Below are 144,179 nucleotides of genomic sequence, written 5' to 3' on the forward strand. Positions count from 1 at the left end.
TACAGACAAACAGCGATTCACATGACCTCAAAGAAAAACAAAATCCAAATGATCCTGCCTGGGACCAGGGTTACCAGGAACCTGCCCTGGAGCCTGGCCTGGGGTGGGAAATTGATCGTGATTGCCTGGTTGTCAGGTCTTCATTCTTGAGGCCCAGCCAGGTGCAGCCCAAAGAGGTAACATGGGCCTGCCTTTCTGCAGGAGGCCCCGGCAGTCCGAGCCCCAGCTTCTGAGGCTGTCTGTAGAGACAGTGGAAGATACAAGTCTTGTACCTGCCATTTTTTAATTAATTTGACTTACTTTAACTTACTTAAATTTGTTGGAAACTGTTTTCATCAGCAGTATAATGCACATTTATTGGTTTATTTAACTTTAAACTGTATATAAAATAAGCATAATCTTTGGATCTGAAACATAAAACCAGTGCAGAAGTACCTTATACCTGCATTTTTTCTAATTTCCCGTAAGGCGTGACCCCTATGGTCGGCAAAGAGAACCCTAATTCTGTAGAAATCTTGAAGAATGTCATATTTTTACTCCATTTCTAACCTTTAAAACTTTACTAATGAGTTTATGGCCTCTAGCAGTTTCAAGTCTTCTTTAATGAAACACAGTGTTCATTGTGTAGATTTATGCCAATTTAAAGTAAAATAGAAAAGAAAGCAAGATGGTGGCCACCTCGAAATGCCCCCCCCCGCCCCCCACACACACACACACAATCACACACACCCTCCCTCTAACTAAGCAACTCCCAGACAAGTCCCTATTAGAGACCGTTGGCCTCTAATCTGCTAATCAGAAAACTCATTTTTCCCTTATCCATGAAGTCCCAGCAGGCCACAAGCGCACACACATTATGCTTCTTCACTTGGATGTTTACACACACACACACACACACACACACACACACACACACACACACACACACACACACACATGGTGTTGTTCCTGTTAGAGGTGGGGCCTTACAGTAGGAAGAAGACCCCACTTCAATTCCTCCTCCTCTCACCCTCAGTGGAGAGGAGAGAGTGTAGGGAGGGCAGGAGCAGCCAGCTGGGTTGTAGGAGTAATAAAGAAGGAGAATCAATAGGGCATGCAATGGAGCCAAGGTGCTGCCATTCATCACGCCGCCTCCCTGACTCCCATCATTCATCATGCTCAATGAGGCAGCAAATAGGAAAATGACTATTTGTATCAAACACATCTGCACTCATCCACCAAGGTATTTTATTCCCATTAACTCTCAGAGTAAAATACGCACAGGGTTGTTGTTTTTCCCCCCCCTCCTTGTGTGTGTTTGAGTGCGTGCCGTCTCTGTGTTGCATGTGTCTCTCTGTTTGTAAAGAACGGTCGTGAAAAATTTCTCGGGAAAAGAACATATTTGTGGTGGCGTTAGCTTCCGTCCCTTTTTTGTCTCATTTCTTCTCTGTCTTTTTTTTTGGAGGGGGGGGAGGGGGACTTTTTATGATTTCACCACACCCACATCCCCACCCACCTCAACCCCTCCCCTCCCAGGTTTCACATCCGCCTCCCCATCATCCTTTATGAGCTGTCACTGGTGGATTCTTGTGGATGTCTTTATTCTTGAACGGGAAATAGCAGAAACACACACACACACACACACACCCCAGCATGTCGATCCTATTTGCCTTTTGGGTTTACACTCCCATAATAAATCTCTGCGGCTGACTCTAAGTGCTGGTTGTATTATTCCAGAGCGGCTTATTCACGCCTTCGCTCTATAAATTACCCGTGCCAGGTAAGATGGTGGTGCAGCTCAGCAGCTAAAGGCTGGATGGGATGCAAATGTCGAGGACTATCATCATTATAGTGTAATACCCCATGAAATGGTGGGATCATTACAGTCTATGGCAGGATCATTATCGTCTATGAGCTTTATGAGGTTCTGGAGGTGGGGGTGGCAGAGAAGCACGATACGATGAAAACAGGCTCGTGTGCACGTACGCTCGCATAAACTTGTGCCTCCTGTTCGAGCTTTTGTGATCCAGCCCCTCAACCTTTACATTAAACCAGTGCTGTTTGTTTTGAGGCTGCTCCCCTGGTGGCAACCCCATCACATCATTATGGGCCCACAATTTTAATTGGATCTGTCAAATTCTAATTAATGTGGATGATCCTCAAAACACACAACATAAACAACCAGATTCTCATTAAGATCAAAATAATGCAATATGAGCTTTGAGGGACTCTTTTTTTAATTTAATATAAATAGAGTGGCCAAACAGTAGGTAGGCAGTGAACAACTGATCAGCTGAGCATATATACTATCTGTATTTCACAAGGCCTGTAGGTAACATTTTAGCATTTCTAAATAAAGTTTTAATAAATATCCTCTAAATCTTTAAGTCATATACAGCAAAAGTCCTTTAACTGTTCTGGAGATACAGAGCAGTGTAAAATATGCCTTGATTAGAGATTATAGTGCTGACAAATACTGAAAGACAGCATATCTGTTTACAATTACATTATGCTTTTTATGTAATTCTAGACTTAAAGAAGTTAACTTGTTGTTTAATTTTTTATGATACCGTATAATTAAAAATACTATAAATTTAAAAGGAGGAATAACTGATAAAGGTTAAAGCTACAAATAACAGCTAAAACAACAAAAAACCCCAAGAAGTTAGTAAAAACGTTTTTTGCAATCACTTGCCTTCATACTTAGAGCAGAATGAAACTAAGTTCAGATGAGGTGAGGCTGGTGGTAAAGTAGCTGTTCGCTTCTTAAATAAACTGCATCCTTGTTTAGGTTCTTAGAGGGTGACTGCAGGACTCAGAGAGACACTGATGTTCAGTCAATTTTAACTGTTAGTCAGCTCTGACATTTACCCCATAAATCTTTATACCAAGTATGTTGTGTTCTTTAGTAGGTGTTCCAATTAAAGCAGCAAGATATTAAGGCTGCAACAGTGACTGCAAACACGCCCAGCCTTTGACATACTGTAAGTGTTGCTAAACATTTGCAGAGCACTAATGCACACAGCAGTTTCTGATTAGTGTTAAGAGCTGACCTTATCACAGTTCTCACCCAGACTCATTTTGCTTCTGTGCAGCTAGATGTCACAGTGACATCGTGGAAAGTCGCCACCGCCCACCACAATCAGGGACATTGTAGTTGAGGGAAAAGGTGACTGACTGCCCGGGGCCTCCAGTGGAGGGGCCCCTACAAGCATGGAATGAAAATTTGTTTTTGTTTGCAAAAAAAACTGTGAGCATCATAAGTTGCAAAGTTGCATGAATTAATTGGACAAAGCTGGAATATCACAAAAAAAAAAGAAAAAAAGAAAAAAGCACACACAAAAAAATGAAATGGGAGGCAGAGAAAGCAAACTGAGAGAAGTCAGCTATAACACTATAACTGTTAAATGATGCAGCACAACTGAAACACATGGCTCTTGCACACATGGGTCTGAACTCATATTGGCAACTAAAAATTATTGAAAGATTTGTACCGTTTTAACTGAAAGTTGTGCAACACCAACATTGAGCAGCATTAAGCTTTATTGTGTGCTGGACCAGCAGTTCTCAGCTGGTGTGTTATAAGGAAAGCAAAGCATTCTGCAGAGGCATTTTAAAATACCACAAAATACCACTTCTTAATTAAAAAAAAAAATACGTTTGCAGTTAGTCACTTGAATGCTGATTTGATTTGTTTAGTGCACAAACGTACCCGAGTACACGCTTGTGAACATTTTGATGTATTACTAAATCACCCAGAATATCCACAAGTCTAATTTAGTGCAATATATAGCAAATGTAACTTTACCACTTACAGAAAATACAATTTACGTGTCAAATCACTACTCAACAATTTAATCTAATGCATTTTAAAATACTGCTGTTGGGTCTATTTAAACAAGAGTTTTAGTGTTACACTTTCAAAAACACAACTATGATTGGACATTTATTTAAACTTTAAGATAATTGCTTTGTTTCTAATTGTTATGGTGTACCTTGACCTCTGACCTCTGATGGGCATAAAAAAAACTCCTGTATTTTTCCTTCTGTGTAGCAGACAGTGAACAAGAAAATGCGACAGAGGATGATGAAAGTGCATTTTTAAATTATATCTATCTATCTATCTATCTATACACCTTTTGAACTGTTATTTGAAGCTGATTCTTTTTGTCTGTTTCTGAAAATAAAACATGTTTCTAGTCTTGCTTAATTGCATTTTTCATGCTGTACAGTATTTTCTCAGTGTGAAGGTTATAACACCAACACTGCATTTTTAAGCATTTGTATATATGAGAATTACAAATATTAAAAATAAAGAACATATCACACCCTTTCACCTGTAAATTATACATTATTTTTAGCAATGAAGGTTGAAATGTGGTGATGTTTTAAACTGTGCAGACAGAGACCTCCTATGTTTTTAGGGGCTAGAGTTCTATGCTATGCCACTGTGCATAACTCAGCAACCTAATGTTACTGACTTAGAAATCCAATTACTGAAATATGATGCTGTTAAATTACAACATTATGGGAATACATACGTTTTAAATGGTAATGTAAATGACGTTACTGCAGGTAAATGTTATTGTGGTCTTTCTACTGAAACTGATTACAGATAATAGCCTGCTGAATGGTAGGTTATGTTTAAAGATAGCAATTATCATTGTGCCAAAAGGGTGCAAATGGAGCTATAGGCATGTCTTAAACAATATTAATAAAAGTGTTTAGTGCTCAACAGTGTGATCAAACTTTCTGACCTCTTCTGCCAATGACCTGGAGTCTAGGGGTCTACCCGCATATACATAGTTGTCAAATTCTTTAGGGACAGTTTTTATTTGTACAATATGCAAAAACACATTTTGTGTTTTAGCATAGACTTTAAGTAATAATAATAATAATGATGATAATAAGGTTTACAGAAAGATGGATTTATCATTGACATGACATGATAACTACTTGCATTTCTAACAGTAGACCTGTGTGCTGCTCTAAAAGTATATTTAACTTCAGTGAATGTAACAAATAAATGTGCTCAATATATAAAATTTAAAAACAAAAACAAAAATGTGATATTTAAAGGTGTAAAATTAAATGATTTTGTTTAATGGAAAATCTAAATTTGTGTTTGTGTCTGCCATTATTCCAGCTGTGAACATTATCATTATTGCATATTACACATAGCTAAAAAACAAACAAACCCTAACTTTCTCACATGCTTTCTTGCTTAAATGGCATCTAAGCATCTTCCAGTATGATCAAACAGCTCTTTTTGTCCCTATGACTAACTCTGGCTATTTTAAACTCTCAGTTGTCTTAGACTGCAGACATAAAGTTCTGTAAAAGCCTTTCTGCTCCCCCTTTCTCTTTTAAATCACCTCCATTTGGCCTGCTCCCTGTGCCCTACTTTCCCCCGGCTCCTCGGGGAGCAGCTAGCAAAGTCACAGACTGCAGGAACAGACCTTTCAAATTCATAAAATTCATAGGATTTTTCACAAATGAATGAACACAATTTTCTACCAATTTCCTCATTATGCAAATATGCAAAATATCACATTTAGGCCAATTAAGGCTCCACACAGTTCCAAATTTAACCGTTTAAGCTGTAATTGCAGAAACTATCAAATAATTACCGCCGCTAATTGTGAATATTTGTGACAGATACAACAAATTCTCACACAAATTACATTTTATTCAAGAAGCCACTGAATGCCACTGCAATTTCTTTCTTTTTTTGTGTAAAGTCTAATTTAACGTACATAATAAAGCAGATTGAGTGCTTGTTATCGTATCTGAACAATTCATAAGGCTGTAATGCGGAATGATGAAGTAAATTGGTTAGAGATCGGCGCAGTATTTTACTGATCTTCTTCACTGGCCTTTTCATTTATGGGAAGAATGTCTCCCATGATTACTGTAGGTGTCACAAAATCCTTCAGTCTGTGATAGAAGCTAGTAAGTGTGATAGTCTCTCGTCGCCAAACCTCACCCCTCCTTTCAGAACTGCTGCTCTCTATATTTTTTTGATGAAACAAGCCTGTTAATAACAATATAATAAAGCCTTTTGTGACAAAGTCTGTCTTTCTTTTTTTTCTTCTTTCTTTTTTCTCCCTTTTCTATAATAAACTGCAGGGAGCACTGAGCTCTGCATTCAGGGAAGGTCATCTTTGGACGTGGACATTTATCCTACCCCCAGTAGTAGACACAGGCATTTATAACTGTCTTGCTGGTGACCCGTTAGTGGATTATGGATGTCCCCCTCGGGCAGTGATTTGTTTAATCCGTGGAAATGGTCCTGGTGCTATGTAAACAAGCCAAGTGCGGAATGAAGGTGGCCACCCAAGCGTAGCAGGGAGGCCCTATTTGTCAGGAACCCTTCAAAAATATGGGGATGGTGCTGGAGATGTGATGTCTTCATTTTATACAGAGGGCAAAAAAGACTCAAAGGCTATTTCAGTCAATTTAATAGGTTCTGTTCTGTTCTTAGCCACTGAGTGGAATGAAAGTATTTTAGAGTTAATTATCTGGTTAGAATATATTTTAGCTTACACTAAAGTTAATTAGTTAACATTTGCAAAGTCGAATTATTTTTTGTGTGTGTTTTCTAACCTTGATCAAAATTACTTCATTTATCTCACTGACCTTTTTTTTTAATTTTATTTTTTTTTATTAGTTTTTGTAGTTTTGTAGGTTTTCTTATGCCAGTACTGTTATTTAAAGATATATTTCAGGATTTTAGTATCTGTCTTTCTTGCTGAAAATACAACAACCAGTAAGTTGCCAGGTGGCTAGCATAAAGGTTGCTAGCAGAGAAAAACAGGCAGCCTCAGCAGAAACCATTAAAACTGATGTATTTAATCTGTAAGTGTAGCTGTACAAAATAAAAAAGACCAAAACAAACAAAAAAATAAATAAGAATGTTTTACCATAGAGTGGGGCTAGCTGTTACGTTAGCTAAATCAAAGGTTTAAACAGGCATTCTTTTTAATAGCAAGGGCGGCCATATTGTAATTGCAAAAACACTCATGGTCCTGTAGAAGGCTATGGAAAAATGTCCCTCATCCTTGACCCTGGTAAAAATGTTCCTGTTTATTTGTATGGCCTCAGTTACTCATTTCAGATTATATTGAATAAATATTAAAGTTAGTGTGTAAAACTTCACCAGTAGATGTCAGTAGATTACAAAGAACACAGGCTGCTGTCTGAGCTGTCAGTGCCTATTCACCTTAGCTGGTTTCCATATCTATTCACACTGATGGAGGCTGTAAAACTTTGTGAAAGCAGTTTGATACAAGTAGAAGAGTCAGTGACGCTCGCTTATGTTCAATGACGGTAATACTGAGATGAGTTGTTGAGGATAGCCTACACTTTTCTGTCAGTAAGCGCTGCTGTTTTTGTTAGTCCGTGTTAGCTGCTGTTAGCTAGCGTTCATATCCACTTAAAAAAAAAATGTATGTAACATTGTTAGACACAGTCATTAAACTCTCATACAATGTGTGAATCTAATCAAAATGTTTAACAGAAGGAAAGTGTGATTTGTAGGGCATTTGAGCCTAACATTAGCTAGCATATTAGCTTATATATGAGCTTATAACAGCTGTTTTTGAAGGAGGAAGAGGATGAGGTTAAAATGAGGGAGGATAGAGGAAAAACACATGAAAAAAGTTGATGAAAATATACATGTACAAATGTTAAATGATCATATATAAAGTACTTAGCACTAGCTAAGTACATAAAATTTCCATCTCTGCCACTGTGTTTAAGATGGCAGGGCAACGTGGTGGCTCCCACAAACCAGCTCCTGCTCGTATTTATTTTTTAGTGGATTAATTATAAGTTCATAAGACCAGACCAATTTTTTGGTAAATGCCATCACACACCAATTAATGTATATTTGTGAATACAATGTTCTTGTTTCCTATTAAATAACCTGAAAAAATTACTTGATGTACCTTTAAGTCTATTTTACAAATTATGATCTTCCTGAGTTCCAAAAAAGGACTATTATTCAAAGCATGCTCAAGCAATTTCACAATCAGATCAGTCAGATCACTTGTCACACCTGACTTTTAAAATACAAAGTCATCGTGTTAGCTAAGACCATGTTTTATACTGTCTTTGATCGGGCAATCATTTATCACCTAAACAATACATGATATTAGTATATAATGAGTCTTGCATTGTCATTCAGTTTCATTTTACATGTTTGGATCCAATTTACATGTGAGGATCATAAAGGTACAAGCAAGCAGATGAATACCACATCTGATCCTGTTTCATAACCCCTCAGTCACCCTCTTATACACACACACACACACACACGCACACACGCACACACACACACCTACACACACACACACACACACACACACACACACACACACACACACACACACACACACACACAGGATCCTCACAGAATGATTTTGGGAGTGAATATAGATGAAGGAAGGGATATTAAGTCACTCTATATAACATCCAGGACACAATGCTGCAGTGATTGATGGGGACAAAGTGGGAACAGCAGGACACAGGGGGTGGGGGGTCCTCAGCAGACAGGAACAGTATATATGGAAAAGGAAGGAGAGGAGAAGAGAAGAAGAGAGCGAATAGAGAGAAAAACACATTTCGGGAGGGACCAGGCAGACTTTGGACTCTATTTGTATGAGTAATCAGACAACCATCTACCATCCAACACACCCACATACACACTCACAGCTCTCTCACCCTCTCTCTCTGTCAGCCGTGTTTACTCACTGATTTTCTCAACAAGACAGCCATTGACACTGGATGGATGGGGCTAATCCGACACAGAGAGGAACAGCTCTGCCAGGGTTACAGGTCTGAGATAGAGCGCCCTAGACACACTCTCTTCACCTAATCTTCCGGCAAATATTTATCACTATCAATTTGGCGTGACTCCATGACATTAAAATACCACGTATAGATAACCTCTTGCTGGAGAATCGATTGTGGACTCCTGCTGGCTCTTCCAGCCCTATCTCCCTGTACAGCAGAGGATCAGGTGGAGAAGGTCAGTAGTGGCACATCACACCTGATACCAAACAGGTCATCCATGCTACTGATGCTGCTGCTGTGCCCACGGAGGCCCTATGCATTTTAATAGGGGTTTTATTATACAGCAGTGAGTCCCAAAAAGAGATTCAGGTGCCAATTGAGTTCCTAAGGAGAGGGGAACACCAAGGGCTAGATGGCAAGAAAACTGAGGAACTCATTACAATGGAGTTTAAAAGCCCCGGTCTATGCATTTATCTCCCTTTAAACAATTCAGAGCCTCCTTATTAAAGGTGGGATTTACAGAGTAACACTTACCTCAACACTGTTTCATATATTGCTTGGATACAGCAAAATACGACTCTACAATAAAGAGACAGATATTACAATATCAGTTTAACAGGACGAGGAAAATCATAATAATTATTCATGACTTTATGGAAGTTTTCTAACGTGCTTTTCTAAAATAATACATTCATGTCATTTCTTTGTTGATCTGTGGCTGTTTTCTTTATTATTATATTTAAATATTAGTCCAGTTCAACTAATTTGCTGTTTGATTTGCATCCCCTCACTGTCAGCCGTATCGACACTGTGAAATTACAGGTGAGAAGCTGGACTGATACTTTACCCTCAATTATTTGAAGACTCAAGATGTAGTGTCTCTGGTCAGTCAGAAGGAAAATCTGTTTACAGCAATGGTATGATTGGATACAAATATTGATATCTGGCACTAGTGCATCAATAACATAATTCAGGAGGAAGTATGATGTCCTACATTATTGATATTTTGCGACACATATTGTCCTTGTTTTTGGCACAAACTCAACACAAACTCATGCATAACAAAATTAAGCCCAACATACACACACATTCATATATATACATATGGAAAAATTGTAGCTTGAGATACAGCTGTTCTACACATTTTTCTTTGAGTGTGTTTTTTTAAACAAACAAACAAACAAACAACCTTTTTTGGGTTTTACCATCACAGAAAGGCTTTATTTCCCCATAGCTATTGTTGAACAATCATTTTTAAAATATTTTAATTAGTTTATTTGTAAACCTATTATAAACCTAGATAGGTTTTTATGTTTTTATTTTCTGTGCTAAATGCATTGAATTTAAGTATCATTAAATGTGCTATATCAATAAAACTGCCATTGCTATAAGTGTAGTTTTGAGTAATAAGGTCACTCGAGTGAGAATACTTTTCATGTGCTTGCACTGTGTTTGAGAATTAAACAAATTACTTTGACTGCACTACATCGTGGTTAGTTACATTATAGATTTTAAATAAACAATATATATATATAACAAAAAACTGTACTTTTTGTATAATGACACATTATAAAAAGGGCAGAGATACAAATTGGGGTAATGGATATCTCAGAATCTGACAAATAAAACTATCTTGCATGCCTAGATGCCACTAGTGGCAGGGTTTTCCTTAATTTGAGTGAAATAGCACTTTAAGGTCTGTGGGAAAAGAAAAAAAATCACATTTCACTAATGTAGGTCTAGGAGATGCAAACAGCCAATACAAAACAATTGTCTTTTGTCATCAAGGCCACAGAGGTTATTTCTCCAACTTTATTAAAATACAGAGAAAATCACATAAAGCTTCTGAGATGGAGGGTGTGTGTGTGTACTCTCCGGACAACTGTTCACTATGAGAGTACCAGCTCTTCCTCTCGCTTGTCGCTAATTGACCGACAGCGTTCATGCGCACATTTCTCACTAATTTCGCATTTGCTATTCCAGCAGTGGCCGAAGCGCGTCTCGAGGAATACATTCCACCCTCACGGCAGCGGGGTCCGTCATCGACGTCCCCTCCCCTCTTATAAATGTGATGTTTTGTTTGATAATCAAATCTCTGCGATTTTGCCACACACACACACACACACACACACACACACACACACACACACACACACACGCTTTCACAAACTGTTTCTTATAGAAAAAAAACGCCAGAATTAAATTGGGATTTTTGGATTATTTTTTTTTTAAGCCAGTTGGAGAAAAATGTGCATGTTCTGATTTAAAATATAAAGAGCACAAGGGCGCAGAGACATGCGCACAGGCAAGGCAACACATTTAGAAAACTCCAAAGTCATCCAGTTTGCTCTAATCATTACAATTAGTCGTGAATTATCACCGGACTCTGACAGACGTTCCTTGTAACTCTCTTTTATTTCCACCCCGCGCTAATCAGCGGCTCTCATTACAAACGCTGATTAAACTGCAAATTACCCAGCAGCGGCCCCGTCCGCGCCTACCAGTGCCTCGCTCAATATCAATTAAGTCTAGCAGCCCGTCTGTAGTCTCACGGCGCCTCCAAATGCTTGATAGTGCCACTTATTAGTTTGGAAAACTCGGAAAATACCAATAATCAACGGCCATGAAGCTGTAGGGAAAGAGCCCGGGGTTTTCCCACCACTCAAATGCAATCACAGCAGCTTTGCCCAGTAAAGGATTTCTCCTCTGCTGCTGAAGGAACACCCATCATCTTTTATTCATGTCTACTCCTACTCGGGAAGACGAGGGAATAATATATACTACAGGAGCTTATATCTTTAGCTTAGAAGAAAAAAAAAGACATCCATGGCAGATCTCCAATTTAGCATCATTAGATCGATCTGGTTGCAGAGAAAATGAAACACTCTCTACCCTCTTATGCTAACCGATTTAGCCTTGGTATAGTACAATTTAAGAATAACTAATTATAATGATTTTGTATTGGAAGAGAATCCCTGTCTTGCCCCATTAGTGCTGCTCAACAAGAGAGCTTTGAAAACATCTACACAAGCAGTGGAAGCAGTATTCACACTACTTTTTACATATAGTAGTGAAACATGGAGGTAAATCACTACATTACAAGTCTTCAATTAAAATAAATTCTATATTGATTAATCATTAATAATCCAATGATGATGATAATAATAATATCATAGTAATGAATTATTTTTCATATGATGCTGGGTTTTTTGTACTATAAATGCAGTAGGAAGTGTCAAATGCAAGTATTCAAGTCCAAGCAAATTCCACTTAATTAGCGTGTTTTAACATAATTATCATATTTATAATCATATATTAAACACTACTATGTAAAAGTATCAAATAACTTACCTTTACCATGTTAGTTTAGCTGTGGTTAAACTATGTTTGGTTTCACATTTGGTTGTATGGCAATATGTTTATTTTATCATATTTTGGGGACTGAGCATGTGCAGTGATTAATGATTCACCATGTGCCAGGGTTTAAAAGTGCCACATCTAAATGAAAATCTTAAGTTCAGGTGGTAGAGTATCAAATGTAATCACATATAAACTAAGTTTGCAGATTTTTGGCAGCACAAATATTAGTGCCGTAAGTCAACACAGCATGTAGATTTTATCCACTTGTACATATTTTAAATCAGGATATATAAAAAAACAAACTAACAACCAAACTAAAAAATAGATATTGTATATTTAAAAAAGGCAAATTGCTTTACAAGAAACAACACCACCACTAGCCTGTAAGTCTTTCGACCTACTGCCTACAACAATTAAATGGTAAATGGTATCACATTTACTTTATGCTAATGTAAAAATATTCCATTGTAACAAGTAAAAAACTTGAATTCAAATGTAAACAAAGTAAAATTATTACATTTAAGAGAACTGTACCATAATAATAATAATAAAGTTTTTCTTTGGACGTTGGCTGCCTGTTCACTCATTTTCAAGCCATTCCTTGAATCTGACTGCAGACTTCAGACTAATATTTTTCTTTGTTTGTTGAATGATTATGAATCGTTCAAGCTTAAAAGAGGCTCCTAACTCAAGGAGTCAACCAGTGTTGTGTCTACACACGTAATTGACAACTTAGCAGAGAAGCAATTTTATATCATACCTTTAGGCACTAGCACTAACATTTTTTGAGGAAACTAGATAAAAGAAGAACCATCAGGCTCAAAAGCTATCTGCATCAGATATACAGATCTGAAAGTCACATCTTTAAAAAATAGGAAAAAATATAGCATAGACCCGACACAGGACCTAAGAGATGCATCTGACCCTTTAGTTGATCCATCTACCTAAGCCTCATCAGAAATGGTGTCAGTGGTAGGGTGGCTGTCGAGAAGCCATTCTTAAGAAAAGCGAACAGAGAGAAAAGGCTGAGATATGCCTAACTACACGAGCACAGGACTGAAAATCAATGGTCAAAACATCTTTAGTGAGCATCTAAGGCCTTCTGTCTTATAGCCAACATCCAAAGAAGAGCTTCAATAATCCTGGAGAATTATTCCTGAAGATTACTTCAAGAAATTACAAGAAAGCTTACCTAAGATATTTCAGACTGAATTGTAATAACTGGGGGTTTTTTTGCCTCGTATTTCCATTTAAGTCTGTACCTAGATTACTACCTTTACTTTACTACTTTCCAAGCAAAATATAACGAAATCAAAGGTGGCTCAAGAGTTTTTCACAGTACTGTATGTTTGAATTTCTACATAATTTGAGTATGTGCACGTTAAAAGATCTATATGACCCAAAACTTGGATTTATTAGATGAAGTGGAATTGCATTATGAGACACAACACCATCACTGCAAACCTGATTACTGCCTCTAATCCAATTTGACCTGATACATACAACAATCTGTTGTGTGGCCCTGTTTCCTTTTATTTCACTTTATTCTGAATGTAGTTTCTTACTTAAATTATGCTTGTGTGCATGAAAAACATGACTACTGAAGCTGTATTTAACACAGTTTCTCTTTTATGGATAATGTGGGACATTAGGTGTCTTTTTGCATTTTGTGAGAGTGGGTCTCACAGGTGGAAACTTTTTCTCTTGCTCAAATAAAAGAAGTTGTACTCCTTTCCCAGCACTAACTTCACAAGTGTGCTGATGTTCCAAAGCTTTTAATGTGCACGAATATTGTAAACCCTTAATGTTATTGGGAAAGCCGAGGTCTCTAGTATAAAAATATATATATTTTGATACAGGCAGCCATGTAAAGTACTGTGAAATTGATTCATTTTGTTATAGATCACACAAATCAATATTAAATACACAAAGATTCAAATGATATTGAATTTTGTGTCTTTGTAACACAGCTTTATAAGGCATGTCAATCGTATCATTTAAGTGATCTATTGTGTAAATAAAAAAAGGCTCATTTTGTGGCTTATAAACCTTAACTTACACACACAATATTTGTGTATACACAGTTTAATTCTTAAAGAAACTAAATATACAAAGCTTGTGAAAAATAGCAAGGAATAATATTATGGACATTTCTTTCTTTCGCTTTAGAAAAAGAAGATGCAAATCTATAATCTGACATCATTAGATTATTAGAGTCTTATTCTCTATTCAATTCCATTCAGTTCAATTAAATTCAGTTGAGTTCTATTCAATTGTTTCTTCTTCACTTGCCTTTTTCATTCACTGTGTTTATACACAACTCTGAATTGCATCATTAGTTATTATTAACATTTGGCTCTTTTAGACAGTGGCTTTTGTCCTGTCTTCCCCCCATCAACCACAACAGGTCATGGCAGGTGAGCCTGGTTATGCTGGAGGTTTCTTCCTGTTAAATGAGAGTTTTTTCTTCCAACTATTGCCTAGTGCTTACACAAAGGGGGTCATTTGATTGTTGGGGTTTTCTTTACTTTCTGGCTGTAGCTCAGGATGCAGAGCAGGCCATCTACCAATATAGTTCAATTGGTGGCTGCTCCAGCATGCATGTCAAATATCCTTGGGCAAGATACTAACCCCAAGTTGCTCTCCGATACATCTGGGTCTGAATGTGTGTGTATGTCAGATAGAAAGTACTCAAGCATGGAAAAAGTGCTTGTATGACAGGGTGAATGAGATACGTTGTATAAAGTTTTGAGTGCTAGAGTAGAAATGTGCTATATAAGAGCGATTTATTGTGGGGTCTTTAGCTTACTGTGATTTGGCACAATATAAAACATCAAATGCAAGTATTCAAGTTCATTTTTTTTGTTTTTTTTGTTTTAGATTAGGTTTTTAAAGTTACCCAAAATATTTATTTGTTGTATATTGAGAGGCTCATGTGTAATTGTAACTAACATTGTTAATTGGTATTAGTGTAACCAAATGCTTTGGTCCCTTTTAGTATAGAAGGCTTAGGTTAGGCTTGCAAACTTGGAGTACAAGGCCAAGCTTAATGGAAGAGAGGGATCTTTCATATTAGTTACCCTGTACTGTTCCTGTTATGTCTAAATGTTTCCTGTAAATGTCTTCAGTCAGTTTTCTTCAATGCCACAGGACTACCTATGCAGACACACAACAAAGCTACTTTACTTTAGACAGTTGAATATGTTTAGTTTTTCTTTCCTGAAAAAAAAAAGGCATCAGGTCAACATTTCAAATTATCCTTTTCTTCGCAATCCCTACCAATCATATAACTACAGATGTAGCTCTGACTGGCTTAGATACTCATATTTTGGTGCTTACATAGTATTGATGCCCACAAAGTGATACTGACAGATATCTTCATTTCCTTACCCAGAGTATCTCAGCTGATTTCTCTTATCTAGAGGGGCAGTAGTTGGCCATTAATTCCTTTGTTACAGCTTCATGAGGTAACCTTACTTTACCCCAAATTTGGGATCACTGATGAGCAAGTAGTAGTTTTTTACAACAATTATCAGACTTTGTGGAAAACCAACTACATATAACATAGAGCTCCCAGTCTCCATCAGATACGATAAAACATCATACACCCAGTCTCCCAAAAGGAGTAATTATTTGGAAGAAAATAAGCGAGGTCCACCAGCCTGACAGATTTAGTCTTCGTTATAACGACACATAATTGCATAATGAAACTCTTGCCTAAAATTGAAAAATTGCAGAAACAAAGATATCAGCTTGTCAAACTAACAATACTATATCATAAATTTGATATTGCTAAAGCGAAACGAATTAAATCAAATAAAGTCAAATCTAATATTTCATCAGCAGTATTATGAATAGCAGAAGCCTTAATGGTACTCCGTAATTGCTCCTGATTTAATTAACTTAACCACCATAATGTTTATTTATTTTCGTCATTCTATGATTTCTGTTTATGGAGGTGTAATTTGAAAAATAGCAAAAGCATGCACAAGAACCAGAGAAACACACTCACTAAACTGTATTACCTACCAGATCTGTCATTCAGACCAGAAAACTCGACAATGAGCTACTCTAACGATCGATTTATCTGCCAGCAGCTCATCATCCTTCCTTCCACTTCCACCTGCACACCGTTAACACAGTAAGCTAGCGACAACACGTCACCCAGTAATACATTACATCTACAGCCATGGCAGATCCAAGAATACGGCAGATTAAGATTAAAACTGGTATTGTTAAACGGTAAGGCTGGCTCTTCGTTTAATTTAACTAGTATTTCGTATGTTATGCAAGCTACTTATAGATGCTAACGTGAGGTCGGCGTTTTTGAGCTAACTAAGTTAGCCGGGCGGCCAGGCGAAAACCTACGCCGCAGGTCGAAATGTGTTACCAACCACATTTTAACTTTAGTGCGGTGTTGGGGCGCGGCCTATAGCTAGCGGCTTGAATGACAAGAAAGTGTATTCTGTTCAAAGCGGCTATTTCTTACCGTCGCTCAACCCTGTGTAGCTAATAGTTATAATGTTGGGGTTAGAGTTCACTGTTTGTTCAAACATAGTGCTGTATCATAATCGTAGTGTGTGTAATTCAGCTCAATTCAAAGTGGTGGTCGACTGATCCCTAATGTTAGCTAGGTAGCTAACACACTGCTGATCAAACGTAGAAGCACCGTTATATTATTATTATAATTAAACTCTGCGGGTGTGGGAAGCACCTGCTGAGTAAGCTAGGTAGCTCCGCATTGGTACGGTGAGATGGACTTGGGGTGAGATTTCGCAAATACTTGCATCCCATTTTGGGGTCAGAATTGTTACAGGCAGGCAGGGATGACAACACAGTCTTGACACGTACATATTATAATGAGGAGTAAAAAAATGACAACTAGTTAATGAATAATACAGGCCAGTGCACCTTCACTGCGCTAAAGTACTGCTGCATATGTACTTTGGACCCCAGGCTTCCTTAAATTGGTAGATGATCATAACTGGTTTAATAAAAACTGTTGTTAAACATTTTTTTTTTTTGGGGGGGGGGGGGGGGGGGGCTGGTTCAAGAAACCGTTTTTTCAGGTTGTGGATTTTTATTCATACGCAGTTTGTACCCAGAGTGTTGGGTAATTTAGGTTGAGTCGGTACAATTCCTACTGTAAGTTGCTATATGAAAGTTATAAGCTACACAAATGGAGAACAACTGGAAGGAGTGAAATCCTACTGGCATAGGGACTAGTTGGTAGCCAGCTGGCAACCTTTGATCACTCTGGAAAAATATGTATTTGCAAACCTTTCAGTGAGTGTTCCTGGAGATTACTGGCTGTTGGTGGGTGAAATTGATCGCTAAGAGGGTGCTACACTGAAAACCTTGTTGTGATTGCTTTGGTTGCAAGCATCTTGCTGTGGTTGCCCATAGTTTGCACTATACTTTGCATGGAAGACGTTGGCAAGTTAGGATCTTCCATTCAATCTATGAGTAACCAGAGTCATCTTTTAGCAGTTGCCACAGCACCTTGTAGCTTTTCTTGCGACCAGTTTCAGTGATCACAGGCAGCCTCATGCAACCACTCACCAGTCTGCCTGGGAATACACATTTTTCCCAGCAGGTGGTGGCTAACAGGGCATAACTGACCGGTCTCCAGCCCAGTCTGACTGAGGCTTTGGCAGTCTTTTTCACAGTGATTGCCAGTAACCACAACCTGCCAGGAGAGTACACATTTTTCCCTAGCGACTGGTGATTCTCAAGCAGTTGCCAACTGACCCAAGGCCATGTGTGACTAGGCCTTAAATGTAACTCTAAACCTAACTGTAGCTGGTTGCCTGATGGAGTTTAAGAAGTTAAAACCTGGTTTGATGTTGTAAATAAAGTTTGTACCTACCTAACCCTGACCCCTAACCCGCATCAAGCATCATTTAAATTATTATTTTTTTTAAATTCATAAAACATGTACCGTCAGTAAGTTGTTTGCTTAGTTCTTCACGATCACACAGTACACTGGAGGGCAGTGGTACTGACAGTGAAGTCATGTGATTTGTGCACTGTGTTTGTCTGTGGATGTTCTCAGTCATCCAGGTCATTGTAGTCTAAGGAGCTTGGAAAGAAAGGCATCTGGACTTCTTTAAGTTGCTTGAAGATGTTTCACCTCTCATCCGAGAAGCTTCTTCAGTTCTAAAGGTCAAATGGTGTAGAGTTCCAGATTTAAGCCTAGTGGGACTGTCCCCCCCCAAGAGGGACAATGGACCCCCTAATGATCCTCTGCCTAATCACACGAGCGAAGGTGTGAAGATAGGTGTAGGTCACAATCACCCTATCGTGTAATTTACTGAGGTCAGATGGCCCAGGATGTGAGTGGGCGTTAAGGCATCTGGGAAGGGATCTCAGAACTGGATTATAGATGGCAGACAGTTGGTGTCATAAGCCACCGCCTCTGTTCAAAGATGGTCGTTCGCAGTTGACATAGAAGGCTTCTTTCACTCCTAAAGAAAAGAAACCTTACAAGAGAAAAGTTCTTTACAATTAAATTAAACGTTTTTCTTTCAAATAGATGTGAGCACAACTAAACTGTTCTGTGTGGAGTGCAACCAGGACATATTCCAGTTCACAGTTACACCTTCCTTAAACAGATATCCTGTATTACACGCCCTGCAATAAACTTAGCCCTTGTTAAAGACTTTAATGTAGAGTTTGCTTGGTTTAGAGAGATGTTTGTTATGCTGTTAAATTATGTTGCAAACGGCTGATGAATATCTAATGTCTTCTAATGTATGACAATCAGTGAGGACAGGCTAGATAATAGACTCACCTTTCAAATGAAATTAAATTGGAGATCAAGCATTTTCAGGAAAATTTGAAATAGTATTCATAAAAAAGAACTCAGGGATGTTTCTGGTTTGTGATTTATGAGTTGTTTAAATGACAGAAAAAATTAGGCTAGTTAACTAGTATAAAAAACTGAAAAAAAGAATTCAAAAGCACAGAATATCTTAAATGGACAAAGTTAAATAATGGCAAAACGAACATTTTGTGTATTTTTAGGAGCTTCATGAACCAGTAATTGCAGTTGTACATTATTAAAATAACAATAATAGGTTTAACCGACTTGTATTTCTGGTGGCAGTTAGCAACGGCATCAATGTTTAACATCAAGTTGGCTAGTTGCACACATTCCTGGCAAGTTCAGACATCTTGTATTGTATTTTAACTTTAACAGTACAACTGGGTGTACAGTAGCTGTTTCGTCCCATTTGTTTCTTCATTGTTTGCCTAGTTTTCCAAATTTTCTAATGAACATATTCCATCTTGATTCTTTCTCTTTTCCAAACTGTAAATCCTGTCTGTAGGCAAACACTGCTTATCTATAATGGTTTAGTTTTCGCTTCACTTCTAGATAGATTTGATATGGGCCTTTTGATGTAGGACCTGCAAACTCATTAACTAGTCTAAGCTGTCCTACTAAAAGAGTTGGCATCTATTTCGAGCTTGGCTCCACATTTGTACAATGGCCAAATGTACCATGCTGGAATAGAAAATATTGTAGACATTATGAGGATTCTTGAGATAATGGGCTCAGTTGTCTGTGGGATGGTCTGAGTGTACCTCTCGTCAATCAGGCAGACCTCTAATTCCCTCCTGTCAGTGCTGTTTGTGTAATACGCTATCGATTGCACTTTGATGAGGGTCAGATTACCAACAGGCTCCCCAGTGGTAATGATGGAGGCTGGACATCCCAGAGAGGATAATGTCACAGAGTGTCCAGGAGTGGTCAGTATAGGAAAAACAACAATGCAAGGGTGCAGTATTTTATTAGCCAGTATCATCCCTGCTTTCTCTTCTGAGGTTTTTAAGTTGAGTATATTATTTGAACAAAAGACAAGATTTAAAATCTCACTTCCTCAAGGCCAACAGCTGTACGTTGACATGAACCTTTTATCAAACTGTTTAAGTGTAGAGTGTCATTGCTCTCTGTTGTGTCCTTCTCTTTTAGTCTCTTTTTTCTCCTGTTCCCAGCTTTTTCACTTCCTCTACCCTCTCTCTCTCTCTCTCTCTCTCTCACTCACACTCACACACACACACACACACACACACACACACACACACACACACACACACACACACACATTTATATGTACGACTTTAGAGGAAACCTGCCTGCTCTTTTAGCCAGGCCTATTTCCAGTGGCTTCTGCACATTCCAGTCAGTGCCTTTCTGCCCTAGCGAGGCGGATGCCCTTAATAAAATGACAACAGTAATTTGCCTTTGTCATTCCGGTCCCAGCGCAGACTACATCGCGGCTCAAAAATACAGTGCTAGAGCAGGCGACCGAATGTGTGTGTCGGCTGGCTTCTAATTCCTTTTTTTTTTCTATTTTCCAGAGAGCTGCCTTTTCCATTAAGCCTGAGGTGGCAGGTCTATTTAAAACCAGCCACGACCCCACCCCTTATTCGCACAGCACTCCAAGTCTGGGAGAAATAAGAAATTAACATCAGGACTGGAAAGGGGAGGAATGGACATTTTGTTATTAGACTGTCCTTCAGTTTTATTCAAATTATTTCAGCCTCCCTACCTCCATCGTTTCTCCTCTCTTTGCCACCTTCTTTGACTCTTAACAGGTGACATAACTCATTCTACATCAAGCATGAGAGTGAAAGACAGGATCTGCTATTGCATACGGTGCCTGTTTAAAAGCTTCCTGATGGAACCGTATTAGAATGAGTGGTAATTGATGTAAAATATGACAGAGTGCTATTGGCTTCCTTGGCTAGGCAAAGAGCAGTGCAACGCGTAGGGAAGGGTCTCCAGTAATGTGACTGACTAATGAAGGATTACTCACTTACACACACACAGCTGATTTTATGAAAAATGAAATTTGTGTTGTCAGTCCCACCAGCAGGCGCAGCCGGAAAAAGACTGTTACTTGGAAATCATTATCAATAGCTATATTTTCAAACTCCATTATGCCAATCAGGGTCGGAATCTATTTAAGAGATTTAGTTCCATTTGGGCCGTAATTGATAAATAATCAGAATTTATCAATGTACTCAAGCCTATTTTCACTAATAATCAAGAAAAAGAGGCCCATTTACCACCTGACTTGGTCTAAATTAGGGATTGAATTGATGATCAATTAATGTCTAAAAGAGAACTAGTAGCTTCTGGGAGTGTGTGTGTCGAAGACAATAAAGGTGGATAAAGGAGCCAGATAATCATGTTGATAAGATGTGAGCTGGATGGCAGTATGTAGGTTACACTGATTTCTGTGTGTTTTTCTGTGACATGCTAACACAAAAGACATGAGTGACATGATATAATGTCCTACTTTGCACATTTCAAAAGTGTATTGATAAAAGTAATATGTATGATGTAATATGATCTTTAGATGAATTCAGGGCAGAGACCTACTATTAATATTTTTAAATAAAGAATGAAATGTAAATGTGTTTTCAGAGGTTTTCCTCTCTGCAGTAAAAATCAAAACAAAAAAAGATCTGTAATTGTCCAAATTCGTCTGCCACAGGCTCAAGTTTCCAAAGCCTTTGTTAGAAGATTGGAAATCCACTGGGATTACTCAATTTTAGAATTTTTAAAATTCTTTAGTTAGCTTTCCGTTTCTATTACCCATTTTCCCTATGTATGTAAAGGAGAGAGTTAAATCATTTTAAAAAGAACCAGCCAAATGTAAAGAAGTAATGCAGTTTCATGTGTTCATATATGATCACTAGTTAGATTAGGCAAAATCATTTATTGCTATTAGATATGCAAAGGAAGTTGACTGATTTGTTGCTCTCATGTAAGCTATATTGCTTTTTCTTCACATTGAAAATAAACCCTCCAGGCATTGAACCCCCTCAGCTTTTCCATTTATTCCATGCAGAATGCTGGAAGTTTCCAGACAGAGCTACATTTATGTGCGTATATAGATTAGAGATGAACAAAATATTTGATGATTACAAAGAAAATTCTGTGTTTGTTGGTCAGCCTTCTCAAAAATGACGATTTGCGATTTTTGCTCTGTGACTGAGAAGCGTGTATATATATTAATTTCTTTATTTTCAGTGCACAAGACAAACGTGAACTTGGGCTTTTGAATCCCTTCTTTGGCCATTATGGCAGAAATTTTAATTGAATCATTTAGTATTATTATTTTTTTAAAATCTAAATTCAGTTTAGTTTAACATTTGTATCAGTGTTATCCTGTATGTAAGTTTATGATGTTGCATTCTGTGTACTTGTCGTTAAATAAGAATCAGATCTCACTCACTAGTGACGGATTCATATAATGTAATATATGAAGTTAAATAAAATAATTAGTGAATACTGTTGACTGCAAGATGCACAAGTTCAAGGTTTAAGTGCTGCAAAAAACAATAAGAGGATACAAAATGAAATGCATGTTAATCAAATATATTACATTAAATATATTGCTGGCAATTCACTAACAAACATTGGTGTACAGGCTAAAAAGCCCGATGTTTCTCTGATGGTTGTAAAGAAACCAAAAACAAAACAAATTTCCAAATCTGACTGCAGATGAATGACAGTGTTGTGCTGTTTAATCTCAATTTTAAAGAGTTTAATAAACTCAGTTTTAACAAGTGTATAAAAATAATAAAACCTCATATACTCATATAAACACCGTAGTTCTCATCCACATTATTTTCAGGCTTAGATCTGCTACTGCCAGTTATTAAAGAAAAAAACTTATCTGGTTTAAATTTAGTGTAAAGTGTTGCTCCTTTCCAGAAATAAAATGTCTTTCATGTAAATGCATCCTATTTTAGCCACAGTTAGAGCGCTGTGTAAATGATAAGTTGAATTTCAAAGCATTATTTAAGGCTGATCTCCACTTCAGAGCAGTGAGGAGAAGTGATGTGTTTGCTGCGTGTTATTGAGGTGTGTGTCTTTCCATCCTGTGGGAGATGATCTCACTGTGTCCTCCTCAGTCACAAGAGTGCTGGGGAGAATGAGGATAGATGGCCCTGTCTGTAAAAAGTGACCATCACAGTCTGCTTTTCTTGGTTCAGCCTATATTATCCATCTGAGAGGCTGTGCGTTTACGTTTTATGTTTGATGGAACAACACTGTATGGCTGCCTTTAACCGTGTCTTTTCCCGTCTTCTTGTTTCTGTGCAGGCTGGCCAAGGAGGAGATTGCGTACATAACTGAAGCGAAGCAGCAGGAAGAGAAGATCGAGCGCCTGAAAACAGAGGCGGGAGATGATTATGTCATCAAGAAACAGGTACATTTTGCTTCTTTGGTGCTGTACAGCAATTATGTGTCTTAATTTGAAAGCCTTTGAATTATCCATTTATCACCACCTGTTCCTTCTGTTGATCTCAGCCAGTAAAGTGAGGGAGGGTTGTTGCTCTCGCATAGTTAGGGAGTGAATTGTGTCTTGATAATTCGAGTAGCCCTTCGTTCATGTAATGAGGTCAGTCCACAGTGATAATGAAGAATTAGGTTTTGAGAGGAGAATCATTAGTGATTTTGTAATTTGCTTGATTCAGATGTAATTATATCATGTTACTTTAAAAGAGTTTGATAATTACTGACACATGCTGGTAATTTAGTGTCCCTAACAGATCACTGGCCCATATCCTGCTCTCCATTCTCACTGTGCCTGCATCCCTCCATCATTTGCCTGTACACAGGTTGTGGAATTTTCTTACTCCAACATGTTTCTTATGTCTTTTAAAGTATTCAAATTCAAATAATATAATAATATTAACGTTAGCTAGCAAAATGGACAGTCATGTGGGCAGTTTTTGAGCTTTTTTTGCTTTACTTATGTATGACACAGATATGTATGGATATTAGGACTGTTCAATATAAGGATATATATCGGATGACGATATAAAAACGCCTATCGTTTCATTTTACGCTATCGTTTGTTTCGTGGTGTCGCAAAATAAACTGTTTACGGCAATATTTTTTCATCGTTTTGATGGTCACTGTAGTGGCTATATTAATTTCTTAAAGTTCTCTCTTTCTCTTATATTTAATATAACCACACTACGGACGGACAAGCGCCTGTTTTTATGCGTTGTGGTTAGCAACAATGACAGTAACACCATTGCGTGTCCGCTTGTTTATGTTCCACATAAACCTTTCACAATAAATCTCAAGATCCTGTCGAGACTTTTCAAAATAAACTGAATCACGTGAAAGAGCAGATTATTTGCGGATGAGAATTAAAAAAGAGCTGCCAGGTGCTAAAAAATAAACCTTAGACTCAAACGTTAGAACAGGCTTTTCCCCGCAGCACGCCGTGTAATAAATACTCAAAAAGAAAACGGCGGCCGTTACAACTTATGTCTAAAAATGTATCGTTTCATGCATCTGTTAAAACACTCGACTCCAGCTACATGACGCGCAGCTGGAAACACGTCCCGCAAAACAAGCTGCCCGAGATTCACAGAATTTACAGAAAATGTTACATTTTTGTGATTTATATCGTTATCGGGACGATAGAATTCTTATATCGGGATATGAGATTTTGGTCATATCGCACAGCCCTAATGGATATTCTATCTTGTAATTCTAAACATTTTCATTATACCACTGTATATAATCAGATGGCAAACACTTGATGGCTTATAAACACCAAACATCAGAATGATATATACATAAATATATTAATGTGTCATCTTTGCAAGCTACATAGTCAAGAAAATAGAAACCAGTTTAGTTTTAAAGGTTTTGTCCTTGTGAGCACTGCATCAATTTTAGCATTTTTGATATGGAAGCTGGAAGTCTGGTTCTCTTCCATGTGCACATTTACCCTTTCACCACAGCAAGGTCCAAAATCTGCTTCTTTGTTAGACTGGACCAATCCTCTGCTGATGAAAACAGTCTCTAGATATGGTGTCCAGAGCTTATAATGTCAAAGCCAGAAGAAGAATTTTCTTTTAAATTTGGCACATAAGCACTCAACTTTGTCACATAGCACTGTGCAGTGAACCCAGTTGTTGTCCACCACCAGCGCTACTTGCCAAATTTGGCTTTTTACCATTTGCTTCTTCACAAAATAATATTGAAGTTAAAGTTAATGACACTACATCACTGTTTTGATCTAGTCGAGGAAATCTGGTGTGTGTTGCGGATGTGGAGGTGATCAGGGTTGCTGTTTTTTTTTTTTTTAAATAAATAAACAGATGGAACTTTTTGATTCCATGTGGTGTTGCAAGCACAGAGACATTTCAATTATGCCTCAAAATATATAAACAAATCATTACCCGCCGTGTACAGAAAATGAAAGGACAAAATAATTTAAAATCGGAGCGTTGCGTTATGGGTTCTTTATAGCCCTTATTTTGTAGGCTAGCGAGGGGGTTTATCAGCTTTAAATGTTAAATGAATTTCTGAATTTGCCTTTAATGTGTGTTTAATACCTGGGGGAAACTAAATTCACAGCTTCTCTTGATGTCTTTGCTTGATTCCAGTATCACAACGATAAAGAAATAGTGTGAAAAAAGGTAAATAATCCAAATATTTCAAGATCTTGTCAAGAGAGCCTGATACTCATATATAGACAAATATGAGTTTTGCCTATTACGGTATTTTATGGTCAGCTTACACAAGATTGTTGGAAGGACGTGGTTTTTCATATAACTGCCCTTTATTTGGGCCAGTGTTCGCTGATGCGGATCCAAACTTGATTCAGACAGGGAGGAACTGAACCACAGATATCACATCTGATTATGTTTACGGCTTCCATTAAAATTCAGTGTGTGTGTTGTTTTGTTTGTTCATTCATAGAGTGGCAGCTCAGGCTGAGCAGCAGGCTTGGTTGGTGTTAAATGGGGAGATTGGGAGGCCAGATGGATTATGGTTGGAGATGAGAGGTCTGAGGCAGGATGGATTACAGGTTTTTATTTTAATGGAATCAATACGCTGTAAGTGTCATCTTTATCCTGTGCTGATGGGATCATTCCACCGAACCGGGAGGGCACCGTGACTTTTCTCTGTTTCAGTACTCTTTTGCCTACTCTAGCTTACCTTGTCACATCTAGATGGCAGCCAACTTGACAATTTGTCCACTATTTTTCGGTATGTCAGTTTAGGCACTTGGATGAACTTGTACGCCATCAGGCAGGCAGACTGTTAGTGTGCATAGCCGTGTAATGTACACATGTGCAACTGAGTCCATGTTTTGACTTTTTCCAGCTCGACACAGGCCTAGCTGAGGAAGCATCTGTCATGAGTGACTGTGTCTGACAGTGTTAGCCAGCTCCTCTCCGCTCTTTAGGGTGCCAGCTGGGGGAATTCCACATTAGCCGCGGCTGTGAAAGTACCCCAGGCTGCAACACAGTTACACTGCAGGCGTAGTAATACCTCTTTACGCCTGATCACAATGCTCTCGGCTCATTCATCCAGGTGTGGAGCCAGATCGAGGTGGTCCCCCGCTGCCCAACTCCCGGCCCGATCAATAACTCAATAACATTTTTCATACTGCCGGCTTGTTGAGAGATGTTAACCACAGCAGAGTGCATGAGGGACACCCTGCATGTCACTGCCAGGAGTAAAGCTACAGCACAATCCAGCCAGTGAATACACTTTGTCTAGCTGTTCAAATTAATGGTCAAAGCTTGGAAAATACATGTTCAATAATGTGTTGACTTTTGTGAAGACCTGTAATGAAAGCTGGTAATAGGAGCAGTGGCAGGGGTTTTCGGATTAATAAAGGTGGTGATGGCACTGATGCGGTCTCTGTGTGGTTTCAGATGGAGGTGTTGCAGGAGTCCAGAATGATGATCCCAGACTGTCACCGCCGGCTGGCCATAGCACACGCAGATCTGCTACAGCTGCTAGTAAGTACCACCATGAGGTGAACAAAATTTTCATAAAACAACAGGACACAAGCTATTGTGATAATTAATTCAGTTGGACTTCTAATATCTCATGGCCTCCCTGAAAAGGAATTTCATGCTATGCGTTTGTGGGTAGAAGAAAAAAGGTTCAGCTTATTATACTTTTAAATTCCAGCATCAAGAAAAATGGTTAACCCCAGCATTCAAGTTTTATTTTTAATCTTTTTTTCTCTTTTGTATGTATCACAATATCTAATAACTAATTTTGTGTTTCTTAGTAAAGCTTCATTAAAAATGCAGATTTGTAATTATAATTGTATGAAAGACACACAACTCTCATAGTCTTGCTTTCTAAACATAGTATAGTATTAGTATTAGTGAATACCTATCCTTTTTCACATCTGGTAGACATGATCAACACCTGGATCATGCTTAGGAATCCCTTCCTGTCAGGCTTCATTTCACTAAAATAGTTAATAATTAAAATATTAATAATCAAAAAAATTAATAATAAAGAATGAAAAGGCCTAAGATCCCCATTTTAATGTGTTTGAATTTCAGTTTAATGCCAGATCTTTAAAAAGTTGTCTTTCCCAATGAGACCAGCATGTAGCAGAAGAAAAAAATGATAATGGAAAAGACAACATCAGGTTATGTTTACTGCTGTGATAACAAGCTACATAGTTCCCTTAATGCTGTACCATAAATAAGCAAGGCTGTGGTAGTAGTAGTAGTAGTAGTAATAATGTTCCTGTTAAATTTACTGTCACATGTCACAACAGGCCTCCATGCCTAGAGACCAGTTAACCGCAGTTTGCTAGGAAAAAAAATAGTTTTCCTTTACTGGTTGTGAGTGTTTACTGAAGGTTTCTCGCAGTCGCTCTGAAATTTGGTTGCTAAGCCCCAGTCACACAGGGCTAGAGACTTTATTTTGAAGGTGAATGGTCATTTTTTATTATGCATTATTCCTTTTTCAAGTTTCACTACAGTTTAGTAGTTAGTTATCAAGTATTTGCAGACAAATCTGCATCTTCCATTCAAATTATGCAGGACAGCAACAGGCTGCTAGTGACAGAAGCAATCATAAGGAGTTTTTTTTAGTGCAGCACCTTGTGGCAACTGATTTCACCTACCGGCATCCAGCAACCAGTGAATCGGAGAATGCAAATTTGAATGCACACTTGTGACCAGGGGTTGCCAATTGGTCTCTAGCATTGTGTGGGTGAGGCCTAGCAGACACTAAAAGCCCTTTTCCACTAGTACCTACTCACCTCGCCTTGACTTAACACTGTTTTGGTCGTTTTCCATTACAATCATTACCACCTAATGTGTGTAGGGTCCTTATAGCAATGCCGCCAAAAGTCCTGTGATGTCATTTGTATGCGACACAAACACCATAACAAAAGTTTCCGTCGAGGCGATTGTACACCTGCTGCTCAGTGTATGGCTTTTTGTCACACTTGGGGACCAGGATGTTGTTTTTTGTGCAGCCTTTTCCCTTGTTGCCTGGTTTCAAAAATGGTGGTTTTGATTTTTATGAAGGACTCTCATGACTCAATGAGTGACGCCACTGACTAGCCAATTGGGGGAATGCTGTCTGTTGATGTCATGTTTTTGGATCGTCTCAGATCACTTGGAGCCCTGGCTAAGTGGGTGCAAAAAAAGTAACTGGTGTCAGGTACTCCCACCTAATGGTAGACCTTAAAATCCAAGTCGAGCCATGCCAAGCTGACTCAAGTACATACTAGTGGGAAAGGGCTACAATTGGCTACAGTTTCATGCCAGGACACCTGTGGCCACATATTTAAAGTATATCGTGGTATCCTGGATATTCCAGGGTTGAGTCAGATTTTTTTTATTTTACATGTGTGTAGACTTAATGAACTGATCATTAGAGTAAGCTTAAGCACCACACTTTGCACTTATATACAGATATATATACAGTATATATACAGCCACAGAGCATGCCAAACCCTCCAGGACTTAAGCTGATATGGTGAGAGGCAAACATCAGCATGGATGTCTCAGGGTCATCGAAATTAATGCAGAGCAACAGTCACGACAGCTGGAGGTGTGAGTCACTCACATGGGAGCTGAATGCTGGGCAGAGGGAGCTAACCTGAAATTAGCAACCTGTCCCCTTCCCCGTTACTCATCCTCCCTTCTTTCTTCCCTTCAGACAGGCATACGCATATGCACATGCTCATCACAGGTCATTAGAAGTGCTGTCACTGTGGTGACTACCAGAGGAACACAAAAACACACTTCAGTGTCAGGTTTTACCTCATATCAACCCTTCCTGGATGAATTTGGTTCCTACCATTATGATACAGTTTGAAATATTTCCTCAAGAATGCTTTTATATGAAGACAACAAACCTGTTTGTCTAGTGAAGACAGTTGTAACTCCTTCTTTGGAAGCATAGTAGATGGCACTAAAACAAAACCTATATGTGTGTTTGTGTGTTTTCAGGAAACAGAAGAGGAATTGGCTGAATCAGAGGAGTACAAAGAGGCTAGAAGCATATTGGACTCAGTGAAGCTTGAAGGATGATTTCTGATGCATTTCTGTTCTCACTGTGAGATTCACTTGCTTAAATGTCCATTCCTTTCGTCAGACCTTGTTTGGAACCGTGGAGGCCAACTGAATCCATTCAAAGTCTCTTTTCTTGATGTAATTATTTCTTTTCTTTACTGCTAACGTGCCACCACATTTTGATCACGCTTCTCCTGTGTGAAAAAAATAAAATAATTCCACAATAATATTATAAAACCTTCAGTTTATTATAGTAGATTAGTGTAGTGTTTTCTTTAAGTCTTGTTTGACCTTTTATGCACTGTTTACACATTGAAACTGGGAGAAACACATGAAAGTTATCTTTTGATCTGATAGATTAATGACATTAATGGCATTAACAGTGCTGTTATTCCTGTTAGCAGCAGTGAAATGGACTGTGTCTTGATACCTACAATAAAGGCAAGAGCTCTTTTGGTAACCCTGTCAGTCATATGACAAATGTTAGTGTGAGCCATGAATGACAAAACAGGCCTGTAATGTCGCCTCTGCAGCTACATCTATTACCCAGATGGCCTAAAATAACGACACCTTACATTAAGGCTGAGGGAGTCCTTCCTAAATAGTCATACTAATAAATGAACTCAATTGCCAGACAAATTAAGGTTACATTTGACTTGATCCTTATTTTACAGATTTCGATAATTATCGGGATCACCCCAAAGTCTCATTACCGCCCTAATGAGGCGCTGCTACTCCGTGACATCTACCCCGCTCCATCTCGTTAAGGAAATCGCTCTTCAATGCTGATTATTTTATTTGGAGGTATAATTATATTTCTTTCGGATAAATCACGGGCCTAATCGAGTCCGTGCAGAGGGCAGCGGCGCTAATTGAGGAATGAAATGCGGCGGCGGGGCGCTGCACCTGCGGGTTTGTGTGACCGGAGGACCCACGCAGGCTGCTGCTGACAGCTCGGAACGTGTCGTGGCCGGATGAGAAAGTAACAGCGCAACGTGGAGAAAACACAGACCCGAAATCCCGTGTTGAAGTGGACGGAAATACTCGCGTAGACTGCATATAAAAATAAAAGCACTAATCAGACGTATTAAAGCTAATAGTGGCATGGCAGACGGTGGGGCTGATGTAGCTTTTTCCTGGTTAATCCGTTGAAATGCATTTTAATTTGCGTGCTTTGTAAACATGTTGCTCTGTAGTAATACATTTTTCAGACTGAGTACAAAGTGGACTACACATTTGCTTCTGAGATGCACGGGAACCCTGCGTTGCTGCTTTTTACAGCTGTCACCTAGAAGTTTCATTTCGCGCCTTCCAGAGTCACGTGACTTATCAGGAAATCCAATTAAGTCTTCAGAAACGACTCCTTAATGAGCTAATTGTCTGTTATAGCTTCGGAGCATGCTCTATAGCCATTTCCAACCTGAAAAAGGTTCCTTTTTATTCACCTGTTCTTTATTTGAAGTATCTACACTTAATTGTGGCATATTTTTTATTTTCCCCTATACTGTAGACAGCAGCCTTTATTTGCAAACTGTGGATTACTGTTAATAAAGTGGGTAGAGCCATACATATTCAAATTTCTATGCACACAGTGATTTTACATTTAAGGAAATGTTTTAAAGTAGGATATTATGTAACAGGCTACATAGTTTTACGCACAGCCCCCATCAGTCATTTCGGTCAACACGTTGTTTTCGTCATATTCTGCTCCTGAAACTTTGTCTGTGTCAAACTTCTTCTTTTTTTCCCCTTTTTTCATTTCTTTTCTCTCTTTTTTTTGCCTGACGCAGAGCGGAGAGCTGTAGGTTGCAGCCGAGTTGCAGCATCAGCTGCAGCCGTTTCTCAGCTCCCTCGCCTCTGTATAACTTATTACTCCAAATACCCCAGACAGCCACCAAATCAGCTGCGTGAAACAAGAATCTCATTTGTTAAACCGGGAGCTCGTGCAGATGGAAGATCAATTGTTTTGCTCCTCAGAAATCTCGAACTGAGTGAATCCAGACTGCAAAGGCAAAGCAGGGAGAGCGAAAGAGAGAGAGAGGTTGCAAACAGTGGCCTGGGCCTTGGTTTGGCGAGCCTGCACTGTGAACCAGAAGGTCACGGGTTCAAGTGTGGTCTGTTATCAAAGGTGCCTCCATCAGCAGCAAGAACACATGGGTTTGACTACACCACCCCACACCACATCGAGCAGTGTTACATTTTTATTTTCATATATATATTTTTTTACTCTCAGTTTTATTAAAAGTCAGTTCTCATCTCCACAATGCGTGAAAATGTCTACTTTCCACTCAGATGCGCCGCATTAACTTCCGCGGGGGCGGGGGGATTTGTTTGTTTGTCTATTTTTATTTATATGACGGAAAAGATTGATGCGAGCATGTTAGAAGAATTTACAGGAGGATAAACGCAGTAGCTGTGCCTAGGTCATTTGCTTACCCTAATTAGCCAACAGCCTTTAGCAACACACACACACACATAAAATCTATTCACGCTGTAAGGTGAAAGGTTGCATTTAATGAAATACACTGTTATATAAAAGTAGACACTAACAGTAATAATATTAAGAAGGAATTAAAGATGTATGTCTGAGTCTCCATTGCACTGAAAACATGAAATATTTTTGGTTTCATATTCTCATTAATGGCTAAATCGTTATATACAATCTAAAATAATTAAACCAGTTAAATAAACATGGGGCCAATATTCCCAGCACTGATATTTAATAATAAATACATTAAAATAAACGTTGCATCCATAAAATAACTATCGCCTCTCCTTTATCTTTTTAGGATTAGTTTTTTTTCTTTTCGTTTTGTATCTCAGGCCCACATTCAGCACAAATATCTCACGCTGCTTGACATGTCATCATCACCTCTCACGTTGTGTCGACCTGCCGCGACGAGAGGAGTCATTCGCTCGTGTTTGTACAGCTATAAAAGCGTGCAGCTCTGGACAAGTCGTAAAACGAAGCGCACGATCCATCATCGGGGAATGTGAGGATTTGAAATGATCCTCACAGCTTTGGGGGCGTCAGGAAAACTTCCTCAAACACGATGCCAGAGGAAGAATATATTTCACTTTTGCATTCGAGTATTAATGCGATCAGTAATGACATAGACCCTTTTTGGTTTGTAAAATTTGGATTTAAAACGGCTAACTCCGGCTTAAAAAAATCTTCACAGCTACCTCAAGTCCGGCTTTCAAACGGATCCTTGGAGAGAAACAAATAGAGACGAGACATATCTCCAAGTCCCCCCCTCCCCCCCTTTGTTAAAAAATCTCCTCCACATCCCAAACAGACCCCCGAGCGCGACTCCTCTCCGTCCGTCCATCCACCCATCCCTCCCAGTGTGTCACTTGTGCCACCAGATTGCATGCAAATAAAAACTGCGCGGAGGCAACTGAAGCCCGGACGGACGAAGAAAAGACACCCAATCGAGCCCCGGGTTCACGCTCGGACGCCTCCTTTGTGTCTCTATTTTTTCCCCCAGCACACAATAAATAAACCGGTTCTCTCAAAACGTTCCGACATCTGTCTTAAGTTTTTTTTCTTTTTAAATATATAATGTAGCAGACTGTTGTGTGCATGTGTGTGTAGGCTAGTAAAAAAAAAAAAAAAAAGCAGGCGTGCTAATTGAGTCTAATGGTGGTTTACTGACAAAGAGAGTTTTCAGTTAATTTTTAAAAGCTTTTTCTTGTTTCTTCAACATAATTTAGACAGATGATTTTAAAAAAACAACTGATGCCTCCCCCCATCCCCACCTGAAAGTGTTGGAAACATGATTACGTGGTTGCCCGTGTTGTCAGACTATCTGTTCAGGTGTCAGACTTTCGGGTATATTAGGCTGACTGTGTCCCTTTATCAAAGGCGAGCATCCTCACTTTACTGTTCGCTGAATTAATTTGCTCACACATCATTTAGACCGAGTCTCTCCCTGCCTGACAGTTGGAACTATACAGGAGATCACATCCACTTTATACTGCTTTTATTTCAAAGTGCTCAGATATGACGAATTTTATATAAACTTGCTGGCCTTGAACATTAACCTGGTCATAAATAAAGTTAGTTGATTCCAGTAACGAGAAATAAAAAAAGAAAAAAAAAGTCTGACCTCCAAGAGGTATTTAATGTCGTAAATAGGTGGATGATATCGTCAAGCTGACTAAAAGAGAAAAGAAATGAATAAGAAGAAGCAGTATTAAAAGATGCAGACTCGTAGCTGTCATGTGGTATCTCTTTATGTGGTTCTTCCTAATACGAGTAATAATAATTCTTGTCCGAGTGGCTTGCTGTAAAAGCACGCGCAGAGCAGCGTGCGCAATTAAACAAATATTGTGGTGATCCAACATTTCTTGAGCGGGTCGAAGCTTTCGCTCAGATATTAAATCAGGTTATTTTATTGGATGTAATTTGGGGGGAGAAATCAAAGCCAATTACAGGAATGAGGAGGAATGAACTTGTGGATGTGAGAGGATGGAGGAGGAGGAGCAGGTGGAGTGGGTGCTCGGGTCTCGGGCTAAAGCTGACATACCTCAGGCTTCAACTCTGATTGGTCCTCGTTTGGAGAAGCTCATGGGTTCATTCCGTTGTTAAGCGCCTCCCCATTTCGCTAAACTACATTATAATGCAACGAACCTCCCTTTTAACCACAAACCGAATTTGCTTTCATTTAGGCTATATATTTTTCTTAAATAGGTTAAAGTCATAGAGATTTTTTTCTTTTTTTCGTTTCCTTTTTTTTTTTTTTGGGAATAGCATTTCGCCCTGGAGCGGTGCGCAATGCTATCTCATGCCGACCTCCTGGATGCTCGCCTCGGTGAGTTAACATCACCAAACTCCGGTCTTCAACTCTACTGTAAGCTGGAGGAACTTCTAATCTTAAATCAAGCTCAGAAATTGTCAATTTGCTTCTTATGTGATCTTAATGGGGCTGAAGTGAGCTAAACTCGCTTAATTCATTGGAAAAGTAATTATTATTATTATATTACTGCGTAATTTGATTTAACAATTTTCCAAGATACCAGTGTGATCAAATTGAATGAAGAGTATTTAAGGAGCAGATTGCAATGTGCATGCTGTCTCTTGAAAATAACTGCAGTGGCTGTTTCTGTTCTTTCTTTTCTTTTCTTTTTTTAAATGTCTGTATTTGTGTTGAGGCGTTTAAAGCATGCACAACAACTGCTTCATCTTCTACTGCAGCCTAAACTGCTTCAGCGGCTCCTAAATCCGCCTTTTCGCATGTAAGGCATGCTTGTTGTGTGCACTTGAATATGTCACTGCCTTTGCTTAACATGTTCCTTTTCCTTCCTGTATAGACCAAGTGTTTAATGTGCAGCTCTCACCTGCTGCGGTTGTCTGTGCAGGGATGAAGGATGCCGCGGCGGAGCTCCTGGGCCACAGGGAGGCTTTGAAATGCAGGCTCGGCGGTGGGGGACCTGACCCGGGACACTCCGGGGAGCTCGGCCCGGGCCCGGACGGCGTGGAAGGGACTACGATGCTCCCGGGTGACGATATCACCAGCGGCGGGGGATCCAACCCGGTGCAGGTGAACAGCAAAGAGCAGGACAAACAACAGCAGCAACAGCAGCAGAACAACAACAGCAACAACAACCCCAACCAGTCTGGAGGGCAGCAGCCCCAGAAACAGAAGCGACACCGGACCCGCTTCACGCCGGCGCAGCTCAACGAGCTGGAGAGGAGCTTCGCCAAAACACACTACCCTGACATCTTCATGCGGGAGGAACTGGCTCTGAGGATCGGCCTGACGGAGTCCAGAGTGCAGGTGGGGCGGCTGGGAGTGTGATGTTGATAAGAAATGGATGAAAATTAACTTTTGAAAGCCCAGATTTGAAACATACAGGCGTTAAAAATAATATCTCCCCGAGTACCGAAAATGCAACAAAATGATACCTGCACATTAAAGTGATTAAATATTGAACTATTTAAAAAAGCCCAAATGCTTTCATTTGGAGCTCAGTAGTTACTGCAACATAACACAATTAAGTTACTCTGCAGACGCTACAACGGCTCTTTAGAGGAAGCTTACTGAAACACTTTATTAGGATGCAAAAAAACAAACAAAAAAACAGTCAGGGTTAAGATTTTAGATTCTTTTGTTTAATTTACTCTTTTATTTTTTTCTCACAAAAACCAAATTCTAAGCTAGAGGAATGTGTTATATCAATTTGTGCAAATAATCAAGCTTATTGCTTGGTTGATATATCAAAATATTGCCTAAGAAGGAATGCAAAAAACAAGTTTTAGTATTTCACAGAATTGTAGTCATTGTAAAAAATAAAATAAAATAAACGACGTTTTATGGCATCCGTCTATTATTAATATTATTAGGTTTTTATAGTTTAATTATTTTTAATGTTAATGTGTCTGACGCACACTGCGGTTTATCTTCGCATTGAACATAACGAGTGCAGGTGTTATTAAAAAAGCTTGATACTAACATGCCATCCTTTCGTTATAAAAAAAATAAGGTCCATTAATTGGGTTGTTTGTAGTGTTTAATTTGATTTTATTCAAACTTTATAAAATATCACTTTTCTTTTAAAAACCGAGGGTGCTTTATTTTAATATTTACTTATTAAAATGGCCCAAATTCCAGTGTCTGCCGCATGTAATACATCTACAGGGAACCAAATGCTGACGGCAGCTTAATTATACTCGATTAATCGCCTCGTATCAACCTTTTAACAGTCCTGAACTAACACTGATGGTCAGTCTACAACTTCATCAGACTGCATTTCATTCTCGCTGTAATGCTGCCACTTCAGTGGCCTTATTGGATGAGAACGGCAATTGCGCTTGGATCGCTCGCATGTGAAATAATACCCCATAATAATCATTACTATTATTGCAAGAGTCCATTCAGTCCCTCCGCCATTTACATAAAATCTAAATTAGCGAAATGACGCTCATCTGCTATTATGACAGCGCTGAAAATAAAAAGCAAGATCCAGATTCGATTTAGCGATGGGCCTGTCACCGCTGTCTGCGTCTTAATGCCGGACGCGCTGAAGATGCACTCTGTCTCATTTTTATTTCTGTTTTTTAAGGGGGGATGAGAAATTGCGTTTTCTTTCCTTTGAAGTGTAATGCATTTCAGGCCGGATTTCACGGCTGGGCTACTCCGGGGGAAGAGAGTGCGATTGTCCCGTTCTTATTACTGCGCCCCACTTTCTCAACCAAATCTTCACATTAATCATAGACGCCCGCTTACAGCCAGACCCACAGAAGCACGGGGACTCCGGGAATAACAGAGCAAACCACCGCTCTACAGCAGCAATAACATTGCCTTTTTTATCCCAGGCCGGATGTAGCACAGGAATCTGATAAAATGTGGCTCAAACTATCCGACGACTGCTACTACTACTGCTACAAATAATAATAATAATAATAATAATAATAATAATAATAATAATAATAATAATAATAATAATAATAATAATAATAAATAGCCCACAAAATAAATTTAAGGTAGAAAATATTTAACAGAAAAATCTGGTTGAACCTTAAAAAATAAATAGGTCTCTCTCTCTTTCTTAAAAAAATAAAAATAAAAATAATAAAAATTGGCACCACGACGTCAACGGCAATGAATAATTAAAATAATATAAAAAAAATAAAACCTTTCAACCATTAAGATCGTGGAAATATGTTTTCGATTTAATGTGAATGTTCACTCAATACTGCAAACAGCTGTTATTTAAGAATTTAACCAAAATTCATAAATCTGTATTTCTGCTGTGATTTATTGCTGGTGCTTTTCCATGATCACACATTGATATTATGACCTTTTTTTAAAAAAACCCCCAAAAAAACAACATTATTATTATTATTGGTGCTCCCAGCGTTGGTAACGTGACCTGTCACTAAAGTCACTGACTCAGCTCCCCCTGACTCCTCCCGTCTTTGTCTGCAGGTCTGGTTCCAGAACCGACGCGCTAAGTGGAAGAAGCGCAAGAAGACCACCAACGTGTTCCGGGCTCCGGGGACTCTGCTGCCGACGCACCATGGTTTGCCTCAGTTCCCATCCGCAGCTGCGGCAGCCGCGGCTATGGGCGACAGCCTCTGCTCCTTCCACGCCAACGACACCCGCTGGGCCACGGCAGGGATGCCTGGCGTGTCTCAGCTGCAGCTCCCGCCCGCTCTGGGCCGCCAGCAGGCCATGGCGCAGTCCCTGTCTCAGTGCAGCCTTGGAGCCGGACCACCGCCCAACTCCATGGGTCTATCCAACATGTCGTCGAACGGCTCCGGGCTGCAGTCGCACCTCTACCAGCCCACTTTCCCCGGAATGGTCCCCGCGTCTCTATCCGGCCCGACGAACGTGACCGGGTCGCCTCAGCTGTGTAGCTCCCCGGACAGTGACGTCTGGAGAGGGACAAGCATCGCCTCCCTGCGCCGCAAAGCGCTGGAGCACACAGTATCTATGAGCTTCACCTAGTGACGACGGTCAGCGCTACGAGCTTTTCTTTCACCAACTACAGAGATCTTGTGCATTTTGTTCTTACCCACCCAGTCCACCCAAAGAGGCACAGTGGGACAAATACATCCGGGATATTTGTTCAGATAACATTTTTTCTTCTTCTTCTACCCAGTTCACGAGAAAGAGGGGGAGAACTGACATTATTCATTGGGCCCTTTGGCCTTTATTAACCATAGGACTGGTTCTGTTTTAGGCTATAATTTATTATTTCGCATGTAGCCTCGATCAGCTATTTATTTCTCTATTTAAACGAACCGATGCGTGAGTTCGGTATTTATTCACTTATTTATTTATTTATTGGGCACATCCAGCCCTCGCCATGATTGCCGCGGGGCTCTCGGTGATATTTGCTCGGTGACTGAAGGTTTTTGAAGACAAATTCTGTGGATACTTTTAACCACAAAAACTAGATCACAGATTCAATCTCCCCCCTTTCCCCCCTCCTGCTGCACAGCATGCAACTCTATAAGACCAAAGGGATGCACACTGGCCACGCAAAAGCCACACACCTGGAGATTTAAAAGAAGGAAAACATGGACGATTCACCAGGAGGGAGACTGATTTGACAGGAACGGGGGTAAAAAAAAGTAAATAAATAAAAGACTTGACTGCATGTGCTGTCCAAAGCAAAAATAAAAAGGGGGGAAATACTCTGAATTAAGACATTGAAAGTGACTTAACTATAATCTGTTATATAGGATGTTTTGTGTAGCGGAAGCACTCTTGTTCCCATTTGGTCAGTTTGTGATAACTTATGTTTCCAAAATTATGTCTGTGCTTATTCTCAGCTATGACTTTCTTAAATGTTTGAACCGTTTTGTTTCATGGACATGTTTATATCAATTCAGTGTAAATGATCAAATAAAAACCATTTTCAATTATGCCACAACACGAATCAACCCTCGTTTCTTTACAAACTCAGTCCAAAAGGTATTTAGATTTTAAATGATTGTAGTGATGAATCTGAAATTTTTGTTTAGCGTTAACTGTATCAAATTCTCTATCTGGTATAAACTTATTTAAGTTAAAAAAAAAAAAAAAAGCAGCAATGAACATTGAAGTTAGGCTTAAGTAGCAAATAATTATTCTACAGAAAAGTAAGTTTGCGTTATTTGTGATGCTGTTAAGTTCTTTGCCTGACATATCTATCTATCTATCTATCTATCGATAGATCGATAGTTATATATATATATATATATATATATATATATATATATATATAGATATAGATATAGATAGATAGATAGAAAGATATATAGATATATCTATATGAACACTTCCACACTGAATGCTCAAAATCCAGAATCCACATTAGCAATTTAGGAGAGCTCAAGCGTGTCAAACTCAATCTTAGTAAAGACCAAACTGACAAATTAGAGTCAAAGATGTCATTTTGTTATTTTTGTTATACAAATAGCACAAATAATGACCTCCAAAGCCCAAAAGTGAGATGGAAAAGCAGCGGATGACAGAATGGCATTTACAAGCAACATGTAAGCATTTAATAAAATGTTTATGATACATTATAAATAATAAAGACATTTTTATTGATGTACAGTATTTATCATCAATAGAACATTTTCACATATTTTTATATGACTGCATTTTATTGACTAATCTCTCATTCTGCTTCTATGCCAGCCTCCAAATGTGAGTGCTTTAATACACTAATAAGCACTTCTGTCTGTTTCCAGCTAAATTATAGATTTAGTTGTAAGCAGACAGAATTAATTTACAGACTAAATTCAATTATATTTATTAGGTAAATTGATAATACTTATAAAACAGGCTCTATAAAGTAATACCCATCATTTATCTCACCTGGAACATCAATTAGACAAGGTTTATAAATCTCATGGACTCTTTCCAACTTGCTCCAGTGACCTAAATGTGACAACAGACCTGATGGCATTTTCCAAAAGGTCTGCTTTCTGTAATAAAAGAATAAAACAGTGAGAAGCAGGCTGAACATGAATGCAGCGTTTGTGCAACCAGCTGTGAGATCCCGCTTTTTGTATGGAGTCTACGCCGCACACATTTCAGTGCACTTCACAGTGTTGTAGTAGATCCAAGGAAGCTGGTGTTTTGTTGTCTTAAATTTTCTATCAGGAAGCAAATACACAGTGATAAGTTCAGGAATTTTGAAAACAAAACAAAGCGCTAGCCTATTTAAAACATCAGTTAGTAATGGCCTTTGAAATCACTTAAACTACATATATACAGATATTTATATGTTCCAGTGTTTAGTTTCTCTGATTGTATTCCAGTGTGGAAACGGGACACGAACCTGCCACTGAGGTGCAGCACAAAATGTGTGTTGGAGTGTTTGTGCTCCACACAGCAAGTGCATCATTTTACTTTAGGTTGTTAGGAATAACACATTATGTTTAAGTTTATTTATAATCAGTAAATAATGCACTGCCTCTGCAAGAAAAGGCTATGGTCAGAAAAAATGCAAATAAAATTAAAGCCATTTTGCCCTCAGTTGGCAATTGAAGTCAATGTTTCTTGGTTGGCTTTAGAGCTTCTCCTGTGCAGCACCTGTTTGTGTAACAGTCAATGGTCAACTTTAGGGAAAGCCTTTTATTAATGTTATTTTAAAGCCTTTTATTAATATAGTTCCTTTGTAAACCATCCATCCATCTTCTGCTCACTCAGTTCAGATTTGTAGGGGGTTTGAATCTACCTATGATGAGGTAGAACCACTGGACAGGTCACATATTTTTACAGGGCTAACACAGATAAACAGATAACCATCCACACTCCCATTCACACCTATGGTCAACTTAGAATCACCACTTCTTCACCATGTTGCTAGACTGTAGGAGGAAGCTAATGTCCTCAGACTGAGTCCATGCAGTTACAGCGAGAACATGAAATCTCCAAACAGAGAGCCCCAACCAGCAAGCAGATTTGAAGCCAGGACATTCCTAGAGTGAGGCGAGAGTCCTAACCATCACACCTCTATTCCACTCCTGAAATTTAATCTTCAACATAGACTTTAAAGGTGGACCTTTGAGTTGCAGTTCAGATTTTAATCAAGGGAACCTTAGTGATGCAATGTTTGCTGATGAAGCTGCAAATCTCCAAACAAAGTGAGTGTAAAGTGCAGTGGAAAAAGCCCTTTAAGCACTCTAATGAGAGAATTAATCAATTACATTTAGAGTTCCCATGATTATAAAAAACTAGAGCAGTAACAGTAGATATCTCAGATGTGAGTGCCTGCCAGTGAGTATCTGATACAACTGTACTTTTAGATTAGACAAAAATTTTGGTCAGCATTTTGGCAACAGAGATTTCCAAGGTATCCATTCACCTTTAAACAAGGAGTATGGATGCACTCATGTCTGAAGTGCAAGCTTCTCTTACACTTTTTTTTCATTACTGTGGTAGAGATACATTTATATTATATTGAAAACACCACAATATTTTCTCTATTGTGAAATCCAAGCTAAGTAATTCCTCTTCCCCGACATCATATTGGCAAGTCCCTAACCTGTATTCTGGAGAAAGGCAAAATGATTATGTGAACAGATTTCTGTGTATGTCAGTCAGAACTTCCCTGAAAGCCAAGATTTTGGAGAAAAATCTAATAATAATTTTTATAAAACATACAGAGGACTTTTTGTACATGGATTTAGGATTTATGGAAAATGGCCCTGCCAGTCTTCTGGATGTGTTATGCTAAATGTATTCTTTAACACTTTTATTTTATTTTACACAAGTCTGGATTCAAGTGTTCCTATACTTTTACAATCATACAGAAAGTTCATTCACCTACACGAAGAAAAAGTGTTAGCTATATTACATCCAATTACTGTTAATCACAGGCTAACTTTAGACAGCATGCTGTAATGAATATATCCAGTTTGATACCAACTGAATACTTATGTGAAACAAACTCTCATCACCTAGAAATATATCACAGAACATAGCAGGTTATCATCTAAAGGATATCACAATACAGTGAGGCCTGCTGGGATGATTAACCCGTGTGTGTGTTTGATTGTATAATCATCAATGACTAAACCTCTACTTGCTTTATTGTGTACCAATTTTCACAGAAATGTTCTGACTTACTTCTTCTATTTGTGGAATGCTACTACTTAATTAGCCAGCAGGTACTCTTCTATAAATTATTGTGAATCTTTTTATTTTGATGTGATTCCATGTCATAGACTTTGGCTTTCATTCGTGAGCCCCTCGGGATAAAGAGTTTTGCAGTCTAGCAACAGATGTGAAATAATATTACATAAATGTAATAATTTGTTTCACTATCAGCCAGGTTAATTAGTTTGTGGAAATGGGTAACCTGTTTCTCATTGGGTAATTTGTCACACACTGACGCGGTAGCCAATCAGTGACCCTGCTGTTGGTGGGATCATTTCTCCCAGAATGCTGTGCAGCGAGGGTGTCGCAGAAAATGCGAGCGCGAGCCAATGTTTACCTCCTATTTATTCCACACAAATAAATGAAATCAGTCAATAAACCATCCAAGGGTGAATATGGCTCTCTCTATCCTGGATTATGAATGAGAGCTCATTAATTTTCTTGCGTGTGTGTGTGTGTGTATGTGTGTGTGTGTGTGTGTGTGTGAGAGAGAGTTTAACAGTTTAAATGTGTGTGTTTGCATGCATTTTCAGGTGTGCACGTGTGGTTATTTTCTTTCTGCACATATGTTTATGATGTGCACAAGAAGGATGTCAGAGTGACATTATGCACAAAAACTAAAGAGCAATTAGAAATCAGAATGGTAACACACAAATATTCACACTTTTGTAATTATGTTTACAAAACAACAGCAGTAGACTGACATTTCAGTAATTATGATATGATGATTAGAGGATCAATACAATACTCATACAAACTTGTCCACTGACAACAATGAAAACAGAGGGAAAGTGCTAACCTCTGAAGCTAGAAATCGGCCTACCAATAAAGCTTAATAAATAGGTTTTATGTCTCTGTTTTTAATACTTCTTGGAATCTTTGTCAAAGCCACTCGGCCTAGTCATGAAACAATGAAATACTAGCTGCCCTTAAATCTGCAACACAGAATAACTTCAAGTAGAAAATAAAATGAGGTACAAATATTAAACTTCAGATGTGCACAAAAGTTCTTTTTTCATGCTCCCTATACTAAGTTAATCTAAGTTAAATGTATGAGAGGGGTATCCATAATACACACAGATGCTAATGAGGTCCGAAAACTTATTGGCCTGACTGAAAAAAGCAGGTTCAGCTCCTCCCTCTTTATGCCAGCAATCTTACTGACAATAAGAAGAAATTAGTCTGCTATCAGTCTGCCATTGGTTTGCTACTGAATGGGGTCAAGTCCTCTGATGCAAAGAGACCTGTCACAGATGTGTTGCATTCATCAGTGCAGACTGACTGTTTAAGGAATCTGTCTATATTTATTCATTAGACAGCAATTATTTGCAAACCTTCGCCAATATCTTTGAGAGTGATTGTAATCAGTCTGATTCCCATTGCTGCTGTCTGGAGACTGGTTACCTTGCGCCAGGTGATTTATGAAATCATCCAGAAACAAGCAGTTTTTACTATATTGTGACTGAGCGACACTGACTCTCTTCTTCTCCCTTGTATTGATCTCTCCTCGGCTAATTGCATTCACTGAGGTTCACCTGTTCACCATGTTTGCAGTGCTGGTGTCTTTTTAATAGAATTATGAAAGGCTCCAGCCTTTCACCCAAATATGATTGTATCTATCAATGCGATCATATCAAATCAAACCTTATTTAACATGAGCATAATAGGTGCTCTTTGAAGTTTACATTGCTTAGTTATAGTCTAATATAGATATCAAGCTGACACTATCTGCCATTAAAACCAATTGACCAATACTTAAATAGCAGTGTAAAAAATTATATTGCAATATATCTCATAAAACAAGCTGCAGACAAAAAAGAAATTTATGTCTGAAGTCAGTTCAGGCCACACGTCCCAAAAATCTTATCCTCTTAGTTTTAAGGGGTACGGATACATTGGTGGCTTCAGATCCATGCTATGAATCCAAATTCATGGGAGCTTTAATGTTATTTGACAGGCAGAGTCTCGCAGTGTCTCGGTGATTGTTATTCCAGATGGTGGCAAGAAAATTCCATTTGAAGGTTTTATTAATTTTCGTTAAAATGGGGAGGTTCGCTGATGCTGTCTTTGCTCACTCGCTGACGAGGCTGACTGACATCTCGCTGCTCCCTCCATTTGTCTTTGTTTGAAAAGGTCTTAATTGTATTACATGCAAATGAAGAGATTTGATTTTTGTCCATTATCTATTCATAAGAGAAAATGAACAGAACATTAGAGGGTCACCAAATGAGGGAGGGGGGGAGGAGGAGGGACGAGAGACTGAGACAGTGATGATCAGTTAGGCAGAGAGGAAGATAATACAGAATAAAGGAGAACTGGCAGCTTTATATTGTATTGGTGTAATATCTCCCAAGTTTTGGTGCTGTGTAAAAATAATCTTTCCACCCTCATGTATAATCTGTACGTATGTAATACTGTAGGTCAAGGCTGATAATTAACCCATGATGACTGAAACACAGCAATTAGAGTCATGCTCATGTGACAAATCACAATGACAGACGCTCAAATGCATTCCTCCGTCCTGGTCAGCCCCAGACCACCATTACCTGCAATGTAGATTCAAGTCAAGTGCACATCCTGTTTCTGTTTAAATTAGACGCAAGAGGAACCTACGAATTTAAAGGATCAGTGCAGGATAACGAAGAAAGGACAATTTTGATGCCAAGAGAAAGCTCACGATGCTGCTGACAGTCACTTCTGTGGGTTTTTAATTATGACAGCAGAAACACAAATAGACACAGACGTCTCAAACAGCTCCAAAGGTTACTTGTAATATGGAGAAATGTTAACAGTTACAAATAATTATGTGTTTCTAAGGTTTCACTGTGATTAGCTTATTTAATAAACCTAAACCTGTTAACAACCCTAGCTAGAGCTATTTTGCTAACTTTCTTGCTATGAGCCTGAACACATCTTACACAAAGGCCTAAATTGCTACTTACACATCCACTGGATCTACAAGAAAGGAAGGGTACTCTGGGATCATCCTGAAGTAAAATTCCTAATAATTCCAAAATAATTCCAAAGACCAATTGAGCATTCAGAGGTATGCATCAACATCAACGACTGGGTGACCATTTTTGATCACAAGACGATTGCACAACCTGTCTCCAAACAATTGCTATAGTGTTATATCACCATCTTGACCAATGATTGCAAAAGGTCTTCATGCACCAAAGTCAGCCTGAAGCTAGCAACTGACTGCAATGGTTGGCTACCTGACGCCTGACTTCAAAACAACCATTTCAAAGGCAACAAAATTGCATGTTCACTGCACATTGGGGCAAAATATTTGACAATGCTCTGATCTCCATCCACTACTTTACCAAGTGTGTCTGTTGCATATAAGATGGAAGCAGACTCAAAGGTCTATAAACTAAATCAAAATGGGAAGTGCCTTAAACATGATTATCTTCTAATAGCCAGTAAAGGGTGAATCTTCTGGTTTCAAAGAAACTCTGTACATAAGTCTATAAGAAAATTACCAAACCTTCCACCATACTCTTCTTTCTTAATTTATGATGGTAGTAAAAATCTTTTGATGCGTTTACAGTCGCAGTCATTTATTTATTTTTGGTGGTATTTAGGTCATTATGCTCCCATTTAGGGTGAAATAATGATAAATGTCACCTTGGTTACCTTTCTTTCGGACAAGTGACCACTATCACATTAAAATGGAGCATCCTCAGCATCCCCGAAAAGAAAAGACGAAGCAAATAAACAATTTCAAAGATTTTTATGCAATGAATGTACATAAAGCTGAGTGTCCCCAAATAATTCAGAGAAGCAGAATATATTGATTAAAGTAGCTTTATAAAGAAATTTACAAAATGGGTTTATGTTACATTTTATTTATTGATTTATTTTTTGTTTTTGTTTTTTTATTTTACGTGTGATTTTTTATTTGGCTCTGCAAAGAACTCTGTAATTATGTTTTGCCATACAAATAAAATAATATTATTATTATCATTAGCTGCGAACTTATAAAGGTGCTGCCCTGTGTGTTCAGGTCTAAGTGGAGGCAAGCCCTCAGTAGATAAAGCAGAACACAGTGAACGCCTGATGAAGAGGGACAGTGAAGTGTGTTGGTCAGGAATGAGCCTATCTCTCTACAAGACCCCTCTCAACAGCAAGGGACGGAGTGTGTTATTGAATACTGTTGTTGGCCCTTTGTTAAATTACTACTTAATTCCTTTTCCATCATCATAACCATTTGTTTTCCTTACAGGCTGGAGATAGGGGGTGAAATCAGGCACTATGGTGGAGAAAGAGGGAGCATGCAGACTTCTTTTCTTTCTCACCCTGAATCTGTTGGCCTTTAGTGCTTCAGTGACAATCACATCAGGGCTTTCACATCTTAGATGATTTCTACCATTGGTCATATTTGACACCTCGTCCTCCTCGGCTACTGCACTCAACAAACTCTCTTTTCCACATTTCTTCCCACTGTGCTCCTGAATCTGTTCTTTAACTTCTGTTCTATCAACCTTATTTCCTGTATTTTTCAAAAATCTTGGATTGTCTACATTATTTACATAATAATATCTGCCACTTGATCCAATTCATTCAATCCTGAAACACTAACAAATGTTACCATCATGGCCACATGTTCTTCTGATTTTTCTCATTCTCTGACTTTTCATCTAGCACAGTTTATTCAGTAATAGTAGACTTTCAGTAACAGGATCACGAGTCACAACTTTTCTAATAATTATATATTGATTGAAAACAGTGCTCTGCAATCTAAATTTTTGACCCATCTAACAGATACTGTAGTAAAACAAACATTCTCACATCTAAAACCCATTCACTCCACCTCAACCGATCCCTTGCCCTAACCCTCCTCCTTTCTCAAGCTGCCCTTGAGCTTTTCTATTACCGCATGGAAAGCACCTCGCAGCCCCTGACAAGCGCAGCGGATCGACACTAAATCAGAAATCAGTGCCAGCCACAGATCTGAGCCACCATGAAGGTCACAGGCCCTACACTGCGTGTCGTCTCAATTGGGGGAGCAGGAGCAGACTCAGCTAGGGGTGCGTGTGTGTATGTGTGTGTTAACAGGGAATACACTCAAAGAAAGAGATTGTAAAGCTGAGGAAGAAGGTTTGGTTGAAGAGAAGGTCAGCATTATTGCAGAAGTCGACGCAGGAAAAAAATAAATAAACAAGAGGAAGAGAGGAAACTGTGGGCAGAAAATGCTGAACTGACCCAGAGGGTATAAAAAAGAATTACATCATAATTTTTTTTTATACAAAAGGAAACAACTGATAAAAAAAAGGATTTCCCTCACTAGTAGAGTTTTGAGACTTCTGATCTTGTGTTATTGTTACACACTGCCATCTAGTTGTACGAAGAGGAATGACGCTCATTTAAAGATCTGACCTGATTCCAAAATGTGTTTTAGCAATCTTGAATGTTTGAGCTTCATTGTGCAGACTGATGAATGTAAATAATTTGATAGTACTAGGCTGTTTTCATGTATATCTGCAGAACATTTCTTAAAGTGGAGCATAAAAAGCTTCATTTTTGAGTAATAACTGTTTAAAATAGTAAAAAATACATCCAGCTTTCCCAGATTAGTCTGTTTCCCTCATTTTCTCAACAGCAAGTAATTTTTGCTGTGGATTTGCAGGCATCTGACTTCTCTATGTACCAAAAAGGCAACCTTGGTTTTATTGGTTATATTGAACTAAATCTGCCTATATCTCTACTGAGCTTAAAAGTGCACTGAGACCCATAGGTTTGGTGTGACCAACATAAAGAAGTGATTTCACTTTTGACCGAAATTCAACATGTGTTACCTTTGTAACAGGATTCATATCATCGGGCATTGAGGTTGTTCCAAAGACTGACCTTGCTCAAGACCAGATTTCTGTCAGTCCCTGTTCGAGACGGAAATCCATAAATGAGAATCTCAAAGTAAAAAGCAAAACAAACAACAACAAAACAACCCCCCCGGATTAAGTTGTTTTTGGTTTCTACAGTTCCACTGCTATTTCTATCAAGATCTATGCTTTCAACGTGTGTAGCTTATTATTTTATCATTAATTGCATTTATATCGTTATTTATTTATATCGCTGAATTAACTGAATTGTTAATTCAGTATTTTTATTATTATTATTAATACATTTTAAGGTTTAATGTAACATTATGCTGAAAAGTAAAGCAACTTCGGAATGCAGATTTATTAGTTTTAAATAGGCATGGGTAGATTATTTTAAGCAAAACACACAAACGAATACAAACACTGACTGAGTGGATGCTGGGTTCAGTGTCGAAAAAGTCCATGAAATCATTAAAATGCGCAGCGGTCTAAATATATTTACTTCCCAATTATCATTCGACTTCAGTGAATCATGTCCATGCAAAGCTTCCGTAGTGCGAGTCACATGAACGGTTTGTTGTGGTCGTGACGGAAAACCTTTTGAAACATGTAGCTGAAAACTGCAGTATTAACGTGACTCTCTCAGTTCTGGCGAAATTAAATTATCTGTCCAACAAACCGAAGCGTTACCCACCGAAGCCTCTTCACAGTGAAAACGGCGAGAGGCTGTTTCTGTGTGACGCTGGGGACTTTTCAGATAGAGAAGCTTGTAACGTTAGCTAGCTGCCTTGTGCTTTGAGTTTTGGGTTCGTGTTCAGAGAAGCGTCTGTAAAATCTGGCTTCGCTGTGTTTGACCGGCTGACGTCATGCTCCGGTGGATTCTCGGTGGTCGGGAAGCTCAGAGCTCAGCGGAGGTAAGCTGAGCCTGGGAGCTCGTGTTTGCAGCATGTGATGATTTTATGAGTCTACCTGTGTAACTTATGGAAATATGCTGTAATTTGTCCCATAAACGCTCATTTCCCCCAAACTCCCCCAAAGCCTCATGTATTCCAAAGCAGATTGTACCTCCATGTTCAGCAAGCCTGTCTCACTATGTGATATAAATATCCACTAAATACAGGCGTAAACACTCACCGGTCACTTTGCTAGTTACACATTGCTAGTACTGGGTTGGACACCCTTTTACCTTTGTAGTTGTCACACACAGTTGCTGCCATCTTCAATTCCTTCACATCCCAATCCCATGGTAGACTGGGATTTGGTGACTGGAAACCATATGAGCACAGGAGCTTATTGTCATGTAAAAGAGACCATCTTAATGTGATCTGAGCTTTGTAACATGTTGTTTTCTGATGGAAGCAATCATCGGAAGATGTGTACACTGGGGCCATGAAAAGATGGACATGGTCAGCAACAATACTCTGATAGGATTTGATGTTTAAATGTTGATCACTTGATACCGAGGGACCCAAAGTGTGCCAAAAAACTATCCCCGACACCGTATCTCTGTGAAGATTCACAGTCATCCAGGTCATCCAGGCTCTTTTGACTATCCCCAGACCATTATATCACCACCAGACAGAAATATTCCCTGCTTTCAAGTTTTGTTTTGTTTTTTAACTCCCAAATTCTGACTTTACGATCCAAATTTTAAAGCAGAAATGGAGACTTATCAGACTGGGCAACATTTCATATCTGCTTCAAGGTTTAGTCTGTTGTGTTTTCAGAGGTGCTCTTCTACACGCCTTGGCTGTAATAAATGGTTGTTTGATTTGCCTTTATCCCCCTTTTAGCTCAAAGCAGTCTGGCTGTTCTTCTTTGATCTCTGACGTTTTCACTGCTGTTCACTAGAAATGTTCTCATTGGACATTTTTCTGTAAACCCTAAAGATGGCTGTGCAGGAAAATCCCAGTAGATCAGCAGTTTCTGAAATAGTCAGACCAGCATGTCCGGCACTCCACGTTCACTCACTTAAATCACTTTTCTTCACCCTTCGCATGCTCAGTTCAAACTTCAGCAGGTTGTTTTTACCAAGTCTATCTGCTAATGAATGCACTGAACTGCTGCCATGTCAATGATTTATTCTGTATTTACCTTAACAATCTGTTAAAAAGCAGTTGATAATAATAATAATAAAGTGATAAAGTGTTTTTTTGTTATTTTCAGTTTGATAAAAGACAAATAATTTCCTTGTTACTAAACTCAATGCTCAAAATATTTTATGCTGGCTTTATTCTCAAAGTAAGGCCAATATCAGAGATGTAGTATTTTAACATGGTGGTGTCAGACCATGCTTATACTTTGTGGACAGGACATAGACTGAAATGTATGATGGTTACTGAGTAGCCCACTTACATTACTATGAAGTAGAACATGAATTACCTATATAATATGTATATCGCTAGCTATTCCAAAACAGTTTAACCTATAAAACATAGGCCTTATCAGCTGTGTCAAAAAGGTATTTCAGGATAACAATGCAAAGTACTTCCATAAGAAACCTGTAATAGGCACTAAGTATTAAGCACGTTCATGAGTAGTAACAATAGCAGGGAAGTAATGAAACCCTCCACCCATCTTATTGTACATATGACAAAAAACTCCAACATATTGCCAGTTGGGATTTAAGTATGAGAAGCACAACAACTCACTCTACAGAAAAAGTAACAATTGAACAGCTGGTATATTTGTCATGTTTTTGATATAAAATCAGAATGCAGCTATGGCTATTCTTTTTTTGTAAGATGGGTAAAGTAACAAAAACAAAAGTGAATAAAATATAAATGCCAATTTGTATCCCTTAAAAATATATTTGCTTAGAAGTACAAGTTTGCTTTCCACTTCTTTCTTCCCGTACTCTTGTCTCTCCTGTCTACTCTCAGCCTCAGGGCTGGGTGTACAGCACCGCGGCCTGTTTGTCTCACTGCTTTCCCTCTTGTGTCTGCAGAAAAGCCCTGTGCTGTGCATTGGAGAGGAACAGCCCAAAAACTGCTTCACTGAGCTGCAGGTGCTGAAAGGACATTTTGACATTGTTCGATTTCTGGTGCAGATTGATGACTTCAGGTAAGCCGACCGCAAACGGCCCCCTCTCCCCTTCCCCAACCCTCCCTCTCGCCTCTCCTGCCCTCTCTTATCTCTCTTTCCCTCTATAACCTCTCTCCTCTCTACCCTTGGCTGGCCTCCATCCCACTATGATTGACAGGAGATCCTCACCTACAACAAACTTACAGAGCATGACAGGAGCCCAATCATCACCACTATGTGATGGTGTGTGCATGGTACAGTATAACCAAAGCCTTTTAATACTGTCCGTACACACACACACACACACACACACACATAAAGGTTTGCACCTGCTCTCCTCGTTTGCGCTGTATTGTGGAAGCATGCTACACACTGGGATGGTAGAGTGGACCTGCATAAGTGTAAGATTGGGATTTATACCCGACCTAAGTGTGTGTGTATGTCAGGGTGGAGGGGGGGTTGCTTTACGCCTGGTCTCCTCCAGTAATCACCTCCTCCTTTGGGTCTCGTCCTCTCTGCTCACAGGTCCACAGTTGGGGGCAAAGGCCAGAAAATTCTCTCCAGATTGCTTTTGAAGTCTGAAAATGTATCCTCAACACTTCCTCTCTTCTCATTTTGTCTCTGTTTTATCTGCTCATCCTGTCTGTTGGTTTTGGGAACAGGCAGCTTGGATGGTTCAGGGTCAGAAAGCAAGTAACGCGATAAGCCCCAGGACAGATGTATTTTTTTTTAACATTTCTCGGTGGAGATGAAGCTGCAGGAAATGATTCCTTGTATGAATAGGTTGTATCTGCAATTGACTAGTCGACCTGCTAAAGCAGAGTCCTGCCAATCCTACAATTCTCAGCTGAGGGGCCAGTGTGACACAGGAGTGTAAATTCAAGAAATAACTCTTACCTTTCTTCTCATGTTACCCAGATGTGCCTCAGCAGGGGATGATGGCCTTGTTTTGGTGTGGAATGTTGAGGTAATATGCTGCCAGTTTTTTTTCTTTCTTTCTGCGTCTTGCGAAATTGCACACAGCACAGTGGGACTAATTGCTAATTGCTTTTATTTTTGCTTGTCCGATTGCTAGACTGGGGAGAGGCTGCAGGAGCTGAGGGGCCATTCTCAGCAGATAACAGCCATAACCACCATCACCTGCAAAAATGAAGTCACAGTGAACACCTCGCTTATCACTGCCTCTTCAGACCGAAGCCTCAGCGTATCCTGAAACAATGCACACAAATGTACAGCAAGTGTTTCATGAGTAATTCATGACTTTGTGATTCAGGCTTGATTCTCCTTAATCCTGCTTGTCAGCTCTGGGACCCTGATACAGGCAACAGGGTCCAGACCATTTCAGATCTTCATTCTTCTGTAAAGGTAGCAAAAAACACCTTTGAAATCCCTAAAAACACACACACACACACACACACACACACACGCACACACACATCTTGCATCTGTATTATCAGCTATTTATTTTTGGAAGTGAAAATAACTCAGATAAAACTGAGGTCATTGTACTCGGCGCTGAAAAGCTTAGAAATATGGTATCTAACCAGATTCTTACTCTGGATGGCATTACCTTGGCCTCCAGTAACACTGTGAGGAACCTTGGAGTCATTTTTGACCAGGATATGTCCTTCAACGCACATATTAAACAAATATGTAAGACTGCGTTCTTCCATTTGCGCAACATCTCTAAAATTAGAAATATCCTGTCTCAGAGTGATGCTGAAAAACTAGTTCATGCATTTATTACTTCCAGGCTGGACTACTGCAATTCATTATTATCAGGATGTCCAAAAAACTCACTGAAAAGCCTTCAGTTAATCCAAAATGCTGCAGCAAGAGTACTGACAGGGACTAGAAAGAGAGAGCATATTTCTCCTGTTTTGGCTTCCCTTCATTGGCTTCCTGTTAAATCCAGAATTGAATTCAAAATCCTGCTCCTCACATACAAGGTCTTAAATAATCAGGCCCCATCTTATCTTAATGACCTTGTAGTACCATATCACCCTATTAGAGCACGTCGCTCCCACTCTGCAGGCCTACTTGTTGTTCCTAGAGTATTTAAAAGTAGAATGGGAGGGAGAGCCTTCAGTTTTCAGGCCCCTCTTCTGTGGAACCAGCTTCCAGTTTGGATTCGGGAGACAGACACTATCTCTACTTTTAAGATTAGGCTTAAAACTTTCCTTTTTGCTAAAGCATATAGTTAGGGCTGGACCAGGTGACCCTGAATCCTCCCTTAGTTATGCTGCAATAGATGTAGGCTGCCGGGGGATTCCCATGATGCATTGAGTTTTTCCTTTCCAGTCACCTTTCTCGCTCACTATGTATTAACAGACCTCTCTGTATTGAATCATATCTGTTATTAATCTCTGTCTCTCTTCCACAGCATGTCTTTTATCCTGTCTTCCTTCTCTCACCCCAACCGGTCGCAGCAGATGGCCGCCCCTCCCTGAGCCTGGTTCTGCCGGAGGTTTCTTCCTGTTAAAAGGGAGTTTTTCCTTCCCACTGTCGCCAAAGTGCTTGCTCATAGGGGGTCATATGATTGTTGGGTTTTCTCTGTATCTATGAAGCGCCTTGAGGCGACATTTGTTGTGATTTGGCGCTATATAAATAAAATTGAATTGAATTGAATTGAATTGAAAAATGGAAAACTGTGTATACACAGTTTTTTTTCCTACACTATTAATGCAATACTTCAGCTAAAGCCCTTAAATTAAAGCTGAGAGACTGCATCTCAGTTACATCGTCACTGTTTCATTTAAAATCCCCTGTGGTGGTGAACAAATGGTTTCTATTTTTCTATATTATGTCCCATAAAAACATATGGTCCTCTGCTGTATATATGGCAGAGGAATACATAATTTGCTCTCTGTGCAGATATTTCAGACTCACCCATTCTTAATGCAGCTGTTTACAAAAACTGCAGGATTTTGCTGGATGAGTTTGGACATATTATTTTTGGAACCAAGCTTGGGTTTTCAGATTTTTTTTTTTTTGATCAGAATAAAGTGATCTGACCAATCAGACCACGCATTTGGCAACCAGTGTGCACATAGCTCAAAATGCGCACCAATCCTGGATATACAAATAGTAAAATAATACCAAACTGCCCCACTGACATCTTCAAATATGTTGTACGAATGTAGTCATGATACAGCTTCAATTGCTGGATGAAACCGTGCAATTGTCTCTGTCGCTGCCTTCTTGTGAGAATTGGATGAATCCAGAATCTCAGTTTCTTCCTTTTCTTCATTAGAAACTTCAGGACCTGCTCATCATCTCTTGATGTTGGCATTTTTTTTTCCTTAGTGCCTTTCATAAGGACGAATTTTCCACCAAAGGATTTTGGTGTATATAGAAATTAAAAATCTAAAAATTAAAAAAAATAAATACATCTAAAATGATATTTCACATCCTGATCCAGCTGTGTGTCTGTCTCAGTGTTTGCTGGTGCTCGAGCGACTGTGTGTGTGGCTCTCTGGTGGGGAAGAACTATGCGTGTGGAATAGAGACTTTCAGCTGCAGTGTCAGCGACCCAACCACAGTGATACTGGTGAGAAAAAAATGTCCATCGCACAACCACATTTTTACTGTTACACCAACCGTGCTGGTCCCTGACGCTGATCAATGTTTTTGTGTTTTGACGTGTCGAAGGAATCACTGCTTTGATCGAACTGCCGAAGAACTACATAGCAGCTGCCATGGATAAAAAAATAAGTAAGAGCACAAAATATGGTGCGGATGAACAGATCAGTAGATTAAAAGTGCGTTATTTGAAACCAAATATTCCTTTGTCTTTGCAGTGATCTACAGCTTGACAGTTTCTGCTGATTCCTCTGTGTCAGCGGCTGAGATCCGCTGCCTGTCCGACCACCAGGATCAGATCCGAGCTCTTATCAACGTCAATGGTCAGTCTGAAACTCGGTGTGTCTGTTAGATTTTTAAGCTGCAAAGAGACTGCATTTTGAACCCACAGACCGTGTAAAAGGTTGTTGTAGCTACTGAAGATCTGTTATCTTGATTTAAAAACTAAAAAAACTAAAACGGGTCTGACAAAGATGTGCGTGTCTCACTGTTAAACTGCTTTCTCACTGGCTGTCGACTTTCCAATCACCAGCCGTTAGCCCATTAGTGGCCACAGATAATCCTCCTTGGTGAAACATAGTCCAAGATTTACAAAATAGACTTCACTTTTTATCCGAGATGGCCCAAAATGAGGAGCTGAGACCGTGAACTCCTTTTTACAGAGTATTTAAATCAGTAAGCTCTTTTCCTGTAGACTCTCTAGGACTGTTTGCAGCCACAGCTGCCATCACCTGGTCGCCAGGTTTGATACATTTAGAAGCTATGTCAACACTTTATTCTCACTGTGTTTGTAGCCCTGGACTCATGCCTTTTCCTCTTGTGTTCTTCAGACGGGCTCTTCGCCAGTGGGTCCCATATGGGCGAGTTGATCTTATGGAATGCGACTGATTGGAACCTCCTGGCCTATGAACACATTCTCTGGGAAGAGTCCCAAGCCTACAATCAGACTGAAATACGAATGGGGGCTCCTAAACCCAGCGAGATGTCCATTCAGCACCTGACCACCAATGGAAATGTGAGGACAGGAAAGGGCAGGATGGGCTTGTATACTGGGAATACTCTGTTGTTTTATTATCATTTAAAATGAGAACTTTCTGTTTGTGTGTTTTGTAGCTCATCCTTGCTGCTGTGGGCAGCGGTCTCTACGTCTACAGTGTTCAGACCAGAAGCGTGGTGGCCTACAGGAAGGTTGCCCATGACTCTAATGTGTTACACACCATGCTGCTGTCTGACAGGTAGGATCTTACACCTTTTCTAAGACTTCTTTTTTTTACCCTCTAGAACACACAGGGGCAAAATACTTTCTGAAAGGAAAACTAAACAACCCAATTGAAAATCAATAGCTGTAGCTTGAGCAGTTTGCACATGCACTCCACGGTGATCTGCGCTTACTTGAATACATTTATAAAAAAGAAACCATCAGAGCTCACTCTCTGGTTAGTATTAACTTTTAAGGGAATACTTTTGTATTTTGTATGTATTCATTTGTTTTTTCTTTGTTCTTTTGAAAAGTACTTGAGAGGTTTGTAGTGTAGTAAAAATCAGATAAGGGTAGCATGATGGAGTTTCTTTCAACTTGAAAGAAAGGCAGATATGAAATGAGGTCAAATGTAAAAAACATGGTACTTCCTACATGCTGACCATAGACACTACAGTTGTAAGAATCATAGTGTCTAAGTTATACCTGCTGTTGGTTGTGGTTGGGGTGACCCTCCAACTCACAGCTCATCTTCATAACCGAACAACTGCAGATCAAGATGGTTGAGCTGGACTTTGTCCAACTGAAGGATGAGAGTCTGGTGATTGCTATGACGGCAACGTGATTAGATTACTTGTGGGGAAACGTTAGACACAAAGGATCAGTGATAGCTTAGTACAATTTACTCAACTTTCAAGAGGGAGTGAGACTGACTCTATAGTAACATGTTCATGCTAGAGTAACATGTTCATGAGCAGTGACTGTTAGCCAAACTAATTCAGAGAAGCAGGTCAGCACTGTAATGTTATTAAAGTCTGAGTTAGCTGCAAAACTAAAAACAGTCTCAGTCAGGTTCATAGGTCAGGACATATTTTACTTAATTCTTAAGGCCATGTACAGTACCAGTCAAAAGTTACTTTTATCTTACCAAAGTTTGCTGATTTTACTTCTTGTTTTTTGTCCATGGTTTTATACAGGGCACCAACAAATTCCATAAGTCTTATTGTATTAAGGATCTAAATGTGCAAAATAAGTAGTAACTACAACTTTGAAATAAATGCGGTGGAGTAAATCTCTGGAAGCTGCAGGTATGAAAGACTGGGCTTGTAGACAGTTTAAAAAGATATCTTCCAAATATAAAGATTATGGAAAACTAAACAAGCAGTCATACAGTCAGCTGATGTTTTATCTTGTTCTTAACATATTGTCTTGCTGTGTGAAAGAAACTTGTGGTGGAGCTGAAATAATTGCTTTTCCTCTGAAGTTGTTGAACAGGTGTTTTGATAAAGGACACTTTAATGGAGTTCCAGGCGCTCAAATCAACTCCAGGCTGAAATATTTTCTCTCTTTCACTGAGTCAGTCCTCATGTAGTTCAGCTGTAGCGCCAATACTGCCTTCCTGCTGTTTTCATCCATAACACTAAGGGAAGCCTCATTATTCCTGCTTTATGTTATGTTGAACCCTCATAGACTGAATCTTAAGGCTTTCTTGGCTTCTGTGCCTTCTCTACTGTGAATCAAGCTTCTGTTTATTACCTAAACATTAGTAGATTTATGCCTACAAGACAAGATGGCCACATGATAAATATGTAGGGAGTCATATCTTTCACTGATAAAAGATTTTTTTGGACAGCCATGATCCAGTGCATTTTTAATCAAATTTAATAATTAATAGTTTTGTTTTCAATATAATTATCTAGCAGTAAATCAGCCTGCGACTATTATTCAAATAGCTGTTGCTATGCAGACAATCTGTGTGTGTATGTGTGTGACACTGCCTCTGTTTTAGTGAACTGATGTCCTGCTCTGAAGATGGCAGTGTGAGGATGTGGGAGATCCAAGACTTGCCTTTGCCGGCTGAACCAGCTTCTTCAGGTGAGACACACGCACACACACACACACACACACACACACACACACACACACACACACACACACACACACACACACACACACACACACACACACACACAGACACACACACTGCTAAAACTAGATTCTCCATGATCTATTACTTACTTAAGTATAAATAATTATGACTGGAAACTTTAAAGACTGAGGAATGTGTGTGTGGAGGTGGGAGTGCTGTAATGTTGGCCAGACGTGGTGTATATCAAATAAAAGTGGTGTGTAGCAGGTTAGCACAAGTCAGTGTTCCTGTCACATCATTATTATGACGTTTAGAGCAGACCTATTAGTTACTATTCTGACAGTCATGGTAATGCTGTTTTTAGCCTATCCTGTCATCTCTACCCGTAAACACAGAAAATATATTTTTAACAGCAATATCATCAGCAACAAGTATAGTTTTTGGGTTTTATATGTATAATCAATATAAAAATGTAAGTTAGTCCTTGGGTATCCTGTAACAGTAATTTTCTGTCCACACGACAGGGTTCTTTGGGATGTGGAGTTTTGGCCGTTCAAACAAACAATCTGGTCCTCCTTCGAAGAAGGTTATAGACATTCCCAACATTAGGATGCTGGAGTTGACTGGAGATCTGATTGGACACTCAGGAGCAGTCCAGGTACATAAGGCTTAAACTAAAGTTCTTTCTTATAATTATGTAATGTCAGGGCTGCAGTAATGTCTTTTGGACTTATTTCAGATGTTCGTAAGTTTCAAGGAGAACGGTTTGGTCACATGCTCGGCGGACCACCTGCTCATTCTGTGGAAGAACGGAGAAAGACAGTCTCGTCTCCGCAGCCTGGCCCTTTTCCAGAAATTGGAGGAGAGGGGAGGACTTTGACATTTATGTCACTCGCTTTAAAAAAAAGTTGGGAGGTTGATGCTTAATGGTGTTCACAAATGATTTAAATGTTAGTGTAATGGTTGGTGTTTACATTTATTCACTTTGCCTTTGGACTGAAGATGTTTATTACCTTAAATTCTATAAACTGTCTGTAAATACCTCATCTTCCAAATGTAACAGTACTTTTGTTTCCACACTGGAGTGTTTGAGCACTGTGATGCTGACATAAGTCATTTTGTACCAAACACAGTCTGTTGTGGTTTTACATTAGTACAGCCCAGTTCAATTCTTGTCCAGGCTTTACTGTAGATCTACATTTGTGCCTCTTCATGTTGTGTAGGTCTGCTTCCATGTGCCAAGAAGCACTGTTGTGATCATCTAGTAGTGCTATGAGAGGAAGGTTCAGCAGCTTATACATGTAATCATTTGCACTATTGTTGCTGTTTTTGTGTGTTTGTTTGGGTTTTTAATATAGTTTGACAATATGCTTCTTTGTGTTTTTGAGAGTTATGAGAATGACAGTGCTTTAGCAGTGGCATCATTCGATAATGCTTGTATTTTTCTACTATGCATTATCACTTTTTAATTATTGCCATGATTATGCAGTGTGTCTGGAAAGTATTTGCAGAACAGGTTCCACATGTTTTTCCTGTTACAGCCTTATTCCAGAATGAATTGAATTAATTTTTACTTCAAAATTCCACACATACTACCCCATAATGAGTGAAAAGAGTTGAAATTCTTGTGAATCTATGGAAACTAAAACAATGAAGATATAAGATTTATATAAGTATTCATGGCCTTTACCTCAGAAACTGGTATCGATGAACAGATTGGGAAAAAAGAACCATATCTGCAGCATTAAAGGTCACAGTGAGCTCAGTGGCCTCCATCAACCATGAATGGAAGACATTTGGAACCACCAGAACTCTTCCAAGAGTTGGCTGCCTGGCCAGTCTCAGCAATAGTCAGGGAGTTCACCAACGACCCAATGGTCACTGACAGAAATCCAGCATTGCTCTATGGAGAGAGGAAAACTTTCCAGAAGGACAAGTATTTCTGCTGCACTCTACCCAGGCCTGTATGATAGAGTGACCAGATGGAAGTGATTGCTTAGTAAAAGGCACATGATAATTCAGCTGGAGTTTGCCAAAAGGTACCTGAAGTGCTCTCAGATGGGAGTCCTTCCTTTTTATCAGATGAGAAACAAAATTCTCCGGTCTGATGAAACACAGATTGCACTCTTTGGCCTGAATGCCAAGCATCATGTCTGGAGCATCAGGTCTTTTAGTTGCCCAACCAGAGTCCAGACCGGAACCCAAACATCTCTGGAGGGATCTGAAAATATCTGTGCGCCAACGCTCCCAACCAACATGATGGAGCTGCAGAGGTGCTGCAAAGAAGAAAAAAGAATGACAGAAACGTTCCCTAAAAAGGTGTGCCAAGCCTGTAGGGTCACACTCAGAAATACTTGTGGGTGTAATTCTGTCAAAGGTGCTGCATGTTATAACTTTTTAATAAGTTTGCTAGACTTTTAAGCTTTTTTTTTTGATTTGTTATTAAGGGGTGTTGTGTGTTAAATTATGTATGAAAATTAATTTTATCCATGTTGGAATATGGCTGTTTCATGTGGAACAGATTAAGATGCTATTATTACTTTCCAGATGGACTGTAATATATATAAAATACAGAATTGGCACATTATTGCACTGATGAACTGATGGACATCAGTTTTATTGATGAGAGGAAAATTTGCAATTGATGAAGGATTTTCTTAAAATATAACAAGCTGTTATACAATCTGCTTCTGGCTCAGTAGATTCAAAGCAAAGTGTTCTGTCACTGGCTGTAGTCAAATGTAACTGAGCTCATCATATTCTGCTTGTTACTGCTCATGGAAAAGACTGTCTGACATTTAAATCTGAAGTATTTAAATTGTCTGTGTGAATAGAAATCTTTATCATATACTAGCAAAAATATCTTCTCATAGTCAACGATAGCAGCTATGAAACATTCAGAGGTGGAACTGCTTTTCAAGTCACCTTGAAAAACAGCAGGAGCACAATAACATCCACAATAAAAATGTATGAAAGCAAAATATGTAGAAAGCTAAAGCAAAAATAATATTGGCTTTAAAAATCTCGTAGTTGTACAAAACATAGGAAAAAGTCTTGGGAGCATCATCACCGACTCAGAACTGTAGCATAATAGTGTGTACCACCTCTAGAACACCACTAGATGGAAGTCAAAACAGAAATCCCCCCCCACTGGAAAAAAGAGGCCAAATGTCTTCAGCGTGAATTTTGGTTGCAGGATTCAAGCCGAAGTAAAACTGCTTAATCAAAAACCACGAACGAGAGAGAGATGCTGGCTCTGCAGCTCCTTCACACCTTTGTCAGCCCAATGTGGGCTTTATTTAATCAACACGTCAACTAAAGGACTTGATGCACTGCATCTTGATCACAACATGTTTTGTACAACATTATATTATAAAAATACATCCCAGCTGTAGTTTATGTCAATTAATGTCTCACAGATTGGAGATGGTGGACAGTTTTAGTTAATTTTGGAATCTTTTTTAAAAAACATTAGTAGTAAATACCTTTAAACAAAATACACATAACTTATTCAGTGAGATTTCAGGATGCTGGTAAGTGAATCCTTTTATTTTGTAAAGATGTGTCGTTTAGATTTTGTCCTCCAACTTTTGGGAAGAAGGCAAACATTTCAGCTTGAAAGGATTCCTGTAAAACATCTTTGTGCCAATAACGTAACAACTTTATATTGAAAGAACTTTTTAATTGTCTCTCACAATACAACTTTGTGTTTGACAGAAAACATCAAAATAAGACCAGAGGGAGCAAAATACATTAAACCTTTTCAACAAACATGGCGGCTCTTACGTAAAGCTTTTGTAACTACTATGCTTGAGGCAGTAACATCTTTGAAAACATTACAGTTCTCATGGCCAATAACCCTCGTACTCCATACATGATCATTTTCTAATTATTGTTATGGTTGTAAATGATACAAAAGATAGAACTGGCACGTTCTTGCAGTCACGGCCAACAGTTTTATTGATGAGAGGGAAATCGAAATCTCTGTAAGTGATGAAAGCTTCTCTTTATATAACAAGCTGTTACACAATCTGCTTCTGGCTCAGTAGATTCAAAGCAAAGCGTTATGTCACCTGCTGTAATCGAATGTAACTGAGCTCATCATATTCTGCTTGTTACTGCTCATGGAAAAGGCTGTCTGACATTTAAATCTGAAGTATTTAAATTGTCTGTGTGAATAGAAATCTTCATCGTATACTAGCAAAAATATCTTCTCATAGTCAGTGATAGCAGCTATGAAACATTCAGAGGTGGAGCCACTTTTCAAGTCACCCTAAAAAAACCCAAACAAACATAACTTTGGAAATTAACAGCAACACATAACATCCACAATAAAAAGGTATGAAAGCAAAATATGTAAAAAGCAAAGCGAAAATAATATTGGCCGAGTATTTACAAGAACAGCAGATACATTAGGTAGTTTACAGTGTATTGCAACAAGAGCAGAGCTACACAGTGAGACGTAACAAGATTAAGGCGTTGATTAAGACCTTCATCGTCAGCATAATGACAACATCAGTGTGAATACATTGAACATGGAGGTGAACAAACAAGGAACGTGCGTTTGATCCAACTGCACCTGGTTCAGCTTCTGTCGTTAAAAATCTCGTAGTTGTACAAAATACATGGAAAAAGCTTCGGGGGCCGTCAACACTGACTAACTCAGAACTGTAGCACAGACTGTGATGCATCAGGCCAAATATCCTAGTTTTAAAAACATCTAAAACACATATGGCTTTTCTTCTTTTTGTGTTTTTTTTAATTTTAATTTTGTTTTTATGTATAGAGGAGGAAATGTTACAACAAAAATACTTGTGTTCTGAAAAAATGACCAAAGAATAAGGCACCTTAAAGAGCTCTCTGTGCCTTTGGTTAATACTGCTTGTTGTGCGTCTCCTGGATTACCACGCACATACTTGCACATGCAGCTGAGCTGGACAGTTGGGACATGAACTGGTAATTACATAGGTTCACCACAGTAGTAGCCTATAGATATCTGGATATCGCCATTTTGAGTTTTTGAATTTGTAAAATAATTTATTATGAAAGTCTTTTAAAGATTCTGCTGCTGGCAGTAGTGGATTCCAGTGCTGTCTTCACCTTTTGATATTAAAGCTTAACAGAGGTGATCTTAAATATCCAAGTCTAGTGACTAGTATTATTATAGTAGTATTCCATCCTCAGTCATAGTAGGATGAAATATAACACTGAACCAATTCCAGTCCAGCCACCTACACCCTTTCACTTTGTTTGCACTTTGTGGAGGCCACATTAAGTGCTGTTCCAAGCCAACAAGCCTTATGTGGGAATGGGCTCTAGAGTCCGCAAAACACCAAGTGTGCACCTGTGCTGACTTACTCGCTACATGGAGGAAACACACTTACAGATATGAAGGACTGTTTGAAGACTATCTCAGTATGAAAAATACTTTTGTGGAAGTTTTCTACATTTGTACATGTTTTTAAAAGTGCATCTGAATTTATTTGTTCTTATTTTTGTTGCAACAAATTCTAATAACAGAGAGCAGTATGTAAAATCACAATAACGACCTGGAGCATGTTAAAAAATGCCTGAATCAAACTGAAACAATCACGGCGTATTTTCCAATATGTGATGGACATATTAATACATTCATCTCATAGCGGCGCACATCTCCAAAGGAGCTGTTTGGAAGTACCTGTTTTCGCCTGAGAAAGGTGAGGGCATCCCAGACTTTTTCCGCTTTATTTCTGCCCTCCTTCATAATTAACAGACTCTTCCACACAGTGGAAGTGCCAGATTGAAATTGGGCCTTTGTGTTGGTTTGATTTGATTCACGGACAACATGACAAATTTAGAGTCTACCACCTGTAGATGGAAGCCATATCATTCAAATGACACCCACCCCACCGAAAAAGGGGCCAAATGTCTTCAGTGTGAATTTTGGTTGCAGGATTCAAGCCTAAGTAAAACCGCTTAAGCAAAAAACACAAACGAGAGAGAGATGCTGGCTTTGCAGCCGTGCTTTTACAATCTAAACACGGCTCAGCAGCTCCTTCATACATCTGTCAGGTCTTCATTTCATCACTAAAAACATGTCAACTACAAAACCTGACACACTGTACCCCGATCAATAGCGAAGCATAGGCTCAAATAGAAAGCCTGTAACTATGTTGTTCAAATACTCGCAAGTCAATCTTTTTTGGGGGGAGTGAAAATGTCTACAGTTAGTGTCACAAAGCTATGAGTGTAACATCTGATAACTAAATAGCTCTGATACAGTGCAATTCTGTCCCTCCATTTGTTCTGACATGCAGGTTTGACAAGGATCTTCATTATCCTCACTAGCTGCTTTCACAGTGCACGTAAGATGGTGATGTAGAAGAAATGACAGTAGGTTATCAGGTGGCATTTTACAAGGTATTCTGCAGCTATATGATCTCAGGATCCAGCATTTGTCACGAAAATAGCCCTACAATCGGCAATCTGAGGACTGCACCCTGGTACATAGGTAAGTACTCCTGGAAGTGCCCTTTCTTTAAGATTTTGTCTGAACAGGGCAAATGGACAGGAATTGAAGGGAATTTGGTCCCAGACACAAGTCTCTACGTTGTTTCACAGCTAATGCAAAGATTAATTCGAGCTAAGCACCTTTTACTAGCTGGAACTGTGAAAAAGGAAGTATGGAGATTTGCACTCACTTGTACTAAAATGCATGCCCAGATCACTTCAGATTCTTGTTTTCAGTCAGTGCCTCTGGCAATTGTCACGTTTTACTATCCATATTTCTTGTATAGCAGTATACAGATACAGAAAGGAAATATTTGCTTTAAAGAAAACTTCCAAAAGCAAAGTCAACAAAAAGGGAGTTCAAAATGTAAGATGTCATGATTAGCTAAAGTGCAGGTTTCTGTTGTATTAAACTGTATGGTACAGATTGTCAGGTGACCCATGAGGTCCACACTGTACCATGGAGGTGCTATCAAGATATACTTTAGGGGGCCATAAAGTGGCAACAGGGAGACAGCCTCCAATGACCACCTGTTCTCTACTGGTACCACTTCCAGCTAGAACCATACAAGAGGCTGTGATTTGAGATGGAAACGGCATATCTGTGTTCTTCCGATTACAAAATTTTCAGGCCGTATCCAGGAACCCCTGAGAGGTCAGGAACTTCTGTCAAATCCCAGCTGAAAAGAGTAACTGTTCCACCGCAGGGCTTCATTCACTGTCCTACCCTGCTTGGAGTGATATATGTAATGAGGGGATGTGGACTCGGTCACGAAGGAGGCGGAGGACGTAGACTCTTACAGTTCATCTCATCCAAGGTCTTCCAGTATTTGTAGTTCTCTGACAGGTGTTCCATTAAGCCAGGAAGAGTGGCAAAGGCTGCAAGGAGACACATTGAAGTTGGTAGAATTAAAAACAAACATGGCTACACAGATGTGTGTTGTTAGGCAGATTTCAGTCATAGTAACTAATTATAAATTCAAACCATTAAATCATTGAAATAATATTGCACAGATCCTCTTGGTTTCACCAAAATTGCTCATACAAAAGACAGTGGACGATATCCTGTGATATCTGGCACCAAAGTGTGAAAGGCAGGAGATAAAACTGTCCATGGTTTGGATTTGATTTTCCATTACATCCCACAATTTCTCAATCAGAACATTTGTAGGCCAAATCATCATCTTGACTTCTTTGTAATCTTCCTCAAACCACTTTTGGACAAATTTGGTGTGTGTAATAGGTAATGTGTGCAGTGCCTTTTTCTCATAGTTCCATGGTTTTCAGGTAAGCAGTTCATCTAGCTGTCCATGTGATGAAAAAGAAACATCACATTTCTCATACACGGCCATTACTTTATGATCCAGTTCGGACATTGGTGGCATATTTGGTGATTGATTAGGTAAGCATGATCACTCTGACTGGTCTGCACTTATATAGCCCCACACACATTACTCTGACACCTTTGTCATACAAGCAGAATTAAGAAATAACCAGACAGACCAGCCTTCACTCCCCACAAGTGTGAGTTAGTGTTCGCCGCCAGTGACCATGTCACAGATTCACTGGTTTTCTGTCCATGGTTTGTTTTTTGGCACTGGGATCTAAACAATAAATACCAGGGACACAACAAAGGAACTGCTGTTTCGAAACCTTCTGCCTTCCAGCCTTCACAAATCAGCCCTTGTCACAGACTCACACAAGCTGAGAGACTATTTGTTGACACCCCTTCAAGATTCAAGATTTACTTATTGTCATTCAGCACTACCTCAAAGACGCAATGCAGAATGAAATTACGTAGCACAAGCTTACATAAGACATATAAAAATGTCAATACAGTTAAAAAAAAGGCAACTATAATAAATAAATAAATACATATACAGTCAGTGGTACATATTTAAAAAGCACAAATAAAAATGCTGATTGCACTGAAATTTTTTTATTGACCGATTGGTAGAGTATAATAATCTAGGGAATAGAAGCTGTTTTTGTGCTGTTCAGCAGTTTGATGGCTGGTGGAAAGCGCCTGAGGTGCGACCTGCTACGATACCGTCTGCCTGAGGGCAGAAGTGAGAACAGGCTGGAGTTGGGGCGGAAGGTGTCCCTGATGATGTTTTTTGCTCTGGATAAGGAGTGTTGTTTGGCTGGACCCTCAATAGATGGCAGTGTGACCCTAATAGTCCTCTCAGCTGATCTCACCACTCTTCTCAGGGCCTTTTTGTCTGAAGCACTGCTGTTCCTGTGCCAGAGAGAGATGCTGCTTGTCAACACACTCTCAATGGTGCCTCTGTAAAAAGTGGTGAGAACCCTGGCAACCTCTGGTCACTTAGGAAAAATGTCTACTCTCTGACTAGTTGGCAAATAGTTGTTGGAGGTTGTTGTCAGTTACTGGAAAGGGACAACATCAGCCTTCAGCATTAAAAGCTGCAAGGTGCAAAGGGTGCAACTAGAAGGCATTCTGGTTGTCCTCAAAACTCTTTACAGTTTGATTAGTTTCTTTGTAGTGTTTGCAGACAAATCCATGTCAATCAAAGCATTATCAGAGTGCTTTTTATAGCTATGTGCAATTTCTTGCTAGCAACTGGCAATAACCTTCAGCAGCTGGTTGTGGAATATGCACTTTTCCTAGCCATTTCTGGTTACCAGTGGGTCACTGAATGGTCTCTTGGCCTGAGCAGCTGGGGCGTTAGCAAGCGCTTTCACAGCTACTGCCAGCAACCGCGCGCAACTGGTCTCGGTATATGTTTTTTTTCCCCCAAGTGACTGGCCTCTAGGCCCCTATCCCTGTGTGACTGAAGCCTAAGACTGCAACTACAAAACTTACTGTTCCCGTTGACACTGTAGTTTTTATTCATTTCACCTGACAGTGGTTTTAAAAAAATGTGAAACATATATGGTGACAGATGACAGCTGGCAAAAGATTAAAGGGACACCTGCAGATATAGCCTGGTTGGTCATATGTCTCATATCTATAAAAGTAATTTTAATGTATCAAGTCTCAAAATATCAGATTATTCAAAGAACCATGAATAATCCCAGTAGAGAGAATGCAACAAACACATATGTAAATTATATTTTCAAAAAACAAAACAAAAAACAAAGTAACAAACAAACACACACACACACAGACACACAAAAACAGGAAATCAGGGATAAACACCTACATTTGCCACTGACTTCCTGTTATCATTCCACATGGACTGTTAACATTTGTAAGCAGGCTATGTGCAGTCAGTTTGTGTACAGCTGCTAATGCTACATAGACTCTACAATGGTTCTCCCACATTAAAGGTCAGCTGGGGCTCAAAGGTCTCTCTGCCTCTCTCTCTCTCACACACACCCACAGCCTGAGGCACCACAGCTTCGGCTTGTGTTGTTTACATCCTTGTTTCCGGCGTTGTTGATGAGCCACACTGCATCTGTGGAACTAACAATGACCCCTGCCTTGTCCTGACAGTGACCCTGGTGAATTGAAAGAGGCTGCATGTGTGTTTTTGTGTTTATGTGCAAGTGAAGTTCTGCTCGGCTGCTTGTCGAGTGATTGTAGCCGACCCCTCCACCCTCATCCCTGCCACTATTTCCCTGACTTCCACTCCCCTGATACTCTTGTAATTTCTCCTCATCCCACTGGCGTTTGGAATCTTTCCGTGACATCAGAGCTGACAGTAAACAATCTGCCTCTCGGGGAGACTATGCTAAGAGGGGAATTCAGTGGGAATGAGGAACTAGTACAAGCAGCATACTATCCCGTTCCACTCATCATCACTTTCTCTCACTATCTCTTTCCTGTCATTTTCTCTCTTGCAATCTACTAAGAAAAAAATCACTGACGGCAATAAAAGAGGCCAGGAATCAAGATGGCACTGTCAGAGGTTTTGTTTTAGTTGGACTGAAATGCCTAATTGTTTCAATTATTGCATTTGAGTTATGGAACAAACTGGAAATGTGGGAAGTGATTCAGAGGTCTTAACCCAGACTGGTTTAGTGCCTGTCCCCCAAGAAAGGTTACACTGAGCAGACACAACATTGCAGTAAGTAACATTAATCATGTTACAATGCAATTTCCTGTTGGGACAGGGTAGGTCCTGGCATTCATGCAGATGTTACTTATCCCCCTATCCAAAATCAAGTGGGATAATGCGCCCCACCACATGCACAAATACAGCTTGAGGAACATTAGAGCTGACCATAAGGGTGTAGCAGGAAGCAAGATTAATAGGTTAGTGAGCTACGACGAGCTTAGAGGTAGAGTCTTCTGTGTCATGAAAGTGGCTCCCTTTCTACCTGGCTAAATCACTATGGTAACTTATGCTGAACAGACAGCTGGAAGAGTCACGTTTTCATTAACGCTTTTATTTTCAGCATATTTTCTCTTGTAGGTGAATAAGTTTTACATGTGCAAGCTGTTAAGCTCTACCTTACTAATGCAACAAATGAAGCCCAGCTGTAAAGTTAGAGGAGAACAAACTGTTCAGTGATGATAACAAACTGGAGCAAACTGCACTCATAGTAATGATTTTGTGCAGCAGAAGAGTTATATGTGAATGCGCTCAGATCCTGAAAACTAAAACCTGGCTTAACAGAGAAAGCAACCATTAATACATAAATCAGCAGCCATTTGAAGATATTAATGGGGGAGCTTCTTTACACTGAAATCAAAGCAAGGTTTATGGTTCAAACAGAAATCATCATCTAGGCTGATGAGCCGAGCCACTGCAGTCTTGCTGTTTTGGAAAAGGATAACTGCAGGACCCTGCACACTCACTGGCTAACAATTTGTGATTGATCCGTTGTTAGCATACCCTGGATAATTCTCCTTTTTCTGATCCTGAAAAATTAAATTTTTCCTGTTTTAGAAATTTTTTCTTAAATGGCATGATAAACCTCTCTGTGCAGATCAAAGACTGTTTTGCTGAAAGGGTCCTGAGCCACAGTATTTCCTAATAATAACCATATTTAAGAAAGTGTATATGTTTTATTTCAACATGACCTGACACTTGTGACTGACCACACAAAGTTATTAGGAAAGTGTCTACTGAGATCACAGCACAAGAGAGCAGAGGGCTGTTTTCCCATGGACCTCTATGTTACCAGAAGTTGTTTTGCGGAGGCGTCGCATCCTATTGACCACGGACCGGTTTATATATACTGTATATACTATATATATATATAGTATATACAGTACACGGACTGGCCTTTAAGGTGTCGCGGATAAATACAACAAAATAAAACCAGTACCGGTACCAAAAAAATAAGATTTATTCATAACACACGGGAAAAGACCCAGGGAAACCGAGTTAACGATAACGCTGTCAAGTCGAAGCCTTGCAGGCTCAAAGTTTTGTATTATTAATGGATTCATTCAAAGCACCTTCAGGCAACTGTTGTTGTGATTTATTGCAAATTATTAGGGGCTTGGCTGCTCTGTGAGTGACAGGTGGTTGCTGTTTTGTCTTGTTTGGTATATAAATTTACAGTTTAGGATTTTCAGTCGCCAAATTTAGTGTTCCAGTTAATATCAAGTTGATTTATGGATGCAGCTTTCTATTATTTCACTCAAATCTGGCCTTTTCTGGCATCCCAAAAATGAACAAACAAAAGAAAAAAAACCTTTTATGTCATGGTCCGGGTGTGTGGCTGTAAAATTCCTGAAGGTCTGGACCTCCATGGTATCCACCCAAGGGCAGGGCCAGCCTCCCTCACCTGTAGCTGATTGAGGCAATCAGGTTGGAGATTTAAGCTGCTTGCTGACACTGCTTCCTCACTAGTTCGTCAACTACCCTATTTACTCCTGGAAATTCCATCACACTGAACCACTCATCTTGGAAATCTGGTTAACCCGCCTGCTTTCAGAATCATCTCCTTGCTTCACCTGCCTGCCTTCCTGCCCTTGCACCACCTCGGGACCTTCACTGCTCAGGACAGCTGCCACACACCACCAAACCCACCTAGACCGCACCACCTCTCCTTCAATGCTTCCATCTCCCACCTGCACATACATACCTAATCACCAGCCAGCTGCCATTGCTTTCTTGGACCTGTCCCCTTGCTTATCCCTTTCCCCTGGCCAAGACCCTCACGCCCCATGTGTCAAGCCTTAAGTCAGGTATTATCGTAAACGTAATTTTTGTGCTAGTTAATAAACCTTTGTTAAACCCTTTCCTCAGCCTCCGCTTTGGGCTTTCTGCACGTGGGTTTGATTTTTGGTACTCGGCCTCCGGCCGTTTTGTGACATTTTAAATGGTGGTCTATGAACCAGTCAGCGACTGTCCAGCTTATATTACTAGTTTTTAACTTTGTCACAGTCTTTATTTTGCAATCTGAGCAAATCTCACCAGTTTCTGTTGATGACAGTGTTGTCGGGAATGCATTTTTTATTTTATTTTATCAATCTCACATCCACAGAATGTATTTAGAAACAAGAGAACAAGACTGCTTGGACTAACAGAAGCAGGCTGGTAACTTTAGGACATTTAGTAAAGATTACAGTCACATGTAGAATGTGAAACAATTTTCACTTCAAGAGAAAAGATGTGAAAGATCATTTGGGAAATGGTCTGAGTGAAAGCATTAGAGGAATCCTTAGCAAGCAAATGGCTTCTTATAGAACAACAGTTACTTTTGTTCTGTGAAAGTAAACATTTAAACTTGTTAAGCAGCAAGTCCCAATCTATGATTTATGATCCTGACCTTTTAGCTGCACAGTCAGACTTAATATGTGTGTAAATATAATACTCCACTCTATTGAAAATGACTAAGAAGACTGCGTGGAGAACCACCCCTGAGAGAGAAACACAGAACACAGTTGAATTTTTTGCTCTTACCATCCCAGGCGTCAAACATATCAGTGATGAAGTAGTCTATGAAGGAAATCTGAGATTTGGGGACACTGCAGGTGTTCCTGTCGAAAACGGGCATCACCACTGGCAGCCCTTGTCTCTTCTCCTCATCTGTCTGCAGGGAAACACACATAATTCAATAAACAGGGAGCTTAGACGGCAGGAGGCCATTTATCTAATAAAGTATGCAAAGTGATTAAGCAAAAACAAATAAAATTAAATGAACAGTTGACTATCTTCACAGTTATGATTCTGTTCTAAGCTTTAAACCCGCTATTAAACTAAGCTGTTTTACTGCTGCTCCCACACCTGTGCAAAGTACTCCTCAGAGATCCGTCCAGCCCACTCGATGCAGAGCTCGAGTGGTCTGCAGGGGTTTGCCACATCTGCACACTTGATCAGCATCCTCTTTATCAGCAGACGATTCTCTGGAGAGTTTCTGATGTTGGCCTGGCCCTCACAGTCACTGTTCATGCTCTGTGGGAAAGACACAGCAGATATAAGCATCTGGGACATACAGAAAACTGAAGGACATAAGACACACAAACACATATATTGAGACATATTGTCTCATCACATATCTGTTTTGTAACTCTGATTTCTAATAACTTCCTGGAAAGTTTCCTGGAAAGAGCTAATGTGGAACAATTTGTATTATTTGCAAAAAAAAAAAAAAAGAAAGAAAAAAAAGAAAAAGAAAAGAAAACCAAACAGGAAGTGTTGCTCTTTATCTCCCCAGGCCTTTATCCTTCGGCAGACTAAGCAAACTACTGCTGAGCAGTTAATCAAATTTTAATCTCAGTCACAGTTTTCCCCTCCAGTATTCAATACATGAGGTTTTGGGAGTTTTTGCAGCAAAAGAATGATACAAATTAAAACTAATCAAATTTAAAATTGATATTTCATTTCTTGTCCTTCAATAAACACTCCAGTTTCAAAGATTAGAACATTCTGGCTACAATATTTCAGGCTTTATGGGGTTAACACATATATAATACTCGAGATAAAAGAATTAATTACAACAATTAATAATTCTTTCTTTTAAAAAGTTTAATACATTCAATATTTTTCCAAAATGTATACACCTTATTATTTGCTCTTACTGAGTGTCTCTGAAGCTATCTGACACTTACACTCGTGCTGGTCTCCTCTATGGCAGCCATTGGCTTGTTGATACTGTTCACAAATTTGCTGACGTGCTCAAAGTGTCTGGTCATCTCTGTGGCAAGCACCATGTCTATGATGGCCTGTCGCAGCGTTCGGAACTGAGTCCTGTATGCAAAGGGTAAAATAAAATCAGCATCTATTCACATTCTGCATTGTTGCTGCATGCTAATGTAAATCAGCTGTGACTAAGAAGAAAACAAAAAGAAAAAAAAAAAAACAGGTGTGCTGCTTCTACTGACCTGTCGATGTTCTTGAAAATGTTGCTCTTGCTGTCACGGACAGTGAGCTGGAAGGCGAGGGCTGCGTGGTGGCTCTCCAGAACGGCCGTGTCATTGTAGAGTATGGCCAGTTCACTACCTGCATTACACAAGAAGGAGTTGGTCCTGCCTGGGTGGTCCACATCGTGGACTGCTGCTGCTATCAGTGCTGCCACCTCATCCAGCTGGTCCAGACTGCTCTGAAGAAAACAGTGGAAACAAAAGGCCACATCAGTACTGGACTGCTCTGCATATATGGATGCGAGACAGAACTTGCTGGAATAGGTCCTGGCATCTCTGTTTAGATTGCTCCCCTCGTGTTCCAAAACCAGTAGCAGAAAATGATGGATGGATGGATTTAATTTAATCTATATAATGAATACTATATTTGTATTGCACGATGCCTCCCCTAGGCAGCATCATTAGAAGACATAGCATACATTTTCACTGCTATGCAGATGACACCCAGCTCTATCTGTCCATGAAGCCAGATAACACACACCAATTAGTTAAACTGCAGGAATGTCTTAAAGACATAAAGACCTGGATGGCCACTAACTTTCTGCTTCTTAACTCAGATAAAACTGAGGTCATTGTACTCGGCGCTGAAAAGCTTAGAAATATGGTATCTAACCAGATTCTTACTCTGGATGGCATTACCTTGGCCTCCAGTAACACTGTGAGGAACCTTGGAGTCATTTTTGACCAGGATATGTCCTTCAACGCACATATTAAACAAATATGTAAGACTGCGTTCTTCCATTTGCGCAACATCTCTAAAATTAGAAATATCCTGTCTCAGAGTGATGCTGAAAAACTAGTTCATGCATTTATTACTTCCAGGCTGGACTACTGCAATTCATTATTATCAGGATGTCCAAAAAACTCACTGAAAAGCCTTCAGTTAATCCAAAATGCTGCAGCAAGAGTACTGACAGGGACTAGAAAGAGAGAGCATATTTCTCCTGTTTTGGCTTCCCTTCATTGGCTTCCTGTTAAATCCAGAATTGAATTCAAAATCCTGCTCCTCACATACAAGGTCTTAAATAATCAGGCCCCATCTTATCTTAATGACCTTGTAGTACCATATTACCCTATTAGAGCACTTCGCTCCCACTCTGCAGGCCTACTTGTTGTTCCTAGAGTATTTAAAAGTAGAATGGGAGGGAGAGCCTTCAGTTTTCAGGCCCCTCTTCTGTGGAACCAGCTTCCAGTTTGGATTCGGGAGACAGACACTATCTCTACTTTTAAGATTAGGCTTAAAACTTTCCTTTTTGCTAAAGCATATAGTTAGGGCTGGACCAGGTGACCCTGAATCCTCCCTTAGTTATGCTGCAATAGATGTAGGCTGCCGGGGGATTCCCATGATGCACTGAGTTTTTCCTTTCCAGTCACCTTTCTCACTCACTATGTGTTAATAGACCTCTCTGTATTGAATCATATCTGTTATTAACCTCTGTCTCTCTTCCACAGCATGTCTTTTATCCTGTCTTCCTTCTCTCACCCCAACCGGTCGCAGCAGATGGCCGCCCCTCCCTGAGCCTGGTTCTGCCGGAGGTTTCTTCCTGTTAAAAGGGAGTTTTTCCTTCCCACTGTCGCCAAAGTGCTTGCTCATAGGGGGTCATATGATTGTTGGGCTTTTCTCTGTATCTATGAAGCGCCTTGAGGCGACATTTGTTGTGATTTGGCGCTATATACAGTGGGGCAAAAAAGTATTTAGTCAGCCACCGATTGTGCAAGTTCCCCCACTTAAAATGATGACAGAGGTCAGTAATTTGCACCAGAGGTACACTTCAACTGTGAGAGACAGAATGTGAAAAAAAAATCCATGAATTCACATGGTAGGATTTGTAAAGAATTTATTCGTAAATCAGGGTGGAAACTAAGTATTTGGTCAATAACAAAAATACAACTCAATACTTTGTAACATAACCTTTGTTGGCAATAACAGAGGTCAAACGTTTACTATAGGTCTTTACCAGGTTTGCACACACAGTAGCTGGTATTTTGGCCCATTCCTCCATCCAGATCTTCTCAAGAGCAGTGATGTTTTGGGGCTGTCACCGAGCAACACGGACTTTCAACTCCCGCCACAGATTTTCTATGGGGTTGAGGTCTGGAGACTGGCTAGGCCACTCCAGGACTTTCAAATGCTTCTTACGGAGCCACTCCTTTGTTGCCCGGGCGGTGTGTTTTGGATCATTGTCATGTTGGAAGACCCAGCCTCGTTTCATCTTCAAAGTTCTCACTGATGGAAGGAGGTTTTGGCTCAAAATCTCACGATACTTGGCCCCATTCATTCTGTCCTTAACACGGATCAGTCGTCCTGTCCCCTTGGCAGAAAAACAGCCCCATAGCATGATGTTTCCACCCCCATGCTTCACAGTAGGTATGGTGTTCTTGGGATGCAACTCAGTATTCTTCTTCCTCCAAACACGACGAGTTGAGTTTATAGCAAAAAGTTCTACTTTGGTTTCATCTGACCACATGACATTCTCCCAATCCTCTGCTGTATCATCCATGTGCTCTCTGGCAAACTTCAGACGGGCCTGGACATGCACTGGCTTCAGCAGCGGAACACGTCTGGCACTGCGAGATTTGATTCCCTGCCGTTGTAGTGTGTTACTGATGGTGACCTTTGTTACTTTGGTCCCAGCTCTCTGCAGGTCATTCACCAGGTCCCCCCGTGTGGTTCTGGGATCTTTGCTCACCGTTCTCATGATCATTTTGACCCCACGGGATGAGATCTTGCGTGGAGCCCCAGATCGAGGGAGATTATCAGTGGTCTTGTATGTCTTCCATTTTCTGATGATTGCTCCCACAGTTGATTTTTTCACACCAAGCTGCTTGCCTATTGTAGATTCACTCTTCCCAGTCTGGTGCAGGTCTACAATTCTTTTCCTGGTGTCCTTCGAAAGCTCTTTGGTCTTGGCCATGGCGGAGTTTGGAGTCTGACTGGTTGAGGCTGTGGACAGGTGTCTTTTATACAGATGATGAGGTCAAACAGGTGCCATTCATACAGGTAACGAGTGGGGGACAGAAAAGCTTCTTACAGAAGACGTTACAGGTCTGTGAGAGCCAGGGATTTTCCTTGTTTGAGGTGACCAAATACTTATTTTCCACCCTGATTTACGAATAAATTCTTTACAAATCCTACCATGTGAATTCATGGATTTTTTTTTCACATTCTGTCTCTCACAGTTGAAGTGTACCTCTGGTGCAAATTACTGACCTCTGTCATCATTTTAAGTGGGGGAACTTGCACAATCGGTGGCTGACTAAATACTTTTTTGCCCCACTGTAAATAAAATTGAATTGAAAATTGAATTGAATTGAACGATGCTATATGAGGCTTTTTTCAGTTGCAATTGCAAATAAAATAAAAAAGTGAATATAAATCCATCCATCCATCCACCATCATTTTCTGCTGCTTATCTGGTTTTAGAACACAAGGGGTGCCGTGAACAGAGACGCCCAGTCCTATTCCAGTTCATCTGTATGTGTATCCCAGCTTTTTTGGAATTTGGATTGTACAATGAATCGTATTCAGATCTTTTGCTTGTGTTCCCTTTAATAAATGCTGGTATGCAAACATATCTAGAGTTTTTTTAATAATATGCACCAGCAAACAACATCTTCTATCAACAGTATCATTACATTTTCTTGTTATTAGCATAACATGTTTTTTGGGTGTATTTTTGGTATATTTTCCTTAATAAACCTAAATATACAATTCATTAAATGTGTATATATTATTTAGTATCTCCTGTTTTAGCTTTATCGTTCTCATGTGCCGCTCACTCAGTTTATATGTGTGCTTTTCTTCTAACCTTGACTCTCTCTTTGCGTAGGAAGTAGGCTGTAGCGTGCAGCACATCTGCAGCGTGTGTGGAATTGTGGTAGGAGTTAGAGGAGTGGTAGCTGGCCTCAATGAGCTGCAGCCAGGAGCGCAGTGTAGCCTCCGAGCAGTTTAAGAACTCACACACTCCAAAACTTGTGAAAATCTTCAGGCCTAGGTACGTCAGTGGTCTGCAGGGGATCACACAAAGGACTGGATGAATATGCGTAGAACAGGTTAAAGTAAGAAAAATGCAGCAAAACAGATCACTACTGGATAACAAAATGAATTGAAGCCAATAAGCATACGTAGCTTTTTCGAATCCAAGGAATTTGATATTGTTTGGACTCTCTGGATTATATTATCTTTGTACCTTTTGTGTGTAGCTGCCTCCAGCTCCAGGATGTTGAACTCCCAGCACTCCTCATCATTCAGCATCTCAGCGATGTTTGGAGGAACATCATTCAAAGTGACTGGGATAGCCAGCTGGCTCTGACTCATGTCTAATAGACAGACACACACACATAAAAATGTGACCATAAAAAGACCAAAGAACTATTGTACCTGTGTTGGCTCTGTAATATTTATACCAATAGCTATAGCTAATTGTTCTGAAAATGTAAAGACTGTGGTCTCTACAGTGTGCAATAAAATTATCTAGAGAAGTGAAGGAGCACCGGTGGTGTTGCAGTTACACTTACAAAGACACAGCTTTCAACATAATGACAAATTAGACAATTTCTCAGAAAATTGACTCTTGCTTTGGGTCATCTCTCAGTTAAGTGCTCTTGTGACTGTAGTCATTATAATGGGGTTATGTAATAAACTGAGATGGAAAAATACACACTGTACAATGTTACAAGAACATTGCGACTCTTTCATCCTGCCAACAACTTCAAACTTAATATTTATTCAAGGGATTCCATCAAGACAACAGACCGCATTCAACACCCAAACATATCTCTAGTCCCACATGTTTTTAACCTAATGCTTCATTAACAGCTAGCTACTATGAAGTTATTGACCCAGTGTTGCCAATATATTTATACATACATTGAAATATTTACATAATGCACAGGATTATTGTGCAATATATATTGATTTTTCACCCCCTTGTTGTGGATATTCACTCATGAAAACACACCTGTGTGCAATAGTACCCACTCTGTTTCTTTTTCTTTGTTGCAATTGATATTACAGTGCATTAAAACTTACTTTTGCAGAAAACATATTCATTCCCAGAGAGTCTGCGCAGCCCATCCTGGAGGGAAAAAAAATGAAGAAAATGATTTTTTGAAAATGATTTTGTTTCTTGAGACAGACAGCGAGCCTATTATTCTTAACATCTGACTATTCCATTAGAACCCCAAAACAAATAATGTGGTAGCCTTGCTCAATATTTCAACTTGCACACACAGTGCAACAAACTGGAGTGAAAGATGCATTTATTGGGGAGAGTTGGTGGATTAACTAAGCATCAAAATAAACCCAACATGGAAGACTAGAAAACTGCTGTTCTCTAACTGACCACTCGAGTCTGCTTCCAAAAGTGAGCCACTCCCCCCAGAGATGGTGAAACAAGTAAAACTTCCAAACAGTTTCTTTTGTAGTTGTAGCCTTTTTTTTTAGTTTTTTAGTTGTAGCCTCTGTATACCATTAAAAGTGTGTTTCATTCAGTGCAGCGCTTTAACCAATGGAGTTTAAAAGTACTGCATTAACTGTTTAGTTTAGATATTTTTATATACAGTACCCCATCTTCCGAAAGGCGCTTTCTGAAGCTGATTTTGAGTGTTGAACTTGCATTTGGTGTCTTTGTACTGGAACTCTTAACTATAAGGTCCACAGAGATATGGATGCAAGTAAAGGAGGCCATAACTAAAATAAACCCATCAGAGAGATAGTAAGAATTTTTGATGTGGCCAAATCAACAATCTGGTATATTTTTTAAAAGGATGAATGCACAGCAACACTAAAAGACAACTAAAGGGGATAATTAAAGAATTATTTTCTTGGTTAAGACAAACCTCTTGACAAGAAGACTTTTGTCAAGACTCAAAGTCTTTAATCAAGAGACGCCTTCATAAATGGACATACAGTGTTTACAACAAGGTGCAAACCACAGGTTACTTTCAAGAACAAGAAGGCCAGATAAGACTTTGTCAAAAAGAGCCTGTTTTGAAAAAACTTCTTTGGAGAGATGAATACAAGATGAGCCTGAACCATAACAATAGGAAGAGAAAAGTAGAGCTGTATCTCCTTTACCATCACATTGTCACTGAATTGATGTACTTTTGGTAGTTACTAGAAAACACAGCAGATCTATACTGCGGAGAAAAATCATACATTAAACAATTTGACTGATAGACTGCATCAGCGGTCTATAATATTGCTGCTGGAACCTAAAACTTGCTTTCAAAACAGAAATGTATGCGTGCAGTGACTCACCTCATAGTTGGGCTTATTCAACAAATTCAAATTAAATAAAAACTGTTGGCAGTACAAAAACACAAGCGTGATTGCTGAAGGCAAACATTTCACGGCTGAATGAAAATGCCTTTTTATATTTTATATGCATGAGGTAACAGTTTTACACTGTGATTAAAAACAGCCTGTTTCTTATGTCTCCTTATAAAGTGTCTCAGGCATCTCAACTTACGAACCAATGTTTAAGTACATATACTAACTAATTCTTACACTCATAAGCCCGCCAACCAGGTCGCTTGTGTGTGGGTCATCTTCTTTGGAGGCAAGCTGAGGGGAGTAGAGCTCAGTGGTCCTCAGGATCTCCAACACACGGTCCAGAGCTTCGGCTACCGTTACTGGACTGCTCTCCTGAGCTGCATTGATGATGTTTATTACCTGGGAATGAGGGAAAAGAGTAGCCAGTTAGCAGTTAGCACTTCATGTTATTGCTGTGAAAGGTGGTCCCTCAAGCTACTAAATGCTTGATATGTTAGATATTATAAATGTGTCCAAACACTCCCAGTTTGTTCCTGAGTTACTTGGACAACAGCCACAACTTTGAAAAACATTATGAAGTCACAATAAAGCTGACTTTGGAAATAAAATGCCACTTTTTTACTTTTTCACAAACGGATGTTTCATTTTATTAGAGTACAATGCTGTCATCAAAAGAGTATGAAATTTAAAGAGTTATAACCAAGAAAAAAAAGTGTTTTTGGAGCTTCAGTGACCTTTAACAGGTTAATTCTTCTAAGTTCTTTGATGAGTCATTGTGGCTTCTTGTAATGAAAAAAACAAACAAACAAACAGATGGATGAACGTACATGCTGAGGGCTGGACAGACAACCCACAAACATATTGTCTCTGGCATCGAAGGATGAAAACACACTGCAAGTTGTGACTTCTGGTCATTTTTACATAGCATTTGCTTTGGTACATTTAAAGTTTATTTTACTGTAAATGATTAACTCCACTGCTTAAAGCAGCATACCTTTGTTATTGGAGCCTCAATGGTCATAGAATGAATCCTGGCCACAGAAGAGTATCTTCGATTTTGTAAACTGGGAGCTGCAATGTAGAAAACATTATGGTATTGGTATTATGATCACTATATTATGGCTTGTGGCTTATCAGTAATAATAACATGTTTTTGGCTTTCATCAAAATGCTCATGAATGAAAGAGATAAAAAAGAGCAAGACAAAATATTTTGAGGGTGAGCAGAGGAGAAGCAGCATGCAGCTGAGATAACTTAAAATAGCAGCTGCGTCAAAGTGAGTTGAAGAGGGAGGTATGCATGTTATCAGCCCTCAACATCTCTCTGTACGATCTCTTTAGTTCAAGCACCTACCATAACACAGTCTGACTCACTCTCCAATCATTCCTTCATTCTTTCTTTCTTTACCCACTCCTATTTTGTGATCTCCTTTGCTTTATTCACATTTTTTTATTATGTTCAATCTCCTACGGTTGTTTTGTGTTCAAACATCTTCTTCAGATATTTAGCTGTAGACCATGGCTCCCGTTACATTGTGTTGTTTAGTTAGCGCTCCACACTTGCTGTACATCAGGATTGGGGCCTGTTTTGTTTATCTTCCCCTCATTATAATCTTAACTGTTATCAGCTTTAGCCAAGCCAATTGAAAATATGTTTAGATGTCTGGTTGTGCTTTTGGAGTGGCGCAAACTAGAGTTGTACCAATTTAAACAGAGGCTCAAAAACATAAAACATATTTTAAATATCCTTACCGTCACTACTACGGGAGCTCACCGATCGGTCGTCCATCGAATCTTTTCTTCTGTCTCGGTGTCGTAGAGAATAGCACTCTGCGGATGGAAGTAATGCATGTAATACTATCAAGTAATTTCATCTTTGAGAATAATAACAAACCTGGACTTGTTTACTTTGGTGACCCCCTTACAATATCCACTGACATTTAAAGAGAGCATGGATAGGACAGCGGAATTTAACAAAGTAGATTTACTCAAGGACTTAGCTCGAGTACAGTTTTAATGTACTTGTAGCTTGTTTAAAGTTTACTGTTATTCAGCATTTTGCTTCAACTCCATTGCATTTACAGTGTTTTACTTTATACTCCATCACATTTATTTTAAAGCTAAAGCTGCTTAACAGTCTGCAGTCTTAAATACTGGAAATAAGGTTACCCAGCAGTTAATGAGTACTTTAAATCATCTATATGTGCAACATTAAAATGAAATACACATAAATGAACCAAAAATTATTAAACCAACAGTCTCATTTATATATTCTGCATAGATAATACTTTTGCTTTAGCTGCTTGATTTAATTTAATTTAATACACTTAACAGCCACTTTACTAGATACACTTTACTAGTACTGGGTTGGATCCCCTTTTTCCTTCAGAACTGCTTTAATTCTTTGTGACAAAGATTCAACAATGTGCAGAAAATAGTCCTCAAAAATTCTGCTCCACATGCATTTGCTTTATGTTTGTTGGCTACACATCCATGATGTAAAACGGTTGGTTATAAAATACCTTTGGGATACGGTGAAACGGGAGTTCTCTATCATATCGAGACTATCTCTCCACTCGGAATACGTGATAGTCTCTCACTCAGAGAACCAAGGTTACAATGCCTTATGCATTTGAGTACAGCCTGCTGTCATATTCAAGAAACCAGTTTGAGATGATCCATCCTATTTTCTCATTGTCAGACCATTGTCGATCAACCCTGTTTTAGAACTCTATAATTTACCTTCTCCAAATGGAACCTCTGCAATTAAGAGATAAAGGAAACGTAAAAGACAAAAAAATGTTGTAAGATACCTGAGTGAGAATGTTCCCCGCTGTATCTCTCCTCCTTGTTGAACTTGTGGAGCTGGTAGACAGAGAACAAGAGATGATTAAAATCTAGGTGTGCACTGTGGATATGCATTTACTGTGATGGATATAATCAGACGCATTTGGGGCTAAAGCAAAATGCTGGATTTATTTTAACATTCTTTATATTTTTAAGAATTTGTTCCAATCTTATTTAAGCTTTCTGTATCATTTTTAAGATATAGCAGTCTATAAACATTATTGATTTAGGCAAAAGAACTGCAAGGAATATACAGGTTTGTATTACTATAACAGAGCATTTTGAATACAACCTATGTATGACTGGAGAATTCAGTATGACTATGAATACAGTATTAAAGTCGTTAAGTAAGTAAAGTGGATAGCCTACAAAGTGATCCAGTGTGTTACCAACGTGTTTGATCAGAATGGATTTATGTAGTATATAAAAATGGCATATCATAAAACGTATGTCTGCAGGACAAGATCTTAATAAATATAAACCCACCCTGTCTCTGTATCAGTGACATAGCACTTCTTAATTCAAAGACTAAAAACTAGTAACTACTTAGCATGTTAACACACACTATAGGCTCATGCACAGTGACACTAGCAGTATGCTAATTGCGTTTGATTCTTTATATAGTGATATTTATGCAATTCTTATGAGTCAAGCTAATGGTAACATACATTTCAATGCACTAAATCATAGATTCATTTATTTTTTAAAAAGTTAAGAAATTTGTGTTTGGTGGATTATTTCTTTATTGTAAGAGTGCTTCTTGGGAATAAATTTTATTTCCATTGGAAAACCGGTTTATTTCCTTGTAAGTAAAATACATCTGTGGGTTGAGCAACAGAGTTGATTACGTGGGTTGTGCCCATTAAGAAGTTGCAAAATGTCCTCTGCCAATGCTAAACAGCTTATTTTGTTATTTTCTTTTTTGTGCTAAGGTCACGTATGGCAGTTCCCTGCTCATGCCCTGAAGCTCTTGGTACACAGTTTTCATGCTGATGTTAAAAGAGTCTGAAGTCTGCACAGCGATGGAAACTTTTTTTTGCGCTGTGCACTTCTTTGCACTCAGCAAATTTACATGGCCTGCTACTTTGTGGCTTAGGTGCTGTGGTTCCCAAATGTTTCCACTTTGCAATAATGTCTCTTAAGGTTGATTATGGAAGGATCTAGGAAGGAAGGAATTTCATGAACTGACCCAGTAAGATTTGTCACATTCTATTCCAGTAACTACTACACGTGATTCAGTGAACCTTTTAGAATGACCCATTCTTTCACAAATGTTTGGAAAGGCTCATGGCTATGAGTTTTTGTGTATTTTAAACTTGTTTGCTGTGTCTGCCTCTCTCTCAATATATATGTGTGTTTGCATGCATACATTTAATACAGCATATTTATATAGGTAACAATTTGCATGGTACATCCTGTTAGTCACACTCAGGTTCTTCGGATGGGTAGAGCCTCTAATCAGGTTAAGAAGATTTTCCTTACCCAGTGACTCACTGCACCTATGCAACTTGCTGACAGCGCAACCTGCATGTTTATGCAATCATTTATGCATGTATACAAACACATTTCTATAACTGTAAATCATTTTTACATATTTAGGAAAGTGTAATTTCGCTATGGAGCATGGAAAGCTATCCCTTGAACACTTCAGCTACATGTCATTTTTAAAATCCATTTCAATCTCATAGAATTGGCTAGTTGGTCTTTCTTTATACCCCCTTTGCTTAAAGTTGCTATTAGGCATTGAGTGTGTCTCATACTGAGTAAATAGGATTAGGACAATGTAAACATGTCTAATGACATGCAAAGTTTCCAGATTTAACTGGCTACAATTTAATGTTCTTCTTGGGCTGCAAAGCACAAGCAGACATCTAAACATCTTTTAAATTGGCTTGGCTAAAGCTTGTAATAGTTGAGATTATAATGAGGGGAAAGACAAACAAAACTGACCCAAAACCTGCTGTAAGTCTGGAGTGCTAACTAAACAACACAATGAAACGGAAACCATGGTCTACAGCCAAACATCTGGGTGGGAAAAGATGAGGAGTAATGTGGGGCTTTAAGTGCCCAGAGGAAAAGATCTTAAGCGAGGATCCAATGTCATATAAATGGTATCTTGAAATGGCCTTCGTGGCCTTGGGTTGTCAAATAGATAATCTCAGTGAAGATGTACTACATGCCTCAGGTCATGATTTAGTTCTAGAGAGCCATCAAATGCTAAACCTTTGTTGCTTCTTTGCATCAATTCCCTATGGTAATTTGTGGTAAAAAATGAATAAAATCTAGAAATGACACTGTGATAATACCATCCAGTTTGACACTGCACATTTTAGGTTGTGGGGGATGACTAGAATTGGATCAGTCGCTGCCATGCCTAAGGATTCCCGGCCCCGACATGCAGGAATGACTGCCATTTGGCTTTGGCAGTCAAATGTCAGTGGCTGACTCACCTTATGCATACACGATGAAAGAGAGCAATGAGCTAAACCTAGTGCCTGTGCAGCTTTGCCCAGGGTATAAATAGCCTTGGTGCCTGGCTGCTCGCCTTCCTTAGGCCTTAGTGGGAGATCCTGGTGCTTAGTTGTAGCTTAGCATAGTATGACGTTATTGGCTGGGAACCCAGCTGAGCGTAGCGGCACCTGCTTCAGAGTAGCTGTGCATGGTGCTCAATAGTGCTGGAAGCCTGTGAGCCCACATGTTTTGTTGAGGTATTGAAGTAAATCTGACACTTTAGCCTACAGATCATTTGAAGCATTTATATAGATGTAACTGCCAGCAGAGTTTGCAATCAGTGACTAAGTGCAGTTTGGACTCAGTGGTATATTTCATCACCAGACTTGATTGGGCCAAAAAGCACTGCAGCATTAGCACTGCTGATAGTTTGACATTTGTTTAAGCTCCACAACACAAATAATATTTTGTAGCTGCCTGTTTTCTTCTTCTCCTTCTTCTTTTTTTAACTACAAGCACCTGCATGTAGGAGCTGAATGTCATTTAGGGATGGGTAATAACCAAACACAAGAATATGATTTTTTTTTCAACAATATGACTTTGTTGTTGAAATTGTTCTTGTCTCCTCACCCCCAACTTGGTTGCGGCAGATAGCTCCCCTTTCTGAGTCTGGTTCTGTTGGGAGGTTTTTTCCTGTTACAAGGGAGTTTTTCTTCCCACTGTTGCCAATTTCTTGCTCATAGGTGGTTGTTATTGTGATTTGGCACTACATAAATATATTAGAACTGAATCATTTAAAGATGTGGCTATAGCAAAACCCAACCAAAACCCTAAGTAAGCAAAGAAAGAGAGTCCCACATTAGAATCCTTAAGTACCTGAATGAGTAAATATTTGATTAAAACCTTTAACTTCTAGTTGTTATTGCCAAAGCTCCTGTTTCACTCCTTGTATAATGACCTCTCCTTTGCCAAGGTTTGTATAATTAGCTTCTACACACAGTACAGTATTATTAAAGAATTAGCCGTGCCTCACCCATACTAAAATTCAGTTTGGTATTTCTTTTTTGCAGTGTTAGTGACAAACTGATGGAAATGATTGTCCCTGCCTTGGGTGGAAGGAAACTTTTCAGAGTAAACGATCAGATGATCATTTCACCAACCTGATTGTTGTTGTCAATATGCGGTCTCTTGATGGCTACAAAATGTCGAATTTTCCTGTGGGAAGAGGACAGGAATCAGAGATTTCTTTCTAGGATCTGTACACTAACAACGTATGCTTGTTTAACTTGGCTTACCCTCCTTGGCCGATGACTGGTGTTATCCTCACATGCTGTTGTATACTGTCCCCTGATTTCTTTCTGGCATAATAAATGCCCTGCCATTCCTTCAGAGACGACATGCCAGTCAGGGTATGAAATGCTGTCAGATCTCACAGATAGGTTGGATGGAGATGAATGGGTACAGGACTGACCTTTCCTTTTTTGATACAGTTGTTGATGGTGTCCAGCAGATCAGCTCTGTTCTTGTCACTCTTGGGAAGTTCAGTCAGTTCTTTCCCGATCAATTCCCCTTTGTGATAGCCCATCATCCGTTCAAATGCTGGATTCACGTACTGTGAAATAACCACAAAACTGTTAGAGTAAAAGAAAAAGTTGTATGTTTTTCTTATTGTCCTCTTGTGTCTAAATTTCCCTGATCACCTCTTCCCCATAGAGAGGGGGAAAGGACAATCTGTCTATAAGGAGGTACATGTTGTTTTGTGGTGACTTGACTTCGACTTTTTTATGTAGCACATTGTTGTTAATGTATGTAAAATCTGTAAATGTGATGCTTTGTTGTGTTTCTATTTATTTCACAATTACCGCGACCAAGACAAAAACTAAGAGAGACACAGTTTATATGTAAAGGTATTAAAGTCATAAACAGTTTTTTTGGATTAACTACTTGAGGATGAGAGCCACAGATATTACACAAATACTGACTATCACTAGCTTTGTGATTTAAAGAAAAGCTTTTGCTGCGTTGGAAGGTGTGTAATATGTTTACCTGTATTATGTGGTCCTCACTGGTGATCTCCACAGCTTCTTGGCAGTGCTCCAAGGCAGTGAAGATGGAATTACAAGCCCTGTGGATGAATAAAGCCACCATACTAAGAATTAGGAAACTCAGTACCAAAGAACACTTACACAGTATATGTCTGTGCATGTTCACATAATTGCATGATATGATCTAAGTGTCTTTGCCCTCCACTTGTACCTGAGTTTGAACTGGCAGCGCACCTCTCCATGCTCCATCTGTATGAGCTCATTATAGCATGCTGCCACACTGTTGTTCTCCACAAACCTCTGGAGGCCAAAGAAGGTTAAGTGACATTTGAAGGAGAGAAAAGGGGTGGAAAGATTGAATGAGTCAGTAGCAAATCGTATTGAAACCTCCAACGTCATTTTCACACCATTAAAAAACATGGACAATAAGTGCCTCTTTCAAAACTGGCAACACGCTGCTGTTTAAGTGTTTAAAATCTTTAGATGATCAATGAAACGCCTCAAGGAGAAACAAGCATAACACATTGAGGGCTGCATCTGATATAAACAAAGTCACAAGCACAGGAAAAAGTTATTGGACGTACTCTGCTAAATCCAGCGCAGAGGAGAGGAAGAACAGATGGCTCTTCTTGGTCAGACGGTCTATACAGTGACAGAAAAGAATGATTACCATCTGCAACCACAATCATTTTTCAAAATCATGCTTGGAGTGGTCTGCTCAAACAATGAATGGAAAACTGTGTAGTTTAAACTCTCAAAAATCAGTCAACTTTTTTTTTAATATGAGTGATTGCATCCAAAATGAACAGCACCAACTGAAAACAACAATTGTTTCAATGGAGTTTGCAATGTAAGGTAAAGACTCTACAATAATATAGAGAAAATCCCCCAAATCTGACAACCCCCTATGAGCAAGCACTTGGCGACAGTGGTAAAGAAAAACTCCCTTTTAACAGGAAGAAGCCTCAGGCTGAACCAGGCTCAGGGGGGCGGAGCCATCTGCCGTGACTGGGTTAAAGGTGAGGAGACAAGAAGATTTTCAACAGCAAAGTCATATTATTGAAAAAAAAAAATTCATGTTCTTGCATTTGGTTGATACCCATCCTTTTTAATAGACATTTCTTCTATTTTGAACAAACAATCTAAAAATCAAAAAGTAATACTAAATTATAACATCATCTTGCAGCTGAAACTGTTTACCATGTGACTAAAATACAATCCACCATCCAACCATAACCGTAGACAGGTTGCTGTTGACCTTGCAGATTTTAAGAGAATTATATAAAAATATATGAAAATATTTTGAGGAATAACTTTTTTTTTTGAGAAGTGTTGGAATAATCGGTTGATGTGCTGATTTTCAAATCAAAAGTCTAGTTAAAAAATTAACCTGATACAGTTCATGGTTGCTTAATATGGTTAAAAAATGTGTAATGCTGTACATGAACCCAACATAGTAAGATAAAATGCCTTTGAAAGACTACCCCATTCAAAGGCATAGCTATCCATACTAATGGGATACTGTAAACATCTGAAGTTTGTTTTGAAGTTGAGCCTTAAAGACCTTAAAGTCTTATGTGAATAATTTTCTAATTAATTATTAACACAGAATATAAAAATTTACAAAAAAGATTAACTCAGACTTACTTTTGTGGCACAACAGCTAGAATAACTGTGTTTTCAGAGGGCTTTGTGGCACGGATCATCCTGAAAATAACACAAATACAGATACAAAGTCAGCAGGAGTTCAGGAGAAGTGGCTTGGACTCATGTACAGGACAAACATGTGGACAGATTTGGGGGTTGATGTCATTGCCTCAAAAGGAGGACAGAACATTTCTGCCCTTTACACAGAAACACCAAACCAAACATGTACCTCAGAGGATTGGCCACAAAGCCAGGCCACTGGCAAAGCGTAAGGGAAAGGGGCCAAGAGGTAGAGGAGGAATGAGTATGCAGTGTTAGAGAATGAAAGCAGGAACAGAAGGAATGGATTATGGAAGAGATCCTCATGGTGGATAAGGACGGGAGGTGGAAAAGGCAAAAAAAAAAAACATTGAGGAAAGGAGCGAAGGAGGAAACAGGGAGGAGTTGCCAAACTGTGGTATTCTGGAGACAGGGGAGATAAATGGATCTGTTCCTTTACTTGAGGAAATAATGAAGCACTTAAAATAAATCACAAGAAAATATACGGGCACAGCTTTTTACTATAGGCCAATAACTAAAAGGTCTGCAGGAAAACTAAATCAAACACATAAGTAGTAGTCACTTGTCTTGGCTAAAAATAATATGGAATAAAGTTTTTCTTTAAAAAGATGCCAAAAAATCTAAGGAACATCCAGCTTCGATTTATTTATTAAAACAAAGAATAAGCTGACTTGAAAACTTGAAAGTCAAGTTATTTAAAAGAAGAAAATTGTAGAAATGTATCCAGAACAGGTCGTTCTCAGTAAATAAATAAGTAAATGAATAAACAAATGCACACAACTCTATGAGCAGTAAGGATTTAACATCTGGCACAGGACTGGGAGTGAACGGGATCATTTCGCAGGCGCATATATTTTTGAAAAGCTGCCAGCACTGCCACGGCCACTTTGGACAAATGGGCAAAAAACCTGACTGATTTCATGTCAGCAAAGTGCAGACTCACTTTAGTGCCTGCTCAACTATGGCTTCCTATAACTTGGGAAGTTAAATATCTTGTACTTCCTTTTGGAGAAAAACTGAATAAAGAAATCTGTAAATATAACTTGGAGCATCAGGTTTCAAGTTGTAGACTTCTGTGTTGCTTTCAGTGAACACCAGATGGCACCAACCAGTCCCAAAGCTATAGGAGCTTCAGTACTCACTGCTCCTTGCTATAACTTTCGACTGATGTAGTTTGATCTATATATTGCACATGATTACGTGCAAAAAGATGTGGATTTGGTTAAATCATTTCTTTGCTAGTATTTTTTTTCTTTTTCAGTTTAAGGAGATGGTTTCCAAACATTAAAGAAGTATCAATATTCTCTTAAATATGTAATACAACACCAAATTACTTCCTAAAATGTCTTATCCCAGCTGCTGGGAGGAAATACTCTCAAAACATTCACTGAAGTGAAAATAGAGAAATTACAGAAAATATAGAACCAGTGACTCTGGTCACAAAGACTTCACTCACCGGCAAACAGCTTCAGGCTCAAAATAGCGTGAGTGACGTCCATCAATGATTATTATCTCATGGTGCTTGTCTAGGAAACATTCAACAGCAGACTCAGGCGTCCGTGCAATGTTGCACCTGAAACCAGCGCGGTCACAGGCCCACCAGAAGGCATCACTTTGGCTGTCCTCCTTTGCAAACACGAGCAAGACCTGGAGAGAGACAAGGAAATGGACATGGGGGTAACAGAGTACTTCTATTGCTGGGATAATTATAAAATAGATATTTCACTTTGTCTACTACTCAGGCAGCACACTATTCAGAACAGCAGACCAAGAACATTTTATGTGCCGGTTACATTTTTCACAAGGTTACAGGACAAATGAGGCTACTGACATGTATCAGTGAATAGCAACAGGTACAAATTCTGGCTTAAATTATATCCACTCCTCCCTTTTTTGCAGATTAACATAATGCACTGTTTATGGAGTAAGTAAGTAACTGGCTGCATGAAAGAAAAATTAAACAGCCTTATGTTGACATAATGCAAAATTATTACACTCATATCCACAGTTTTAAATCCAAATCACCACTTAATCTACCATGCATATCTTTGGACTGCGGGAAGAAACATGTAGAACATGCAAATGGCAAACAGAGAGGCCCCACCCTAATGAAGAAACCAAAAAACATGAAATACTGCTCGCATCAGGATCGCTGCCTAATGTTATTCTTACTGGAACCAAAAACAGCTCCTTCCTTTGCCTGTGCTTAAAATGTCAACAAATTTTATGAAATCCAGCCTGGTTGTTTCTTGTCTTTTGCTAAGAACAATCTATATATTATTATCATTATATTATAAGGCTACTAAACATCACAGTACATAGAGAAACGGCTAAAAAAACAGAAACAATTTATTACCTTTAACATGCATTACTCATAAAATAAGTGTGTTATTGTACCTTTAGGGATAGCCTTAGTGATGGCATGTCATGGGGGCAGTAACCTCTTAAGTCCTACCACTGTACCCTCTTTCAGGGTATTTATAATCTGGTGGTTTGCACACTGCGGGGACTGGTCTTGGACCTCTGGTGTCAGTTTTGTATCTTAATCTTGGGGTCTATCTCAGGAGCCTTTTACAGGCGACATGGAACAAAATGTACGATACAGTCCACAGAGGTCAGCAGTTCATCACAGGACGAACACATGGAGGCTGCCTTTTCACATCCACACGTACATCTAATTTTAGAACCACCAATTACCCTAACATGCATGTTTTTGGACCGTAACAGGAAATCAGAAAAACAGCCTCTCGGCACAGGAAGAACAAAGATCCTAGAGAGACTTTGCTTGGGAACATCTATCTGTTTGCCCCCTGAAATGGTTGTTCCCTTGAGGTCTAATAATGAGCCCTAAGGAGTATATTTATAGATGCACAGAGATCGAATTTTAACTTTTCTGAGAAAGTAATATATAAGAATGTATTGGTCATTTGTCTCTAGTGATGGCTTTCATTTTGAAATTAGCACATAATGTTCCCTTAGTGTTCATGTAGGCTTGACAAAACAGGAAGTTTATCTGGATGTAACGAAAAGCTAAAAACCCAACTTCATTTGTAAAGCTTGCATAACTGGGTAAAGTAAAACATAGTATTACCACCTTTATTTGTTTTGTTAGTATAGCGATGTGAGTAAAATCAAAAACTGAGAAAAATAAACAGCGGGAAAAACTGTGTCATCAGTCTTGATGTTCAGTCTCAGCTCTGTTGCTTTTTCTGGGTTGAGTTTTAATTTTCTCTCTGGCGATTTGTGGATTTCCTTCCAGAGTCCCAAGACACGCATGCAGCTTGGGAGAAATATTGGAAATTGTGCGTGCTCATCCGTGTGCTTGACTTTCCTTAGATAAGCTGGAAAACTGTGCATGGTGCCTCTCTATCTTTTGTTAAAAGCATGCTAGGAGAGTCTCCACCTGCCTGTCCCCCCCGATTCTGACTGGGGAAATTTAAAATGGATGAAATGAATAGCTGAATAACCGCCACCATGTAAACGTCATGGTAATGCCTTCTCCAAGAGGTGAATTACTGCTTTGACTGAAACTGAGCAGCGCAGAATCATGACAGACATGAAACCTGCAGAGTGAGAACATGTTTTAGATCCCACACTGTGTTTTGACCATGAACACACCAACCACCTTTGGTACAGTGGTGAGGAAACACAACATATACACGCAGGCAGCTGGACTGCAGCCAGAATCAACAGTACTCAGCTCTGCCTCGCAGCAGCATCACCTCCTGACTCCCTCTAAGGACAACAAAGGATAGAGTGACAGATAGAGTGCATGGAAGCACAGCAGAGAGAGGGGAAAGCTAATGAGTGAGTGGGTGAAATAAGCAGAAGGGAGTCCAAGTCATGATTCTCCACAGTAAAATCAGGCAGAGAGCATTTCAAAGTGTTCCTTCACAGGCGGCGACAGAAACAATAGAAAATGAAAAAGAAGAGGTGAGACTGCCAAAAGACGATGTAAGAAGGAGAGGACAGGAGGAGAAAATGGGCTCCCATTTGTGAGTGCCTGTGAAAGATCTACAGTCTTTGATCCTGTGCTGGCTTGTGTAACCATGGTGCTAACATGTGAAATTCCACACACACAGTACCTAGCGTACCCTGGGACAACACAGACCGCACACATCTCTGACCTGCCACCCAAATATGTCACCAATGACAAGCCTGATAGGAGGCGCCGTTGGTCTTAATACCACCATCTAATATACACACAGTCAAACATATTTAAACACATGGCTGCACTCCATCACACCAACATCATATCTGTCACAGCTAGATGCCTCTCTAAATGCAACTCACTGTTAATGGTAGGCAAATGGATGTGTGTTTATGCAATTAATTGGTTACAATACCCTTAAAATACAATTTAAGTTTTTAAACCTCTCAAGCCACCCAAATGACACAGTTAGTCACAGCCTTCATAGTTTACATGAAAACACTGTTCAGCTAGCACAGAGGCTTATCCTCCTGGACTGCTGCTGTTTTCAGAGTTCAGAGGTTAATCTGCCATGTTTGCACACCCAAGTCAGATGCCATTTAACACTGGGAGACTTCCAAACAGATGTGTCACTGGGATAACTACCTTTGAGCCATTTAACTGTATATCAGGTCAAAGGGTGACCAATGAAATCTTTTCTTTCAGCTTTCCAGCTGAATTTTTTTATTTTAACAATCAACTTTTATGGGATTGCACAGCATTATCATCCCCTGTTCCCCTGTCCCGACTCTTGTATGCAAAAGCTCGCACTGCAGGATGTGCATTTTTATAAAGTCTGGATTTTAGCCAATAGATATGGAGAAAGTAGGGGAGGTTTTTATCATGTTCTCAAGCAGGTTAAGTCTTTGCTGGCAATGCTTTGCTCAATGGGGGAAGTTGCAAGACACTACAAGGTCATAAGCTCTGTAGAATTTGGATGAATATGATGGAAACTGCCCCAAAGATTAGAAAATGAAGTGATAAAAAACTGCAGAACAGGGAAACTGTAGTGTGCAGTGATACAGTATTTAAATGTGGGATAAAAATTAGAATTGGCAGGTGTGGCTCAGAAGAAACTCCACATGTGCACGCCTATTGAGATCCAAGGTAATTACAAGACAGAACAGCAGCTCAAATAGCGGTTAACAACAGTTTTGACTGAGCTAGATATTACTGGGATAAAAAGAGAGCACAAGAGTGTAAGATGACTCTCATGTAAGACTATAACAAAAGCAACTTTCCTCACTATATCTGGGGAGTTGGGAAAGTTAGTTAAAAAAGTTTTTTCCTTCATATGAATGATGTCAAAACTATAACCTGCGTAGTTTATCATGTATATTTTGGGAGTACCTCCCAGCTTAGCATATCCTACATACACATTACACACACATTTAGTTTGAAAATTGTAGACAGTGTTTAGGTCAGGCTGTTAATGAAACACTGATTTCATGCTTCTTAAATATAATTATAAAGTAATGAATTCATTAAAAATTACCTTTCAGTCAGCATTCCAGTCTAAACCTTTTTTTTTTTTTTACTTTGGCATATTTTAGCTCTGCTACTTACGTTGAGACATTACAAATGACTTTAAAGTCCCATTTTAAGATGACTTAATGATGATAATTTCACTACTGCAGTTTAAACAGTTTAAAACAAACTCATTACATTTTGCATTGTACAATTTTATGTGCTCCGATAAGCATGTTTTAAAAATTAATTAATAAATTAAATAAAAACAAAAAATAAGAAGCACAAAATCCTAACACCACTTACCTAACTAGTGTTAGGGTTGTGGTAGGATTTGGTTAATGGCCATCAATTTTAACTGGATTTTATCATATTTTGAATATCCACATGGAAAATCTTTTAAAAAGAAAAGAATTGCAATAAATAAATAATTGTCTGAGGACTTATTTCAGATAAATAAATAACCAAGTAAATCTATGTCAAAGTTAGAGGACACAAAGTCTGTATGAGTAAGTTGTTTTTCAACATATTATATCACAATAAACTAGATGTAAATCAAAGGTGTGATGCCTTTAACTTACATATAAAATTGTCAAGGATTAATTAGACACAGAAACATTGCTTTTACATTTAACAAGCTCTTATTTTTAGTAAACCAATGATAAAACTTCCTTCCATTAAGGATTCTGCTGATGAACACATGAATTATTTGAGCAACAGCTTCATATGCAATTGCAGTTGTTTATATAGTTGAGCTTACACACAAAAAGGCATTAAAAGTTTAAAGATACAAAATGACAAAAGTTTTCAACAACAGAATTACCTTTCTTTACATGGATCCGCGATATAATTACAATGCACTTTAGATTATTAATTATGTGTGTAACAAGTGAAACCACATGAAGCATTAGATAAGCTGATGGAGGAGGTATGTAGCAAATCTGAAACTCTCCAGGGCCATCAGGCAGTAATAGTAAATGTCAAGGAAAACCCACAATATATAACTCTCTCCTGCAGAACATTTTATCTCTCTTTTCATCTCTCTGTTCCTGTGGAAGGAGTGAAGTAGAGGAGGAGCGACTCAGGTCATGGATCCAGCAGAAGGTTGGACGTAAAACTAAAAGAGCAGTTTTAGGGTTTTATGGGCCATGAGATGAAGTCAAAAAAAGGCTTTTTAATAAAGCCCTCGGTCCCACCACCTGCTTGCATGCTGCCAGAGATTTCAGCTATAGTGCTTTTGGGTTTGGTAAATAAGGAGGAGGGTGAAGGGATAGAGTGGGATTCTTTAGCTCAGCATGAACACGAGTGGCATGCCAGGCCTCTCACATCACCACACTGGAGTGGGAGCTGAACTGAACTCAAAAACCCCTGGAGATGGGTCAAAGCAGCACAGCTCAAACCAAAGCAAATCAAATAAAAGCAATAAACGAGCAGCTAATAAAGTAGCAGAACTGCTGGAATAAGGAATGCTTTGTAATCTAACCAGCTAGTCACCTCCGAGAGCTCTTACTTTCTCTGTTACATAAGGATAAATCTTGTTAGCACATGTCCTAATCCCTAACCAGAAGATGAGTACAGACAGTCCCTGACTCAACCCTACCTAAGCCCACAATATTACTCGAGTTCTTGATAGGCAAGATGAAATCTTAGCTAGACCGAAATTACAGAAGACAGACAAAGTGTCTACAGGTATTTAAGATGCATAAAATTAATATAAAATGGCTAACTATATCCAGAAAACATCACAGCAAATATGTCTTAGAGCACCGATTCAAGAATGAATGCATAGAAGATATTATTTCGGGGACATACAAAAGAAAATTTTGGACTACAAAGGCAAACAGGGTTTATGTGTGGCTAAGACCATATTTTACTTTAAATCAAAAAAGTAAATTTATCTTCAACCACTTTAGTCAGGTAAATCATTATCACAGCAAATACTGTTAACTACACTTTAGATAAAGTCACTTTATGAATAAAAATCAATCTGCAAAAGTATTCTCGTCCTTTAGTAGAGATGGAATGATTTTTTTCTGGGACAAAATCTGAAGAAGTCCTAATGTGATATAAACTATAAGCAGTATAAATGATATGAGTAGCATAGGCAGTGTATTTGTTTTTCCCTGTTTTAAATGAAGTCGCATATAGAAATTCCAACTGGACACAAACAGAGAATTCATAGTACATTTTGAATCCGTTTTGTTTATCTAGGAGACTAAATTACACTTATGGGGGTGGAAATTTGGTGCCATAAACTGCACTCATCAGTTGTTCTTAAACATTAGATATGAACATGACCCAACGGGCTGTCTTACTCTTACCTGAATTGGCTCTTGAGACAATCTCATGGGTCCTACACATTCTTCTGTAGCTGAAACCTGTTGAAGAAACAGTGACAGCACTGAGAATGCATAAATCACTCACTTAAAAAAAAATACAGACAGAGCAAAAAGCTGTGAATATTTCTTACCATTTTACCATTAATGTCCAGCAGCATATTAGCATATTGCTTTTCCTTCCACAACCTGTCTGCCCCCGCTGCACTTCACAAACTTTAATCGTCTTCCTTACCACCCACGTTCAGTCCCCAGTGCAACAAGCCAAGTACATCCTCTTACAAGCCAGATGCGTGAAGTCAAACAGGATAACAAATAGCCTTTTAAATCTACAACAAATATCTGTATGTCTGGAGCCTTAACTACAGATTTTGTGATGACTCTTCTATGCTGCAGACACGCATATTTTCATGCCACAACACCAATCCAGAATGGAGCTGTCCGCTACAAACTTCTTTAGAAGGTATTAACCACCAGCCGCAGATTGAACTCACAGGTTTACCTGATAATCCCACTGCAGGAGCATCACATTCTGCGCTCTATATGTGTGTGCGTGTGTTTTTGCAGCTTGTCTGGACAGCTTCAGCAGGCTCCTTAAGCCCATGCGTCACTCTGATGTGAATAAGCAACTCAGCTACATGTGCATCTCTTGAGCATATGCATGCACACACATGCTTACACCACACTTCAAAATACACGTTGAGTCAGCAGTGTACCATATCATACTGTATCATAGTGGTCAACATGTGTGCAATACCCAGTTATTTATTTATTTCTTTGTAGAAGTGGCTTTTTTTCTCATTAAAAATGGAACTTGTTATTGAATGCCCTTTGCTGCTAAAGTGTTCATAAACACAGACTTTTAAACACTCAGTATTAAAATTCCCCTCCCCATAGAGAGAAGCTTGTATTCTTTCTATACATAAACAGAGAGAGAGATGGAGAAAGAGTGGGAGGAGGATGTCTGTTAATTCCACAAGAAGCACCAGTGCCATAATAACGCATGCTATACACAAACTCTACTCACAGTCATACAAATTGTATGACTAAAGCAGTGAGGCAGGCAGCAGTTGATGACTTAACCACCCATCATTACAGCATTATTTGTCAGTGGTGCTTAGGCTTGAAGCTGAACATATTTCTGCCCACATTTCAAGAAGCCACTATCACAAACATCAAGACTTCTGGTACAGCACTTGAAATATAAGAAGCTTAATTTTATTAAAGCAAACAGCGACTTCCAGGACTGAAAACTGAAACTAATGGGGAAGTGGCAAAAATGACAATTTGTCAAATAGCCACTTGAGGTTTTAACATCTGTGTTAAAATGCAGCAAAATTAGCATCTCTGACTAATATCATAGGCTGCTGTGTGAAGTTTACACTCTAGTTTTTCTAGTCTGTTGCTCAGCACCAACCAACAGATAACTGTGTCTTTACATTACATCTGAGTTGGTCACTTCCACACTGGCTGGATGCTACATCCATTCCATATTCTTCTATCTCTTTTCTTTTAAATGCAGTCTATTGGGCACACATTAACCCATCTTTACATATTTCCATTTAGTGCTCCTGAACCTTTTCAGCCTCATATGTATAAAGTCCAGCACTGTTTCACCTCTGAGCCACGTAGGCTGAAAAAAACATAAAAGCACACACAGAAAAACACACATTGTCCCATGTTGTCTTGCAAATGACACACAGATATAAAGTGAGCTTTGTACCACAGTTTACTCATGCATGTGCATTTTCAACTAAAGCAAAACTACTAACTTAAAAAAATAATAAAGCATGTGCACAGAAAGAGAGAGAGGGAGAGAGAGTTATATATGAAATGCCTGATTGTAATATAGTGGAGACAAAATGGTAAATGGCCTGCATTTGTATAGCGCTTTACCCAGTCCCTAAGGACCCCAAAGCGCTTTACACTACATTCAGTCATCCACCCATTCACACACACATTCACACACTGGCAATGGCAAGCTACGTTGTAGCCACAGCTGCCCTGGGGTGCACTGACAGAGGCGAGGCTGCCGGACACTGGCGCCACCGGGCCCTCTGACCACCACCAGTAGGCAAACATGGGGTTAGTATCTTGCCCAAAGATATTTGGCATGCAGCCAGGATCGAACCACCAACCTTCTGATTTGTGGCTGACCTGCTCTGCCACCTGAGCTATAGCCACCCCAATATGTTTACATTTTTTTGAAATATGACACAATTTTCTATTCAATTCAATTCAATTCAATTTTATTTATATAGCGCCAAATCACAACAAAAGTCGCCTCAAGGTGCTTCATAGATACAGAGATCATACAATCATATGACCCCCTATGAGCAAGCACTTTGGCGACAGTGGGAAGGAAAAACTCCCTTTTAACAGGAAGAAACCTCCGGCAGAACCAGGCTCAGGGAGGGGCGGGGCCATCTGCTGTGATTGGCTGGGGTGAGAGAAGGAAGACAGGATAAAAGACATGCTGTGGAAGAGAGACAGAGATTAATAACAGATATGATTCAATGCAGAGAAGTCTATTAATACATAGTGAGTGAGAAAGGTGACTGGAAAGGAAAAACTCAATGCATCACCAATTCACCAGTAATAACTTGGTGAAGTTCTGTCATTTTCCAGCAAATGCATAGCAGGTGTGCAAAGTGCTTTGTGATTTTTCTGCTTTACAGTAAGAAGAGAACTAGTCGCTGTTACTGTAAAGCACCTGTAAAAAATAATAAGTGGATTAAACTTAACATTGCAGACATGCAGGACTGTGTCGTCTCACACTTGTGGTCCTTACATCAGAGATGTTTGTGTCTAAGCACAAAGACATTCCTGGAAAGCTGAGCAGGGATCACTATCTACGATCATAGTGTGGTCTAACAGGACAAAGAAATAAGGTCAACCAAGTAAGAAATGACCCAACACAGTTGGTAGGAAAGACTCAGAGCATCTGGTGGCTCGGTGTTAAAAGCATAAACGTAGTTATAAGAAGACTGAGGGGAATGAGTCATTGTTTAGTGCTTCAGTGACAACAAGAAGCCGAGTTTCAAAATATATAATTGGGTTTGAGTGTTGGTTTCTTGAGTATACGAGCAATTTTGTTTTACTTGAGGACGATACAGCCAGATGTGAAACAGAACAGGAAGTAAGGGAGTAGAAATGGGACTGTTAACCAGTGCTGAGAGATCAATTTGGAGAAGGATCAGTCAGCTAAGTTAGTTAGAAGATGATGGAAGAAGTGTTAAGGAAAGCCGTCATTGGGGACCATCTCTTCTTAGAATAGCTGACAGAGTCCTCACGAATAGACATTAAGAGGAAGTAAGTGAAAGAAGACTTTGGATCGAGTGCAGAGACAGATGCTTCTTTGTGTTAAAATAACAGGTATAAATGAGACTATGAAAGCTTTCTTTTATATCCACAGCAGCTGAAAACCAACAACCTAGCTAACACAAAATGAAAAAAGTAAATAAAGTTGATGCCGATGGCTTATAAATTAAACTTGGTTGAAAGACTAACTGACCTAATGCTTTATGGAGTATTAAAAGAGGCCCATTAACCATGACATGAGACAAAATTTGTTTTCAAAGAACATAATTTGTATTATCTGTTTTTTGTTTGAATCCAACACCAGCAGATATGTAGAATGACAGAGAGGGAACAGAGGATTCTCAAAGTCACTGAACTGAAAAGAGCCAGGCAACTACAGCATAATATGTTTATTTAAGCTCAGTCTCAATGTAATGGAGCTGTAATACAAGTTGAATTATGTCGTGCAGCCAGTGTCCTGGCAGAAAGGTAAGGTAAAAGTAAACTACATCAAAGTTTTTTCACTCTTCTTTATAAAGTACTCAGTTGTCATGTCCAGGTTTGTGAAACAAGCCATATAAGCCATTTCCCAAGAACAAGATAAAATAAATTATTGGTTTTAATTAAATGTCCCATACTAGCAGTAGCTGTCAGGAATCAGGCAGGTCGTTTTAGCTTCTTGTATAGCTCTTGTACAGAACTTTTGCTCTGTTAAAATGTTTAAAAAAATCATAATCTACTTTTTTCTTTATGTGGACCAAAGAACAAATGTTAAAAAGCTGCATGACACAGAGATTTCCAATTAAAGTAAAGTCAATACACTACGTATATATGGCCGTTGATTTGACTCTCATTTCTCAGTGTCGTCATTAGTGAGAGTGAATTTGATACCACTCGCCTGGAGACATGAGAGGAAAGAGGATGGAAATGTGTAAGTGAATGGACATTACATGTTAGACATGGGAGACAGTTGAGGGAAGACGATATTGGTACTACAGTGTTACAGCAACAAGTCGCAAAATATACTGCAAAGATACACTTTAACAAAATGGCACAAAAATACACTAAATTACAGTAATATGTTCTTTGTAAACAGAGCTAAACACTGTAAAAGGATGCTGCTGCTGTACAACCCACAGTACAACACAAATTAACAAAAAAATCAATCAAGTCATTTCTGTTTATTGATTCAGGCCATAATTAATTGCCAAATTATGCTGCATGTCCCACTACCTCACGCGATGTAAAGAAATTAAGAAACAATGTTTGTTGATTACACAAAAGAATAATAGGGGTTTAAAGATTTATTGATCTACAGTATTTAAACACATATCACATTTTCATAACATCTTGTTATGGCGATTACAGTGGAAACAGTAAGAGTGTAATAGTAAGAGTTAGCAATATTAAACTCAATGACCTCGCTCTGTAACTTTCTGTGTTCTGACACTTGGCAGTTGCTGTGGTTCCAAACTGAAAAATATCATTTACACTTAATTGCAGGATATCTAGGAGTGAAGAAACTTCTTGAAGAACTTGAAGAAACTGATTTGTTGCAATGGTGGAATCCTATTATAGCACCACACTCAAATTCAGCAAGCTCTTTAGAACAAACCATTCTTTCAAAATGTTTTGAAAGGCAGACTGCATGGACAGGTCTTTGACTAACTGTAGCAATGGGACTAAAAAAACCTGAATTCAAAGATTAAGACGTGTGGCCCATACAGTGTATGCTAGTATCGATGATCACAACAGACAAATAAGCTACTTTGCTGTACTGAATTAGTGGTTGCGTTTTAAGTGAGCTTTCAAGGATATCTGTAACTCTGAAAAACAAACAAACAAAAAACTACAGAGTATAACTTATTATAATTGTATATGTACATGTAGTTTATGTACCCTATCTCCTCCTTAATGGGTGAGCCAATCTGAACGACACTTTGCACAAACATCGTCACACATAAAGTGATTATTATTTTTTATGTGCTTTTAAAAATCCAATTTCTTTTGATTTTCATGAAAATGTACATTGAGTGATTCTTATATAGCGTTTTTCTACTCTCCCGGAGTACTCAAAGCGCTCTACACAACATACCACATTCTCCCACCTATGCTTTTAAGTGCTTACTAACTACCCAAGGATATTTGGCATGCAGACAAGTGGGAGACAGGGATCAAACCACCAACCTTCCAATCAGTAGATGACCTGCTCCACCTCCTGAGCTACAGCCACCCCAAAATGTGATGTTATACTCTCCAGTTGACAGTCAATATGCAGTGGTTCTGTATATAGTGTTTGATTTGGTATTTTAAAACATGACACCAGTGTTCACAAAATTCATAACAACTCAACAGTAGATAGATAAGCATACAAATAGTTAATATGAATAATCATTTGAGTCTCTTTTCTTCCGAGCAAAAATGCAAAACAAAACAAAACAAAAATCCCCTGAAAAGGGACTGTTTATTGGTTTTTGTTTTATTTTTGTTTTTGTTTTTTTTCACACATTTTGCTAAATTAATTATACCACAAAATAACAAACAACACACAAACCTAATATTTCCCTTTCACGTCACACAGCCCTTCCTTCCCACCCCCCTTAAAAATGGCTTCGGTTTTTAAGCCTATGACTTAGATCTTCGACTAATTACAAACTTCTGAACGTTGGAGCTTCCTTCATCTTGGAGTAATTTCAGTCTTTGTTTTTGTGAAGCACTTTGTAATGTTGGCTTTGAAAGGTGCTGTATAAATAACCCCTTAATTGTTTCCTGAGGCCAGGTATATAATGTCATTGCATATACTGTACACACATTGTTATGATACAGATCAAACATTGCTTTCATTGTGAAGGACCATCAAACATTTCGCAGCACATTTAATTGAACAGTTTATTCCCCAGAATGCAATAAACGTAACAAACTTAGTGTATGTTTGATGTGGTCCTTTGAAGGTGTTTTCTCTGTTGATGTTAGATTATGAAGATGACTAGCTAGTTTACAGCATGGCTAGAGAACAGAAACGCTTACGGGCCAGAGTGTAAATGTTTTGAGTAATGACAAAGCGGGTGAATTTCTCATGTAGATTCGACCTTATGAGTGGCTCTTTTGTTGAAAGTCAGACTGTTTAGAAATCAGAAGTGATACAGAATGACGTTACTGTGTCCTTCAGAGGGATAAATCTTTTTTTCTGCTTCTATGCATTATGTCACTTTCAAGTTTATCGAAACCAATAAAGAAATGTTTTGGATTTTCATTTTGTATATTGCCAGATAAATACCAAGCACTTGGCGCTTATCAAATTAGGTTCCTCATTGTTAACACCAGGCCTTGGTGTCTGCATGAATCACAGTCCTTGCAACAAGGCCTCACCTTATCTGCACTGAAGTGGCCTTCTTAGAATGTCTACATGGACTTGAGGTCGGCCTCTGTCTTATCTGTTAGACTTCTGTCCACAGTATGAAGTCAATGATAAGCTTACAGTGAGAGTCTGATATTTTGACATGGCTTAAATCTGTCGTGTGAACAAACGTCTTGACTGCTACCTTTAGATGTTAGGGTCATCCTACAAGTAACAGCATACTGTAGAACTGTAGAGAATAACAGCTCTTGATCACATTTCTGGATTTATCATGTTTGGTTTGCATAATTTAGCATTTTTAAAACATGCTAAGATATTTTTTATTAGAATTGTCAATGTTATTAGTTAATGTCAGGGAATAAGTTAAACATTACATGTTAATCTAGTCATTGTTAGGAAGCAGGTTGGCACTCAAAGAGCTGCCACACAGAACAGCATTTGAAGACATCGGTCAAAATCAAAGCTTCTCAGTATGCTCAGCCTCTATGTAACGATCTAGGTATTTGCCTTAAGGTTGAGTCGGGTTGAGTCCAAAACTTTTCATGCCATGTTGACTGAGGAATCCAATTTGACTGGAGCTGTAAATATTAACAGTATCAACATTCACCCTGTTTCAGCTGCAATGTAACTGCGAACTGTTTAGTTTATTCTGTTTATATGCTGGGACTTAAGGAGGTTGCTATTGTAGTGTTACTCTCCAACTTACATGAGTGGATTGGGAACCCAACCTAAGTCCTGCATCATCCTGTAGGTCTCAAGCAGGAGGAGCTTTCAGTCAACTTTATGTGGAGTAAAAAATACAGTCGTTTACCATTTGGCAAGGGAAACTCAATTTCAGCATTTAAGCATGATTGTTCCTGGTACTGCTCAGTCACCACAGAAAAAAACTAAATAAACAACACAGAAAAGCTAAGTACACCCTCCCTGCTTCATCTTGCAAATAAATGCACTTGATTATCTGATCATCAGCAAGGGTGAGCTCCTCTACAAAAACAGAAGTATAGGTAGTTTACTGGCCTGAAGCATTCAGGTGTGTGTTAACACAGTGCCAAGGAGAAGATAAATCACCAATGAACTTAAAAAAGGAATTTATGCTGCCCATCAGTTTGGTAAGGATTAAAAGTAATTTCCAAACAATTTGAAGTCCATGATTCTAGACGAAGAAAGATTCTTCACAAGTGGAACACATTCAAGTTCCTAATAATCCGATGACTGGATGTACCAGTAAATTGATCCCAATGCTCAGAAATCCTGAGAGCTACATGTCAGACTCTACAGGCCTCAGTTAGCACGTGAAATGTTAAAGTTCAGTACAAATAAGCCAGACAGTACAATTAGAAAAACACTTGAAAAGTATGGCTTGTTTTGGAGGGTTGCCAGAAGAAAGCCTCTTCCCTCTTAAAACTAACATGGCAGCACATGATTGGTGAAAACCAAACACAGCATATTAGCACAAACAGTGTTAATTATGATGATGGTGTGGGCTTGTTTTGCATTCACAGGTCCCGTGCACCTTGCAGTCATTGAGTTGACCATAAACTCCTCTAGAGGCATTCTAGAGTCAAATGTGAGCCCATCTTTCCAACAGCTAAAGCTCAGCCAAAAAGGCTCCGTGCAATAGGACAATTATCCCAAGAAACACCAGAAAATCTGTAACAGAATAACTGGAAAAGAAAAGAATCACAATGCTGCAATGGCCCAGTCAGAATCTAGAGCTGAGCCTGATCAAAAAAGAAAGCTGTGCATAAATGAAAGTCCATAAACCTCAATGAACTGAAGTAATGTTGTAAATCAGAGTTGGCCAAAATTCCTCCATGGTGATATGAAAGAGTGATGAAGTCATACAGAAAAAAACTACTTCAAGTTACTTCAAGCTATTCTGCTAAAGGTGGTTCTACAAGCAAATGAATCACGGGGTGTAGTTAGTTTTTCATATTTAGCATATTTTGTAAATAAAGAAAAACTATATTAGAAAAATATGAAGAGATTGATCACATAGTGCAGACCCAGAGCAAGACAGCCATAGCAGTGCTGTGCTAATGTGTGTAAGTGTATAATAAAAGTGCTGTATTATTGTGTGATTCTACTCAAATCAACAAAGGAAAGATGAGAAGAACTGGCAAGTAGGCTAACTTCAGGAATGGTGAGACTATGTGCCAGAGAACTGACTGGCCAATTTGAAGTGATTTTGTATGCGATGATCTCTTATCTCAAGCAAAACCTCTTCACGAGTAGGCTAAACGTGTTACTGTGACGATAAACCCAGGGTTAAAACTGAAGTTGGCTCACTAAGCCCCTAATCCTGCTTTGTAATGCAGGCTTCTGTTGAATTCTTCTTCTTGAACCTCTGCATTAAGATGTCCATGGGCCTTTCCCATCTGTGACTTTACGATTCACTTGTTCAGTGCTGTCATCCTTACAAACAGCTAAAAAATTCACTGCTGCATCAGTGCTGTGTAAAACACTGACATAGGTTTCCCACCCCCCATCCAAACAAAAAGCTAATTTGAATGTTTTTAATCTTATATTTTATATATATATTATATTATATATTTTTATGTTTTTAATCTTATATTTATGGCAAAAAAGTTTTTTTTAGTGTGAAAAACAGGCTCATAACTAAAATAAAAAACAACACAGAGCTTGCAGTGGATGTACGCGTTCTCCTTAATAGCAAAATAAATTGTTACATTGTTACTTCTTACTGTTATGCAAGACATCACTGATGTGTGTAAATGAAATCAATAATCTGAGTTAAAGAGTAATTAGAGAGGAGGAGGGACTCTAATACTTGTAGGGCTCTTGCTTTGGTTTTGATGCATTACAAAGGACGTGAGGTTTGTGTATGCTTAGCTTTGTTTTGGTGTGCACACTTGCACAGTTGTCATGTGTAAATCAAAATTACAATCTGGAAAGCCAATGCAACAAAGTATAATAGATCCAGTCTCACAATTTATATGATAAACATTTTCTTGGTTATAATGTGTTTTGTTTGTTTATTAGATATGCTGACTTGTGAATAAATTGCATCTTCTCATCATAGCACTGGTCTGTTTGTTGCTGACCTACAACTTTATGTATTACCAGCAGCAACATTCTGTTCCAATCCTGATCTCACTTTTGTTTGCCAAAGAAAAAACTTAAAATAGACCTTCTACAAACTGGCATGAGTTTATAAGAATTGTGTTAACTGGGTTTGGTCTGGTTTATTTTATTTTTTAAGAGTACAGAACTTTATCATTGCTGAATTTTTGCATGTTTAATCCACGTTGAACTTGTTAAATATAAGTCAATCCCCAGGGACTACCACGTTATAACATGTAAATAATGCATAGCCTGATGCAAAGGTTTTTGGCCTCTAAAGCCGATTTGCTCCAACAATATAGAATTCATTAAATAATATATAATTAACAATTAAGGCCTAGAGTTAGAGGCATGGCCTCTTTTTTAACAGGAGTGCTAACATGGGCAGATCGTATCTGCTATGGCTCATGTCCTCTAATTAAAGTCTCTATAGTTGTGGTTATGATTGTTGTGTTGGTCATTACGGATGCCAACTGTGACATCAACCTGCAGAAATGCAGTGCTTGAGGTACGTGGGATTTTCTGAAGCTTTCTTCAGAACGTCTCATCTTTTCCAACTGATGCGGCACACTCCCTCTCTGTCATCTGACAATCTCTATTCCCCTACCCTGAAATGTTATGAAATGCTATTTGTACATTTGTGTCTCTAACCCAGCCTCTAACACTGGGTTACCGAAACTAAACTAGGTGCCGAAACAACACCAAATGTGTTAGCATCTGCTATTATGCAAGTTGACATTTGCATGAGCAACACTGACAACCATAACGTACTAGTGAACTAGCCGTCTTTAGAGTGTTTGCGCTGATTTGAGGATTTTTAATGAAATTATCTAACAAATAACATGCGTGCTGTCTGAAACAAAGACTGGGAATCCAGTATTTTAGTTTGTTTCTCTGCAGTATAAGCAGAAATGTGAGTCTGTGTAATGCAGATGCACCTTGCTAACCAAGTTTGCTAGCATAAGCTGATAGTTTTGCACTTCACCCTATGGTCTGAATATGGTCCCTTGTGACCTCGGAAACCATCAGCACCAACAAAGAGGAGCTGCAGACTCCAGGAACCAGTGGGTCACGTCACAAAAATTGCTTCCATCTTTTAAACACAGTCTGTGTTCGAAACAAAATGTGTCTGGTTGATTGTGAGAATCTGCCAATTAATGCTTTTGTTGGTGTATTCCTTTTTTAAATCAGCGCCTTGGCATTAATCCCTGTGGGGAAAGCAGTACCGGTCCTTTACATGTGACTGTTCACACCCCTGATGTACTGACCAGAGGGGTAAACAAATGACTGGTGTATATAAACATGCACTCACACATACACACACACACACACACAGGAGCGTGATCAACACTGTGTCAGATGATCAAGATCCTGCAGGGTAAGGCAGATGGTTTTAATAATAAATGGCATCATTGATCCTGTCTCAGTCGTGGAGGGGGAAACTGAGAGAGAGCGGTAAGGAACTGCTGACAAACCAGGACACACACACACTGTCTGAGCTACACTTAACTCATGACACAAATCTATAAAAAGTACTCAACTGCTGAACCTAAATGTTACCAAACTGTTTGCTATAATTCCACCTCCTGGCAAGAAGTCTATGTTAAGGTGACTAAATGTTTTCATTCGTGGGAATGACTCATGTCATATCAATGTCTTGTCGTTTCACGTGTGCCAAATTTCTTCCATATTAGGAGCAGACAAGACAAATATCAGGAAAAATGAATGAAAAGTGTTAAAGACTATCCACAAATGTGAAATAAGGACAATTTAAAAACAACTGGAACCATGCTAGCCTTAGATGAGTTTATTATGTAAAAGTCTCTGAATCTCATCCAGGCCTGAACGGGTTAATGTATTCTCAGAGTCTGATGACACGATCATCTGCTAGACTACTTCTTAGCAAAACACAGTTATATCCTCTGGGGTTTGATCATAAATATGAAGAAGTATCTGTTCACATGCTTCCTCATGAGAGAAATCCTTCATCAAGTAAAAAGCAAACGAACTTCATGAAAAGATTTGAAAACTGCTAAGCAGAGCAGAGCAGCGCTGTGCTCAGTTTTGTCTCAGTTTTCACGTGGTTATCAACGTTTTAAATATCTGCAATATGTTCATTAAGTGAGCCGCTTACCATTTTTTTCAGTATAAAAAATAGTGTTTATTTTTAAAAAACATGTTCTCTGAAAACTTTGAAATACATTTAATATACTTATCCACAAAAATTTGGCTGTTTCCAAAAGCTTGAATCCTGCATTACAGATTATTACATTAAATTAATAGCAATTACTTATTTTTTCAACGATGACTCAAATAATAATCCTCTTCATAATGACTTATTAGATTAATAGGTTTTTACACATCTTAAAGCAAACAGTGTCATAAATGGGGTTGATATAAAGGATATAAACCAAAGTTATCAAATCTGAGCTGATCCTCTGACTTTAGGCAAACACACTTTGCATTTTGTTGCTGAAGTACTGACCCACTGGATGTACAGTTGCTCATTTCACGGCTTTGTCTGCTTCCGGGAACCTCTGCCTGCAGCTTTGGGGCTGTACTCAGAGATAATAAACAAAAGCCTGCAAACAAGCTTTTCTTATAGCACAGATTTAGATTACAAGAGATGGCTGATGGCGAGAAACACGCTAAGTGGGGATTTCAGGTAAAGCTAGACCCGAGTTTGGGGTTTTTTTGTAAAGTAAAAACTTCTGGTAACTCTTGCCTTTAAAACTCTGTAGTACTTATATAGAACATGGTTTCATAACACACTGCAGAGTACATATGTAATCATGTATAAGTGCTTAGTAACGCATTTATGAGCAATTATAACTCTCCTGTGGATACAATGGAGTGGAGTGTGGTGCAAACACGTGTTATAAAGAAATACTAAACACAAATATGGTCCATCTTCTGCAGGTACTCTTCAATAGAAACTTAAAATGCCCTTATCTTCTTATTGTGTTACACACTGCTACAGAGTCCTCAGTCAACAAGCTCATTCTTAAGATTAACACATTTTGTGCATTAAAATGCAATTATGCAGCATAACCCTGCCTACATAAGATCCTTTAGTAAGGCCACCGTCATATGTCATACATTCAATTATCATCATTGTTACACACATGGCTGGCTGCAGGCATGGCTTGACACAGGGCGAGTTAATGAGGAGGGATTGAATGAACTGCAGCCAGATTTCTAATCCCGGACCCACAGGTTTGGGCCTCATCAACTAACAAACAACAACAACAATGGCCCTCTCGCAAGTATGCTTTTCACTCACGACTCTGCTGATGCGGTGACCATATGCCAGCACACCCATGTTCGGTTCATTCAACGCGTTCCACTGTCACAGCCACTGTACCTTGACGCTGGTGTGGCTGGTCTGCGTCTCGGCCTCGATGCGGATGTGCCCTCCACTGTTCTCCTTGCGATCCCGGCACGAGTTGTTGCGCGAGTGCCGACTCTGGTAGGTGATGACGGAAGGGATGGTCTCGGCCGCATCGGTCTTGATGAAGAGCCCGTGGAGCGTGGTTGCGTTGCCCTGAGAGATGGTGGTGGTCTGGTGGGGGGAGTTGGATTCGTCTGAGTCTCGGCAGTAGATCACCCCGCTCTGAGAGACGTGGATACTGGGAGCGCAGCCCATACCTCAGCGACGCGCCTCCGGAGTCAGATCCCAGATAATAAACACCGACTCGTGGGTACCACCTTCCTGTCGTCCACAGCTGCCTGCACACAGGCTGCTTTTTTCTCCAGGCATCGGCTGCGGGGTCGAATCGCTCTGTTCTCCACACACCTCCGTTCGAGAACATCAAGGGAGGGAAAACGTGAGATGTAGATAATTATTTAAAACATGCGACCTACGAATTCGGTTTTGTTCCCAAGCTCCCGCTATTGGCGGATTTTGGACTTCGACTTCATATTGAGGACAAAATGTGTTTCAGGCTATGATCTAAAGCTTCCCGATAACCCGTTCTCCCCGCCGGCGCTTCCATCAAATGACCCGGACTAATGAATAAAATGAATAGATGGTCTAAACCACCTGGCGGCTCTTCATCACCTCTTGCTTCATATCCGGCTTTGTTTCTCCGATCGTCCTCGGTGACATGGTCGCATTTTCGGCCTGTGATGAGTAGCCTTTATGAAATCTCTTCTATCTCTCTACTTTAGCTATTCTGCTTGCTGATCATTGGCCACGGTCCATCTCCCACTCTTCCTTTCTGCTTCCTAGTCTCTCTCTCTCCTCTCTCTATCTCCATCATACCAACATTGTATAATTTTTGACTCTGCGGAACGAGCCTTCATAACTCCCAAGAGGCCATGCTGTGACTCCAGGGGTCCTTTAAAGCCCCACGTGAATTATGCATAATGCTATCACAGTAATGGGGACCTGATGAAACACCACTTACTGTTCAAACAACCTCCCGCCTCACCTTTAGGCACGTGATTAATTTAGAGAACAGGGTATATTTACTCTTCAGCCGAAATGGGGTGGAGGGGGGGGGGGGGCATGACATAATTGTTTTCTTGAAGAAAATGTTTTATAAAATGTGCTTATAGACCATTTTGCCTTTTGTTACCGTTCTGTTGCCAAAAATAAACTAGCGTTTGACATGTAAGCACAATAATCATTATAATATTTTTATTTAAGCATTCTACCATTCTTCCACTCAAGATTAGGATAGTTGGTAATAACGTGCTTATTTGTTTATTGAATGTGATACTAACTGGATCAGAAATTCTGTAAATGCCAGTTATTATTTGATATATTATAATTTATCCTTAAACATAATTTTGTTTTTCAACTGAGTATCTAAGCAGATGTGTCACATAATGCATTTAAACTGTAACAAAACTGCACTCCATTGTATTTTGTATTAAACTATTTGCTTTGACATTATGGATTAAAAAAATATTATTATTTTCCATCACTAAAATTAAATGTGGGCTCTAACAATGTGGGCTTGTTACCAAAGCGTGACCCGGTGATGGGTGGAATCTTAAACCTCTCTGGTCAGTGGTCAGTTCTCCATACATATATATATATATATATATATATATATATATATGGAGATATATATAGATATATATAGATATATATATATCTCCATATATATATATATATATATATATATATATATGTGTGTGTGTGTGTGTGTGTTAGGGAACAGGGCATTAGGGAACAGGAAGTGAAGTATAGAGCTGAATAGAATAGAATAGTCACAAAGCAACATAAATTCATTTTTGGCACATTTGGCTTTAGAGTAAAAAAAAAAAAGCAGTCTGTAATAATACAAGAATATGACAACCAAAAAAATTCTTCAAAATGAAAGCAAAATTTAAATAACCATCTTCCATGACTTCTTATTTTAAATATTCACAGCTGTAGGAATAAAAGATGTTTTGTAAACCCTTTTCTTACCCAAGACAACTACATAACACCAGTCTGATGTTAACAGCTGAAAGGACTGATGGTGGGGAATTAATCTGACCTGATGTATAACTCAGAAGTTTTCATGATACTACTTGCATATTGCTGGTATTCCATTACTGAGTTCATGATGGCCATAGCGTCCAGGTCTGAAAATCATAGCCATAACTACAATGAACATGCATTTTTTTGTGGCCCCCAGGGGGCATTACCTGTGGTAGCAGAAATACTCCAGTTTCTTTGGGAGAATGATCCTCTGCCCTGACCTCTGCAAATACTTTCCTGATGATTTTATTGTCTTAATCATACTCAAGTCATATTAAATAAAACATTTAGTGCACGTTAGTCCATGTATATCAGAAAAAGAGATTTTTCAGTTAAAGCTAACTTGTGACTAACAACTGATTAGACAACAAGAATGTGGTTTCACAATCAGATCCACCTCTAGTTTGTTATACATGCTTTCAAAGCACCAAGATGGTGACAGCATGAACACTCAACATGAGGATTCAAACTGAACCTCACCAGCCAGTTGGTGATGTCATGTTGGCTATATCCATCTTTTATACTTTGCACTTTTTGGTAGGCTACCTATTACTACAGGATGCAGAATGACCATCAAAACAAAATAACAATATTTCAGGAAAGATACAGTGATGATTTCTACATCATTAATAAATGCCTGATATACAGTCCATGCACAAACTCTTAACCTTACTGTGATGTTTAATATACTCATTCAACATGTGATAAACTTATTTTGCTCTGGCCATACAGTCAACTGCATATCATTTATTTAAAATCTAACTGCACAGTTTATTCATATTGACTTATGTTAACTTTGTGCTTTAACTAACTAATTTAACGAGGTACTTTTTCCTGAATTATTTTTTCACATTAGCAATTAAGGACTTAAACCACTAACACACTTTGGTCAATATTCTATTATTATTTTCAAGTTTCTATCATTTTAACCATCAAGCAAAATGAATAAAAATTACATGAACTGCTTAATAATTTCACAAACAAAAGAGTTTTTCTTTTCTTTTCATTGTCACTTTATGCTGTGAATTTGAAAGCACTGGATGACAAAACAAGCAAACTGAAGACATTGCCTTGGGGTCTGGGAAACTGTGTTCCACTCCCCCCCCCCTTTTTTTTTGTGAATTAAACAATAAATTAGTCAATTAAAATTATTTTGAGGCCATACCCTCCATTATAATTTGTAAAACTTTACAAATATGAATGACATAATCTCAGAACATATAACAAACATTTGTTTAAACATATTCTTACTTAGTGCTGCATTTAGCCGTAAGCAAAACAGTCATATTTAGCTTTTTATTTGCAATCACCCACCCTTTATTCATTTAGGTAAGACTCCTAAATGAGCACTGCACATAAATAAAATATTATTTTTCAAACTATTGTATAATGTTTAAAAAAATTGCTAGTATATTTTGTCAGTGGAGGGGGTAGTGTTAAAACCTTGGGAAAAAAAGGCTAGCCATAAAAAACAAAGTATCGCTGCAAAAATATATACAGTTACAGAGTGTTTTCTACATGAGAATATATTAAGAGAAGCACTTTAGCAGTGCCTCTAGGAGCAGGTCTGGTTTATGTCCATATGGGCAAGCAAAGCATATAATTTCAGTGAATGATTCTCTCAGCATCACTTCAGCCATTCCATCCACATGTACCACATAACTATACAACTGATTTGATTTATTGACCTGACAGGTGATCCCTAGAGACAGACACATAGAAATAAGATATGGAAGAAATGGCCCCATACCTTTGGAGGTTTAATATTCAAAGATGAATAGGGAGAAGTGAAAAAGCTGTATTGATAAAGTTTAACATTCGTTGTCCTTTGTCAAAAGTAGCCACGTAGTACAGTTAGTAGTTGTTTTAAGCTGCTTTCCCTCTAATTCACATTCACTATGGGATAGTTTACTTTTGCTCAGCAAAATATGTTTATTTATATATATTTATTTCTGCATTTATAATATATAAATGCAAATAATTAATTTATAAATCTTTATAAATTAAGTAAAAAAAACATATAACATGTAACCACACTAAACATGTGATTTTCTTATAATTTGTGTTACATAAGTAACTCTATTGAACCACTTAACAGTATGTAAAAAACACTGAGCTCACACAGTTGCAACATTTGAAAGCTGTGTACACATGCTGTCACACATATGTCACTAATACTACAATGTTACATTCAGTTTTTTTTGTTATCAGCTGCAACAGCGTAGCACTATTTCCCTGTGTGATACTGTGTGTGGGTGTGTGATCATGACAAAGGCAATTTTGAGCACGCTGGCAGGAGTTTATGTGTCTGTCAATGCATTTGTCAGCACACTAGCGTCAAAACACTTCAAGATGCAGTCATAAAACTTTAGAGGTGTCTCGCTGAGCGTAAAATAAAGATTGTGTTTAAAAATGTGTAATCCGACCCAGTAAAGAACAAGAAGTAGGGGCTTAGATAAAAACAACAAACATTCTGGCACAGTTTTTTGTTTTAATCTGGTGTGTAGTTTGTAAAGTTCAATTTCACACATGTATGTAGTCCAAGAACTCACTGATGTGACTGCTGTGAAGTGATCAAAATATGGTCTCTGGTTTAAGGATCTAAATAAATAATAAATATATGGATACCTAAATGAATACAATTCCTCTAACGCTGTTTTTAAATACAAAATGCCTGGTTACTTGCATATAAGAGCACTGAACCTACAGTGAAACCTAATTTTACTTGCTCAGTATGCAATAGGCTTCTGCTTAGATGGCCCTCTGGTGGCCGAGCTCATAAACTGCTGGTTTAAATGGTAAATAAACAGAAAGAAACAGTCAGGTGGCTGTACAGGATAAAATATCCTCATACGTGCTGAGGGTTCGTCATCGCAGCTCTTCGGTTATCTAGGCTATATTTTAGGGTAAAATACTCGCTTTTCATTTGCCAGCTTGGCTGACGACAACTACAAACTATGTAGCGATGTTAATGAGCTTTTCTGACGTGGTCTGCTCAGAGTTTTACACATGACGAGTATAAAGCAAGAAAATCTAATTTCTGATTTGATTATTTAAATAAAACAACACAACGTCGTTTTTTTCAAGAATTACACAGAAATAAAATAACGGCTATGTTCCAATTAAGAACAGATAACAGTGCGACCTCTTCCACTTTTCACGGTAGTCAGTGTAATTTATAGTTTTAGATTTCAGCCTGTATTATTTCCTCTTTTTTAGTTCCTTGCTACTAGCCTTAAGCTATAGGCAGTAGGTCTGGAAGTGTACGGTGACAACTAACATAAAGTTTTTTCACTTTAAGCCCAAAATAAGAGTTGGATTTACTTCGGCACTGCGCCTACCTTTTGTGGTCCATTAGGGGAGAAAGCCTCTGGTGACAGTCCGCTCATGTTTCAAAACCAAATATTTTGTCCTTCAGTATATAATGCAAACAGCGGGGAGTTTAAGTAAGCACTGGTTCCGCACCTGAGACCTGTAGGAAGAGCGGCAGAGTTACGTGGAGCTCCACAGGTAGAGAGTGCTGGATGGTTAGTTAGACGCTGGCCTCTGAACTTCATAACCTAGGTTCAGATTGCACCGGGCAGGCCCGGTGTCCGTGTGGCCCTAGTGCCCTTACCACGGCCTGGTGAAAAGCAGTGGTAATGTGATATTCTGTGAAGTTAACACAAAAAGTAAAATGGAAAAAGTTCAAAATGCTGTAGCTATAAAGAGATGTAGGAGGCATTTATATACTCCACCATCAGGTTATTTAAAAACCAGTATATCTGACAGTTATAGTCAGCACCGCCTGAGCTCACTTTAGCTTCTTTTGTAAGTGCATAATTTTGTTTCAGTACTTTTTGTTTGTGTGTCTTCACACTTGCAATAAGTTAACAATAATAACACTGACAGTAAGACACCTGCTTTTACAGTCAGCTAGACAGACTGTTGTTGAGACTGAGTCAAAGTAGTAAAATGATATTCTGATTAAAAGGGACCTTCAGAACTCAGACTTTCTGTTGAATTATGCACTTAACCTTTCCTGTGAGAAATAAAAGCATGGGGCAAGGGTACCTAGACCTGGTTCTTAGAGTACGCTTGGGGAGCGTGATTGTGTGTACAGTGTCTCTCTATGTCTGTCTCCATGTTGGTTGAGTGTTGAGTAATTGCATATGAGAGCATGAGGGTGGGAATGGATGTTTGTATCTGTGTGTGCCTGTATGTCTGTGTCTATATGTCAGGTTGGGTATCAGACGCCACCTCTCTGAGGACATCTCAGGCCCTCCAAGGTTTGGAGGCCTATCTCCCCCCACCACTTCCCCTGCCAGTGGCGGACACCCTCAGACATCGGTGCGTTGGTGGTTCTTTGTGTCCGGGGGTGGGCGCCCAGGTACACACCGGCTCACTCCTTGGTGGCTGCTTATCGGGGCCTGGAGCCTGGGGCTCGCTCGGGCCACTTCAGGGGTGGGGTGCCCTTGGCCTCTCAGCCTGGGGCTCGGTCACTCTGGCACAGCTGGTTGCCGGCGGAGCTCACGGGCACGTCACTGCAACCCCCCCTGGCTTCTGCTCCGCGGCTGCTGAGTGACCCCTCATCTGGGACTCTCCTCAGCTCTTTCTGGGATAGTGGCGCGGCTGCCCCTCTGTTGGTCTTCCTTGGTCTCTTGTGTTCTGGGGGCCTCTGGATGTCTGGAGTTTTGATCTCCTCCATACCTGCTTCATGCCCTGGAGGACGGGGCTGTGGCTCCCCACACCTTCTAGCAGATCATTACATGAAGGAACCTTTTAAAAACAAGCGTGTTCATGCTCACAGGTGAACACACGGGTGCTCACACACACAAACTACACCCTATTTGGCTCCTACCTCAAAGCACACTGTGTGCTGTCGATATTACGTGCTGCACAATAATGTTTAATATTTAGTATTTACTGTTATATTCCCATATATCATAGTGATGTTGTTTATTGTATTACTTTCTTCTGCTTGTTTTCTTTTTTCTTTCTCAACAGGTGATCCAGGTGATTGATATATGTATTTTTTTTGTCTGCTTATTTAGTTGGTTTTTGTTTTTTTTGCCCTTTATCCCCGTCCCTCTTCTCTGCTGTTTTTCCCCCTCTTCCTTTCTCCCTTTTCTTTTCCTCATTCAAGTCTTTCCCGTATCTAGCAAGTGAAAAAAAAGAAAAAGAAAAAGAGAAATAAAAGCATATACAATAATGACACATTAGTGTCCTGAACATGTATTTCTCTGCATGAATACAATAATTTTCAAGACATATTTAAAAGAAAGAAAGAAAAAAGACAAGAAAAGCAGAATGTTTTGCATGTAATATATAGTATTGCTTCATGTTTGCTGCTTGTATACTGGCTGGGGGGTTTTATGTGTGGAGTTTGGAGACATGCATTAATTGGTGATTCTAAATTGGCTATGAATAAATGTCATCTCTGTTTTAGCTCTGTAATAGACGTGGGCCCTTTTGATGGTGTACATACCCTGCTGTTTGCTCTATGACAGCAGAGGATAGGCTCCAGCTCCTCGTAGCTCCTAAATCAAAGAGGAGGATCATAAGATGAATGGTTTTTTATGATAACTGCAGTGGAGATAGACAAAAAAATTGCAAGCAGAGAGGTTAAAGAAGAATTCTCCCTGAGAGGGAGTGGAATGGGGGCTCCATGTGACCATGTGGTCTTATCCATTGCTGCTCTTGTGCTGTGCCTGGAACCTGAAAAATCATTTGAAACTGAAAAATAACGGACGTCATTTTGTTATTCTTTAGGCTTTTATCTCCACACTATCCATATTAAGCTTGCTGAAATCTGATACAGTAAAGTAAAAGAAAAATCCAATAAGATCCTTAATAATCTACATATTTACAAGTTTTGCCGTCTTGTTCAGTTTTATCAGTGGACTCTTTAGTGCTATCACTAAACAAGCTGTAGGTCACATATAACTGGAAAGTGGGATGCAAGAAAGCGAGGGCTTAAAATTTTTAAATCACTGATTAAAACGTTATGAACAATATTTACAAATGAACACAAGAATATTTACTTTCAATTCTGGAGCATATTTGCTAAATGGTAAATGTGCTGGTTTTCTACTCTTGCTGTGAGGGTGCCTATCTAATGAAATGTATCTCATTTTGTGAGTCAGCAACACTGCGTGAGCTGTGTTTGAGCAGAAGCTGAAGTTAGAGCCAGCACATGGATTAAAATATGTCATTTGCAAAGATTGAAAATGCATGATTAACTTTGCAAATAACTTTCAGCTAACTGTTAAACTTCTGTCTTTTGATTTGCACTGAAAATTCACAGAAACATTAATGATCAGTAAAATATGTAAAAGCTGGTAGACAAGCTGAAAAAGGTGGATGTGAGTTGCAGGTCCATCATCCAGCCAGCAGAGGGCATGAGAAGTACAGTGGATGACTTCCCATTACTGCAATATATACTGACCATTGAGAAGTTTTTCTTTTTCTTTAATATTATTAAAAAATTGCAAAGGACTGTGTGGAAAACAACATATGCAGTAGTTATAATAAATATAAACACATGTAAAGGGCTATAAAAAAAAAAGGCTTGCATCAATTTTGTCTGCTTAAAAAATGAGGAAATACCTTTCTAGGAAGACACCTACAAGCTAAAGATGCTGAATATGCTCTCATCCTGTTTACCAGGAAGCTGGATTTTAGTCTCTTCTGCCTAACGTGCAAGAATGTGTAGCTTAAACTGTTATGACATAAGCAGGCCTTTGTTTCTCTAAATCTGAATTATGCATGGCTGAACTGAATCCTTCTTACACACACACACACACACACACACACACACACACACACACACACACACACACACACACACACACACACACAAAAGCCTACTTCATCCATCAAAGTGTACAAAACATAAGCCTTTGTGTATGTGTGTGTGTGTCTTTGTATGCATGTTTGTCCAAATATGCATGAGTCCATGGATACATACCTTTCGGTTCAATCATCACTTTTCTCTGTGGATGTCACTGTGTAGGACTGTTTCATAGAAAGCAAATGTATTTTAAGATTATTGCATTATTATTATAATATAACATTGCTGATGTAATAATACATATTCTAACAATTTCTCGCCCCAGAAATAAATCTGATATGTATGTTCAGTGGTGTAAGAAGTGTAATATTTCTCTGAAATGAAATGTAAGTGTATTAGTATCATGAAAAGTAAACAGGAGGAATACGATACAAACAAATTCGAGTTGTCAGTGGAGCAGGATACAAACGTGTTATTAATATCCCTCCAAAAGTTGTCATGTTTTCTTCACTGTTTATGTTTGTGTCCTCAAATGAGCCTTTAGTGTATTTTTTAGTAACAGGGTAATATCAACAGCTGTCCCAAGGATCCACAGTTCATTGTTTCTCTACACAGAAAGGCCATGACCAGATGGTGGATTTGAACCAAGGATCTTCTTGCTGTGAGGCAACAGTGTACCATCACACTGCCGAATATATATATATATATATATATATATATATATATATATATTTTTTTTTTTCAACAATCTACATCATACAGCTCAAAGACAAGCTATGTTATGCTTGAAATAATATCACAACAAAGTGTGTAATAGACACGCCGGTCCACTGTGTCCTTTTCACATGAAATGTACACTCATGCAGAAGTTGTACTAAACTGGAATAACAGCAGAGGGAGGTATTTTATTTTAAGCCAACATGAAAATAATCATGAGAAAGTGTTGCATGCCCGTCCATTTCATGTTTTGGAGAGGCAAAGCATGAAATGGACACGATAGACCGCTGTTGCCTTAATGCTCTGTGAACTGCAATGTAAAGAGCCTACAATATTAGCCCAACAGTCTCATTTGCCTCCATGAGTAAGCACTTGGTGAGAGTGGGAAGGAAAAACTCCCTTTTAACAGGAAGAAATCCCTCCAGTGGAAGTAGTAATGACTGAATGAGGGTGAGGGGAAAGAATCGTCAATAGTGATGCTGACTTGCATCCAATATACTCATCTGTGCATATTTGTTTGCTTACTACTGAATAGCAAACATTTGTTGCAAACTTGTATTCTGTGCATACTGAAACACATTTATATTATTTGTGAGCGTTATGTATAATTGTGTATTTGTTTACATGTATGGGCTTTAAAATAACAGTTCATGTAAGTTCCAGGAGCTGCTTTGTGGTTTATTTCTTTTATGGATATCACTTAGGATAATTAGCAAAAAGAAATCCATACAGTAAAGCCGAACTTTTTAAAATCTATTATTAAGTTCTCTATTAAGAGGGTCATTGTTCTCAGTATCTTCCACTGAAAATTCAGTTCAATTAGTGCTAACGAAGCGGACAACACCACAAAGTCACAAAAATATGGATAGAAATTGTAGCAAGATTATGCATTAGTGGCAAAGCTTTATCAGTAACATGAACAGGTACTGGTAGATGTGTCTCTGCATGCCCCGAAGGTGGTGATTGAAGAAGATGGCACTGTGGCTTAACAATAAGCTCAGAATGATATGATCAAACCTGGACCTGTTCAGCTATTTATATTGGTGTGAGCATCAAACTGTGGAATCAGGGGACTATCTGTAAGGTGTGACAATTTATGTTTTGATGAGAAATGCAATTTTCTTATTAATGAAAATATATTAGCGCCAGAAGAACTGCAAAAGTTTTATTAACTGACTTTCCAATACATTGTGAGGCCATTCATCAGTGTCAGAGAAGAGCAGATACAAGACAGTGTCAGAGTCACGTCACAGCGTATCAGTCACACTGTTTGGCTCCTGTGAGGCAACATGTTCAGAATTTGTATTGGCACATTGAGTGCTGTTATCTGTACTATGCATTTATCTGTTTTGGTACATTCATCTTCCCAAGAGAATGTGTTATAATGATTTGTCCTTTAGCTCTACCAGGTCATGGTTTCCACTGACCTGCACATTATCTACACACAGTGGATTAACACAGTTTTTGCACACAGGAACAGTTTTCAGATAATTAATCCTACTGACTTTCAAAATGCCCCGAATTTTCCACCACGCAAGGTTTGCAAATCTTAGTGAAACATATCACAATTTAACAAATAGACTGTGAGAAAATAGAAAAATTGACTTTGATGTCCTCCACAGCATGAATTGTGTTGATTTCACCAGTACTTTAGTTTTGAATAAGAAAACCCCATCAGCCTGAGTCCGCATTCAGTTTAGTGTGAATGAATAAATTCAATGATTTTCAATTATTTTTACACACACTACACACACACACACACTACACACACACACACACACACACACACACACACACACACACACACACACACACACACGTTGTGTAAAATGGAGATAAAAGTGAAAGAGTAGCTTTTGGCAGAAAAGAACATAGGGAATGTGTAAAGCAGGGCTTAGACCCTTAGGAATTGCAATTTGAACACAAGGTTATAGATCTAGGGGAGATTTTTTTCCCCCAACCTCAACGTATACAACTTATTTCTTTTACGACTTACAAAAACAGACATCTGTTACATTAGATATTCTTTCATGCCAAATGCTACCTGCGGCCTTTAGAATTACCCAGTATTTTTCTCATTTGTTTTTAACGCATGACTCAACATTGTTAACCTTCTCTCACTCTGCCTCATATCCTGAGAGCTTCTAAGCACTTCTTGTTAATGTTTGCATTTGTCGTTGTACGTTTTCAGTGCTTTGTTGTCTGTCAAGGATATTATTGAAAAACCACTGAGCTGGTGTCGTGAAACTTGGAAGAAAAATGGGGACCAAGCAAAAACAGAACCCAGTACATTTTGGTTTGGATCGTTAAAGCTGCCATAGCTCATTTGCTTTGTTGAGGTTGAGGTTTGTGAGGTTTCCAAAAGCCCTTCTAATTATTATTGTTAATAATTTGCCATTTCATTGTGTACACAGCATTCCTCTGTTCTGTGTCAATGTTTTTGGACAGAGTGATGGATGGATAGATGGATGGATGGATAGATGGATGGATGGATGGACGGATGGAACCGATACTAAGTCCATCTTTTATGTAAATTCGATGGACATCATCTACGCTTAGTGACCCCTGCTACTCAGCAAAAAGTCTTACTGCCAAATGAAAAGCTACAGAATCCCTCAGATGGCCAGAATCTTCTCAGATTAATTAGCTCATCAAAAGACCTTTTCCACACATGGCTTAAAAGTGACAGAAGATATATTGCTAGAATGCTAGAACGATAACAATTTGTGTGCAAAGTGTATTTGAAAATATATGTTCCCTGCTAATTATGTGCATGTAAAATTTCTACCATAGAAACGGCCACAGTATATTTACAATAATGAAAAACACTTTGCCTTTGTTAGCAGTTAGGTCCCAGCTACCAGGTGAGATGCATATAGCATTTGACATTTATTACTATTTACAATAATAAACAAAGGATAAAAGCTTGTTTATTACACTCCATTTAAAAAAGTGGTGTGTGCCTGTTCAATATGCATAGCAAGAAAAAGATTTCATTTGTTTGCATTTTAGCCTCTATGTTTTTACTTAAGCGTAATACAGCCGACTAGCAACAGCTTGACCACAGCTCTGCCTCACAAGAGAGTAAAGACACAGTAAACTCAGCTCCTTTACTGTTTGAAAGGCACTTCGATTAAACTTTTATTTTGTCAGCATGATGATGAGTTTTTATAAACTGATGTTTATCATCTCTGTCAGGAGAAATTAAAATCTCACCGAATAAAACTTAACTTGCATATCTCTATGATGCTCTTTTAAAAAAGCAAGGTTTCTGGTTTCTTCATTAAGTTTGGATGGTAGTCTTTAGCTTTAATGACATTTGCCATATAACTAATTCCTTTACATAACATTTAACTAATAGTCCATTGACAATCTGTAGTTTGAGCCAACATAGTTGTTTTGTATGGATAACTTTAAAAGCCAAACCATGCTGCTTACAGACTACTTCAAATCACTGAGAAGAATTTAGAAAAAAACAAAACAAACCCAAATGCACAAAACATCTTCTTGAATCTCTTGCAGTAGGAATATCGTATACAGTTACCCATCACAGGTAAGCCTGTTCAACTTCAAAGCAACATTAACATAAATATCTAATCAACCAATCCCAAGACAGCGATCCAATCCTCTTGGGCATCATCAAGACAAGTTCAAACTGAATGAGGAAGAAAGATGATTCGAGTGACTTTGAAAGTGGCATTGTTGTTGGTATCAAGCAGGCTGGTCTGAGTATTTCAGAAAACAAAGTATTCCCTCTCATTATTATTAAAATAATATTGTTTATATCAATATATTACTATATTTGCTTTTTAAATAATAACCTTGAATAGTGGGGGGACAGTTATGCAATTACTTTTACAAATGCTATATTGCAAAAACATACATAAAAATTCGATTTGCCTTAAGGGTGTGTGAAAATACGGTAATACGTTTTTCAGTTTCTTTAAACATAGTCTTATCTTGGAGAAACAAACATGTTGTTTTGAGTGTGGATTACACCGGCATTAGAATGGATTGACCTTTTCAACAGCCAGAGGCACCTGCAGACCTCAGGGACTGAGCCCAGACAGGTGGGATACAAGTATTCTGTGTCCTTGACTCTTAATGAGAATGCAACTTGAAACTTTTCTCTGCAGTATTGCACTTTACACAAATAATGTGTGAATATGCCTTTTCAGACGCGGAAAATAAGCAAACATTCTTTACAAATGTAATTTGTTTTTCTGTTAAAGCATATTAATTATATGGTATGAGTTTCTCTTGGATGAAAAATTTTAGGATGACATTTTAAGACACTGGGTGGTGTTTGTGTTTGCCTCGAGTTTTCTCACCCTAAAAAACAAGTCAGACTACAGTGCTGAAAGCCCCCAGGGTTTGTTATGACTATATAACACGAGGCAGGCATAGTGAATGAACTCTGGGTGAGAAGTGAATGGTGTGGAAAACATTGAAGGTTGTTACATGAATCAGTGTTTTTTTGGTATAAACTTCCCATTAAACAACTGTGCTGTGAGACAGAAACAGAGACAATCGTCCTCTGTCTCAGCCTGTGTTAATCTAGTTTCTGTTGTGTTTGACATCCTCTACATTATTATTTGAGTTAAGTGTAAGCTACACTGTTAGTTTAACTATATATTTGTGCTTAATCTACTAATAAGTACAGACAGTTTTTGCATACATTGAAACAGTCCAGAGTAAGAATGATCTGATTTTTGCATTCATTTTCTTCAGTCCTTATCCAACTTATCCAAAGCTGACACTAAGAAAGCGACAGGGTACATCCTGGACAGGCCACAAGTCTGTTGCAGGACTAGCACCATGCCTCAACAGCACTATCTGTATTCATAAAGGAATGCAGATGGTTAGCAACAACACTCAGGTAGGTTGTGGTGTCTCAACATTGCTCAGTTGGTATTAAGGGGTCCAGAATATGCAAAAAGAAATCCCTTACACAATTGTACCACTGCCAGCAGCGTGATACAAAGCATGTCACAGTAAAAACCTAGACTCGTCAGACCAGCTAATCCAATCTTTTTTTGTGCATTCAGAGATGCTCTTGTGCATATTCTGATTGCAACAAGTGGCTATTTTAGTTATGCTATGATTATACTCCATTGCAGAAGCAGACATGGAAACCTGAGAGTTGAGTAATCATTCCTATTATGCTTCTTAGATGTCCACCGCCTGGATGCATGTGTAGTTGATGTATTTTAATGTAAATTCTGCGCAGACAAGTCTGAATGGTCACAAAAAACAAGCAAGTACATGGATGCCCACATTGAAGGTTCTACAATATCTTTTACCTTGACAAGGCCAAGGCCATGGTTGACTACAACTGGTAGTTTCTCTTTGCCAGGGAAAAAAGGATTTGTTTTAGAGTGCTTATTGCTTTAAACAGTACCAAGAACAATGAATTTCAGTGAAGGCCTAAGAAGAATTGTAGATTTATACAAACTGGGAAGGTCTCCTGGAGTCATTTCTAACCAACTGCAGATTCCAAGATCATCAGTTTAAGAACCGCAAGTTCAAGTTATTTGCATTTATAATGGTGTCGACCAAGAAAGAAGGCCCTGCTCCAGGACTGACACTTTCAAACCTATGAACACTGTACAAATGTCAAGCATGGTGTTGGTAGTATTATGCCACCATGGAGTTGATTTGCTGCTTCATGGTACAGTTACATTACCAGTTAAATGACCAATTTAAATGACTTCCATCCATCCATATTCTAATGCTTGTCCGGGTGTTTTGATAGCATAATCATTTCTTGTTTGCTCCCAAATAAAATTTCAATTAGAGTTTATTGACATAAGTCTTAGAAATTGTAAAAGGAAAAAAGAATATTCAGTGTGTCACATTATTTTCATAAAAGATAACTGCCATCATTAATATTTTGTCCCACGAAGAAACAGTGCTTTAATTTGTCACTTACAGATGTTTGTGTATGAACTTCTGATTCATCAATGAAAGTATCCATAAAGCTGAAAGGGGAAATAGGTCATGTTCAGTTAAGCTCAAGTAATGAATGTGTATTTTGATTAACAACACCATATAAGAAGTCATTGCTTTTAAAATTGTAATATTTCCTATAATGAATGGGCAATGCCTAACATTTCCAAACATGCATCTAAAGTCATTTAAAAATGGTAAAAATTAAAATGTGTAATAATGTGCAAAAGTCTTCAGCTTTTTTCTCTTTTTTTTTGCATTTTGCTCCAAGGAGCTAAACGTTTTTTTTTATTTTTGTACAGGGAGAAAAAGTTTGAGGAATGTCATGTCTCTCTATTACGGTAGAGAGATGCATTTCAGCCTGTTGTGTTGGGGATCTTTCCAAAACTGATGGAATTATTAATGCAGTAAAGTACAGACAGATTCCAGTCCACCATACAATACCATTTGCAAAGCATATGAGTCATATAAGTCATGGACCATGGATTGGCCACTGAAGAACCCAGACCGTAGCAATATTGAGAACTGAAGAAAAGGTAACCAACATTCAGACAAGAGCTTTGAATGTCCTCTGAGAATCCTGGAGAACTTTTTTGAGCTAATTCTGAAGACTATTTAAAGAAACTGCAAGAAAGCATGAAGGGTGGTCATAACAACGATGCACAACTATGTTTTTGTCTTATATAGTTCATGTTCGCGTGTGTTTTCACATTTCTCAATAGATCATTGCACCTGTGTTCAATAATCCTATACAATATTCTAAAAGGTGTGGCTCAATACTTTTGCACAGTACTGAAAGGATTTAATATCCTGTTTGTTACACAGTGTAAAAGGCCCTTGTGCATGCATCACTCGTTTCACTTTTTATTTAGAACAAAGAGAAGAGGGCAAACATGTTCAATGTGAGTTGTTTAATGATCGGTATGAGTCTGGGAGGGCTGCAGCAGCTACCTGAGTCGCTTTGAGGGAAGATGAGTGGGAAGGGAAGATCAGCTTTTCCCTTTCTGTCTTTGTCTTTTCATCCATTCGTCCCTTGCTCTCGTCACAGCTACGCAATTGGCTGCTTAAGGAGTGGATTGTATGGGAGGGGAGGGCGTCCACGGTGGGCGAACATGTCACTTGGTTCTTACAGTATTTTCTCCTATAAAAAGCAGCGCTTGTCGCGGAGGAGCTCAGACTTTCTCCGCTCAGGTGAGCCTCGCAGACAGAGATGCGCGTTATGGAGCGCACTTTCCGGGAGCAGCTCTTCTTTCTGGTGTTGTGCCTGTCCGTCCTCAAGGGAGACTCCAGGTATATTGAGGTAAGTGTCCGGACAGATACAGAAACTTCTTAGAAGATTCAAAGGTACAAACATGACGCGCCAAACTTCTCTCCCACTCTCTGTAGAACAACGAAATCACAAAAGATGAATTATATTCATTTTTCAACTCGGAACTCAAGAGAGAAATGCCCGAAGAGTTGATGTATCGCCGACCTTTACGTAAGTCACGTGACACCTATCTATAAAATTTTAAATAAACATATAATTGATGGTTTATGCTGTTTTTTTTTTTTTTTAAATTTTTGCAACTTATGCGTTTGAAGAACAGATAAAAGGGGAAGTAGCGTTTGTGTATACTTTTGGTAAATTAGACTTGTTTTCTGTCTCTTAATTTTGGTTTTAACAAAATTGCTCTGGATAAACACCAATAGGCTAAAAGAGCTGAAATGTAGAGGATGAATGAAAACGCAGCAGAAAAAGATATTTATATTAAAAAAGGATAATAAATATAATAAATTGTAATTAGAGTAGATCAATGTGTCTTCGTTTATTTATATTTTTTCATATTTGGTTGGCAAAGTTCTTTCCTGGAATGCCTTTCAGGTTGTCTGGACATGGTTGCAGTGGAGGGCCAGTTCACCTTCACAGCAGAGCGCCCTCAGCTCAGCTGTGCCGCTTTCTTCATGGCAGAGCCCAATGAAGTGATCAGTGTGGATTATGACAGCGTTGACATTGACTGCATGGGAGGAGACTTCATCACTGTAAGCTAACAGCGCTTCTCGTGAAACACCTTTCCCCTCCTCTTATATTGAGCAAAATATCACAAGATGGGTAGATACATCTGGTCACGTTGAGCTTGAAAGGCTTAAAACTTTATTTTATTGCATAATTTTTTGTATAATTACAGGTAATGACATAGACTTTTTGTGATAAAGCTTTTGCTCTGTGTTTCCATGTCACCAAATACTGGGGTCTGTTATCTTGGTTCCTAATTAGACAAAATGCTCTTTAAACATAAAGTAATTGGGCACAAACCTGCTTCCTTTAGGTGAGCTACCTGAAAATCACTTCCCCATTGATTGCATACTGGTTAAGTTTCAGCCTAAAGAGTTTAATATTCTTTCTCATCATTAGTAAAACCATCAAGAAATAATTTGTGATTAAATGTAAAATTCTACTTAAAGCTTCTGTCTTTTAATCAAGGTGTTCGACGGCTGGGTGATGAAAGGGGAAAAGTTTCCCAGCACCCACGATCACCCACTGGCTTTGTTCGAGCGCTATGTGGATTACTGCGACTCTGGATCGCTGAGGAAAAGCGTGCGCTCTTCTCAGAATGTGGCCATGGTCTTCTTCCGCATTCACAGTGCCGGCAGCAGCTTCACCCTGACAGTCAGGAAACACACCAACCCCTTTCGTATGTAGACGATCATTTTCAGAACTAAACTCTAAAATTCCCTGCATGCACGTAAACGTAACCATTTGAGCTTTCAGCCCATTTACACTGCAATTAATGTGTAATTCAGTGGTGATACTGGCAGAATGGCATGGTGCTTTAGTCATCACTTGCACCATTAGTGGACAGTTTTCCACCACTGTGTTCCTGGATGAGGACCAAGGACAGGCTGCAAATGCTCTCCCACAGTAACATGAAAGGAAAGGGCAACTTAGATGATGAACCTGCTTAAAGTGTTTTTGAGATTGACCTCAGTGAAGGCATTAAAGTTTTCTTCATTTTCTTTGAAACTACCTGATCTTTACTAATTAGATATAATAATAATAGTGAAATAGTGCTTTGAAAAATGCTTGTGTAACAGACCACAAGCATATAATTATTTTTGACCTTTTAGGATAGGAATGTGTACATTCCTATGCTTCTATCTGAACATCCATCAAAGTGATCATATTTGCAACATCCACCCTTGTCTATTGTTTTGCAGCCTGCAATGTCATGTCACAGTCACCAGAGGGCAGTTACACAATGGCGATCCCACAGCAGCACAGAAACTGCAGCTTCTCCATCATATATCCAGTAGAGATCAGCATCTCAGAGTTCAGCCTGGGCCACTACAACCACCTCCCCAAGGTAAAGAAAGTCACTAAACACCCTTGAATATTGCCTCAGTGCTTTTAATTCATCTTCACACTGTTTGCTACTATTCAAATACAGTGTTACAGGGTTTCTCAGTTTATATAGCAACTGAAACCTTAAGTAAAAAGTGATTTTTGCATTGAGAATATTAGTTATTTTTAAGTGACCAGACCCCTAAAATCATAGCAAATTCAGATCTCATACTAAGGTATAAGGTATATAAGGCATAAGATTCAAATCAGTTATAGAGGGATTTAAATGAGAGTCACAACAACGTGTAGCTCCAAGAGATGAAATGGCACCGGACTGTGCTTTCTCTCAGCTCTAAACAGAATAACATCAGCGTAAAAAAAAGGTAAAAAGCTTTTAAAGTGTGCTTGGTAGGACATTTTTTTTTACAAACTTAAAATAATTCATCTTAGGATATTTTTATTAAAAAACACATATTCTCATAGTATATGTTGTCCTTAAAAATTCACTATATGTACCTTTATTTTGCACAATAAGTATTTAGTATTTGTTAGTTAGTATTTGTATCACACTCTATGTTGATTTCCATAGAGATCCATGCCCGGATGTGCAGAATCAGGGGACTTTGTACAGCTGCTGGGGGGAAATGGCATTGATACATCAAAGCTGCTTCCCATTACTGACCTCTGCATCGCTTTCACTGGACCAAGTAAGTGCACACCATCTCTCTGCCTCCCCTTCTCTTTAAATAAAACACCAGTCAAGACTTAAGATTTCCTTTTGCTCTACCTGCAGCTCACATGAAGATTGGCTGTGATAACACTGTGGTGAGGATGGTGTCCAGCGGGAAGTTTGTCAACCGCGTGTCTTTCAGCTACAGGCTATTAGACAGCCAAGAGCTACAGACGATCAAACTCAACAACGTGGAAGATTTCTGTTTCAATAACTGATCCTAACAGGATCTTATGTGACAAATGTAGCATTTGACTGCAAATGTTTTTAAAACTGCTTTAAGTGAAAGTAACAGTCAGTCCCTCTGATTAGATAAAATGTCTGAGGACATTGAAATAAAAGTGTACGAAAAATAAAAGATAAGTGTCATAGGACTATTATGATATTACACACTCCACTTTACATTTTTTAAAATAGATTTTTCTTTTAAATTTCATTCATCTTATTGTAAATAAATTTAATTAAGTGTCATTTTGTGTTTGGTGGAACCACACTTGTTTTTATATGCTGTGAGCGCTCTGTGTGCATTTATCAGAATTAGACTTATGTTGTTGTTTTGGGAGTTTGTCATCAACATTCTTGATAAGGAATGGTGCTAAAATGAATGTCACCTTCTGTTTGTGTGAGTACTGGTGATGTGCTGAATCATGGACATGGAGGGTGAACATAAAGTGAGGGAGTATGCCATCGCCATTTGAGGAGATTTGATTAAAAAAAAGACCAAAAACGTTTTTTGTAATAAAATGATATTGCATGACAAAGCACTCAACCGGGGTTTTCTTATTATAAAAAAAAGAAAGAAAAAAATGGACTCTCTCTTAATTCATTCATAAAAAAGCAGTCAGATTTCAGGTTTTAAGATATTACCTTTATTTGACCTTTTGACCTCTACTTTGACCTTGGATTTGATCTCCTACTACCAGGAAATTTTTTAAGCATATTAAAATATCCCACAGATAATATAAGCTGTGGGTCGGATATCTATCTATCTATCTATCTATCTATCAATATATAGATATATAGATATATATGTAATAGTAATAATAATGGATTGCATTTATATAGCGCTTTTTGGGACCCCTCAAAGCGCTTTACAATACCACTATTCATTCACTCTCACATTCATACACTGGTAAAGGCAAGCTACAGTTGTAGCCACAGCTGCCCTAGGGCAGGCTGCCATATTGCGCCATATTGGCCCCTCTGGCCATCACCAGTAGGCGGTAGGTGAAGTGTCTTGCCCAAGGACACAACGGCCGAGACTGTCCGAGCCAGAGCTCAAACCGGCAACCTTCCGATTACAAGACGAACTCCCAACTCTTGAGCCACGATTGCCCCTTATATATATCTGACCCACGTTAAACTAATGGACTGAACATACCCACAACCACAACCACTAGCTCTTTATATAGCCTCTGCAGAAATTAGCCACATATTTAACTTATCTTAACTGCACTACTGTATAATTCTGTATAAACAATCATTCTGTACAATATCATAATTATAATTCTACAACTGTTTACAACTGTTTATAACTTGCATATTTCTGTATAGTTTCATATTTATATCCTGTTCATAGCCTGTACATAGCTTGTACACCCACTACAGCCTGTACATACTTATAGTTATAGCATATTCATAACATACTTTCATACCGTGTACATTGTAACATACCCATAATAGACACATTTTTGTACCTTCATACCTATAACAGACCCCTTTCTGTAATATACATACATATCTATATTATTGCTAATATATATTTTGTAATATATCTATATCATGGCTAAAGCACTTCTGGATGGATGCAAACTGCATTTTGTTGTCTTGTACTTGTAACATGTGCAATGACAATAAAGTTGAATTCTATTCTATCCCATTCTAGTTTATATCGACTGGTTATTTTGCTAAATGCTTCCTAAATCTTTTTTTTTTTAAACTCGTGTTCACCCTCTAGCATGCTTAAATAATCCAGTTTTTGGCTCCATGCTAACATTTGGTGCTTTTAATCTATATACGCAACATAGAAATATTCATGGCAAATGTAGATTGCCAAAAAACTAAAACAGAGATAGGGTCAGCAAATCTTAATAAAATGTGTCTGTCATCTCTGGCACAACTACAGTTATGAATGAGTTATTTGCAAAGATATAAGAAGAAACATGTAATTACGTGTTACCTGTTTTTAATACAGGATATTTAGGGCGTATCAGGTGAAGTCAGACATTGTGGGCTCCTGTCTTAGCAAACCCATGTCTGCAAAACCATCATGTGTTCAGTGGAGTACGTGTTTCTTCATCATTACCTCATATGTGGAATGATGTCACTGCCTTTGATGACTGTCCTGGGTACATAACGAACTCTTGCTGTCACTACAGAGAAAACAGCAGGCGGTATCTCTAAAATATTAAGGCCTGAATCACACAAACCAATGGGGTGACCTGTGATTAAAGGCCTGAAGGTGTATTATCATTGAGAGACATGTGCAGGCACAAGCTGGTGATGAACGACTGCCCAAGACTTTATAGCCAACAACTGTATGTCTGTATGCGTGTGTGTGTGACAGCGTAGTGTATTGTATTAATAAGCCACACTGGTGGTCTTTATCTTTTTTGAATAGTGTGGGCAAAGTTGGATACAAAACAAATGTGCAGCTGCTGCTATTGGTGGCTAAATAATAACCTTATATTTATATTTTGTGAATATCAGTGAAGAAAACTGTCACCTGTGCAACAGTGTGCTTCACAAAGGTGTTGTTCTTAATAGTTTGTGGATACAAAAGCAATGAGTGGCAAGACCATTAGGATCTCAGATGCTTTACAGCAGAAAATCCTTTTTGTTAAAGCCTATGTGTTACACGTTTTTCTAATTGCACGAGTGTACATTACACCGACTGTACCATCATTCTCGATTATGTTTATATGTTTGAAAATGTGTTCTGTTGCACTGTGTTACTAAATCAAGCAGCTTCCTATGCATTCTCTCTGTGCTCAGTGATGTAGTTAATGAACAAGCCAGATGACGCATTTACTCCACGACACAAAGAATCTAAGACATTATGTTGTATTGGCTTTTTCCTGTCCTGTGCGTACAGTATGATAGACATTGAATCATCAACCAAAGCTTTGCAGCGGCCACATCACATTCTTTGTATAAAACCATAGTTTAATTCAAATGTTCCTCACGTGTCTGTTTTGGACTCACAGCTTGCTTTTGATGCTGTCAGTTATACCGAACTACTCTGTTATTCTACAGAAAATTATGTTTGACATTTGAATCTGGCCTTTCTCAGCGAAGATGATTAATTATTTGTCGATCACTCAACAGGAGATTAGAGCAGATACAGGCACTCAATATTTTGAGTGCAGTGCATCTCAAAATATCACAGCTGCATAATCACGACGCCACTTTTCAGCAATGTTTTTTGCTTTTATAATATCCTGTATTGCATTAAATCTTTACAAGAAATTCAAGACTTTTGTACCCTATACATACACACATTTAGGTTACACGCATTGTGGATCTTGAACCACAATGTCGCATGATGAGGTACTAAAAGTGAACATTATACATTAAACAGACCCACAATTTCTCAGCATCTGTTATAGAGAACAATTTATGGAAACATGAGCACTGTCTTGAAGTCCGGAGTACTTCTCCTGGTCGTGTAGTTTCTTTAAACCACAGTAATATTGGAGTTCAGAAAGTGTCCTCTTATTTAACAAATGACCCCAAATACATTGTAGCTCAGTGACACAGAACATGCTCAGTTGGTTGCCAAAGGTCACTACTTACTGAAAGCCGTAAAGTAATAAGACAGGCAGGTGCCAGCAGTCGTCTTTGGTCACATATCAAATCCTATTTAAAAATGATCTTTGATATTAAATATCATTCATACTGAAAATCATATTTGCTGATCTTCACTGACAAAACTCCAAAGAGTCCATATGTCTGTTTTGACAAATAACATTAATGATTAATTGATGTCCTTAATTAATCATTAATGACCTTACTGTAATTAGAAAGGCCTCCTGGGAAGTTTAGCTCAAACCCAGATTTCGTCTTGAAGCAGCTTCAGTTTAAAATCTCGGCATCAGTTTAGTAAATTCTTGAGTAGAACAATTTTCAGTGAAGAACTGCACCAGTAAGTGATACAAAGGCTGGACTATCAATGAGAGACAGATCAGGCCATACATGTTCCAGCAGGGGCAGCAGGAAAGTGTTTTTTCTATTGTCCTCTTGTCATCCTCTGATGAGCACACCACTTTCCCAGATAAGGCAATCTGTTGTAGAAAGTCTGCCCCCCTTATTTGTTACTAAGCAACACCAATATGTGTTTAAAATAAATATTAATATGTTCTTTACAAAAACAAAAAAACAAACCCTGTCATTTTCATTTTCTGGCTGAGTCACAGGGGAGGCTGACCAAGCAAACATGACCAGACTTCATAAATGAAGCTAACTATACCATTTTAATCAAAATACATTATCATCATACATTAAGTACAAGGTTAGTACACAAAGACAGCATGCTTTATTCCCCTAAATACAATCTAATAATCTGTTAGGCTGCTTACCCCTCATGTGTGGTGTCCTTTCCACAACTGAGTTCTCATTTTCTTGATTCACCTAGTTATATGAGCACCAAAAAACCTAATACAAAAAAACAAGCATCTAGTCTTTTTTATAAATCGGTGGTAGTGGGAAATAAAACTTCATAAATTTTTAACAGAAAACAACTTGGACCTTCTTTATATTTGCAAAAAAAAAAAAAAGAAAAGAAAAGAAAAGAAAAGAGCCACATTTTGCAGGTGGGTCAGAAGTGGGTGGGGTTACAACCCACACACTTGTGTATTCCCACTGATATTCCCAAGCAGACACTCTTCTTGAAGCAACTGGATGTTGCTTCAAGAAGAGTGTCTGATGTAATACTCTGTGCCAAACCACATATTTTACTGTTAACCTCAAAGAAAATCTATTGAATAATGTTGCCATGACATTTTCTTAGACTTTGAATTTAGTTTGTGTGATATATAAATAAAATGTTGCTACTAATAGCACACAGTCAGTATTGGAAAATAAAAAGAAATCTCTAAAAGGGGATTTTATATTATATTTAAATTATAGTCTCTTATTAGTTTATGTCTTATTATTACAATATTTCTTTACAGACATAAACAACAAATGATTTCAAATTTAAATGCTCTCTTCACAAAGTTTTAAATGCTGATGAGAAAATTAAGAAACCAAAAGTATTACACACACACTCACAAACACAGGTCACTCCTAATGAGGAGTTTTGTCACGAACAGTGACGCACAGAGTGACGAAAAGGGGGAGCGGACAGCATGTGGGAGATAAGTGCTCGAGGCATATTTTAAAGACGTCACAGGTAGCAGCTACATTTGGATGGCTGACACTTGGAGTGAGGAGAAACTGTCCCAAAAAGCTACAACTGTGCTAAAGTCAGTCAATTGAAATTGCAATTTTTGTGCCATATTTGGTAAAACTGAAAATACCAATCTGAGGCACATTTCCTGGATTGATTTCCTGACGCAGTTTTATCTAGAGTTTTATAAACAACAACAAAATGTGTTCAGGGAATGAGTCTTGTACTTTGCCAAGTGCTAGAGATCAATAATACTAATTATATTTCATCAGTTGTCTCTTATGTCCTCTTTAATATCTCATTATCTCTCTCTTTGAAGTGTCAAAAACACTCTTGTTTTTTATTGTCACATCTTTCTTTTTAACAATTGTTTAATATTTAATATTATTTGTTTTCTCCACCCTCTTACATTATATTAGGTATAGATTAAATTATGCTTTTTGGAATTATTCTTTTTTTTTTTTACAAATAAGAAAATTACTACATTATATAAAATTTCTGCTTTAAAAATCTCTCTCTAGTAATGTCTTTGTGCTAGAAAGATGCAATTGTGCTTTAGGTGCAACCACTTTTATGTTAACAATTTCTTAGCTCCCCATATAATTTGGATACATTTCCCCCACAATAGCTGAATGAATACACTGACACAGGACATGAAGACCTGATCACGGCTGATGACTCAAACTTTGTGTGATGGGTAGGGGTTTTTTTTGTTTTTGCTCTGCTAGAAGCCAGTTCCTGAACATGACGCTCACAGGAAATAAAGAGACAATCACATGAACATTCGGAAGAGGTTTGTGAAAGTGGAGGGCAATCACACGAGTGAGAATATAAATATCCACATTTAAAAATTATCAAATGACACTTCGAATTGATTGCAACCTTTTAAAAATTGAACAAAATGCATAATTACGGCATGGCATCTTCCCATGGGGTGATTATCCTGCTCGATTACAGCCAATCACAGACAAATTGCATTGTCGTGGTGAGGGTTTGTGCAAGCACCATCTGCTCACATAAAAGCATCAGACTTGCCTCTGGATTTTGTTTCAGTAATTTTGTCCACGTCACAGCTGAGAATATCACTGCAAATTAACTGTCTAGTTTGGTATTTTGGGAAATGGGCTGAGAGCAAGAGAAAAAGAGAGAGAGAAAGGGAGGAAAACCCTTAGAAAATACAGCTTCGGTATACACTTTTGTCCTTCCCAAGGTGAGAAAAATTTGCATTTCTGCTTGAGGGGATGTTGTATCTGTGTGTTTGGCTGATCCAGCAGGACCCAACTTGGGATCACCATGCGTCATAAAGACATAGTACACAGTCATTTCCCAAAAGGGAAACTCAGGTAAAAACTCGTGCTAGAGTATTTCAGTTTTATGCTCATTTAAACTCATTTGCTTGACCTGATTCAGTTTGTATGCATATTATATACAACTGCACTGCAATAAACTGCACTCCATCTGTGTAGTCTTCCTTTATGTCCTTAATGGGCCTGAACAGCTCTTTCAATTCAAAATTGGATAGAAATCGAAACAAATTAATCCAGTTGTGCCACAATAAAGAGTTAATAACTCCTCAGCTTTGTATTGTGAGCCTTTGGAGAGGTGTGGGTTCCTTGCAACCTTTAAAATTGTATATTAAGTATTTAACTTGAACAGCTATCATTAAATGCCTGATGCTTTTCACATATTTTAATAAAACGAATTACCTGTTTTCTTATGATACAGTTTTTGGTACAATAGTGCATTTACTATAATAGTAATTTTATACTGTAACAATTTACTGTTTTACTGGAGTTTGAATGCACTGTAAGCTTTACAGGATTATACAGTCGTGCAAGACAGTGGATCAGCATAAAATAAGTCACACAGGATAGATTTACATTTATTAAGTGCATTTACTTTTAACATGATGTCTTCAAGAATCTTTAGTAGGTTTAATTTGTGGCCATATAAGAAATTATTGAAAGACAACGCTGAAGTCAAATCTTGTTCAAAAGTGCACAAAATACCACACATGGCATATAGCAGTGAGACATTTATTCCTTTTACAGGGGAACACTTGACTAAATCACTGTGGACCTGCGTATTTTTCCACGACTCTAATTTTGTGCCAGGAAAAGGTATTTCCCCTTAGGGAATGGAGGCGAAACTGTTCATTGCATCCTTAAGATATTAAATAAACATATGACCTTTAAAACTTCCACACATCTGTTGGAACAAAATCTTGTAAGGATTTAGGAAAGGTTTTTAGATGACCACATTATCATTTTTAAGGAAAATACCTCTGAATTAATCAACAGTAAGTTATTCTATTCTTTCTTTTGCAGACTAAACTAAAAGAAAACCAATTACACATGTGAGATCAAGTGATTGTTTAACAGCTCCAGTCTGTACATTGTTACGTTTGCATCCACAAATGACAATCCTATGCTCTGGGAAAACTACGACACAATTCAGCTACAGCTTAAAATGTGGATGGACATTGGGTTTTTTTGGACACCTATTTCTTTTTCTTCTGTTGCTCTTGGAAGAAGTCGTTGCAGGCAACAGTCAGAGCTGCCACCAACACAACAAACTCATTGAAATCCACCTCGTTGTCCTTGTTAGAGTCCAGGTCATTCATGATTTTCTCCACCAGCATGGGATCTTTCTGAGACTGAAAATAAAACACAAACAGATAGTGATTCAACAAATATGCAGCTGAACTGATTATGTCTTTGTGGCTCTTGTAATGCCTTGTAATGATTTTTCCATAAAACAAACTTGTTACCAATATTATCAACTTCTCAGCCAAATACCTTTAACACTTCTAAGCTTCCGGTAATAATGCATAAAATGTGACTGTTACTGGTGGTTGATATTGACTCAAAGCAAAGCCCCATGTCCGGTGGTGAGCAGAGTGATGCTGCCACTAAATGACCCGTGAGCCTCAGCTAATCAAATGTGACATTTATTACTTTGCTCATTTCCTCCATGACTGAGAAACAAGACGTTTTTTTTATTTGTCCTCTAACCTCCAAGGCACCAGTGATCTTTCTGTTGTGGCACTAAAGTCAGCATTTCTCAGAAGGTTAAAATTAAAATCCACACTGGGGGTTAATTTAAATTAGTTAAACATCACCACAGCAGTTTTGCATTTTCTAATGTAGTTTCAATTTAAATTTGGTCTGAAAAGCTCAAAGCTACGTTAAAATACAGTCACCTTGAGTGAGTCGACAGTAGGTATAAACATGAAAAATGCAAGACTACCAGCGGCATGTTTTATCAGTAAATAAATCTAACAATCCTAATCAAGAGCACACTTAATTTGAATTTTGCATTACTTTTTAAAATTCTATCAATTCTGTCAAGACAGAACATGTAGTAGTAAGTACTGTATCATGCTTTGGGTTTTCAAGTGTCAAAGTTTCCTGTTGGCAGAAACTCAGGGTGAACGCCACTGTGTCTATTCTCAGAGGTGACTACAGCCCACAGGGATGTGATGACATCACGAGGATGTCTATATTTGGAGGTGATATGGGTCACTGATGATGATGATGATGATGATGTGTGAGCACCTGAGGCCTCCCACCCACATGAAGGGGGACGGACAGTAACAAGAAAGATATCTGAAGGCATCAGGTTTTAGACCTTGGCTGTTTTGTTGATGCTGTGGTCTCAATCATTTGAAATTGCAGGCTTGTGCGCGCTGCTATCACACAGACTCAGGGGCAGGGATTTATCTCAAATGACCTTATCTATCTCTCTCCCCGCATCATTTATTTGCCATGGTGGTTTCATGCGAGAGCCACAAGCAGTTACACTTTGACAGCAAGAAAGCAATCAATGAAAAAACAATTCCCTCCAACAAGGTCAGGATGTTACATCATTTGAACACATCACTCTTAAGATTGACTTTTAAGTGAATAAGACTTCAAAGTGTTCAAGATCCATAAGCAAATTAATGCAATTACTATTGGTCATTATGGTTCAGTTAATGAAATGCACAGTCATACTTCAGTACACCAGCATGTTCCCATTAATTTAAATCCATGCAGGGATTGTGCTTCCTCTTGAAAATTCTGCATGACATCAAATCTTTGTCTAAATGCCAAACAGATAAAACAAACAACAAAATAATCATTGCATTTAAACATCAGCCTTACCGTGAGGAAGTCGGTGAGCTCACTGTTCAAGAGTTCCTTCAGCTCGCCCTTGTTGAGCTTGTATTTATCTCCATCATGTCCCGAGTAATTGTAGAAAACTGTCATCAGTGCATCCATTGCACTCTCAAGCTGGCTTGGCATTTTGCTGGAGAGATTAAAGGCACACTTGCAGTTTCCTGAAAAATAATGTAAAACAAATAATACAAAAATACACATGCACACACACACATATGAAAAAGCATTACAACAACTATTAGCTCATAACAGTGGAGTTCCTACCTGGTTAGAGTCCTGCAAAAATGAGATCACAGACTCTTCTGAATCTGTTTATCAGGAAGTCAGAGGATGCAACGTGGGATAATTAATTCCACAGGTGAGACCCCCATGGCAACAGTTCTTTCCAGGTTTTAATCAGTGTAGCTAAGTGAAAAACAAACCATGTATCATGGGTATTCATCAAATCCTGAGCCAGACGTAAGCCTTGACGCATGTGTAACTTAATATATCCCTGAAGTGAGTTCAGTACTGTGCAATATACTTCATTAGAGATAGAATAGGTTAAAACTTGCCTACCTGCAAGGGCAGCATGGAGATACTACTTAGAGCAGGTGCTTTCTGATCATAACAATGATAAATGAACACGAAGCATTTTGTGGCTTTTATGCTTATTCTTTAAATATTCATTCATTCCTTTTATGGTAAATGGCCTGTATTTGTATAGCGCTTTTACTAGTCCCGCCTAGGGACCCCAAAGCGCTTTTACACGTCCAGTCATCCACCCATTCACCCATTCACTCTCACATTCACACACTGGTGGAGGCAAGCTACAGTTGTAGCCACAGCTGCCCTGGGGCAGACTGACAGAAGCGAGGCTGCCATATCGCGCCATCGGCCCTTCTGGCCAACACCAGTAGGCGGTAGGTGAAGTGTCTTGCCCAAGGACACAACGACCGAGACTGTCCGAGCCGGGGCTCGAACCGGCAACCTTCCGATTACAAGGTGAACTCCCAACTCTTGAGCCACGATCGCCACTTTTATTTATGCATTTGCATTTTCTAAGGCGTTAGGCATGGGTCTTTCAGCTGGATTAGCTATGAATGTTTACACAATGAAAGATACAACTTCTGCCCAGTTGCAACTAGACACACGTTGTTGTAAAATTTGCTAAAGTTTCTCAGCCTTTCTGGACATTGGTGTTTTTTTCATTCACTTTTAGTCTAGTCCTTCAGTGGTGTTTGAGATTTTGTCAAAATTGATAGAATTCTGAAGACATAAAAATAATCTCAGATTGTGTTCCACCATCTGAAAAAATTCAGAAGCAAGAACTTAATTTTGCAACATATCAGTCATACCAAATACACTGCCAATGCAGTAAAAGCATACCTGGATAGAAAAACACAAACTGGAAAACTATCCGTTATGGACTGATAGCAGTGTGGGAACATCTTGAAACCAAATGCATGTTGACATGGAAAAAAAGGTTTGAGTGTCCTTCAAGAAGGCTATTCCTGAAGACACCTAAAGAAGAGTGTTAAAGAATAAAGTTGGCTATACCAGATATTGACTTCCAAGCTTTCAAGAACTGCAGAATTTTTTTTTTTTTTTGCCTTATATACTGAATTTCCATGTGTGGAGAAGTTTATAAAATGAAAGTTGCATTGAGTGACTTTGCTGCTTTTCTTCTTGTTCTCTCAGGCTGACCTTGCGATTCAAATGTTTTGATGTTCTCGTTCTTGGGTTTATTTTTAGTAACTGCAGCTTTCATCCTTTGTCATTCTGCGTCCCTCTCATACACAGTCGCCCCTCCTCTGTCACCGTGTCATAACTGAGAGAGGAGAATAACACTCTATTCAGCTCCGAGCCCTCGTGACAACACCTGAGAGATGTTCGTTGTCAGGTGTCCCTGCAACTTCTCTCCCACTTGCAGCCACTGTCACAAAGAAAATGACTTTCCATTTGTTAAGGTGATGAAATTGTTTCCTTCACAGCTGCTGTTAGTAATGCTGTGCAGAAGGTGCCCTGTAAAGCCATAAACTGGCATTACATCAAACACTGCAATGTGTCTCATTACACAATTATCTTTCAATAAATACAAAATTCTTGCATTTTCCACAAGATGATCCATGTCTATCATGTACAACTAAACAGATGTAGAGTGAAGTTCTAAGCAACAGGCACTTTGATGAAATGATGCACATGATCACAATACTCATCACTATAGGTAATTAAATGATCATTTCATTACCCTATGATAAACCAGGAATATTGTTGCTATTTGAAAATGAATTTTAAGACACGCTCGTCTCCTGCTTGCTTGGCAGATGCTCTTCCTCTTTAGATCCCCTCATGTTCTCTCTCGTCATTTGCAGCAGCTTTAAGATCACTACAAAGAGAAAAGATGATGTGTCCATTTTGTTTACAGGTAAAATCTGACCTTTTTCATTGCAATACAGAAAACATGGCTTTAATATAATAACTGTTTTCAACACTAATAATGTCCGAAATTATGCATTTAAATAAAAGGCTATCATTAACATTCCCATTGAAGGGCGCCTAATATCTTTAATTGAGGAGATAGGAATTGAACTACGAATAGCTAAGATAAGAAGAAAATGTGTTCAACATCTTGTGGATCAATTCAGAATACATAAATTCGTTTATATATGTTATTAAATATTACTATATGCATTTTTGTTTTTGCACTGTATTTGTATTTGCATTTCAGCCAAAGCTATCACCCCCAAGTAACCATCAAAAATAACATAGGTTTAAGATATAAAGTACTTACTGTAATTGCAGACATGCCAGTGGAGAGTCAACAAATTTTTGTTCTGTTTTATTGTCAGAAAGTATATGTAGTGTTATGTACTTTCAGTGTACCTGGGTCATTGACCCAGTGTGTTCAGTTTGGACTTTTGTCAGTTTAGTTTTATTTCCTGTGTCAGTGGTGTTCTCACCTGTTTCCAGTCATCATCATTATCCAGTCTATTTAAAGACTGGAAGAAAAAATATGTGCAAAAAGAAAAAAAAGAAAAAATATGTTGACTATGTACAAAAGTTAGAAAAAATATAAAACAGAAGGAAAGGCCCATCATCACTGACTAACATGTATGAAGTTATGACTCCATAACTCCATAACTGTGAATCGAGGTTGCGTTTAGAAGACAAGTTTGATTGAGAGAAAATAACTCATAAGGAATGAAGCAGAAATGCAGAAGAAAAATTGTTAAATTATTGAAAAGCAGATAAAAAGTAGGAAGAGCTGAAGCAACGTACGGCGTGGCGTGTGTCTCCAGAGAGATTAAAAGAGATCTCAAAATGCTAGTGGAAAAAATATTGTTGATCATTTTGAGAATAAAGTTGTAATTAAAGGATTAAAGTCGAAACAGTATTTTGGGAAAGAAGCTGAATTATGGTTTTGAGAAATTGTTTTTTAGAAGTTTTGAGATCACCATTGTTTCAAGAGCCATGTTTGCAATATCCTCTACAAAATGCCCTGTTTAGATGAGTGGCTGCATTGTAATCAGTTGTTGGGAAAATTACATCATGATTTTACTGTATACTTACAGAACTTTAAATATGTTAAATTCCTTTAAGCATCAAAGCAATCTGGGAACTTTCAGTGGTTTAAAAAAAAAAAACCTTTGAAAGAATTTCCAAAAGCCTGGAGTTCAACAAGAATTTGTTCAAGATCATCCGTCCATGCATTTTCATCAGCTTATTCAATTCGGCATCACAGGGGTGAAGGGTCTGTGCCAGCTATCACAGGGTGGGAGAACAGGCCGCCTATGTGTCACAGGAGCAGATTACTTTAGACCACTCAGCAGAAAGACGTAAACTCAAAATCACAGCTTTAATAGCTGTGATTAAATTTGAAGTAAACAAAACAATAAAAATACAAGACAGAAAGAAACTAATTGGTAAATGGAGATTCCTTAAGCTGGAAGCAGATTCCAGCTCACCCCTCCTGTGGAGAATCTGTAGTGCCTCCTGCACAAACTGATTCATCCTAGTTCTGGATCCTAAGTCCATTATCTTCACATCACAACCTGCCTGCCACTCTCCAGCATTGCCACTAACCTGCTCCCTGCAGGAAATAATGTACCCTTCTCGGAAGCCCCCATGGAAAAAGTAAGACTGTCATCCAATATAAATTCTGTTAATCAACGGCCTGGAACCAATTAACCTTCTCCTCTCCTTCTCTTTAAGATCAGCCCTTGAATTGCCTTGTTTTTCTCCCCTCACTGTCACTTTCTTAAAGGTGATGACAGCACGGGAGCCCTTACTGAATGAAGCTGTGTCAGACTGGGAATAGGACCTTGCGTTGCTTCAGGATCCTTTTGGGGGAACTGGTCATTTACGCTAGTCTGTTCCTTTCAGCTCCGTGCCACAATTCTTCACCCGCTCTTTCTTCTTGAAATGGCTGAAGACTGTCTTCCATCATAAATTCTATTAATTTATGGCCAGGGAACCTGATTAACCCCCACTGTCAATTTCTTAAATAAAATTTCTGTAAACTGCTCATTGGTTGACAGAAAATTTCATCTTTTGAATTTTGGGTCCTGACTTCCTAAAATTATAACAGCATCCTACTGCAAGTATTTCCTCTGCATTCCCATTAGAAATTGGTTCTCAATTAAAATAATTCTACCTTAGCTGTAATGTACAAATTATTGTAATAATTTGCAACAGAAAAGTTGAAATTAAACAACTTTAATAGCATGTAAACGCTGTTTACATGCTATTAAAGATTCACTCCCACTAATTGTTGCATTTTGGCAAACATTTCAATGTTGTTTAGTACGGATATGTTGGAAGAGAAGAAAATACAAATTATATGAAAGTGATCCGTGGTGTTTTGTGCAAAGCTGGAAGACTTCACTTGTTCTTTACTGACTGATTTCTGACCAAAAATCTATCAGCTCACCATAAAATGCATGTTGAAATATGGTGTTTGTAGGAAACTCCTACAAATACTTATGAATTGCAACAATAACTTCTAAGATCTAAGTTTAGATACTAGTGTAAAACAATTCTTTAAAGTTGTAAAAGTTCAAGTACATCAACTTCTTTACTCAATGAAGAACCTAATTCAGACTTGCAGGGGACTGGAGCCTATTGTCATGGTTCGGGGTCCTTTTAACTTAGCATTTTGTGTTTCTCGTGTTTTTATGACCTGTTGTGAAATGAAACTAATTCATGCATTTATTAGTTCTAGGCTGGACTACTGTAATTCATTATTATCAGGAAGTGCTAAAAACTCCCCGAAAAGCCTTTAGTTAATCCAAAATGCTGCAGCAAGAGTGCTGACAGGGACTAGAAAGACAGAGCATATCTCTCCTGTTTTGGCTTCCCTTCATTGGCTTCCTGTTAAATCCAGAATTGAATTCAAAATCCTGCTCCTCACATACAAGGTCTTAAATAATCAGGCCCCATCTTATCTTAATGACCTTGTAGTACCATATCACCCCATTAGAGCACTTCGCTCTCTGACTGCAGGCTTACTTGTTGTTCCTAGAGTATTTAAAAGTAGAATGAGAGGGAGAGCCTTCAGTTTTCAGGCCCCTCTTCTGTGGAACCAGCTTCCAGTTTGGATTTTGGCTTTTTGCTAAAGCATGTAGTTTGGGCAGGATCAGGTGACCCTGAATCCTCCCTTAGTTATGCTGCAATAGAAATAGGCCATCCTGTTCATCTCCCCAAGTGTCTCTCCAGCTACATTTCCATGTTTTAGGTTGTTTAGTTTTATGTTTCTAGTTTCATGTTTAGCTGTCCCCAGTTTAGGTTTTTGTTAGTGGTTTTGTGGTAATTCTTACAGCCACAGTAAAGGCTTATTTTCAGTTTGAAACAGTCTCTCCTGCATCATTTTCTGTGCCTGGGTCCACACCTCTCAATCTCCACACGGTTTGCCTCACAAACCGTGACAGCTATTCCAGCTGTCATAAGGCGAGACACCCAATCTATTGCAGGCCAAGAGACAGAAAAGTCATTATTTGTCCTCAGATCCTAAGACCATTTGTGTGCACAGCAGGGGTGATTTGAGGATCAAACCTTTAGGGTGGCTCAGCCCCCAATAATAATTTCCTGTGTACAGTACCATATAAATATATTCAATCCTTTTCATCTTTGCAAACATCAGTTCAGCTGGCTACACATTCAAATGTTACCTTCAACAGCAATCTAATTAGTTGGATGACTTATTGTAGTGTCTAAGAGTGACACTACAATAGGTTTTGATTAGCACCACAGGGACATTCTGCAGTCCAGCCTCCAAAGTTATGCATCGATATCGATAATTGAGAATCACGGATCTCAAGAAGACAATCAATAACTGAGCAAAGCATTGACATCTTTGCAACAAATAATGATGTATAAAGCAATAACGAAGAACAAACTGAACTGGCGAGACAGATGAATCACTGTAGACACTGGTATCATCATACTTAAACTTAAACATTTAGCAGCTAACCTGATATTTTTCTCAGGAGTTGA

At 38.7% G+C, this 144,179-nt stretch overlaps 6 protein-coding genes across 11 annotated transcripts; 4 read left to right on the forward strand and 2 right to left on the reverse strand.

The window, feature by feature from the left end:
* Positions 1-16,218: 16,218 nt before the first annotated feature.
* Positions 16,219-29,929, forward strand: tbca (tubulin cofactor a). Its single transcript, XM_006804758.3, has 4 exons — positions 16,219-16,377; positions 23,258-23,363; positions 26,848-26,934; positions 29,407-29,929. Exons 1-4 carry the CDS (start codon positions 16,325-16,327, stop codon positions 29,485-29,487), a joined length of 327 nt encoding a protein of 108 aa, XP_006804821.1. The 5' UTR covers positions 16,219-16,324; the 3' UTR covers positions 29,488-29,929.
* Positions 29,930-34,005: 4,076 nt separating this feature from the next.
* On the forward strand, positions 34,006-38,850 carry otpa (orthopedia homeobox a). Of its 5 annotated transcripts, none has more exons than XM_035913865.2 (3): positions 34,006-34,325; positions 34,786-35,252; positions 37,404-38,850. In XM_035913865.2, the coding sequence occupies exons 1-3, from the start codon at positions 34,250-34,252 to the stop codon at positions 37,923-37,925; spliced, it is 1,065 nt and encodes a 354-aa protein (XP_035769758.1). In that variant the 5' UTR covers positions 34,006-34,249; the 3' UTR covers positions 37,926-38,850. The 5 variants fall into 5 exon arrangements, with proteins under 5 accessions (XP_035769758.1, XP_035769759.1, XP_035769760.1 ...); XM_035913866.2 differs by having other exon boundaries at positions 34,007-34,286; XM_035913867.2 differs by having other exon boundaries at positions 34,008-34,325; positions 34,834-35,252.
* A 9,610-nt stretch (positions 38,851-48,460) lies between these two features.
* On the forward strand, positions 48,461-60,394 carry wdr41 (WD repeat domain 41). The gene is made up of 13 exons (XM_006804756.3): positions 48,461-48,816; positions 50,850-50,965; positions 51,845-51,893; positions 52,002-52,130; positions 52,229-52,291; positions 54,365-54,476; positions 54,578-54,640; positions 54,727-54,831; positions 55,339-55,523; positions 55,622-55,743; positions 57,496-57,581; positions 58,101-58,234; positions 58,316-60,394. The coding sequence occupies exons 1-13, from the start codon at positions 48,769-48,771 to the stop codon at positions 58,454-58,456; spliced, it is 1,353 nt and encodes a 450-aa protein (XP_006804819.1). The 5' UTR covers positions 48,461-48,768; the 3' UTR covers positions 58,457-60,394.
* Positions 60,395-61,237: 843 nt separating this feature from the next.
* Positions 61,238-109,491, reverse strand: pde8b (phosphodiesterase 8B). The gene is made up of 22 exons (XM_006804755.2): positions 108,555-109,491; positions 95,434-95,490; positions 89,132-89,322; positions 87,616-87,675; positions 86,553-86,610; positions 86,180-86,268; positions 85,970-86,048; positions 85,395-85,535; positions 85,219-85,307; positions 85,084-85,138; positions 81,439-81,490; positions 80,378-80,455; positions 79,621-79,697; positions 78,861-79,025; positions 77,382-77,427; positions 76,540-76,669; positions 76,159-76,357; positions 72,311-72,528; positions 72,038-72,176; positions 71,214-71,381; positions 70,890-71,019; positions 61,238-64,944 (listed from the first exon to the last, which is right to left on the reverse strand). The coding sequence occupies exons 1-22, from the start codon at positions 108,834-108,836 to the stop codon at positions 64,835-64,837; spliced, it is 2,613 nt and encodes an 870-aa protein (XP_006804818.1). The 5' UTR covers positions 108,837-109,491; the 3' UTR covers positions 61,238-64,834.
* A 15,802-nt stretch (positions 109,492-125,293) lies between these two features.
* crhbp (corticotropin releasing hormone binding protein) lies at positions 125,294-128,895 on the forward strand. Its single transcript, XM_006804754.3, has 7 exons — positions 125,294-125,404; positions 125,491-125,584; positions 125,969-126,126; positions 126,569-126,779; positions 127,303-127,448; positions 128,016-128,133; positions 128,220-128,895. Exons 1-7 carry the CDS (start codon positions 125,315-125,317, stop codon positions 128,372-128,374), a joined length of 972 nt encoding a protein of 323 aa, XP_006804817.1. The 5' UTR covers positions 125,294-125,314; the 3' UTR covers positions 128,375-128,895.
* Positions 128,896-135,567: 6,672 nt separating this feature from the next.
* Positions 135,568-138,010, reverse strand: s100z (S100 calcium binding protein Z). 2 transcript variants are annotated; one of them, XM_006804753.3, is made up of 3 exons: positions 137,970-138,010; positions 137,691-137,866; positions 135,568-136,201 (listed from the first exon to the last, which is right to left on the reverse strand). In XM_006804753.3, the coding sequence occupies exons 2-3, from the start codon at positions 137,829-137,831 to the stop codon at positions 136,046-136,048; spliced, it is 297 nt and encodes a 98-aa protein (XP_006804816.1). In that variant the 5' UTR covers positions 137,832-137,866; positions 137,970-138,010; the 3' UTR covers positions 135,568-136,045. The 2 variants fall into 2 exon arrangements, with proteins under 2 accessions (XP_006804816.1, XP_087700634.1); XM_087844508.1 differs by lacking the exon at positions 137,970-138,010 and having other exon boundaries at positions 137,691-137,906.
* Between the last annotated feature and the right edge of the window lie 6,169 nt (positions 138,011-144,179).

Source organism: Neolamprologus brichardi, chromosome 7 (genome assembly GCF_056152115.1).
Source record: "Neolamprologus brichardi isolate AB-2024 chromosome 7, ASM5615211v1, whole genome shotgun sequence".
Taxonomy (NCBI): Eukaryota; Metazoa; Chordata; class Actinopteri; order Cichliformes; family Cichlidae; genus Neolamprologus; species Neolamprologus brichardi.

Excerpts from the sequence above, each read along its gene's own strand:
- otpa (XM_035913865.2), top strand. The coding sequence starts at position 34,250 with ATGCTATCTCATGCCGACCTCCTGGATGCTCGCCTCGGTGAGTTAACA. Across the intron at positions 34,326-34,785 it reads CTCCGGTCTTCAACTCTACT|ACCAAGTGTTTAATGTGCAG; the intron begins GTAAGCTGGAGG and ends CTTCCTGTATAG. Across the intron at positions 35,253-37,403 it reads TGACGGAGTCCAGAGTGCAG|GTCTGGTTCCAGAACCGACG; the intron begins GTGGGGCGGCTG and ends CTTTGTCTGCAG.
- crhbp (XM_006804754.3), top strand. The coding sequence starts at position 125,315 with ATGCGCGTTATGGAGCGCACTTTCCGGGAGCAGCTCTTCTTTCTGGTG. Across the intron at positions 126,127-126,568 it reads TGGGAGGAGACTTCATCACT|GTGTTCGACGGCTGGGTGAT; the intron begins GTAAGCTAACAG and ends CTTTTAATCAAG. Across the intron at positions 127,449-128,015 it reads ACTACAACCACCTCCCCAAG|AGATCCATGCCCGGATGTGC; the intron begins GTAAAGAAAGTC and ends TGATTTCCATAG.
- pde8b (XM_006804755.2), bottom strand. The coding sequence starts at position 108,836 with ATGGGCTGCGCTCCCAGTATCCACGTCTCTCAGAGCGGGGTGATCTAC. Across the intron at positions 89,323-95,433 it reads TGTCTCAAGAGCCAATTCAG|GTCTTGCTCGTGTTTGCAAA; the intron begins GTAAGAGTAAGA and ends GTCTCTCTCCAG. Across the intron at positions 71,382-72,037 it reads TAGAGGAGACCAGCACGAGT|AGCATGAACAGTGACTGTGA; the intron begins GTAAGTGTCAGA and ends TCTTTCCCACAG.
- wdr41 (XM_006804756.3), top strand. The coding sequence starts at position 48,769 with ATGCTCCGGTGGATTCTCGGTGGTCGGGAAGCTCAGAGCTCAGCGGAG. Across the intron at positions 54,477-54,577 it reads ACCCAACCACAGTGATACTG|GAATCACTGCTTTGATCGAA; the intron begins GTGAGAAAAAAA and ends GACGTGTCGAAG. Across the intron at positions 55,524-55,621 it reads ACCTGACCACCAATGGAAAT|CTCATCCTTGCTGCTGTGGG; the intron begins GTGAGGACAGGA and ends TGTGTTTTGTAG.
- s100z (XM_087844508.1), bottom strand. The coding sequence starts at position 137,906 with ATGTGTATTTTTGTATTATTTGTTTTACATTATTTTTCAGGAAACTGC. Across the intron at positions 136,202-137,690 it reads AGCTCACCGACTTCCTCACG|TCTCAGAAAGATCCCATGCT; the intron begins GTAAGGCTGATG and ends TTTTATTTTCAG.
- tbca (XM_006804758.3), top strand. The coding sequence starts at position 16,325 with ATGGCAGATCCAAGAATACGGCAGATTAAGATTAAAACTGGTATTGTT. Across the intron at positions 16,378-23,257 it reads AAAACTGGTATTGTTAAACG|GCTGGCCAAGGAGGAGATTG; the intron begins GTAAGGCTGGCT and ends GTTTCTGTGCAG. Across the intron at positions 26,935-29,406 it reads CAGATCTGCTACAGCTGCTA|GAAACAGAAGAGGAATTGGC; the intron begins GTAAGTACCACC and ends GTGTGTTTTCAG.